Source organism: Rhinatrema bivittatum, chromosome 2 (assembly GCF_901001135.1).
Source record: "Rhinatrema bivittatum chromosome 2, aRhiBiv1.1, whole genome shotgun sequence".
Lineage (NCBI taxonomy): Eukaryota > Metazoa > Chordata > Amphibia > Gymnophiona > Rhinatrematidae > Rhinatrema > Rhinatrema bivittatum.
This window is the reverse complement of record NC_042616.1, coordinates 184228839-184373017: the sequence shown is the minus strand read 5'-3', so window position 1 is coordinate 184373017 and position 144179 is coordinate 184228839. Positions and strand designations below refer to the sequence as shown.

At 43.4% G+C, this 144179-nt stretch overlaps 2 long non-coding RNA genes across 2 annotated transcripts; one reads left to right on the top strand and one right to left on the bottom strand.

The window, feature by feature from the left end:
• Positions 1-40811: 40811 nt before the first annotated feature.
• On the bottom strand, positions 40812-47518 carry LOC115086072. The gene is made up of 2 exons (XR_003855056.1): positions 46942-47518; positions 40812-41148 (listed from the first exon to the last, which is right to left on the bottom strand). It is a non-coding gene; the product is annotated as an uncharacterized LOC115086072 (long non-coding RNA).
• A 1152-nt stretch (positions 47519-48670) lies between these two features.
• On the top strand, positions 48671-140431 carry LOC115086071. Its single transcript, XR_003855055.1, has 6 exons — positions 48671-48723; positions 52796-52931; positions 94654-94843; positions 95811-95841; positions 104814-105007; positions 140176-140431. It is a non-coding gene; the product is annotated as an uncharacterized LOC115086071 (long non-coding RNA).
• The last annotated feature ends 3748 nt before the right edge of the window (positions 140432-144179 follow it).

Sequence of the window (144179 nt, the reverse complement as noted above, 5' to 3'; positions counted from 1 at the left end):
AATTTGTTGGATTATGTATATTATAAATAATAGAATACGTATATATCTTCTCTCTGTAAATTTAGTACCATACTACTTAGTTTAGTAATAATAATGAAGAATATGTTCAATATCTTGTTTAAATAGTATGGTATAAATAAATAGAGAAAGACATCTATGAACGTGATCAAACACCCTGGGCACTGGACAGTTGTCACAGAGACATTATTTGAACAATTCTGAGTCCACTAATATTTCTAAAATTTAAAAAAAAATTTTTTTTAACAAAGTTTATAGAATAGAAATATAAAATTAAATTAATATAATACATTAGAACAATAAAAAAAAATAGGGGTTTTAGCCCCGGTCAGGGTCATATGGAGAGGAGGATGGCAACCCGGGAAGAGGATCCTGCTCTGGAGCAGAGGGCACTGACATTTCTTCCTCACGAGGCATCTCTTGAAGAGGAGGCATCACGTGAGGAAGAGATGCCAGTGCCCTCTGCTCCTGAAAGGCCTCCTCCAGGGCTGCCATCCTCCTCTCCATATTCATACAATGAGCCTTGATCTGCTCTACTCCCTGCAGGATCTCCTTTAGCTTGGCAAACTGTGCAGCGCATGGGCAGCTAGGAGGAGATCCTGCAGGGAGTAGAGCAGAACTTGTGCTAGGCCTGGCTGGCTTCTTGCTGCTGGCAGGCCTGGCACTGCTGCTGCCACTGCCGCTGCTGCCTCTTCTTGCCCTGTAAAGAAATGTAAAAAAATTCAACATGAGACACATTTACAAGTTACAACAATATATATGTGAAATAAATAATCAGATATTGGACGCACACCAGCAAGGGAGGAGAATTAGCCTAGTAGTTAGAGCAGTGGACTATGAACCAGGAGACTAGGGTTCGAGTCCTGCTGTCGCTCCTTGTGACCTTGGGCAAGTCACTTTACCCTCCAGGTACAAAAACTTAGATTGTAAGCCCTCTGGGGATAGAGAAATACCTACAGTACCTGAATGTAAACTGGTGTGATATCTCAATTGAGATTGAATGTCGGTATATAATAAAAAAATAAAATAAAAGGTTTATATTTAAAATCTAACCCTTATAGGGTTTTAGGAAAAAGAGTCTATAACAGCGGAAAGGGGGAGAGTGGAGGGATATCTCAATCTAGATAATTAGATATTGATAATAGGGATGTGAATCGGGCTTCGGACGATTGAAAATATCATCGAAATCGGGGGCTCCCCCAAAACGATAGGAAAACCCCACAATATTGATCGTGGGGGTTCCCTTATTGTTTTGGGGGAGGGTGGGAAAAACAGCACACAAAAATAACCCCTAAACCCACCCCGACCCTTTAAAAGTAACCCCTTAGCTTCCCCTACCCTCCCGGGCCGTCCTCCGGATATGTGCAGACTTCCTCCTTTCTGTTTCCTTAGGCATGGGGCCATGCCTCCTTCTGCCTTTTAAAGGGACAGTGCAGGTTTGGTCCTCTTCTGACTCCTCCCTGTGTGTCGTCTCCTTAGCCCTACAAAATGGCTTCTCCGTCACTTCCAACTTGCCTTCGCAAGGAGTTGGTCCTTTCTGGACTTCCTGCTTTCCATTCTTGCTTGGAATTCTTCTTGGGATCCCTCTTTGCTCCTGGTCTTTTCTCTGGATGTTCCATGTTTCCAGTCTCTCCTGATGTGACCTGTATTCCAGCATTCCTTGATGTTCCAGCATTCCCGACATCCTCTGTCTCAGATGTTCCCGATGTCTTCATGTCTTGAAAGTCTTCATCCATGTTCCTGAGGTTCCGTCATTCCATCCCAGTGGTCTGTGACCAGCCTGGCCAGGCTGTTTATGGCACTGGTGGGATTCTTCCATTCCACGGAAGATCCTCTTCATCTGTATCCAGATGTCTTCAGTGTTCCTGATGTCATCATCCTCCATCCTTGATGACCTGATGTTGCCCTTTCCTAAAGCAGGTCCCACTCCCCTCATGGTCCGTGACTAGCCAGCTGGCAGTTTAGGGCACGTAGTGGACAGCATGGTCTGCGACCAGCCCAGCTGGGCTGTGTAGGGTGCCTGAGAGACCTTACTTGCCTCCTCCTTCCTTCTGTTCCTGGATCTCCTGAGGGGCTGTCGTTCATCCTCCTCTCTGTGCTGCTCTTCACTGAGTGTCCATGAGTGGCAGTGGCCCTGCACTCTCTTGAGAGTTCTGGACTTTTAACTTCCTGATTTTAACTAGCCTTGCCTTGCCATGCCATGCCTTGCCTTGCCTTGCCTTTCCATGCCTCACCTTGCCTCGCCTGAGTCTTCGTCTTCCTCCACGCCTGAGTCTTCGTTTTCCTCCACGCCTGAGTCTTCGTCTTTTTGTCCTGAGCCAGATATCTCCATCTGCCTGCCTCTGTATGGCCTGCTGCTTCTTGCCATTACCCAGCGGCAGGTCCAAAAGGGCTTGGAGTGGTCAGAGGACCATTCAGAGACCACCACTGCATTAGTAGCCTCATGGAAGCATGCAGGTCTGGAGGAGGGTCAGGGCCTCCAGATTCCCAGGCAAGGTCACATCTCTCCACAAGGGCACACTCATCTCATCCCACACTGGGGAGCGCCCCCTAGCGCTCCCTTTCATCGCAGTGCAACATTCCTCAAGAATATCTTCAAGTTGTCAGCATTAAGAATAATGTTAGTTATTAAATCTTTATTGATAAAAATCATTTTCTCAACAGCTCCTTGATAGTGGAGTTCTAGGAGATTATAATCCACTGATCATTGAATATTAATTTTTCTGGAGGTGTGTTTAAATTCAACAGACAAGAAGCTTTAACCTTTCCCCATCGCCAAACCCCAGCATGAGGATAGGGATTTTGACCTGAGTCCAAATGACTTCCTAGACATAGTTTAGGATGTGAGACAATCATTTCAGAAGTTCATTCCCAATAAGAATTATTTCCATGAACTATGGGTAATGACCAATTGATGCTTCAGTGTCTATTTTCCTATCTGAATGGTGAGCCACACCTTCTCCATAGTTTCAGTGGACTGTCCTCCATAAACTGTTAGTGAAGGATCACAGGGAGTTGCCTGCTTGTAATCTTCCTCTCCATAGCTGCATTCAGTAACTGAAAGAGGCTGTGAGTAATCAATGTGACCTCAAAGGTCATGTCCAGAAAATTTGTGCACAAATGTACACCCAATTTTATAACATGTCGGGCCTTTGTTGGGGGCCTGTGTTGGTGTGGCAGGCCCCGACACAGGCCCCGGACCATGGTTCCGCCCATTTTTGCAAACCCCGGGACATACACGCGTCCTGGGGCTTGCACGCACCGCTGAGCCTATGCAAAATTGGTTCGGCGCGCGCAGGGGGGATTTTTAAGGGTTGCGCACGTGACTTACACGCGTAACCTTTTTAAAATCTGCCCCTATATTTATAAATGATATGGAAAGGAACATGACAAGTGAGATAATCAAATTTGCAGATGATACAACATTATTCAAAGTAGTTAAATCACAAGCGGATTGTGATAACTTGCAGAAGGACCTTGCGAGACTGAAGGATTGGGCATCAAAATGGCAGATGAAATTTAATGTGGGCAAGTTCAAGGTGATGCATATAGGGAAAAATAACCCATGCTGTAGTTACACGATATTAGGTTCCATATTAGGAGCAACCACCCAGGAAAATGTTCTAGGCACCATAGTAGATAATACATTGAAATTGTCAGCTCAATGTCCTGCAGCAGTTAAAAAAGCAAACAGAATGTTAGAAGTTATTAGGAAGGGAATGGTGAATGAAACAGAAAATGAAATAATGCCTCTGTATTGCTTCATGGTGAGACTGCACCTTGAGTAGTGTGTACAGTTCTGGCTGCAGCATCTCAAAAACGATTTAGTTGCAATGGAGAAGATATAGAGAAGGGCTACCAAAATGATAAAGGGGATAGAACAGCATCCCTATGAGGAAAGATTAAAGAGGTTAGGGCTGTTGAAGAAGAAACGGCTGAGGGGAGATATGATAGAGGTCATTAAAATCATAAGAGGTCTGGAATGGGTAAAATTGAATCAATTATTTACTCTTTTGGATAATAGAAGGACTAGTTTAGTTAGTTTAGTTTAGTTTATTGGCATTTATATACTGATGTATCAGACAGACCTTCACATCAGTTTACAAAAGTTACAGCATATTTGGAAATACAATAATTGATAAAATAGTAACAGCTAAAAATTACACAAGGTAAAAGAAATAAATTAGCTGTTTAAAAGAAATAATCTAAGAACCAATAGAAAAACTCATAAAAAAAACAGGAGTCAAATTAAAATAAATGTAATAATAAAACAATAATAAAACAAAATAGAACATATAGTAAGACAACAATAAATACATATACATATAAATACATATACATATACAAATACATAAAGATAATATAATAGTAGCCCATCAAGGAAGTTAAGAACAATGTGAATACTCATTGTTTGCTGTTCATTTGTAATATTTCAAGCTCTTATTAGCATTCTGATCTGTGGTTTCGTACTCTATGAAAGCACATTTAAATAGCCAGGTCTTTAATTCGGATTTAAATTGCTTTTTATCTGCAGTCAGTCTCAATGAAGTTGGTAAAGAGTTCCAAAGAACATGCTCCCTTATGTGCCTGAGCCTAGCAGATCTAATGGTGAGAACTGATAGGGGGCACTCCATGAAGTTAGCAAGTAGTACACTTAAAACTAATCAGAGAAAATTATTTTTCACTCAATGCACTATTAAGCTCTGGAATATTTTGCCAGAGGATATGGTTAGTGTAGTTAGTGTAGCTGGGTTTAAAAAAGGGTTGCATAAATCTTGGAGGAGAAGTCCATTAACTATTATTATTCAAGTTGACTTAGGGAATAGTCTCTGATATTATTGGCACCAGAAGCATGGGATCTACGTAGTGTTTTGGAACTTGCCAACTACTTGTAGCCTGGATTGGCCACTGTTGGAAATAGGATGCAGGGCTTGATGGACCCTTGTCTGACCCATTACGGCAATTTCTTATGTTCTTATCTTAGTGTCTCACAGTTGCAGCCAGTTAAGAAAGAATGTTTATTTTATCCAGCAACTGCAGGTGTTCTCCTCAAGACAGCTTGACCTTCTCTTAAAAACGGAAAAGATATCACATGATGCTGGCTTTAATTTTGTGTTGCTCAGCCTGCATTATGTTTGGTTTGTAGTTGCACTTATCTCTTATTAAAGGTGACTTCCTACTCTCTCTATATTCTCTTAACTATTACCATCTTCATAGAAAACAAAAATAAAGGATCCATCAGCCACCCCCCTCAGGCCCTGGATGGTTTACAATAACTAGCTCTAGGCCATGGTTTCCCAAATTTGTATTCAACATGACCCCATTTTAACACTAACCCCTTTCTTATTCCCTCCAGTCCTTTGTGCATCCCTCCAGCTGATCATTTCCCAGCCACTCTCCCAGTTCCTCCTCTTATCCCCCATCCTCTTTCTCTTAACTCTGAGCATCACCTTCTCCATTCCATTTCTTATATTTAAACCCCAGCCATTTTATTTCCCCCTTTTTACTCTCTTCAGATAAACCTCTCCCTACCTCATACCCTTTCTAAACTTCAAACCCCTCCCGTATATAGAAACATAGAAATGACGGCAGAAGAAGACCAAACGGCCCATCCAGTCTGCCCAGCAAGCTATGCACTCTTTTTTTTACCCTCTTACTTGTTACGCTTGGCTCTTAGTACCTTTTAGTTCTATTTCCCTTCCACCCCAACATTAATGTAGATAGCAGTGTTGGAACTGCATCTAATTGAATATGTAGCTTAGTTAGGGGTAGTAACCGCCTCAATAAGCAAGCTACACCCATGCTTTTGTTTACTCAACTATGTAATTCAGTCCTTGTTGGTTGTTGTCTATATATAGATCCTATTTTCTACATTGCCCCTGCCGTTGAAGCAGAGAGCTATGCTGGCTATGCATTGGAAGCGAAGTATCAGACTTTCTCCCCTGCCGTTGAAGCAGAGAGCTATGCTAGATATGCATTGAAAGTAAAGTATCAGGCTTATTTGGTTTGGGGGTAGTAACCGCCGTAACAAGCAAGCTATACCCTGCTTTTTTGTGAATGCAAATCCTTTTTATTTTCCACATTTCCTCTTACCGTTGAAGCTTAGAGCAATGTTTGAGTCGCTTAACTGTGTGTATGTATATTGAATAAGGGTATTATCTCCAGGTAGTAGCCTTCATTCCCGCGAGCCACCCCCTCTTCATTCACGTCCTCTAGACTTGATGGATCCACAGTGTTTATCCCACGGCCCTTTGAAGTCCTTCACAGTTCTGGTCTTCACCACTTCCTCCGGAAGGGCATTCCAGGCATCCACCACCCTCTCCGTGAAGAAATACTTCCTGACATTGGTTCTGAGTCTTCCTCCCTGGAGCTTCAGCTCGTGACCCCTGGTTCTGCTGATTTTTTTCTGATGGAAAAGGTTTGTCGTTGTCTTTGGATCGTTAAAACCTTTCAATTATCTGAAAGTTTGAATCATATCACCCCTGCTCCTCCTTTCTTCCAGGGTGTACATTTATAGATTCTTCAATCTCTCCTCATAAGTCATTCGATGATGACCCTCCACCTTTCTGGTCGCCCTTCTCTGTACCGCCTTCATCTTGTCTGTCTCTTTGTAGATACGGTCTCCAGAACTGAACACAGTACTCCAGGTGAGGCCTCACCAAGGACCTGTACAAGGGGATACTCACTTCCCTTTTCTTACTCGATATTCCTCTTTCTATGCAGCCCAGGATTCTTCTGGCTTTTGCTATCGCCTTGTCACATTGTTTCGCCGACTTCAGATCATTAGACACTCTCACCCCAAGGTCTCTCTCCTGCTCCGTGCACATCAGCCTTTCCCCCTCCTCCCCCCCATTGAATACAGTTCATTCGGATTTCCACTCCCCATATGCATGACTTTGCACTTCTTGGCACTGAATCTCAGTTGCCATATCTTTGACCACTCTTCCAGCTTCCTTAAATCCTGTTTCATTCTCTCCACTCCTTCCGGCGTGTCTACTCTGTTGCAGATCTTAGTGTCATCCACAAATAGACAAACCTTACCTTCTATCCCGTCCGCAATGTCGCTCACAAAGATATTGAACAGGACCGGTCCTAACACCGATCCTTGCAGTACACCGCTTAAAACCGCTCTCTCTTCAAAGAGTGTTCCATTTACCATCACTGTCTGTCAACCAGTTTGCAATCCAGGCCACCACCTCGGCACTCAATCCTTAGCTTCTCATTTTATACACCAGTCTACTGTGCGGAATCATATCAAAAGCTTTGCTGAAATCCAAGTAGTTGACATCGAGCGCTCTTCCTTGATCCAATTCCTTGGTTACCCAGTCAAAAAAGTCAATCAGATTTGTCTGACAGGATCTTCCCCTGGTGAATCCATGCTGCCTCTGGTCCAGCAATTCTCCAGACTGTAGATAGTTCACTATTCTCTCTTTCAACAGTGACTCCATTACTTTTCCCATCACCGAAGTGAGGCTAACCGGTCTGTAGTTACCAGCCTCTTCTCTGTTCCCACTCTTGTGAAGTGGGACCACCACCTCTCTTCTCCAATCGCTCGGCACCACTCCCGTTTCTAGGGATCTATTGAACAGGTCACACTGCAGACCTGCCAGCACATCTCTCAGCTCCCTCAGTATCCTGGGATGAACCTCATCAGGCCCCATGGCTTTGTCCACTTTCAGATTCTTCAGCTCTTCCCATACATTTTCTACTGTAAATGGATTTTCATCTACTCCATTCCCCTCCAGTTTCTTGTTAAGTAGAGATAGTCCTTCTCCAGGGTCTTCTTTAGTGAACACAGTACTGAAGTATTCGTTTAATATTTCTGTCATTTCTTCGTCACTCTCTACACATTGATCCTTTCTACCTTTCAATTTCACTATACCACTTTGAACTTCTCTTTTGGCTGATGTATCTGAAAAATGTTTTGTCACCATTCTTTATCTCCTTGTCAATCCTCTCTTCTGCTTGACTTTTTGCCGTCTTGATTAATTTCTTCGTCTCCCTCAGTTCAATCAAATATTCTTCTTTGTGCTACTCCCTTTGGGATCTTTTAAATTTTTTGAATGCTGTTCTTTTGGCCTTTATTTTGTCAGCCACCTCCTTTGAGAACCAGATAGGTTTCATTTTTCTTTTGCTTTTCTTTACTTTTCTAACATATAGAGTAGTTGCCTTGGTAATTGCTCCTTTTTGATTGGTCCACTGTTGATCCTCATCTCTTTCGTTCTCCTAGCCTTTTAGTTCTTCCTCCAGGTACTTCCCCATTTCCTCAAAGTCCATGTTTTTGAACTGCACAACTTGGGTCTTTGTGTTTCTTTTCCGTATCCTTTTTGTGATATTAAACCATACCGTTTGATGATCACTGGTGCTGAGGTGGGCACCCACCTGGACATCAGAGACATTATCTCCATTAGTGAGCACTAAGTCGAGTATAGCTCCTTCTCTCGTGGGTTCCATTACCATTTGTTTGAACAAAGCTACTTGCAGTGCATCCACTATCGCTCTACTATTTTTAGATTCTGCAAATGGGATTTTCCAGACTACATCTGGCATATTAAAGTCTCCAATGATCACCATTTCTCCCTTCTTTCCTTTTGGATGTCTTCAACCAGATCTCTGTCCAGCTCTTCCTTTTGGTTTGGAGGCCTGTAAACCACTCCAATATAAATGGACGCCCTGTCATCTTTTTTTAGGTCGGCCCATAGTGCTTCTTCATTGCCCCATCTTCCTTGCAGCTCAGATGCTTGGATATTGTTTCTGACATAAAGAGCCACACCTCCCCCTTTTCTATCCACTCTGTCCTTCCTTAACAAGTTATAGCCAGGTATTGCCGTATCCCAATCATGAGATTCTGTGAACCATGTCTCTGTGATAGCAACAATGTCCAAGTCCGCCTCCACCATTAGGGCTTGCAGATCTGGGATTTTATTTCCCAAACTATGAGCATTTGTGGTCATAGCTTTCTAGGTTTTCTCGTTAAGGTTACTGCTTTTCCTGGACTCCTTTTGAGACTTTAGTTGAGATTTGCTATTCACTTCACTCTTTCCCTTTGCAGTTGTGCCACTGATGACAGAACCATCCATCTCAATGAGCGTTTTCTTTTGGTTATGGATTTTGAATTTCTGCTTGCACTGGGTTTTTTTTCTCGTAACACTTCAATGTTTTTCTCAAGAACTTCTTCAGTGTTTAATATAGAGAAGGCTTTTTGTTCTTGTTGCACTTGATACAGTGTGTGTCTCCTCATCACAGGTCTAATTCTACCAGAGCCCACTGTAATCCCGGTTTTTAATGAGTTCCTTAATGTCCTGTTTGAGTGGGGGGGGGGGGTATACTTGTGGGCTGCCCATCTGTCAAGAATGGGTGACTGTGGGTCACATGTGTTATCCTACCTGAGCCTACTGTATCTCTCTTTTTTCTTGACTCCTGGTTTTTCTTTGGCACTGGGGAATTATTTTCTGAGTACTGTAATGTGGGTGAAATTCTCTTTATTGAAGCTAATTGAGCTTTAACTTCAGCCAGCTCCTTTTTCAACGAAGACAGTTGTTCACAAATGGGGCAAGCTCTAAGTTTCAAGATGCTTTCCTTCAGAATAAAAGCTCCACAATAATTACATTGGATGGTCCTCATTTTGGTAAATTATTTGATTGTTAACACCTAAGGAAATACCAATGTACTAATTTATCTTGATGCTAATTTTAAGTTCGGCAGTCTACATAAGAAAAACAAACCTAGGGGTGGGTGGGTAGAGGGGTAGGGTGAGAGGGAGCAAACAGTTTAAACCTAGGTCAATCTGGTTAGAGCAGGACACTTCCTGGAACTTTACTAGTCCTTTAGCTATTAAATGATCCCACAGCACTTATGTGCCAATATTAAACAGATTATTAAAGACAGCTATACAATAAGAGAGATGCAGGTTTACTGAATCTTAAAGCAAACAATTAGCAAGGAACCAAACAAAATAATATACAATAACCAGACCTAGAGAAAGGTTTAATGTAAGCATAGAGCAGTATTTATACACAGAGAGCCCAGATATAATGAAACACAGAGCACTAGTAGAGAAGGGATAGTGAAAAACACAGAGCAGTTTTTATACACAGAGAGCACAGAGATTATGAAACACATAGCACTAGTAGAGAGGGGATAATGAAAAGCACAGAGCAACATTTATACACAGAAAGCTTCTACAATATAATAATTTAAATTTTTAACACTCAGTGGCTTATCTGCTCTGGAAACAATTGATTCCTCTCCTGGGCTGTGCCACAAGCAGTCTTTATTGTTCCAGCCGGCTCACAAGTTAGCTAACCCCAACCTCTGAGTTTGCCACACCCAATCTGGCAATACCTGGACAACTTCTGGAACCTACTAGTCCTTTAGCTATTAAATGATCCCACAGTACTTATGTGCCAATATTAAACAGATTATTAAAGACTAGGGATGTGAATCGTGTGATCGATCGTCTTAACGATCGATTTTGGCTGAGGGGGGGGGGAATCTGATCGTCTTAGTTTTTTTGGTTAAAAAATCATTTTATCGGGGGAGGGGGGAGGGCGGGAAAACCGGCACACCAAAACAACCCTAAAACCCACCCTGACCCTTTAAAACAAATCCCCCACCCTCCTGAACCCCCCCAAAATGTTTTAAATTACCTGGGGTCCAGGGGGGGGGGGGGGGGGGGGGTCCCGGCACGCTCTCGGGCCACGGATGCATTAATAGAAATGGTGCCGGTGGCCCTTTGCCCTTACCATGTGACAGGGCAAAGGTAGCGCCGGCGCCATTTTGGTTCCTGGCACCCGATGTCTCGAGTGCTGGAGATCGCTCCCAGACCCCCGCTGGACCCCCATGGACTTTTGGCCAGCTTGGGGGGCCTCTTGACCCCCACAAGACTTGCCAAAAGTCCAGCAAGGGTCCGGGAGCGACCTCCTGCACGCGGGCCATATTGCCAATATTCAAAATGGCGCCGGCGCTACCTTTGCCCTGTCATATGATAAGGGCAAAGGGCCACCGGCGCCATTTCTATTAACGCAGCCGTGGCCAGAGAGCGGGAGATCGCGCCGGGACCCCCCCCCCCCCACTGGACCCCAGGTAATTTAAAACATTTTGGGGGGGTTCGGGAGGGTGGGGGATTTGTTTTAAAGGGTCGGGATGGGTTTTAGGGTTGTTTTGGTGTGCCGGTTTTCCCGCCCTCCCCCTCCCCCGATTTATGATTTTTTGACGATAAATCGGGGGAATTGCTATTGTATCACGGCTCTAACGATTTTTGACGATTTAAAATATATCTGACGATTGTTTTAAATCATCAAAAAACGATTCACATCCCTATTAAAGACAGCTATACAATAAGAGAGATGCAGGTTTATTGAATCTTAAAGCAAACAATTAGCAAGGAACCAAACAAAATAATATACAATAACAAGACCTAGAGAAAGGTTTAATGTAAGCACAGAGCAGTATTTATACACAGAGAGCCCAGATATAATGAAACACAGAGCACTAGTAGAGAAGGGATAGTGAAAAATACAGAGCAGTTTTTATACACAGAGAATACAGAGATTATGAAACACAGAGCACTTGTATAGAGGGGATAATGAAAAGTACAGAGCAGTATTTATACACAGAAAGCTTCTACAATATAATAATTTCAATTTTTAACACTCAGTGGCTTATCTGCTCTGGAAACAGTTGATTCCTCTCCTGGGCTGTGCCACAAGCAGTCTGTATTGTTCCAGTATATGATCTCTTCCTTCAAACACCTTGAGAGGAGCATTCAATGAGCAGTGCTTGTGCGAGCTTTTTATGGATTTAAAAAAAACGGATAAGACAGAGCTGGTGTGTGCAGCATTCGAGTGGCTTCCCCTGATGAAGAGGCTTCCCCTGATGAAGAGTATTCGAAACCAGGCCTTGTTGGGGCAAGTGCCGCTAAAAGACCACACTGTGACCTGAAGATTTAAATTGAAAGATAAGTGCTATTGGGTTTTGCTCCGGTTTTGAATAATGGGCGACCTGCAGTCCTCTGTTTGAGACTGGTGCTTCATACTTACTTTTTAAACATGTTTTTCTAAAAATTTAAAAATATAAAAAAAATAAAAAAATATGTTTTTGAGAATTAATTAAAGGACTATAGGGTGGACGGTGGTGCTTATGATTAAACAAAAAATAAAGTAAGGCACACTGTATGGTGCTCCTGAAGTTTTATGTAGCATCACTATACACCTTTCAAATATTTTTTGAATAGGGTTTAATATTCTCCAAATTTGTTTGCAAATATGTAAGTGTGAGCCACACAGTTTAATATACTACTAAAAAAATTTTAAGTATAAAAGAAAAAAATTTGCAATGAAATAAAAAAAGATTGATTTTGTGTGGGTTGTTGGACAGGATTAATATTGGGTATACCTCCACTTTTGTGGATAAGTAGTTATCGATTTCTTTATCTTTAACATCATCAAAATCTGTCCCTTCCTTTTTGAACACAATACTTGTATACATATCCACTATCTCATAACCTCCCACTTAGACTAGTGAAACCTGTTCCTCACATGTCTCTCAGTGAACAATTTCTCCCACTCCAGTCTATTGAAAATTTAGCTGTGTGACTTATCTTTCACCAGTCACTAAGTCCATATAATTCCTATTCTCAAGTCACTAAATTGACCCCCTATCCATTTTTACATACAGTTCAGCTCCTCTTATTCACCTACATGAGCCTTCATTCTGTAGCTCATCACTGCCTCTTCTATCTATTCCTACACCTTTCTTCATATATTCTGCTCATCAGGCATATGATGAGCCAATTTCCAATTATGTGCTTTCTAAATGACTGTACCATATGCTTGGAATAGACGTCCTGAGTTGGTATGCTGTGCTGTGCTCTCTCTCTCTCTCTCTTGCCATTCTTAAATTCAGTCTAAAATCCCACCTTTTTCAGGCTACTTGTAAATCTTACCACTCATTATCCCACTTATAGTCATATTAATTTTTAACCATTTTCGTAATAAATGAAATTCCCAGTCTCTTTTGCTCTATATGTTTTTCTTGATTAGATTGTAAGCTCTACTGAGTAACAACTATCTCTATGTTTGTACAGTGCTGCATAGGTTGCGTAGTGCTACAGAAGTGATAAGTTGGAGTAGTAGTAGTAGGAATGCACAGGGCTGTTAAATACAGTCAACTTTCACCCTGTCTATGTAGCAAAACTGTAGAGATTTCAAATCACTTGCTGCAGCTATTACACATTGGCTCCACATCTCTGCTTCTGGCAGATATTGCAAAGATTTATTGCTGACTTGGTCTGGCCTGAAGAAGGTCTAGCATTGCATGGTCTCATACAGCTCAGTCGTGAACTTTGATAAAGCATTATGTGGTAAATTGGCACTATTAGCTCACCTCTTACTGACAAACAGCTCGATACAGTAAAGTTCAGTTGAAGATTTCTCATCTGTAACGAGCTCGCTGCGCACAATTCGGACGCGTAAGGCAAACCAGCGATACAGTCTCCAGTTTTGCGCGTCCGTAGCGCTTCTTAAACAGACACGTAACCCTTCCCGCACCCGGCATGTAAATGAACGAATTAGCTGTATAATGAAGGATTAGCTATTCCCCTCCAATACCGTAATGGGCACTCAGGTTCTCTCATTAGTAACGCACTGTTTTGCCGCGGCCGTAACGTGTTAGTTTACCGCCTCCCCCTAGTAGGAGTTAGGACTGTGAGTCTAGTAACAAATCCATCGACATCGCTTAAGATACTCAAAAACAATAAAACACAATTTAAAAAAAAAGCGATACAGAGATGATCGAGAAAATGTAATGATGTGGGACACATAAAACCTGTCAGAAGAAAAAATAAAAAATTTTAAATACCTGTCGGAGGGGCCGCGTGGGTCCAGGCGGCCGGCGGCGGCGGGAGCCGGGTGGTCGCGTGTTAAATCTAGGCCGCGGGCGGGTGGGCGCCTGTTCCAGGCGGCAGCGGCAGCGGCGGCGGGGGGACACGCGTTAGTTTCGAGACGGCCGGTGGGCGGCGGGAGGTCGGCGGAGAGGAAAAACTAGCCACAATAAAAAGCATGCATCATGTAATGCAATAATTTCACTGTGAGTGTCAAAATATCAGTCACTTATAACTTCTAGAAACTTACAGACTTTTTTTTTTTCTGAGACAGGGTTCCAAGATACAACGGAGCTCAAAACTGGTACTAAGCTGATCATATTTAATTAGAGTGTGTCAGCGAACCTAGGAGCACTGATCCTGTGATCTTGTTTTTCTGGTAAACTCTCCGTTCCCAGACAAAAGTCCAAAAGACTCTTTCATTTCCTCTTGCTACCATTTACCGGGTTTCATAGACAGAACCTCATTTCTAGCGGCTGGTTTTGTTTGTCAGTCCTACAGATCGATTCAAGACAGTTATCTCTCTGCTAATCAAATAGATCTAATCAACCTTTTAGCTATCTTGTGGGAGTGAAAAGTGCTGCTTCATTCTGTCAGTGTAAAGCGGTTATCTCCTTGCAGGGAAACAATGGTGAGTTAGCATATCCTAAAGAGAAATATAATAACTGTTTCAAAATAATCCTATGAACTAGTTACTAGCAGTTCTCTGGGCTATGGTCACCCCCACCAAGAGCTCTCATTACACAGATTCACTCACAGCTATCCCCTAACTCAATGGTCCCCAACCCTGTCCTGGTGGCCCACCAGCCAGTCGGGTTTTCAAGATATCCACAATGAATATGCATGAGACAAAACTTACATGCACTGCCTCCATAACATGCAAATTTTCTCTCATGCATATTCATTGTGGATATCCTGAAAACCCGTCTGGCTGGTGGGCCTCCAGGACAGGGTTGGGGACCACTGCCCTAACTCATTCCCAATTCACAGCAGTGATAGACACCACCGCAAGTCTCTAGACCTAGGCAGTCCTTTAAAGGAGTTTCATTTCCCTTGCAGAAGGTAGAGAATTATTGACATTGTGTCTAATTATAGCTCTGCATTATAATTGTCATCACTATATTCCTACCTGTTTATTAGGGGTGTATCAGATCACTAAGACATATCAGGACATTTCCAAATGTAACCGTCTGTTTTTAATCAGTAAGGAGGTCCAGACAACTGATCCGTAAAGATAGACTTTTATTGCTAGCAAGATGCAGCTAAGACAAAGGCTCAGTACAACTGCATGCCACGCCCCCTTAGGAGCAAACTTTTATGCACTTTACAACTCTTATCTTTCACACATGCGTTCTGGTTTTGCTGAACAAACATTTTACAAACTGCTGAACAAGCATTAGCTAGCGTGGTCCTCTAGTAGGTGTAGCTTATGATTAGACTATTGTTTCGTCATTTAATTGACGGGTTAGACATTTGCGACGGCGTTCGTATTAATACAATACAAAATATGAATCCAAAATGGAGTCACGTTCACTAAACGTTAGTGCGTAAGTACGTCATTACGTGTTAGGTTCCGTTTGCGTTGCAAATGTTAGTAAATCAAGATGGCTGTGCGTTTCACTGCAGCATGGTTAGACTTAGTTCTTCAGGTCTTCTCGTACAGCGATAGTCCATAAAATTGAACTCCTTCATTCCCCCCTTTGATACTTCAACTTCGATAAGAAGGCGTAAGTATCACCTTCATTGGTGAAGTAACTGAAATGACAAGAAAATAATTAGTACCATAATACTGAGTAAGGCCCTAAATTGTTAGCCAGGTCGATGGTGTCTTCACCGGTTTGAGACGGATGGGCCCTATTGGCTTCACCCCCCTTTGTAGCCGGACTTCACCTGAGCAAACAAGGTGGCCGTACGTGTTAAATTAAAAATTAGTGTCATAGTAAACTGAAGATTCATCTTCTGATTCCGAAGAATCACTGAAAGGTAACGAAGAAATTGAAGCGTACTGGTTCAGCATCATAATTTGGGCTGCTGCACGTCGATCAGCGATCTTCTCCATCATAGACGAAAGGCTCCTGAGGAAAAGAGGGAAACACATAGGGAGGAGTGCACAGGATAGTAAGAAAAATAATAAAGGGAATAAGAGTTCTCTGAACCCAGGAATAGATGTAAGCCAGGAAGGTAATGAAGCTGTCCAATCCAAGGCTCCAGACCAGGATTGTACCGGAACATGCGCCAACCGCACCATACGGTCTGTGATTTCCTCGATGACTTTACTCTTATCATCGATCTGCAAACAACAATTGGAAAGGTTAAATTTCCCACAAACACCACCTTCCTGAGCAAGGAGGTAATCCAGGGCTAATCGATTCTGGTATACAGCAGTAATTAATTTTGTATTTTGTTTGGCAAGAATGTTAAGGGCTAGAGCCGAATCATTGGTGAGGAACTCGAGAACAGCTTGAAGTCTGATGATACGGTTGTTCATGTATACAGGCGTTCTGTATCCAAAAGAGCCATCCTCCGCCCATGTTCCTGGACCATAATATTCGATAATCCGTTCGGGTGGCCATTCTTGATCGGACCAGTCTCCGATAGAGACCTTTTGTCTTCGTCGCCTACTTGGCTTCATTGGACTATAGACAGGCACCCCTAGCGTTTCTCCTGCTGTGACTGGTAGCAGGAAGAAGCTAGGACGGATAGTAGCTAGGAAGCAGGTACCGTACCATTGAGGAGGTAGTTGTTCATAAGCCCGTCGTCCACATACGAAGTAATAGCCGTCTGGGGCTATGAATGACGTGGTTAATTGGCCAGCTTCTTTCCACGTAGCGTTTAAGGTAGGCTCGGTCCAGAATGGTGTGGGTATGGTCTGGTTTTCTGTTTGCCACCATGATTGAGTATTACTGGCAACTGTGAGAACTCCTGTGCATGGGGAGTTACCGACAGGTACTTTGTACAAGTTGGAGACGTGCCGTGACAAACATTGTCTTCCGATGACATCCGTCTGTAGAGCCCATTCATAAGGATTGTGATTTCGATTATACGTGGTGGACGTGTTCATAGTGTTCAAGTCAGCTTGAAAAATTTCCCTGGCCTCCCATGGCCATTGTTCTCCAATATTAGTGCCACCACATACAAAGCAATTTTGTACTTTCAGGGATAAGGCTATGTTCTCAGCTAAGTTGATGAACATATTTTTTGCTTGGTTGGAGATAGCATGCTTTTTCAACTCCTCATTGATTTGAGAAATTTCATCGAAGAAGGACTGGTATCCTACCACAGTGGTTTGATGAATGATAGGGAGCGGTTTTTCTCGTCGCTGAGTGATAGTAAGGTATGTCATGGGATCTCCTCCTGTGCCATCAATGCCAAAGCCCCAAGTATCTTGCCATGGGGATCCCTCAGATCGGACTGGCCATTTTAGAGTAATGAGGTTTCCTGCTCCCTTACTTAGTCGACCCATTCCAGGGCATCCTGAATATCCTCCTCCAGTATAGTCACAGACCAGATTCCATCCAGAAAGTTCTTTATCCCCGGCACACGGTAGCCACCGGGAGGGATTACTGGAACGGTCATAGGGACAGAGATATTTGTGATTGAAAGTATAGGCTCTCTTCCATGCTGGAGAACCGCAATGCACTGCGCTTGGATGTTTGTCGATGGCATCACAGGCGTTGAAGTCAATGGAGACAATGGGTGGTCCTCCAATTAGGACCTTTGTCGAGTTGATGTAGTATAGAATTCCTTTTCCAGCTGGTACGATGTCAGAAGTATAAGCTTTTGGCAATCCGGTGGTTAGCGTTATATTGTAGTACTTGGGTGTGGTAGGCGAATGACAGATGAGCTTGCCGTTAAGGATACATCGATGGAAAGACTGTTGTCCTTGAGTGGTGTTTAAGGCACAAGCAGGCTTTGTTATACATAATGGTGGTGGCTGAGATTGATGAATGATTGTGAATACCAACTGGTACCCGTCTTCAGTTGTTGTGCGAACTTGCTTGATGCATTCTGTACAGTTTAGGCTGAGCGAAGATTGAACTGATGTTGGTACTATAGCTATGAAGATCATTAGTAGCCATAGGATTCTCGGATTATGGCAAAGATGAGCCATAGTTGAGCAGAAATGATGATATAGAGGATGCTGATGAACCATTTCCAATCGCTGCTGGAAGGGCATATGATAGTTAGAGCGGTTACCAGGAGGGTACTGATAACCCACTTCCAAAGTATTGAGATCATATGCTTTTGATGCCTGCGAGAGAAGGAAGAAACAAAAAGGTTATTAGTATTTTTGTGACTGCATTAGTTTCTATAGTAGGTTGACCTTTGCTGTATTTCTAGTAAAGCGCAGGGTGCTGTCACCAGTCTTGGAGACCTGCCAAGTTTCGGTGGCTGGTTTGACTCGGGTCCAGTGGATCCATGTGGGACAACCGGATACTTTGAGAGCGGTAGGTGTGGTTAACAGCACAGTGAATGGTCCCTTCCATCGAGGTTTAAGGAAGTCTGATTCGTCCCATTCCTTGATCCACACAGAGTCGTTCACCTGGAATTTATGGATAGGATTGATTAAGATTAGTGGCTCTGTCTCACAGGTATATTTGCGAATTGCTTCCACAGTATTGTAGAGTCCTTTCATTTGGTTGCTGAGTGACATTTCCCCTTGGACTTGTAAGGATTCGGGGAAAGAGGGCAACGGTGGCGGCCTTGCGTACATCATTTCATAAGGGGTTAGTCCTGATTGTCGTGGAGTACATCTGATGTTAAACAATGCCAATGGTAGCATTTTGGGCCATTTGGTTCTTGTTTCTTGACAGAGCTTGGCTAATTGACTTTTCAAAGTTCTGTTAGCTCGTTCAACAGTCCCACTACTTTGAGGTCTCCATGTGCAATGGAGATGCCATTTGAGGCCCAAAATTTTGGTGAGGTGTTGAGTTGCCTCGCTGGTAAAAGCTGGGCCGTTGTCTGAATTGATCTGCCGCGGTAATCCATATCGTGGTAAGATTTGGTTCAATAAGAGGGAAACGACTTCCTTTGCAGTTTCTGTTCGCGTAGGCACAGCTTCAATCCATCCGGTGTAGGTGCATACTGCTACCAGCATGGCTTTGTAACCTAGTGCAGGGGTCATGTGGGTGAAATCAATTTGACAGACTTGAAATGGTATAGTTCCCCGGAGAACATGTCCCGGTGCAGGACCAGGTCCATTGCGAGGATTATTTCTTGCACATGTAACACATTGATTAATTGCATGTTTAGTCAATTGTGTGATTCGGTTTATATAGTATGTTTTTGCCAGTAGTTTTGCCAATGAATCACGTCCCAGGTGTGTATGACAGTGTGCTTCTCTTACTATTGTCCACGCAATAGTATCAGGTATCCATATCCGTCCGTCTGAGATGATCCACCACCCATTCTTTTGATGGAAATTTTCAGCTTTTGCCCAGTCGTTTTCTTCGGCTGAGTAGGTGGGTACTTCAGTTGGAAACTGCAAGAGGGGGCATATGGTCATTTTTGTTTGATAATGGTCTTGGGCTCCTGCCTTGGCGGCAGAATCAGCTTTCTGGTTTCCCCGAGCGATAGGATCAGATTTTCCGGTGTGTGCTTTGCAATGCATTACGGCCACTTTGTGTGGTAGCCATACGGACTTTAACAGTTCATGGATCTCTGGCGCATTTGCCAATTGTTTTCCTTCGGCATTGAGAAACCCTCGTTCCTTGTACAATGCTCCGTGGACTTGGATGGTTAAGAAGGCATATTTAGAGTCTGTATAAATATTTACAGTTTTTCCTTCTGCCAACTGAAGAGCTCGAGTAAGGGCAATTAATTCAGCTTTTTGTGCAGACGTTCCTGAAGGCAAGGGTCCAGCTTCAATGATATCATCTTCAGTTACTACTGCATAGCCAGCCACTCGTACTCCATCCTTTACCTGACTACTTCCATCTGTAAATAAAGTCCATGCGCCCTGCCAAGGCTGATCTCTTAAGTCAGGTCGACTGGAGTGTACTGTAGCCATGACTTCTTCACAATCATGGCTTACTGGTTCAGGTGCTGGCATTAGAGTGGCTGGGTTTAAGTTTTTACTGTCTTGTATTTGAATTTCAGGAGTTTCACATAGTAAGGCTTGATACTTTACAAGACGTGAGTTGGTCATCCACTTTGGTCCATGTGTTTCGAGCAGTCCCTGAATGGTATGAGGAGTTGTTACTTGCAGAGTTTGTCCAAATGTCAACTTGACTGCTTCTGGAATCAATATGCATGCAGCCGCGATGCTTCGAAGACAACCCGGCCATCCTTTGGCAACATTGTCCATTCCTTTTGACAGATAGGCAACGGGTCTCTCCCATGATCCGAAGGTTTGAGTCAGGACCCCAATGGCCATTCCTTTTTTCTCATCTACAAACAGATGAAATGGTTTAGTTACGTCAGGTAGCCCCAGAGCAGGGGGTGAGATCAGGGCTTCTTTTAGTTGTTGTAAGTGTACTAGTTCATGTCCTTCCCACTGGAAGGGTTGAGATTCTGCTTCTTTACCCCGTAGCTTGTCGTATAGGGGTTGGGCAATAACTGCATAGTTAGCAATCCAAAGCCGGCAGTATCCGGTGGCTCCCAGAAATGCTCGCAGTTCCTTTTTGCAGGTTGGTGTAGGCTGATGTCTTATTGAATTTGTACGAGAGATTCCAAGGCATCGAGTGCCTTCACGGATTCGGAAACCTAAATACTCTACTTCTAATTCACAGATTTGGGCTTTCTTTTTGCTTGCCCGGTACCCTTTTGAATACAATGTCTGTAACAGGTGAAGGGTAGCTTTTGCACAGTCAAGATATGTGTCTCTGAACAACAGTAAGTCATCAACATACTGGATTACTGGCCCATGTTTTTTCTGGTAAGTTTTCAAATCTTTTGCCAGCTGTTCCCCGAAGAGCGTGGGAGAATGTTTGAATCCTTGAGGCAACCGAGTCCAGGTGTACTGTTGTTTTATTCCAGTGTGTGCATTTTCCCATGTGAAGGCAAAGATCTTCTGACATTCTTCTGCTACCGGAACGGAGAAAAAAGCATCTTTGAGATCGATTACACTGTACCACTTTGATTTGGGATTGACCTGAGCTAGAATGGAGTAAGGGTTGGGTACCAGGGCCACCAAGTCCGCTACTTGGCTATTTACTTTTCGTAGATCTTGTACAGGTCGATAGTCGTTAGTACCAGGTTTCTTTACTGGTAGCAAGGGAGTGTTCCAGGCAGACCGGACTTGTCGCAGGATGCCCAAGTCAAATAGTCTTTGAAGATGTACTTGTATTCCCTGTCTGGCTACGTAGGGAATAGGATATTGGGCTTGGTTAATGACTTGTGCCTTCTCTTTCAGTTCTATCCAGACTGGGTCAGCCTCAGTTGCTAGTCCTCCTGGATTGTTTTCAGACCATACTGAAGGTACGCTATCCATCAGGTACCTTCGTTTTGCATTGAGAGGGGTATCTTCCTCATATCGGTGCTTGATGGTTCGTTCAACTATGGGAAGATGTAGTCTCCATTCCTCTTGGAGAGGGCAAATAAGGGAAACAGGATTGTCTGCAAAGGAAGCTTTGATTTCACCATTTGATTCAAACTGTAAAGTGGCCCTTAATTTGCAAAGGAGATCTCTACCAATTAGTGGAACTGGACATCCAGGGACATAGAGGAATCGGTGGGATACTAGTTGTCCTCCCACTCGAACCTGTCTATTCTGAAGAATAGGGGCTGCCAGTGGTTTCCCGGAGGCCCCTACAATGGAGATGCTTTGTGCTGTGGGAATAGCGATTGCAGTAGTCATCACAGATCGTTGTGCTCCAGAATCTAGTAATCCTCTGAAGGTTTTAGCCCCAACCTTTATTTCCACCAACGGGTCGGAGGGCAGGGCTTCCTTGTTTAGTCATGAGTTTCGCCCGATATCGTCACTAGACTCGTCTGACAATTCGTCCAACGCCATTTGCCATTCATTTTCTTTAGATTTTGAGGGTTTTGACCTGTTCCCTCCTTCGTCCTCCCGTGGTTTCTCAGGGCACTCAGCCTTCCAATGTCCTTCTTGTTTACAATACGCACATTGATTGACCCCTACAGGCGCTCTTCCTCCTCTGAAGGATCCGCCTCTTCCTGATCTTCCTCTCTGCCATCTTCCTCTCTGCCCAGGGTATCCTCGATACTTTCTGGCTTGCTCTCCGAAATTAGTTTCTTCCATTGCTGCCGCTAACAGATTAACACTTTCTCTCATCCTTCTGCTACTTTCTTTTTTCTCCTTTTTCTCATCTTCCAGCTCTCTATTTCCATAGACTTTGTCTGCCATAATTTTGAGCTGGCTGATGTTCATTGCTTCAAATCCCTCTGTTTTCTGGAGTTTTCGGCGTATATCGGGGCATGACTGTCCTACGAAACTCATGACTATTATAGGGTGGTTCTTTTGATCTTCTGGATCAAAAGGGCTGTATCTCCGATACGCATCCATTAGTCGTTCGAGGAAGTCTCCCGGAGTTTCGTCTTTCTTTTGTACTATATCCTGGATTTTAGTCATGTTCATAATTTTTCTTTTTCCCTTCCTTAAGGCTTCTAGGAAGGCTCTCTGATAAGCCGCGATGCGGTCTCGTCCACTGGGAGTTTGGTAGTCCCAGTGAGGGTCTGTTGTCGGAGCAAGTTCCCTTGCAGCGGCATCAGGATCACCGTCTGACCCGGCTCCACTTCTGGCTGCTTCGTCCATGTTTTGTTGTATTTGTCTTCGCTGCTCAGTGGTGAACAGGAAAGAAGCCAGATGGCGGATGTCAGCCCAGTTGGGATTATGTGAGGAGAAAATTCCGTTTAAAAAATCAATCATTTGATCTGGTTTTTCAGCGTAGGAAGGGCCGAGCTGTTTCCAGTTAAAGAGATCGCTTGATGAAAAAGGGACATAGGTATATAGTCTAATAGTCTGTGTAGTTTGGAAAGCATTTTCCTCACTAGGGACCGCAGGTACGACAGTTGCAGTTTCTCTGATTGGGAGTTGGAGACTGGCAGCCGCTTGTGTTCTCTGACGAGTATGGGCTGAGACAGGAGGTTCCGGTTCGTCCTCTGCTCTTACTGATTCTAACTCTCTTTTAGTTTCCTGTGAAGTACTAGGCAAGGGGTCCGCTTGTTCATAAGAAGGAATCGGTGGCAGATTAAGCAGCGGTGGGTAAAGTGGGATGTAAGGCGGTGGTGCTGGAACTTCTGGTTCATCAATTAATATGGTCTCCGCTGCCGGCAGTGGTTTAATTTTTTTTTCTGTAGTTTCTTCATTCTTCTGGACTACCAATATGGCCGCCTCCGGTGACGTCATGCCGTCTGCGTCCAATATGGCCGACTTCTCCTTTCTTTTCCGGTTTGGTGACTTCCGGTGGCCCGCCTTCTTCATCTGCGCCACCATGATGAGGGCAGCTCCCTCTACTAACTTTTGTGCCCAGGACGGGGGATTGAGAATAACTTCAATCCAGGCATTAATATATGGGACATCTTCAGGAAAACCTGGCTGATCCTCTTTTGTGACTATTATTCGGACTCTAGAGGCCGTGACAAAATCGAAAGTTCCTTTCGGGGGCCAGTTGACGCACAAGCTCGGCCACCGATAGGCACAGCGTTGGATCATACCAGGTTTAGTACAGGTATGTTTATCAAACACTTCGCTAAAGTGCTCCGTCATGACTTTTAACGGGGTCGACCCTCCCCCACCCATTTAGGATAGAGGTACAGACAAAGAGGGGAAGGGATAGCAGATAGGTAAGGGGTCCGTATCTGCCAGACACAAAAGGGTCACACTTGCCCCGACTAGAACGCGGTCGCCCGGTCTAGAACTGCGAGGCCATTCACTCTCTTTCACACAACAAGAAACCTATTCCCAAGATTTCTTTCTGATTCCCAAAATTCAAAAATTTCCGAAATTCCAATTCAGGTTTTCAGTAACGAGGTCTTCGGAGGGGGAGCTCCTACTAACCACGCTGTGGGGTTTGATCAACGCCCCCTCGATCCATTTCAAGATCGGCTGGTAATTTAGCTGTATCTGGTTTCTAATTCAGGTTCCCCTGTTTCTTATTCCCGTGCAGATAAAAGTATACTTGCCTGAAACGTTCTCTCGATCGCGAAGAAAGCCTTCTTTCCGAATCACCAGCCCAGAGGTCTCAAGAAGTTTCTTGTGGAACGGTCCCCTCAGAAACCTGATCGCTGAACTCAGCGGTGGCCACTCACCAAGTAAGTCTGGGGGATCGCTCCGCCACCAAACCACCGGACCAGCTGGGGGGCTAAAATAGCGTCCCCGGCACCTCCTGGCTGGCTCGCCAAATGTAACCGTCTGTTTTTAATCAGTAAGGAGGTCCAGACAACTGATCCGTAAAGATAGACTTTTATTGCTAGCAAGATGCAGCTAAGACAAAGGCTCAGTACAACTGCATGCCACGCCCCCTTAGGAGCAAACTTTTATGCACTTTACAACTCTTATCTTTCACACATGCGTTCTGGTTTTGCTGAACAAACATTTTACAAACTGCTGAACAAGCATTAGCTAGCGTGGTCCTCTAGTAGGTGTAGCTTATGATTAGACTATTGTTTCGTCATTTAATTGACGGGTTAGACATTTGCGACGGCGTTCGTATTAATACAATACAAAATATGAATCCAAAATGGAGTCACGTTCACTAAACGTTAGTGCGTAAGTACGTCATTACGTGTTAGGTTCCGTTTGCGTTGCAAATGTTAGTAAATCAAGATGGCTGTGCGTTTCACTGCAGCATGGTTAGACTTAGTTCTTCAGGTCTTCTCGTACAGCGATAGTCCATAAAATTGAACTCCTTCACAAAGAATGACCTCTGAATCCCTCTTCGCCCACCACTCTGTTCTGTTTAGGGCTGCCAGCACTTCCACTGACCAGAACTGGAAACTTGAGGACCGGAGGCAGGGAGAAGGAAGATGGTGTCCCTCATTTGCATACATTTTAGATCCTGCCAGTAAACGTCCTAATTACTTTAATTGTGTATGTATTAAAGGGCAATAATAAATTGGCAGGCTGCACATAGGCAAAAAATTTCTCTTCCGGCCTCTCAGGGCAATGACGAGTGCCCTCTGCCAGTCAGCTACTCCCTATTTCTTATCTCGTGGATTATTAGGAGGTGGGTGGTGGGTGGCACAAACATTTCCAGTGCTCTCTCATACACAAACACATTTACTCATACATGCTCCCTCTCTCTGTCACACATAATCTCAGAAGGTCAGAAACATGCAGGGCAGGGAAGGGGGGGGGGGGGGGAGAGGAAAGTACCAGGGCTGTCAGAAGAGACAAGCCACAGCCCAGGGTACCAGGCCCAAGGAGCAGGGCCGGCGAAAGCACTAGGCGAACTAGGCGATCGCCTAGGGCGCTGAGCATTAGGGGGCGCCGAGCCGCTGACGGCCAATGGCCGCCGGCGGACGTCATCCCAATGGCAGATATACACAGCAAGAAGATCGCAGGGCCGTGGTACAGTCGCGTCTAAACATGCTGGTGCTCCTCCTCCTTCCTGCCCGCGCGGCCCCGGAAGAAAAATGTTGCCGGAGCCGCGCGGGCAGGAAGGAGGAGGAGGAGCATCAGCCAATGCAGGAACTTCTCCTCCTTCCTGCCCGCGCGGCCCCGGAAGAAAAATGTTGCCGGAGCCGCGCGGGCAGGAAGGAGGAGGAGGAGCATCAGCCAATGCAGGAACTTCTCCTCCTTCCTGCCCGCGCGGCCCCGGAAGAAAAATGTTGCCGGAGCCGCGCGGGCAGGAAGGAGGAGGAGGAGCATCAGCCAATGCAGGAACTTCTCCTCCTTCCTGCCCGCGCGGCCCCGGAAGAAAAATGTTGCCGGAGCCGCGCGGGCAGGAAAGAGGAGGAGCATCAGCCGCGTGCCGGAAGGAGGAGGAGCATCTGCCACGTTCAGAAGAGGATCAGCGCGGCTCGAGAAGACCGGGGCCGCTGCAGAGCCCATCCTGCAGTGGCCCGTGAAGAGGAGGCCCAGAGGTGAGAGAGAGAGAGACTGAGGGTTTGTACAGTGTGTATGTGTGCGTGTATGAGATGAGTTGAGAGACTGTGTGTGTGTGTGGGAGTGAAGACCTGAATGTTTGCAGAGACAGCATGGGAGAGCCTTTGTGTGTGTGAGAGACAGCATGTGGTAGTGAGAGCCTGTGCTTGAGCAAGACAGCATGTGGGAGTGAGAGAGAGCCTGTGTGTGTGTGTGTGTGTGTGTGTGTGTGAGTGAGTCAGCATGTGACAGTGAGAGCCCGTGTGTAGGAATGATTGTATGAGAGAGAGCATGTGACAGTGAGAGCCTGTGCTTGAGCAGGACAGCATGTGGGAGTGAGAGAGAGCCTGTGTGTGTGAGTCAGAATGTGACAGTGAGAGCCTGTGTGTAGGAATGATTGTATGAGAGAGAGCATGTGACAGTGAGAACCTGTGCTTGAGCAAGACAGCATGTGGGAGTGAGAGTTAGACAGCATGTGCAAGAGAGAGACTGTGTATAAATGATTGTATGAGGGACAGCATGTGAGAATGAGTGCCTGTGTATGTGAGAGAGAGAAAGCATGTGAGAATGAGAACCTGACCGTGTGTTTGAGGGAAGCAGACAGATGGAGAGAAAATAAATATGTTATAAAAGGAATTGGCAAAAAAATAAGAAAGGGAAGGTGGAAAAAAAAAAGCCTGTGACCAACCGATTAGAAAACTAAGATCAGACAGCAAATGTAAAAAGAAATAAATTACTTTTACTGATTGGAACATGTAATCTTTGGGAATGTGCAAGAGTAGCACTTTCTCTATGCGGATCTCACAATGTACGAGATCAGCATAGAGGAACTGGAAGCCCATGGGGCCTGCACAGAGGAGGCAGCAGAATGGGCTTCAGTGCCAATAGCAGCAATCAGCACCTCCGCAATAGCCATACAGCGGCAGTGACAGTGGCAGCAGAAGAATGAGAGAGGCTCTGAGGTTGCTGGCAAAAGAAAGAGAGGGGGTCTCTGCCTTTAGTGTGTGCATGTGTATGAATGGGAGTCTGCCTGGGGGTGTATGTGTGTGAATGCATGGGTGCCTGCCTGAGGGTGTGTCTGTGAATGAGAATGTATGGGTGTCTTCCTGGGGTTTGTATGTGTGAGAATAGGTGCCTGCCTGTTTGTGGTGTATGGGTGTGTGTGAGAATAAATTGGTGCCTGCCTGGGGGTCTGTGTGTGTGAGAATGAATGTGTGCATGCCTGGGGGATGGGGGGGGGGGAGTGGTGTGAAAATGAATGGGAGCCTGCCTGGGGTTCAGTGTGAGAATGACTAGGAGCTTGCCTGTGTGTGTGTGTGTGAGAACGAGTGGGAGCTTGCCTGGGAGTGTGTGTTTGTGTGTATGTGAGGGAGCCAGTGAGAGTGAGAGCATGAGTGTGTATGAGAAAATCCAGGGGAGTAAGAGTTTGTGTGGGGGTGTGTGTGGAGGGGGAGAGAGTGCCTTAAAGCCTGAGTGTGTCAGTGTCTGTGAGAGCGAGAGGTTATGGTTGGGTATAAGAGCATGAATGTGTATGTATGTGACAGTGTATGTGTGAGAGAGAATGGACGTGTGAGAGAGAGAGGATAACCTCCTAATCCTCGACAATATCAGGGTGACTGGAAATCAAGAGCTCCCATGTATGGACAGCAGGGGCTTTTTAAAATCCTTATTAATTGTAATTATTGTGTGTTATTTGATATATGTACTGTTTTGAAATATTTTATTGGTGTTTGGGAAATTGTAAAAAATGTATATGATTTTAATTAATAGAAATTCTATTTATCAGTAGTTTTAAAATATTTTATTAGTATGGTTTTACTATTATAACTGATGCTTTGTTTCTTGATTTTATTTGTTTTATGAGGAATGGTGGTTCTGTTTTTCCATTATTAATACACAGAGTCTGGCTTCTTGGGGTTTCCATTCCAGTTTTTGTCTAATTTGTGCTCCTTTATTTTGTATTCTGTATTTGGTGAGGGTCTGTCTCTGCTCTGTGTGTGTGACCACGATGAGAGATTCTGCTAGCAATTAGTGTCTGTATAGGGATCTATAGCAATCGGGTTTGTTTTGTTTCCTCAGTAGGTGGTGAATTGTTATCCCAGGACCCAGTGTAATATTTACCCTTGCTTTTTCACAGGTTTATTATTGTTTGAATCCTTGGTGTTATTACTGTTATGTTATGATGGGATTGCAGTATAGATTTTGGGTGTCTCTTTTGCGGTGCTTTATGTTAGTTCACAATGTGTCTGGCAGTGGAAGGTGTTTGTGCTGCTGTTACTGTGAGGTGACACCAGAATTTGAAAATATCTTTTAGTATGATGAGCTGTAAGGGAAACATCCAAGCTCCATTGTTTGGGGGAATTTCAGTGGATGCACAGAGATACAGAACTGGAGGTGCAGGATTTGTATTGACATTCTGTCCCTTCCTATATATTCCAGACTTCATTCTCATAATCATATAGAATTAGTTGAATGAGGCTATCAAATAATTTTATAGTAGTTTTACTAGATGTGTGAAACTGGCCAGCTTTTTAAAATAATGCAGAGGACCCTTTGGACTTTTTTTAACAACACTTTTTTTTATAACCAATTTTAAAGCAGGATCCATGCTATAGAGGTGGGTGTGATGAAGAAATGTCATTTTGGCTCCCCCCCCACCCAAAACAAATTCTTCTGTCTAGAGATGCCACTGATTTTCTGTGGCACACAAATGCATTGGCCCCTGGGCGCTGGAGACCCTTGGTGCGCCACTGGGTGCGAGCCATATGGGGCCGCAAGTGGTGGCAAAGAGGAGTGGAGATTTGGCGGGCCGCAAGCAGTGCCCAATCTGCTCGCGACCCAGAAAACCCCAGTCAGCGGGCGTGATTGAGAATGAGGTAGGAGTCGGGGCCGAGACCGGGGGGGGGGGGGGGGGGGGCGCAAGGAAGAAGGCTCGCCTAGGGCGCCAAATCCCCTTGCACTGGCCCTGCCAAGGAGTACTAATTCATCTCATTGCAGGGGCTGGCCGTCAATGCTGCACGCCACCATTGTAGTGGAACAAGCATTCCTTAGCCCCTATGTGGCTCAGCTGGCCAGCCATGTCATCCAAGGAGGCACTGCTTGCCCCCTCCCCCCCACAAGCCATATTACCTACATTGACTGGGGTTCTGGGCAGCTCAGCAATAGACCTGAGGAGGGGGGGGGGGGACTGGATTCAGAGCAGGGATTGCTGGGCAGGGAAAGGGCCAAGGAAGGGGTACATGTATGGGTAGAGAGGGTATGGGGGTCACTTCAGCACATTATATGTTTTTATTTAACAGGTAAATTCCACATTGCTAAGGGACAAGGCATGGATCCAGAGTGAAACCTGAGGGGGGAACGGTACAGCCTGGAAAGCAATTTCCCAGACAGCTGCAGCTATCAACTCGACTGAGCAAGAGACCCTTTGACCCATTCCCTCTCTCCACGCTCTCCTCTGTATCTCAAACCTACCATGCACCCTATCTGTCTTGGCTGGCTCACTGCAGCCCCTCTCTCCAGTCCTGGTCCATGATGCTGTGAGAGAGAGGAGTGGGTCTAAGAGACTCATTACTATAGAATTCTGGGGAGCCACTGGTCACTGAGGGCTCTGCTGTGCCTCATGTCTTTTCCCTATGCTGTCGAATTTCAGCATAAGAAAAGAGGTGGGGGCAGGAATACAACGCAAGCCTCCTCTGAGAGGCTCCAACCCTGCCTTTCTCTCCTTGTAACTAGGAGACTGTAGGGGAGAGGAGAAGCCACCTGCAAAACCAGACTTTTAGCATCTGGTTAGTACTTCTGACTGGACACTGCACAGCATACCTAAACACCTGGCTATCTGGTCTGAAACCGGGCAGTTGGCAACCCTAGTTCTGCTCCCCACTTTCAGTGACCCTGGAGCACGCTTCTGCAGCTGCTTTTTCCCTGCCCCTGTGTGTCTTCTGTTTTGGAGAGAAACCACATGAAGAACGGGGTAAAACAGCAACAGAGCATGGGGGCACATACTTCCTCTGCTTCCATGCTTCTGGCCTCCTGCCATGATGTGAAGAGGGAGCTGACATGAAAAGGGAAGGCGGGGAAGGTGCCAGAGAAAAGACTTGGGGTGGGAAAAGAACATAGAACATTCTGGAAAAATTTCTCAGGCCGATGAAGATGACCAGTATGCTAATACTTGCAACTTACCTGCATCTCACAAAAAAACCCCACAAAAAAGCAACAAAACTCTTCTGGAGTCAGCTGCCATGACTGTGCATGTTTTTATCTGAAGTAGAATAGATGAGTCAGAAGAATTTCAGAAAGGAAACAGAGCAACATCAGATTCTCCATGAATACAGGGTAATTCACTTTATCATGTTATTCCTTTCAACTTGAAAAAATGATAACTCGCAGAACACTCTCAAGTCAGAACAATTTTATTAGCTTTCTGAAAACAGTGATATTAGTTTTGATGATCAGAGAGTACATCGTGTGTCCCAAGGGTCCATTCTTCATAAGTTGTTTGATTTTTTTTTTAAGTTCTTAAAATTTAACTTTTTGAAATATTTTTACAAAAACTAAAGTGTCAGATCATTCCTTATATTTGTGTGAAAACATCTTAGGATCCATTTAAAATCTGGTAGAACTGGCAATTGTACTGTGCACCTTGGTGTTTTGCTATATGCCCATTAACAGTGTTCAACCTCTCCTCTTTTTTGATATCAAAGCTATTATTGCTGCAGTTTATGGTGAGGAACTGATATTGGAGATTCTGGGAAGGACCACAGAAAATTTCCTCGATTAAAGGGATGTGGTTAATTTCCTAAGAATGGTGTCCATTAATGGAGAAACCAACCAAACAAGAAGGATGGAGGACACAGATTGTAGAGCTGGAAAATATTTGTGTGGGGTGGAAGCATAGTAAACCTGTGGTGGGAGGAGCTCCCCCTCTGAGGAGAGTGCACATGGTGAGCTCCTCTGATATAAATACTCCACCCACTATCTCAGGCCTAGATTTACTAACACCGCTGGGCTCTCTAAATCCCGCGGTATTGGGGGGGGGGGGTGAAACGAAGGGGGGGGGGCAGTCCTGCGATAGCCAGCTGCGATTGCACCTCCACCGTGTGATTGCTGCCGGCATTGTGCCGAATAACTACACCATAAAAGGTGTAGTTATTCGGCGTGAAATAGGCAGCGATACGGAAGCTTACCGTTTCCCCGTCATTGCCATCTTCGCGGCGTCCACCCAGACTCCTCCTCTTCCTGTCTTGACACTGCCCACATTTACTGATCGCACGCGAAAAAGGGACTTTTCACGTGTGAAAAGTCCCTTTTTGTGCAAGATCGCTTTAGTAAATGACCCCCTTAGGTAGTGGATTCTCTATTTCCTTTTGCAGGCGCAGCATGCTTTAACTGTCCCCTGTTTATTTATGTTTATTTAAGTCTCAATAACTCCATCTATCTCTTTTATATTTTTATGATGATCTATTTCAGTACCGCGAACCCATTAACTGGAGACTCAGTAATTTTCTTTTTTTTCTACTCTAACATCAATGGGGCAGGTCCTTTCACTTGAAGGTACTTGCAGATCATCTGTACCCAGAGGAGAAGAAGAAAAGAGGGGAGAAAGGAGTTGGAATGGTTCACTTAGGGGGCCCATGAACATTTACTAGAGATTTTGGGAGAAGAGGATTAACAGCAGTATTGCTCTGATACTGAAAGGGACGAGAATAATTAATGCTATTCAGGTAGTGTGAGGAGACGAAAGAAGGTGAGAAGGCAACATGGGAGGGAACTAAAACTTGATGTATACCAATGGGATGGGAGAAACATCAAAATAAAGAATGAATTAATTGGCTTTACCATCTTAAACTTTAACCAAGACTGAAAGGATTAAAAAATGTATTCACAAGCACTCGTAACATCGATAAGTGAATTAAACAGCTGTAAAGATTGTTTTTCTTCACTCACAACATCTCAGTAAAAGTAATTTTGGAAACCAAGTTAGTTTCCAGTGTGTTTTTACTACATAGTGACTTTCAACATCATCAGTGCTGTTATCATCAGTGCTGTTTACATGAATTGTACAGTGCTTGCAATGAAAAAGCACTTGATAGTAATCTTTCCTCCCATTCAGGGAACCCTGAAGTTTAAGACAATTTAACATTATGGGAAGTTTTCCACCTGAAAGTACATTTGAGATATGGCCACTCATACCACTATCAAGGTGCAACCACACCAGGGGTGTTGCGATCCCCCCTGTTGCTGCGCTACAGGAGGTATCTTACCTTTCCTCCGGAGGCTGCTCCGAAGCCAGGGCCTCGCCTGTGCACCATCCAGGACTTGCTCCAGGGCCTGGGAGGCCTAGCTGTTCCGGAAGCCTGCCTGTGGCTTGTTTGGCTGTTTGGACTTCCTGTTTGGCGACGCCCTTCTCCCTAGGGGCCGGCCCGCAGCTCTCTACCCCAGTTATAGGGCCAGCAAGGGGCGGTCCTGGCAAACTCCTCCCAGGGAGTTGCCTTCAACCTGCAGTATATAAGGACTCTCAATTCACTTGCTACGGGCCGTTGGATCGGGTTCTATAGTTGCCTGTAACCTTGCCTGATCCAGGTCCACCGTGGTCTACCTTGCTTAGATGGTACCTTGCCTTGATGTCTGTTCCTGACCTTGCCTTGATGTCTGTTCCTGTCTCTGCCTCGATGTCTGCTCCTGATCCAGTTCCTGATCCAGTTCCGGTTGTTCTGCCCTACGTCTTTGTCTGGCTCCTGAGCCTTCTGGCCTGTTGGGCCCTGGAGTGGCCAACAGGTGGGATTCGTCCTTGCGCTCTGGAGCTTCCCTGCCTGCCAGCCGAAGGGGCTTCGGATGTCATTGCTCCCGGCATCGGAGTTCCTGCTCGCCTGGATCTTCCCTGCGCTCTTCCATTCTCAGCGTGGTCTGCGACCAGCCTTCCTGGGCTGAGTAGGGCGCGTATGGGACGGGGTGGTCCGCGACTCAGTCCCGCGGGTGGGCTGAGTAGGGCGCCCTGAGGGACAGTGCCCATGTCTTCCTTCCAGCCCTTGCCTCTGATGTCTCTGCACCAGTCCTTGCCTCTGTTGTACCTGCACCAGCCTTGTCTACGATGTCTGCACTAGCCTTCGTCTGAGATGTCTTCCATGTAAAGGACTCTGTCTGCCCTCGTTCTCTGTCCGGCCTGCCACCCATTGCCGTTACCCAGCAGCAGGTCCGAAAGGGCCGGGAACAGTCGGAGGACCGTTCATCAATCAACTTCCCAATGTTGGTTGCCATGGGTGTGCAGGTCCGGCTGAGGGTCAGACTCTGCTCCTTATCCCCTGCTTCTGTTCCTGCCTGCCTCACCATGCCAGCACCGGCTCACCTCCCACGGTGTGGCTGGGGTTCCTCCCTAGCTCTCGCCGTGGCCCAAGGGCTCACACCACCTGCTCAAGAGACGGCCGTGCTCCTCGCGCCTACGATTGCATCCGAGGGCGCCCATACGCTTGGCCCGTCAGCGGCGTGGCGGACGCGCCCGTAACAAGGGGTTACATATTATATATGTGTGTGTGTGTGTTTGTGTTTAGAGGGGAGAGTGGGAACATGGTGTGTGTGTGTGTGTGTGTGTGTGTGCCTGTGTGTTGGCAGAAGGTGGGGGGATTACATTCTGACACATGCTGGCCTTCCCTGCCAGCAAAACCTCTTGAACTGTAACTTATATAGGGAAAGTCAGCAAATAAAGATCAACATTGTCCATTCAGTCTGTCCAGCAATTCTTTTTTTTCAGGTAGTAGCAACTGCTGCTCCGTGCAGGCTATCCCCAAGGTGTAATAGGAAATTACCCCATTTCTTTGTTTCCATTCTCTTGTTAGCAGGGATTCCCTGTGTCTGTTCCATGACTTTTTGAATTCCATTACTGTCTTGGCTAAACAATCTCTTCCAGGAGGGCATACCATGCATCTACCACCCTCTCCATGAAGAAATATTTCCTAACATTGTTCCTGACTCTTACCCTTTGGAGATTCATATCATGACTCCTAGTTTTTCAACTTCCTTATCTCCCCAGTCTCTTCCAGGGTATACATATTAAACTCCTCTAGTTACATTTCATAGGGCTTGCTGTAAAGAATCGACAACATTTTGGTCAGCTTTCTCTAGACTGCTTCTATTCTGTCCTTATCTATTTTGAGAGGAGGTCTCCAGAACTGAAAGGCATTGATAGTTTGCATTATGACTGTAATTGGGGATTCCTTTCCATGTATGTGAGTGTTGGAGTTTTCCTCATTGAATCCTATATTTCAAAAAGAAAGCAAATGAGACGTGTGGAAATACTTTGGGCAGGCTTCTTGCCCTTAGTTCAGGCTGACATCATGACTCACGCATTCTCAGTGTGGTTTCCCCAAATTTTCTGTAGAGAACTGATGTCATTTAAATGACTTTGCATCTCCAAAAAGGGATAATGAAACCAAAGGAAAGGAAAATGAAGCAACTAATGCATTCTGTGGTTCATATCATGGTAGGCCTGAAGTACTTCATTATATGCTCATTATCACCCAATTCACTGTTGGTTGATCTCCTTTACAGCCTCTGCTCCAGCTTTGAATAGCAATTTCTTTTATTTAGAATCTTTTCCAAAAAGGTATTCATCACAGTCTCTTGTCTGATCTCAAATTAGATGAATCTATATCTTTTTGCATAAAATCCATTTAATAGTTCAGTATATAACATAGAAACATAGAAGTGACGGCAGAAGAAGACCAACGGCCCATCCAGTCTGCCCAGCAAGCTACTCAGTTTATCCTTTTTTTTTCTCCCCCTTTTTCTCCCTCCCACCCGTCTCTATTGGCTTCCAGCACCCTCCGGCCCCAATTCCCTTCCACCCTCCACCAATGCAGAGAGCAGCAGCATCCTAGTGAACATCCAGCTCAATCAGGGGTAGCAACCACCGCAACCAGCAGGCCACACCCCTGCCCCTTACCCACCCCTGTTTTGTTTGCTTGTTTGTTTATTTTTTATTTTTTTTGAGATGGCAGCCCTCCATCCTTCCGCTCCGTGAAGGTGGAACACCAATCGCTGGCCACTGGCATCTCGCCAGTGGTGTGCATTCGTTCCCTACGAATTGGGAATCCGCAACGTATAGGGCCATATTCATTGTATTCATGGGGAATCGAAACGTATCGTGATTCCCCGTGAATACAACAAATCTTTGCCAAATTATTCGGCAGCCTAAAGGAGCAAATTTAAACAAACCCCCCACCCACCTGACACCCCCCCCCCCCCCCGCTGGACCACCAGGGACTTTTAGCAAGTCTTGGGGGACCCTCCTGACCCCCACAAGACTTTCCAAAAGTCCAGCGGGGTCCGGGAGCGACCGCCTGCACTCTGGCCATTGGCTGCCAGTATTCAAAATAGCAGCAGAAAGCCTTTGCCAGTATTCAAAATGGCGTCGATATCCTTTGCCCTGACTATGTCACAGAGGCCGACATAGTCAGGACATATGCCACAGGGGCTGACATAGTCAGTTTACTAATAGTAGACTCCTGTGACATAGTAGGTCAAAGGCTATTGGCGCCATTTTGAAACCGGCAGCCAAGGGTGTGAGTGGAGGGGATGGCTCCCGGACCCCCCACTGGACCACCAGGGAGTTTTGGTAAGTCTTGGGGGGGTCAGGAGGGTGGGTGTTGTAGTTAATTTAATTTTAGCAGGGAAACGAATAAGAATTGACGTATAAACGTATCGGGGACCCCCTTGCAGAATGCAATGTATCTGCCCCCCCCCCCCGAAGAATACGAATCCTGAATGCAATGTATGGCTATTAGAGGACAAGCTATTAGAGGACAAGCTTCAAAATCGTTTCCCTAGGTGAATAGGCATTTACAATGGTAAATTGACTTGGCTGAACGTTGCTCTTTTCTACCCAGATAAAAAGGTATACATGAGCTTCCTAGGTATATGCACTTTTAAACAAATTAAAAAGTGAAATTCCAAGGGGTGTGTTTAGGTCAGGGGAAGACAACAGCATATAAGAAACAGATCTACTTTTTGGATCTGCTCAGTATTTGTGACCCGAACTGGCCACTGTTGGCAATAAGATGCTGGATTCAGTGGACCTTGGTCTCGCCCTACCTTGATGGACTCTATAACAGGATACCATCAAGCTAGGGCGAGAAAACATTGTAGAAATGTCATCTTTGTGAGACTTTCCACACTCTAAATGATGTCAAATTTTCATCAAAGTGTACTGTGCTGTTCATAAGTCTTAGTCTGCATGTAAAACTGGCCTCTAAACCCTAAACCACTGCCAACACCTCACCTCGAGCATTAGCTGGCCCTCCTATAGTCATATAAATAGTTCAATACAGTGAATGCTTCCCTAGAGGGTCTCTCCCTCTCCTTCTTCCTCTTCCTCTCCTTCCATCTTCCCTCCCAAGCCCAGAAATAGCCAAAATGCAATTTGCAATCTTTAACACAAATTGCATTACAGACAATTTGAGCATATCACACAGCTTAATGCCAGGAAAAAAAGGTGTAGTTATTTCCAGCATTAAAGCCATATGATAGACTACTATTAAATGTCTTGCTAAATTTAAGCATTTAGGAATCAACCTTAGCTAAGCCAGATGCCTGCTCTGGACGCAATAAAAGGTGGTATTCGTGTAGCATACTCCTTAAAACACATCTTAGGCTGTTGTCTGTTGGAAGAAATAACAGACTAACTTAATTGATTTAGAAATTCTGTAGCAAATATGTAGGTCTGGGGAGTTTTGGGTTTCCTTTGCCTGGTAAGATCGTTGTTCACATCGCACCTGAAGAAAGGAACCTGTGAGAGCTCAGTCTCATAGAAACTCTTTTACGTTTGGTTCTTTAAAAGGTTTCACAACCTGCTAGGAATCTGTCACTAACACCGACTTTGTCAATTTCAGAAACAATCGTGGAATGTCATTAAGACATTGCAGTATCAGTCATCCGTTGCTTCTGGCACAGTGGCACGAGTGGAACCAAATATAAAATGGTTTGGTGAGTTAACTGCTATTAATCAAATTTACTTAGGGGATAGCCACTGCTATTAATTGCATCAGTAGCATGGGATCTTTTTAATGTTTGGGTAATTGCTAGGTTCTTGTGGCCTGGTTTGGCCTCTGTTGGAAACAGGATGCTGGGCTTGATGGACCCTTGGTCTGACCCAGCATGGCAATTTCTTATGTTCTTATGTCATATCACACGGTGCAATATTGCCTCTCATTTTCATGAATCCCACCCATATCCCTCCCCTTCAGAAAATTTGCATTCACGCCATAAAATAGTACAATTATCGCATGTGTTATGGCATTAATACATGCGTTATATTGATGAATGACCCTAATAGTCTGCTGGAGGTGGGGAGGGAGAAAAGGAAGAAAAGGCAAAAAGCAATGCATTAGCTCAAGCAACTATTTGGTTAAGCAAATAAAGAACAGATGCAATTTGTAATTAACAATTTTGCTAATACTAATAAGAATTTCTCTATATTACTATTTTTGCAGCATCAGTACTTTTACTTTCTGTTAATCAAGAACAATGATCAGGAACAATTATCAGAAACGTATACTATGCTGCATACACTATTCACACTAGGCTTGAAGTCTTTGTAAATATTAACCAGAATATGTGAGTAGCAAAGTATATCCAAGAATTTGATTCTCTGTCTTAACTTTCCTCTATTGTTGTTTCTGTTTTCCTGCTTCCAGGCAGCGAAATGGAAGATAATTATGTCTGTTACTATGGTTTAAGTAGGTAGATGTCTTGTTATCTGTTAATATTTTCTTTATCAAATGACCATGTTTTCTAACTCATTCTTTTCCTTGTTTCCTCTTTCTTTGTGTAGGTATATACACTCTCCTTTGTTTAAGTCTTTGTCTCTCTTGGTACATTGGTCTAGCTAAACTGCGGTGCAAGGATACTTAGCTTTCTCCTTGTCCCCAAAGTATGCATGGCACATCCCCTCTCCTAGTCCTACTGCCTCCATGGATTCTTGGTCCATGGAACCTCTTCTTTTCTTCTTTACATTTTTTTTCAAGTGTTTTCCTTATTCTTTAATTAAAACAGTGAAGGACTGGCTACTCTGTGAACATTTTTCTGAAGACATAACTAACAATTTAATTATGGCACTACATGTAGTCAGAATGGCAGGCTTTGACTATATTTTCATGAACTCTATTAATACACAAATGAAACAGAAAACAGCCCTGCAATCCTTCACAGTTTAGAAACAAAGAAATAGTATAATAGCCTCTCAGTCTGGGCCTTCTCTAGGTTCCTTCATTCCCTCATTTTCACTCTTTGGTCTGGCTAGATATACACCTTTCCAGTAGGGCTCCACCTGGACCATGATTCCCTGTTGTCTGAGGCTGAAGGTGGACCAGACCAGATCTCTGGATCCAGTTCTTTAAGGTCTTATGAGGGTTTTTGTGTATGCTCCTTCATATATTCTCCTCCTCAACTCAAATTTATTAGGTTGAACACTTGCTCTTACTAAGAGTATACCCTTAAGAAAACCCTGTTCCTCTCTTCATTCCGTTCCCTATACTGCAGCTGCTTATCCCAGTTAAGGTTTCCCCTCCCCAAGTCATTGGAAAACTGTTCCAGGGTTCTTGGGATGCCTGCTGTAGCTTGACTGCCCATAAACTTACCCCACAAGATTTTAAATTGGGGATAATGATGCCCTAAAACCATCAGATAAGGGTGCTTGGGGAGTTCCCCTACTTCCAAAATTGTTTATCCTACTGGTGTTGTTAACAGGATCTGACTGGTGGGATACTGCTGTCTGTTGCCATGTACACAGTTAAGCGTTGCTTTCTTCTTCTCATTGATATCTTCTCTCTTCATCAAGTCCTTATAAACAAGTATCTTGCTACACTCTGAGTCTACTAGGACTTGGGTAGGAACTTCATTCAACTCCACCTGGATCACAAATTCCTAAAGTTCTTGATGTGGGATATCTACCAAGTTGCAGCTTTGAAGGTTTGCAAAAGTGTTCACTCATTTCTGTTCCCACTTTTTATTCTTGTTCTGGTGCTCTCCTGCACTCTAACCTCCTGCACTCTGACGGTCGGCCCCTGTGACATAGTGAGGGCAAAGGCGATGGCGCCATTTTGATTTCTGGCATCCGATGGCCGGAGTGCAGGAGGTCGTTCCTGGAACCCCGCTGGACTTTTGGCAAGTCTTGTGGGGGTCAAGAGGATCCCCCAAGATTTGCCAAAAGTCCCTGGTGGTCCAGCGGGGGTCCAGGAGCGACCTCCTTCACTCAGACCATCGGCTGCCAGTAATCAAAATGGCACCAATAGCCTTTGCCTATACTATGTCACAGGGGCTACCGGTGCCATTGGTCAGCCCCTGTCACATGGTAGGAGCACAAGATGGCGCTGATGGCCATGTGACAGGGGCTGACCAAAGGCTATCTGCGCCATTTTGAAACCAGCACCGAGGGTGTGAGTGCAGGGGATGGCTCCCGGACCCCCACTGGACCACCAGGGAGTTTTGGTAAGTCTTGGGGGGGGGGGTCAGGAGGGTGGGGGGTTTGTTTAAATTGGTTTCTTTAGGCGGCCGAATAATTCGGTGAAGATTCGTGTATTCATGGGGAATCGTGATATGTTTCGCTTCCCCACGAATACAACGAATATGGTCACATCCGTTGCGGATTGCCAATATGTAGGGACTGAATGCACACCCTACTTTCTGTTTCTGGAGTCCTTTGCACTCATTACTGCACAAGGAACATATGTGGGGTACCTTTCTAGCCTTCAGACCACATAAGGCATTAACTGGGTCTGCTGGAAGGCATCTATGACTTCTAGTGCTTTTTCCAAATTGAACCTTCGATGCCAATAGACCCAATTCCACATGGACCAGTCAGGTCCATCTAGGAACTGTTTCAGAAACACCAGGTTGGCAAGCTCAAGGCCAGTCTTTCCCAGTTCCATCTTGCATCTTTCAGTCAATGAACAGGTTTCAGAGATATTCCCCAAGTTGTAGGATGCCCCTTCGGAATTGTTGCCTGTAAGTTTCTGAAGTATACCCCACACTTTTCCAAATAGCTGTCTTCACGTCCGCATAGGTGGCCCTTCAATCCAGATTAGCCACTTGAAGGTTGCTTGGCCTTTGCCCGTGAGCAAATTTGCCAGGTATGTGTTCCAGTTGGTTTCTGGCCATCCCATCAAGTGGGCCTCCCCTGTCTTCTAGTTAAAGAGATCTGGAGGCGGAGTCATTACTGCAATCACTGTAGTTTGTACTGTTTATGCTAACTGATGCAGTATCATTTACTGGTTATTCACCAATGCCAGCTAATTGCCAAGTTGTTCGGTCAGGGTGTGCATTGACCCTCAGGTTTTCTTCTGCCACTCAATGAGGCCTGTAATGCTTCTCCATGCTAGCCTACTGGCTCTTATCAAATCATTTCTTGCAGGGCTTTGCACTGTTCCGAACACCCAGACAGCAACTTTCCTTCTTCTAATAGAAAGAAAAATACTGCCTGTTCAGTACTGATTTACTATCAAGTCCCTCTTTCCAGGCAAAGATATTCTCCTTGGCATGTTTTTTGTTTTTGTTTTTTTAGCTTCATAATTTTAATTGAAATAATTTTTATTGATTTTCACATATAATAATACAGAGAACAAAGGGTTGGACTCTGAACCCTACCCAGACCTAGATAACAACATTATCAAAGTTAGCACAGAACAAGTCCTTCCCCCCTTCCCCAAACAGGCCAAAAACACAGTAAGAACCATGCTAGTAGTCAGTCCATAGGGAAGTCCATCTCCCAGCAGCCACTGTTGCTAGGCTCCAGGAACTAGGAAAGCAAAGAAAAAATGTTCTTCCTCTGTATGGTGTGGGTTTCTGGCTGTGTAAGCCTAGCACAAACTGATACCATATGTGGCACTGCATGTAGTCAGAATGGCCAGAGAACAGATGCAGGCTAGGCTCTGGGTATATTTTCATGAACTTTATTAATACACAAATGAAACAGAAAACAGCTCTATACTCTTTCACAGTTTATAAAGAAAGAAACAGTATAACACTTATAGTCTTTTAGGCTGAGCCTTATCTAGGTTCTTTCATTCCCCAGGGCCTTCTCTTCCCTCCTGAGCCTAGATAGATATACACCTCCCCGTCAGGCTCCACCTGGACCATGATTCCCTGTTGCCTGAGTCTTAGGGTGGACCCAGCCATATCTCTGGATCTGGTTCTTTAAGGTCTTCTTGTGCATACTCCTTCACAGTAATGTTCCCTCAATGCAGCCTTGAAGGCTTGTTGAAACTGTGTTTATCTAATAGGGTAAAAATAAAATGATGATCAATATTCTATGTTCTTTAGTGTATCAAAGAGAATAAGTGAACATACTAGTGTCCTTGAAGCAGCAGTTATAGAGAAACAGTCATTCACACTACTCTTTACTTTCACACTTTCTGTCTCTGTACAAGAGATATTTTCCTAGTCACAGTAACTGTGGTTCAAGAATAGTTCTGCTGCTTCTTCTGCTAGTTTTAATTCTCTTTGTTGGGATCTATCAATCCTGATTTTGTCCTGCCTGTAGTTTGATAGTTCTCTGATATAAGCATACAGTTGCAGTCTCTGGATTAACTTGTAGTAATGAGGTTCAGCAAACTGCATCAACTGATAACGCAATTTTCAAATTCTCAGGGGTAAAACTTTTCAGTAACACTTAAGCAGAGATAGTTAGGCCTGCACTAAGCTATTATTATCTCAGATAACAAACAATAACAACCCCATTAGGAGTACTTCAATTGATAGGCATTTGTCATCAGAAATGACAATATTAAACCAAATTAAATATTTGCTTTCACATTCCTTCACAATGCTATCCACAAATTCCTTTCCTCAATAAGCTAAATCAATAAACCTGTATCTTAAGCAGTGCATTTTACAATAACTGAAGCTCCTGCATCTTACTTTCAGGAATAATAGAAAAACTGATTCTAGTCCCTTCCATACATACATCAAATGCATTCAAAGCTAGGTATACTTATTCCCTCTGTAGCTTCTGTTTCCTGGAGGCACCAGAACAGGCCCTGTAAAAAAAATCTAGAGCAACATACTTCTGCTGTGCCAGCTGCAACTCTGACCAAAGCTATACAATCAGAACATTTTCTGACCAAGTGATATTCATCCTCTGCTGATGATGTAAATGAAAATAGTACCCAAAGGTATTTAGAGCTATATAACTTATCCCTTACCCTCCTGCTTTGAATAACCATTACGAACAATGATTTTTAGTGCTTTTTAACCCGGCTGATTAGTCTTAAATAAACCCAATCCAGTCAAAGCACTTTAGAAACAGAGGTGTACCTACGCTGGCCTCTTTACTTCAGTTTCCCATGTGGAGAACTGCATGTGGGAACTCTGAACAACTTGGAGTGCTGCCAAGCCAGGATCCACGTGGTGAAGTCAAAGCAAAATCCTGAACCAGATTCCAACAATTGAGTGGGCTGGAGTTCAATTTGAAATGAAATGAAATATTAATATTATTGTCAATCAGATTATTTGATGCTATTTTTAAAGGTTTCTATTGTTTCTCTTTGCGTTCTACTTTCCATTGCCCTAACATTTCCTAAAAATGCAGCAGACAGGCAATTCACTACTTCCAAGTTTCTTCAATTTTTTTTACTGAAATAAAGCTCCAGTTGGCAGTCTCTGTCTCCAGAGAAGGGTATCGTCAATATTTTCAAAATCGTCAGAAATCGGGGGCTATCCCAAAACAATAGGAAAACCCCATGATATTGATCGTGGGGCTTCCCTTATCGTTTTGGGGGAGGGCGTGAAAAACGGCACACAAAAATAACCCCTAAACCCACCCCCCCCCCCCCCCCCCAAAACCTTTTTACTGTACCTGGTGGTCCAGTGGGAGTCCCTGGAGCGATCTCCCGCTCCGGGCCGTCCTCCAGCTACCTGACCGTCCTTTGCCCTTACCTTGTGACAGGGTATTCGTGCCATTAGCTGGATCCTGTCACATGGTAGAAGCACTGGATGGCCGGCGCCATCTTGTGCTCCTACCATGTGACAGGGGCTGACCAATGGCACCGGTAGCCCCTGTGACATAGTAAGGGCAAGGCTATCGGCGCCATTTTGGTTCCTGGCACCCGATGACACGAGTGTAGGAGATCGCTCCCGGACCCCCGCTGGACCCCCAGGGACTTTTGGCCAGCTTGGGGGGGCCTGCTGACCCCCACAAGACTTGCCAAAAGGGGTCAGGAATTATGGGTGTTTTTGCCTCTTAAAAACCCTCAAAAACCCCATTTGAGGACAGCCTAGGGATTTAGAACACACCCCAATCCCCACCCCAGAAGATCCCTGCATTTATTTATTTCAATTTTGGGCTGTTTATGATGTTTTAAATATGTTTATCGCCACGGCCACTATTTTGAATTCGCAGCCCTGAAAAAAATAATGAACCCTCCTTGGCTTCCCTGCCCTCGATTCGGAGGTTTATTTCATTTATCATCAATTTCTTTGTCTATCTTTTAATTAACTTATTTTTTTGAATTCTGGCATGCATGATCTCTGGGCAGGGCCGGTTCTAGAATATTAGGCACCCTAGGTGAAACTTATAGCTTTATGTCCTCCACCCCCACCCCTCAACACATTACAATTGTAGCTGGAAGCTGGAAGAGTGGTCGAAGATATGGCAGCTGAGATTCAATGCCAAGAAGTGCAGAGTCATGCATATGGGGAGTGGAAATCCGAATGAACTGTATTCAATGGGGGGAGAAAGGCTGATGTGCATGGAGCAGGAGAGAGACCTTAGAGTGATAATGTCTAACGATCTGAAGTCGGCAAAACAATGTGATAAGGTGATAGCTAAAGCCAGAAGAATGCTGGGCTGCATAGAGAGAGGAATATCGAGTAGGAAAAGGGAAGTGATTATCCCCTTGTACAGGTCCTTGGTGAGGCCTCACCTGGAGTACTGTGTTCAGTTCTGGAGACCTTATCTCCGAAAAGACAGAGACAAGATGGAGGCAGTCCAGAGAAGGGCGACCAAAAAGGTAGAAGGTCTTCATCGAATGACTTATGAGGAGAGATTGAAGAATCTAAATATGTACACCCTGAAGGAAAGGAGGAGCAGAGGTGATATGATACAGACTTTCAGATACTTGAAAGGTTTTAATGATCCAAAGACAATGACAAACCTTTTCCGTCGGAAAAAAATCAGCAGAACCAGGGGTCACAATTTGAAGCTCCAGGGAGGAAGACTCAGAACCAATGTCAGGAAGTATTTCTTCACAGAGAGGATGGTGGATGCTTGGAATGCCCTTCCAGAGGAAGTGGTGAAGACCAGAACTGTGAAGGACTTCAAAGGGGCGTTGGATAAACACTGTGGATCCATAAAGTCTAGAGGACGTGAATGAAAAAGCAGGGAGTAGCTTGCTTGTTACGGCGGTTACTACCCCAAACCAAATAAGCTTGATACTTCACTTTCAATGCAAATCCAGCATAGCTCTCTGCTTCAACGGCAGGGGAGAAAGACTGATGCTTCACACATAACCAGCATGGCTCTCTGCTTCAACGGCAGGGGGGATGAAGAAAAGAGGATCTATGTATAGACAACAATCAAAAAGAACTGAATTACATTGTCTGGGAAAACAAAAAAGCATGGGTGTAGCTTGCTTATTGCAGCGGTTACTACCCCTTACTAATTAAGCTAAATATTTTACATACATGCAGTTCCAACACTGCTCTCTGCATTTTGGTGGGGGTGGAAGGGAAATAGAACCAAAAGGTTACTAAGAGCCAAGAGTAACAGATAAGTATGAGAAAAAAATGTGCATAGCTTGCTGGGCAGACTGGATGGGCCGTTTGGTCTTCTTCTGCCGTCATTTCTATGTTTCTATGTTAATTAAAAATTACACATTTATAAAAACAGATTTTACATGAAAAAAGATATTCTAACTATAGTGTTCTGAGGTAAAAATATCATTTACAACAACTTTTATATAATATTTGCATGCCCTGCTGTGGTGCCAACAAGAAAACCCTGCAAAAAAAGAAATCTGAACTGTATGGTATTAGGCCTATGGTAAAGCACATTGATTGTGGGCTTGGCCTTCAGAAGGCCATTAATAAACTAAATTACAATTACAATTTAGTAAACCTCTTATACTGAAACAGCAGTAAATGTTAGCACTCAAACAGTAACAACCTTACCTATGAAAAGGCAATAAGGCAATTATAATGCCAGGCTCTAGAACACCAATACATCTCCTAATTAGGAAAATGGAACAAGCCAGGCTGCTGGAGATCCCTGCTGAAACTACATGACAGCAGAATACCTCGCCTCAATCACACATAGAGAACACAGATGGACTGACAACAAATACGGAATAAAGAGATAATAAAGCAGAGTTTCCCAACCAGTGCGCCACAGCATAGGTGTGTGTCAGGAAAAGTCACCATCGTCCAAGGCTCAGATCCAGACAGCAGCTTGGCTGTACTCTCAGTACCTCACAGCAGCAAAAGACACCAGCAATGGCTCTTAAACATATAGGGGTAGATTTTATAAATTTGCGCACACGCGTACTTTTGTTCTTGCACCAGGCGCGAACAAGAGTATGCGAGATTTCAATAGATTTGTGTGTAGCCGCACATATTCATTAAAATCCGGGGTTGGCGCACGCAAGGCTGCCCAAAATCAGCAGCCTGCACATGCCGAGCCGCACAGCCTGCCTCCGTTCCCTCCGAGGCCGCTCCGAAATCGGAGCGGCCTCGGAGGGAACTTTCCTTCCACCCCCCACACCTTCCCCTCCCTTCCCCTACCTGACCCACCCCCCCAGCCCTATCTAACCCCCCCTACCTTTGTTGAACAAGTTATGCCTGTTCGAGGCAGACGTAACTTTGCGTGCGCCGGGCCGGCTGCCACACACCATGTTCCGGTCCGGGGGCTGGTCCGGAGGCCTTGGCCACGCCCACGGAACACCTCCGGATGACATGCCGGCCGCGTCACACACCCCCGACACGCCCCCCAATGACGCGCCGGTCGCGACACGCCCCCAACATGCCCCCCAGGAAAGCCCCTGGACTTACGCACGTCCTGGGGCTTTGTGCGCGCCGGAAGCCTATGCAAGATAGGCTCGGCGAGCACAGGGGGGATTTGGGGTAGGTTTTCGAGGGTTATGCACGTAACGTACGCGCGTAACCCTCTGAAAGTCTACCCCTTAGGAGTTTCTTTCTGAGCATGTGTAAGCATGTATGCCTCTTTTACCTAGCTATTGCATGAGCCGTGGAGTGTAGGAATTTAATGGGCAGCATACAGGGCACTGATAGCCGGCCCTCATTTTATCTTTGAATTTTTGCACTGAGTTGTTGACAGTTTACAAACCAAGGGTCTGCTTTACTAAGGCCTTTTCCCATTCTGTGTCTGGTGGGGACAAAGCTTAGTAAATCAAGCCCTAAGTCTGTAGCATAAATGAGGCCTTACCGGTAACTGCAGCCTGGAAACTTTTGAACTGTCCACGAATTATGATTTAGGAATGGAAAATGTCAGAACACTGACTGGGAACCTGTTACTACCATGTCTTTTTTTCTATTATCTTCCCAAAATGAAAGAACGGGCAGAAATTTTCTTAGCACATTTTTTTCATTAGTGCTCATCAATGGTGTGAAGTCTTCTATAAAGATGGTTAAGCATTTCTTTCATTTTTGTATAGTTTTCAAGAGATAAATTTTGAAGGAGCAAAAGGACAACATTGTCTCCCAGATTCATTCTCAGAATTGCAGAACACTGTGAATCCCGAGAGTGTCAGTTAAATAGGTTTGCAATCAATATCTTTTACTAAGTGTTATCTAACACAGAACCCTTTCTAGTTAAAGTTTTTACTTAGTTAGTCCATAATAGATTTTCCGTACTGGACTGTAAGAAGCCCGTAAAGAAAAAAGGCAGACTTCAATCTTGATACCTTATCACTACTCTGACCGGTGGTGGACCTGCCTTCTGATTATTTTTTGTTGTTGTTGCAAGCAGGGAAGGAGGCACTGGCAGAGCCAGCCCCCAGATTTTTTCTTTTGTTTCTTTTATTGCAAAAAGGAAGGAGGCCCCCGGCTGCCTTACCTGCAGCCCAGTCTTCAGTCTTCCTCAGTGCAGCGCCCAGCACCGGCAGACAGCAAGGATGGAAATAGGGCACTGAAGCGGCAGAAGAAAACTGCAGTCCACGCAGCGATAGCTCAGGATTGCAATGAGGGAGGAAGATTCAAGCCTGCCGGCCTGTCTTCAGCAGTCTGCCTTCTTCCTGCGCTGCTCTACTCCTGCTCCACGCCTGCCGTTCTAAGTGCGCACGTAGAAGATAGCATGTGCTTTTCTGCTGCATGCCTGCGTCTGCATACTCAAGGACCATGACATTGCCTGAAGGGGGGGGGGGGGGGGGGGAGGGAAGGTTTGCAGAGATAGGAACCTCGGTTTCTTCCACTCTGTGCACTGCTGCTTGTGAATCTGCTTCTCATCTCAGGCAGCACGCAGAAAAGAGTGAGGCAAAACTAGCCGGCCCGGTCTTCCTGCCACCCCTGGGATTGTGGCACCCTACCGTGTTTCCCCGAAAATAAGACATCCCCCAAAAATAAGACCTAGTAGGGATTTAGCCGAATTCTTAAATATAAGACCTCCCCCGAAAGTAAGACATCCCTTGTAAACAGGGGCGGATTGACCTATCGGGGGATCAGGCTTCCCCCGGTGGGCCGGTCAATCCTGTGACGTCATTTTTTATTTATTTATTTATTTTTTTAAAATAAAGTTTCCAAAGTATTAGGAGCAGACGCGAGCAGTGGTATCCGGAGGGGAGCCGATGCGCCCAGGCGCAAGGAGGCTCATGCGGCCGCTGAGCCTCCTTGCCCGAAGAAAAAGATCGCGTTCAAATGCACTGATGCTCTTTCTCCTTCCTGCCTGTGCGGCCCCGGAAGTAAACGTTGCCAGAGCCGCATGGGCAGGAAGGAGAAAGAGCATCAGCGCGTGAAGAAGAGGAGCCGCCGCGGGCTGCTGCGAATCCCAAGTCGCAGCGGCCCAAGAAGAGGAAGAGGCCCGGTAGCGAGGAAGAGGCCCGAGAAGTTCAGGGCCGCTGCAGAGCCCATCCTGCAGCGACCCGCGAAGAGGAGGCCTGCAGTGGTATCCGGAGGGGAGCCGATGCGCCCGGGCGCAAGGAGGCTCATGCGGCCGCTGAGCCTCCTTGCCCGAAGAAAAAGATTGCGTGCAAACGCACTGATGCTCTTCCTCTTTTCTGCCTGTGCGGCCCGGAAGTAAACGTTGCCGGAGCCGCATGGGCAGGAAGCAGAAAGAGCATCAGCGCGTGAAGAAGAGGAGCCACCGCGGGCTGCTGCGAATCCCAAGTCGCAGCGGCCCAAGAAGAGGAAGAGGCCCGAGAAGTTCAGGGCCGCTGCAGAGCCGATCCTGCGGCGACCCGCGAAGAGGAGGCCCAGAGGTGAGAGAGAGGCTGAGGGTCTGTAGAGGGTGCGTGCGTGTATGAGATGAGTTGAGAGATTGTGTGTGAGAGTGAGGATGTGAATGTTTGCAGAGGCAGCATGTGAGAGCCTCTGTGTGTGTGTGTGAGAGAGACAGCGTGTGACGGTGAGAGCCTATGCTTGAGCAAGACAGCATGTGGGAGTGAGAGAGAGCCTGTGTGTGTGAGCGTCAGACAGCATGAGCCAGTGAGAGACTGTGTGTGTGTGAGAGAAATGCATGTGAGAATGAGAACCTGACTGTGTTTGAGGGAAGAAGACGGAGAGAAAAGAAATACGGAAGAAAAAAGGACAATATAAAAGGAATTGGCAAAAAAATAAGAAAGGGAAGGTGGAAAAAAAAAAGCCTGTGACCAACCGATTAGAAAACTAACATCAGCCAGCAAAGGTAAAAAAAAAAAAAAAAATTACTTTTTAGTGATTGGCACATGTGATCTTTGGGAATGTGCAAGAATAGCACTTTCTCTATGCAGATCTCACAATGTACGAGATCAGCATGGAGGAAGTGGAAGCCCACGGGGCCTGCACAGAGGAGGCAGCAGAATGGGCTTCAGTGTCAGTAGCAGCAATCGGCGCCTCCCCAATAGCCAAGTGGCAGCAGTGACAGTGGCAGCAAGATTACAGACATCTGGGGATGGTGGCAGTACCAGTCGGGGGACCCCTTCCAAGCAGTGTGCAGAGGTTCAAAAGCAGCAGAGTCAGCCCAAGCTGACTACCATGAATGCTGCACACTCTTACCTCTCTCTGACAGCACACTGGTGAGGCATGGCTGACGCAGGGGCAGCCAGCAGCTCAACGGTATTAGACATCCCCTGAAAATAAGGCCTAGTGCATCTTTGGTACCAAAAATTAATATAAGACACTGTCTTATTTTCGGGGAATAGGCGCTTGCCTAGTCTGCCTAGTGCTTCCACCGGCCCTGCCTGTGGGACATGGCAGTGGCATCATTGGGACCCCAGACAACCTGATGTCACTTTCCTTTGACACTGGGAGCTTTCCCAGCACCTCCGGATGCTATATCATGTCTCCTTCCAGCAGCAGCAGATTCCTCAAGGCTGTTACTGCAACTTTAAAGTCACCCATGGCAGCTTTTAATTCGCCAACAACAGCAGCAAACTCTCTCTCTCTCCTTCACTGCAGGAGACAGCACAGCTCCCATGGTTAACTTGCTGGCAGCTCTCCTAGCTCCCTGAACCACTGATTGCACCTCTAGCTGGCTGCACACAAAAAAATACAAAACTCGGCCTCTGCCCAACACTGCTTCCATCCACAGCAGGCAAGGTAATTCTATTGGTTTAGAACCCCCTTTTTTCCTCTGGTTACAAATATGTACCTGGAGGTGCTAGATTGGGTCATTCCAGCCGTGAACCTTAGAGGTGTCTGAAAGATGCCAGCGGCCAAAATTGCCAGGGTGGTAGTGAAGTGTAGGTGTAAGGTGTGACCCCTGCAGGTGGAAGGAGGGCACTAGTTCCGCTCTAACTGCTGGCATCGGTACAGTATGATTGATTTCCTTGTTGACAATGAACCTGTGCATGAGCTGCTTCTCTGACAGATCCAAAAACTTTGACCTGGTCCTGTACTCTGTAAGGAGTACCTCCTCCTCCTCCTCCTTTGTTCTCTATCCCTCCTCAACCAGGAGTATCCATAAGTCTATTAGAGTCATTTTGAAGTTTGATTCTCCACCGTTCACCCCCATCCAGTACGGCCTATGTTGTCCTAGTCACGCTCACTCCCTCCCCCCTCAATTTAGTCCAGTCTGTCCTGGTCACACTTACACACACCCTCAGAAATTCTGTGCCATTCAGTAAAAGGTTCCCTCAGAGCTCTGCCTGAGACTCCTGACCTAAATGTTCTTTATAACCTACCCCATTCTGGGCATGGGCAAGGGTTTGCCAGTTAGCACCCTGACCCCTCTGTCTTTCCTCCTAGCCTGCTGCCCTGTCCACTCACCAGGAGAGGCCAACTTGCCAAACAACTGGTCAAAAAAAGACTATGAAAGTTTGAATTTGGTGCATAAAATAGTTGTAATAAATCTGTTTGCACATTGTTGATAAGGTTAGCATGTAAGTGGTTTATTAAATAATTGTTAATTTATGCACATAAGTGCAAAACATGTCCCGGCATGCCCCAACAACATCCATTTTTTTCACACATACATTTTCTCACAAAAAGGTAGATTTTAAAAGCATTGTTCGTGAATACATGACCACACACACAAGTATGTGGGCCGTGCGCAAGCAACTCGAATTTTAAGAATCCAAAAAGTATGTGGTACATACCCATGTCTGTGACAAGAATAAGGAGGTGGAAAAGGGGTAGGGAATGGGCGGGGCATGGACAGGGCAAGGGCGTTCTGGGGTGGAGCTAATGTAATATACACGCGTAACCCTTTAAACCCCTCCTGCGCACGCCAAGCCTATTTTGCATAGGCCCGGAGACGTGCGCAAGCCCCGGGACGCGCTTATGTCCCGGGGCTCAAAAATGGGGGCAGGGCGGGGCCGGAGCATCCAGGCACAGCGGTCATTTGCCGCTGTGCCTGGGATCGTGGGCCGGCTGTCGGCCGTCACGCACAATCTACACCTGCCCAGAGCCAGGCGCAACTTCTAAGTTAAAGGTAACGGGGGGGTTTAGATAAGGCTGGGGGGAGGATTAGGTAGGGGAAGGGAGGGGAAGGTGGGGGGCAGAAGGAAAGTTCCCTCTGAGGCCGCTCCGATTTTGGAGCAGCCTCGGAGGGAACGGAGAAAGGCTGCGCGGCTTGGCGCACACAAGGTGCACAAGTGTGCACCCCGTTGCGTACGCCGGCCCCGGATTTTATAACATGCGTGCACATGTTATAAAATTGGGCGTAGATTTGTGTGCGCCGGGTTGCGTGCACAAATCTACGCCCACGCCTAAATCTTAAAATCCAGCCCTATGCATGTAACTCTGAATTTTAAAAAAGCTGACCATGGTGCGCGTCCATGTGTTATTCACTTTACTTTGCTGCAGGTCCTGATGAGGAACAAATCTAGCGATCTTGAGTTTTAGGGCTTTCAGCACAATGTAAAGGTTCGGGGTCAAGTGGGGGGCCTACAGGATGAAAAACCAGAGGTGTCTTGAAGACATCAGTATGAACTGGACAAACTGGTAGACTAATTGGAAAAATTGGTTTTTACCTCACGCGAGCAAAGTTTTAAAATCTGCCTGTATATGCATGTAAGAGCCACTAAAGTCCTAGCAGAAATAGATGCGGGACATTTACTCGAGCCACCTCTTAAGATTGTGTGCACACATATGCGGCAGGGGGATTTTCAATGATATGTGCATACTTGCACGCACAATATAAAATTGCAGCATATCTCCGCTTGCGTGTTTATAGCAGCATGCACGTTCCTTTTAAAATTAGCCAGAAAGGGTGGATATACATGCATATGTGATCCATTTGTAAAATACAGCTTACATGAGAACATTTCACCTACATACATATATATGCCATTTTTGCATGCATAACTCTTTTGAAAATTCTGCCAATGTATGTTGTTTCCTTCCACCAATTTAAGCATGCCCCCAGAATGCCTGCTTCAAATGCAGATAAAAGTACATTGCTAATCCCTGCACATGCTTTTACCCGGGTAAGGATTGGGCAATTTTCAAACAGCTAATTTATGTGCATATAAATAAGAATTTATCCATTTGAATATGCCTATTATTTCATGATAAGTATGTAAACAGGAATCTCTTACAGACAAACAATATGACAGAAGTAGCCAACTATGGTCGTCAAAAGCAAACAGGCCTGTTTTTCAGGATATCTACATGATATCCTGCATGAGATTAATTTGCTTGTGCTGCCTCCATTGTATGCAAATCTATCTCATGCATATTCATTGTGGATATCCTGAAAACCAGGCCTTTTTGTGGCTCTTGGGGATCTGAGTTGGCCATTCTACAATATGAGTTAGTCAACTTCTTAAAAATATATCCTACAGATTTCAAAGAGTATTGCTAAAAATATCTTTTGCATAACACTGCAACAGGATTATTGCGTGAAAATTTACTATTTTTAAAAATATTATTTTGAAAACTGTGGCTTGCAGTAAAATCTATTAGACTGCATCTTGGATATCTAAAGAAAATATATAAGATCATGATGTTTACTACATTTTTATAGAAAGAGTATTCTACCTAGAAAAGCTTGGATTAGAAGACAAAAAAAATCAAATTTCTAGTCTCTTATTATAGCTAGTATTTTAAAGCATGTCTCCTGTTCCAATAGTAAAAAAGTTCAATCTAAAACTCTTTTCACTTTGGGTCCATTGGTCATTTTCCTTCTGAAAAAGTCAGTTTACCTCTAAATAATTTCTGTTCATTTAATCAAATGTGATAGCATCAGACCTTCTAGAATAGCACTAATTGGAAAAATGTACTTGTACTCTTTCATAATCTAGAATATTGTTTTTTAATCTAATTCTTCTTTTTAGATAATTACTCAGAATCAATCACTGCCAGGATTATAACCATAATCAGATTGGAGATAGACACTACTGATAATATCTCAGGGTCCAATTTCTTGCCAGGATAAAAAGATCAAATCAACTTAGCAACTGGGAATAACAAGTAGGCATTTTCTAAAGATCTTTAAAATGCAACACTTTACATTTTAGTGCCTTTGCTTTATGCTCAGTTTATTTATGATAAAGTATTTATGCAATTGATTTTTTTTTTAAATAACTACAGCAATATTCAACATATTCAAAGAGAGTATCCTATTGCTGGGAACTGAACTTTTCCTTTACTTCCCAGTACTACTGTACGATCCAGTGAGATTGATTGTGCCTTTATTATTTCTCTTTCAGTGTTAAAGCAAGAAAGAAATATGTCAGAAAGCTGACAACTGTCTAGTGTTTGCATACAGTTGATAGTCCACAATTACTAAAAATACAACACATGCTGTACATATTATCAGCAAGCAAAAAAAAAAAGGCTTATTAACCATTCTGCTTACTAATGATAACATTAACGTTTTAGCTGTCTTTGAATATACATGAAAGGATTTGATATTTTTTCCTTGCAGTTAAAATATAATTCCTAAGTCTGTATTTGAAAGTATTCCAATAATTATAGAAAAAGTAATTAAAGTAAGGCATATGGAATGTTCAAAGTGAAATCTCTTAAAAGGGAATAAGGCCACCAAATCAGTTTTACATATTAATTGTTTGGGTTTGGTTTTTTTTAAGATTTCCATTATTTATTATGAAATCCCTTTTTTAAAGTTCTGCATTACTCCTGTGTGATTTTGTAGTACAGCTAGCACTGTAAAAAACAAAACAAAACACTTGCAGTGTATTATTTAATTAGCAGTTTCAGAGGCTGATGTACTGAGTGCAGAATTTTACAGAGAACTTGAATTTTCTACTCAGAGGTTTTAATGGGGCGTTGTATTCAAATAGGCTCAGTATGTAACTCACACATATAGGTTTCCTATAGACAACTTTGCAAAAAGAAAAAATCTACATCTCATTGAGGTTGAACTTATCTTTCTGGAGAAAACTGGCCAGTGAAGGCCTTTTTGGATGTATTTTAACACTACAATCATAGGCCTGGATTTTCTAAAATCGCGGTGCTTTGTTAATCGTGCAGTAATGGGGGGTGGGGAGGGTGAAGCGGGGAGCGGGCCTGCGTGGGACTTTTCGCGTGCGATAGGGTTAGATAATAACCCCCATAGTTAATGAGCTGCTTTCTATTAATTTGCATAGCAGCAGCTAAGTAATATTGATTTTACATACAATTTTGAAAGCATAAACTTATGCATGAACATTTACAATTGCAAAGCCAAAAAATGTTTGCAAAATCTGCTTGATGCCAATAAAGATAAATGTGTACCTAAGTGCAATTTTTGTGCACAAAATAGCATTTTTATATGCAAAGTAGATTTTGCAAAATTTGGGACACTTTAGTACATTGGCCTCTAAATATGATTGAACAATGAAAAGGGCCAATTGGTTCTTTTCTAACTTATACTGTGGGGTCAGTATTCAGCAATAGCAAAGCAGAAAGAATAAACAAGTTAATTTGAACCGATGAACTTTGTCCTCATAAAACTAATAGCACAACATTTGTATCATTAAATTTAAGGAAACCGTTGATGCGGATAGAATTGTCTTCACAAATTTAGCTAGTTAGCGCTGATATCGTGCTAACTGGACAAATTGGAAAAGCCTGCACTAGGTATGCCTTAACACAGCCCCTTTTTACCAAGATAAAGCTGTGCATACTAGGGATGTGAATCATTTTTTGACGATTTAAAATATCGTCCGATATATTTTAAATCGTCAAAAATCGTTAGAGGCGATATTTAATAGGAATTCCCCCGATTTATTGTCAAAAATCGTAAATCGGGGGAAGGGGGAGGGGGGAGGGGAAGGGGGAGGGCGGGAAAACCGGCACACTAAAACAACCCTAAAACCCACCCCGACCCTTTAAAATAAATACCCCACCCTCCCGAACCCCCCCAAAATGCCTTAAATTACCTGGGGTCCAGTGGGGGGGGGGTGGTCCCGGTGTGATCTTTTACTCTCGGGCCTCCGGTGCATTGTGGAAATGGTGCCGGCGCTACCTTTGTCCTGTCATATGACAGGGCAAAGGTAGCGCCGGCGCCATTTTGTTTTTTGTCCCCCGACGTCAGGAGCATAGGAGATCGCTCCCGGACCCCCGCTGGACCCCCAGGGACTTTTGGCCAGCTTGGAAGGGCCTCCTGACCCCCACAAGACTTGCCAAAAGTCCAGCGGGGGTCCGGGAACGACCTCCTTGCACTCGAATCGTTTTGCCGTACAAAATGGCGCCGCTCCCGGACCCCCGCTGGACTTTTGGCAAGTCTTGTGGGGGTCAGGAGGCCCCCCCAAGCTGGCCAAAAGTCCCTGGGGGTCCAGCGGGGGTCCAGGAGCGATCTCCTACGCTCCTGATGTCGTTTTGCCGTACAAAATGGCGCCGGCCATACGGCAAACGACGTCAGGAGCGTAGGCATTTTCTTATGTTCTTATGTTCTTAGCACAGTTATTGATATTCAAAAGATTTATGCTGTTCAAATCAGCTTTTAACTACATAGATCATTTCTGTTAAATATTGTCCCCTACTGTCCAGGTAAACGTTCTGCACACATAATTGCTGTATGCACTAGAGATGTGAATCGTGTGATCGATCATCTTAACGATCGATTTCGGCTGGGGGGGGTAGGGAATCGGATCGTCGCGGTTTTGTTTCTTTAAATATCGTGTAAATCATAAATCGGGGGAGGGCGGGAAAACCGGCACACTAAAACATCCCTAAAACCCACCCCGACCCTTTAAAATAAATCCCCCACCCTCCCGAACCCCCCCAAAATGCCTTAAATTACCTGGGGTCCAGAGGGGGGTCCCAGTGTGATCTTTTACTCTCGTGCCTCCGGTGCGTTGTAGAAATGGCGCCGGCGCTCCCTTTGCCCTGTCATATGACAGGGCAAAGGGAGCGCCGGCGCCATTTTTATTTTGTCCCCCGACATCAGGAGCGTAGGAGATCGCTCCCGGACCCCCGCTGGACCCCCAGGGACTTTTGGCCAGCTTGGGGGTGCCTCCTGACCCCCACAAGACTTGCCAAAAGTCCAGCGGGGGTCCGGGAACGACCTCCTTGCACTCGAATCGTTTTGCCGTACAAAATGGCGCATTAAGAAAGGTGGAAGAAAGGCCAAACAAATACCAGCGTGGATAAAAGGTGAGTTGAAAGAGGCTATTTTAGCCAAAAAAAATGTCCTTCAAAAATAAGAAGAAGGATCCATCTGATGAAAATAGGAAACATTACAAGTATTGTCAAGTTAAATGTAAAACATTGATAAGACAGACTAAGAGAGAATTTGAAATGAAGTTAGCAGTAGAGCAAAAACTCATAATAAAAACTTTTAAAAATATATCTGAAGCAGGAAACCTGCGAGGGAGTCGACTGGACTGGTAGATGATCGAGGGGTTAAAGGGGCTCATAGGGAAGATAAGGTAATCCTAGAAAGACTAAATGGATTCTTTACTTTTATGTTTACTAATGAAATGTTGGGGAGATATTGTTTCTGGAGACAGTTTTCAAGGATGATGGTTCAGAGAACTAAACCAAATCATGGTAAACCTGGAAGATGTAGGAGGCCAGATTGACAAACTAAAGACTAGCAAATCACCTGGACTGGATGGTATGCATCCTAGGGTACTGAAAGAACTAAAAAATGAAATTTCAGTTCTATTAATAAACATGTTTAACCTATCATTAAAATCGTCCATCGTACCTGGAGACTGGAGGGTGACCAATGTAACCCCAATATTTAAAAAGGACTCCAGGGGCGATCCAGGACACTGTAGATTGGTGAGCCTGACTTCAGTGCTGGGAAAAATAGTGGAAACTTATCTAAAGGAAAAAAATCACAGAAGATATATAAATACATGGTTTAATGGGACACAGCCAGCCTGGATTTACCAAAGGAAGTCTTGCCTCACAAATCTGCTACATTTTTTGAAGGGGTTAATAAACATGAGGAGCAGTAATTAATAAAACAAAACATTTTGGGAAAGGTAGGATAGGTTTAGGGGGTGGGGAGGAGAGGGGAAGAGGGAGGAAGTTTAGGTAGGGGGTAGGGAACTTCCCTCCCAGTCCGTTCCTTAATTGGAGCAGACAGAGAGGGAACTGGGGGAGGCCTGATTGCATCGCTATGCGTATTTAGCGAAAATTTGCCTCCCCTGCGCATGTGCGCATGGCAGGAACCGCATGCACATGGCTGGGCACATGCTGCTTTAAAAACTGTCCCCCTTAGGGAATAGCCACTGCTGTAACTGCATTAGTAGCATGGGATGTATTTAATGTTTGGGTACTTGCCAAGTATTTGTAACCTGGATTGGTCACTGTTGGAAACAGGCTGCTGGGCTTAATGGCAATTTTTTATGTTCTTATGTACCAGCAACTGTTGAAAGTGTGCCCTGAAGCAGAAAACAGCTAAGCATTCCTCCATCTGCTTCTGGAGGGGAAGAAACACATGGATTTATGGAAATGAGGTTAAAGGAAGGTGAAGAAAAGAAAGAGAAAGAAGAGGAGTCAGGATACATTTTTTCAACATCAGAACTTAGTGGAGGGCAGTAGGACGAAGATGGTGCAAGTGGGGTATTTTTTCAACATTGATGGTTGGAGGGCGGTGGAAAGGACATGGGGACAGTGAAGTAAGTTTTCAACATAGGTGTTTGGAGCTTGGGAGGGTGAGAAGGGAGAACATTGGAACTTGAGAGGGAAGGGAGGTTTTGGCTGCAGTGCCAAAAGAAAAGAACTGGAAAGAACTTAGCTGGCAAGCACAGATTTTTTTAAAATTACATTTATTGCATTTTAAATTTAAAAACTCAGGACACACATCGCAAACAGAAAAGTACATTGTATGCAGATAACATAAAATAAAACAATCCATTTCAGAAGGAAAAAAGAAAAGAAAGAAACAATTTTAAACAATTCTTATGCAGAAGTTTACATTCTCTAGTATTGCAACCCTATACAGGGGAGGCCAAGTCATACAATGAATGAGTATATAATACATCTAATAAAAACATAAGCATAGTATTACATGTAATTATGTGAAAATTTGAAAATAAAATAAAAAATAAAAACATAAAAATATAAGCATGGAAAGGAGACAAAGGCTACACCCAGGTGAAACAGAGGAATCAAGGTTCATATTCTATTTAGGCATATCAAGGTGTATCAAGCAGAAAAACTTCTAATTACTGTGGTATAAAGAAAACATAGGAGTTTCCTTGATATATCAAGAGACATTTACAAGGCAATCTGCAAAGAAAATGTGTCCCAAGCTGTAAGGTCTTGGTTTTAATTCCAGGAATCTTTTTCTCCTTTTTTGAATTGCTTGGAATACATCAATAAACATCTGCAAATACATGTTTAGAATTAAATCATTCATTGAGTGAAAAGTATCCTTAAAATGTATTTATTCATTTATTTATTTATTTAAAATTTCTTATTGACCCTTCCCCCAGCTCAAAAAAGTCATCTGAGGTGGTCTATGGCAGTAAACATGCAGAGCTATGCACAACACTCTCAATTCAGTTCTATGATAAAGTTGATTATCAAAGTGGCCTTGGACATAGGGAGAATAAGTTTCAAAACTGCTTGTGCGTGCCCATTTACACATGTATATGGATGCACGCAAAGTTGTTTCTGTAATTTATAACCTGTGGGGTAGATTTTGAAAGCCCTGCACGCCAGCGCACCTATTTTGCATAGGCCACCGGCGCACGCAAAGCCCCGGGACGAGCGTAAGTCCCGGGGCTTCAAAAAAGGGGCAGGAGGGGGAGTGTCCGGGGGTGTGTCTGGGGGCATGTCAGGGGGACGGTCCGGGGGGGTGGTGTTGATGGTTCGGGGGTGGGCCAGGAGGGCGGTCCCGAGTCCCCCGGCACTGCGGCCTGTGCCGGGGGATGGCGAGGCGGTGCGCGCAAGTTACGCCTGCACAACAAAGGTAGGGGGGGATTTAGTTAGGGCTGGGGGGTGGGTTAGATAGGGGAAGGGAGGGGAAAGTGGGGGGACGCGGAGGGAACGGAGGCAGGCTGCGTGGCTCAGCGCTCGCAGGCTGCCGATTTTGTGCAGCCTTGCGCACGCCGACTCCGGATTTTATAAGATATGTGCGGCTACTCGTGTATCTTATAAAATCCAGCGTACTTTTGTTTGCGCCGGTTGCGCGAACAAAAGTACGCGCACATACTTTTTTAAGATCTACCTCTTTGTGAATAAGATATGCACAGGTTATAAAATATAAGTTTATATGCATACATAAATGCTCACATATGTAAAAATCATGACCCATGCAAGTTTGAATTTATCCGCTAAAGTAGCGATACTTATCTGGATAATTTCCAATTTGTCCATCTAAGTAGTGCTTTTTGGACTTATCTGGGTATATAAAATAGCCAAATATGCCTAAAAAAAAGCGCTACTTATCCAGGGGAGTATAAATTTGTCTGTCTAAGTAGTGGCGTGACTGAGATGCATGCAGGCCGCACAGATTTTAAGAGTCCCGCAGCCAAGCACATATCTCCCGGTATGCGCATTGGAAAGGTTTTTGAAAAAAGGTGCAGCCCAGGGGCGGAGTCTGGGCAGGGCATGGGCAGGCTGGGACAGCGCCATTAATTCAGAGTCACGAACAAGTGCGCACTAGGATCCGACAACTGCATAATGTGCTGCTGCTATGGATTACGGGTAAGTAGTAAATTAAAATATTTAGGGTACTCAGCGGGGTTTTAGGGGTCGGGACTAGCAGGGTAAAAGGGAGGAAGGTTAGTTAGGGGGTTTAGGAAGTCTGTTCATTTACTGGGGTGAACTGGGAGGGAACAGGTAATAGGCCCTAATGCATCACTGTGCGCATGAGACGGCATTCGTGCACACATGTATGTGTCGATATAAAATCAAGGGCGCATGTTCACACGGGAAGCAGATTTTTTAACATGCACTCATAAATGCGCATGTTTAAAAAACCTGCTAAAATGAGAAATGTTTTTAATTTTTTGAATATAAAATATCCTTAAGTTCTAACTATCTATATGCTGCTTAAAATGCATAAAGACCTATGTAAGCCACCAGGCACACATATCATCTTATCCAATGAATCTGTTTTAGAAAGGCTTTCAATTTATTGGATTCTTTTCTCAGACTAGTTGTAGTTGAAATTGATTCTTACATTAAAGACACCTCTCATTTTTTGAACACTTTGCCTGATTTTGATGAGAATTATTTGGATCTTTATTTTGTCACCATGGATATGTCAGAGTTTGAAAAAAAGTTTGGATTTCTAACTCTCCATTTACTGATCACATAAAATTATGGAAGAGATACACTGATGATATTTTTTTGATATGGATGAGTGATATGTCTGTTCTTCAATTGTTTCACCAATAGATTAACAGCTGTGGTGAAAACATACAGTTCTCAATGGGGTGTCATTTTTCCATGATTTCTTTTTTGGACTTTTATATTAAAAAAACTATGAGTGGGTATGTAGAAACCACTCTTTTTTTCAAAATCCATAGATTGTAACACATTTTTACATTACTCAAGTTTTCTTTTTTTTTCATTTGAAACAAAGTCTTCCATCTTCTTAATTAATGAGGATTTGGAAAAATTGCTCAGAGCTCACAAAGTTCAAAATTCAATTTCAATTATTGTTTCAGAAATTATTGGAGAGGGGGTATCCATATGCTCAATTGCAGAGAGCACATAAACGTGCTCATTTTTCCAACAGGGACTTGTTATTGTGTAATAATTCGACTACTTATTCTACACAGGGTGTTCTCACTTTTGTATTGTGTTATTGTCAGGCAATGCCTGGAATCATTAAAATCATTAGAAGACATCAATCAATCCTTTAACTTCATTCATACTTTAGAGATCAAAGGATTAAGATAGTTTATACAAGACCTAAGGGGCGGATTTTAAAAGCCCTGCTCGCGTAAATCCGCCTGGATTTACGCGAGCAGGGCTTTGCACACCGGCGTGTCTATTTTCTATAGGCCTGCCGGCGCGCGCAGAGCCCCGGGACTCGCGTAAGTCCCGGGGTTTTTTGTCGGGGGCGGGGCCGATCGCAGCGTTTTGGGGGCGGGACGCGGCGTTTCGGGGGCGGGCCCGGGGCATGGCCGCGCCCTCTGGAACCGCCCCGGGTCGTGTCTCGGCGCGCCAGCGGCCCGCTGGTGCGCGCGGATTTACTTCTCCCTCCGGGAGGCGTAAATCCGCAGACAAAGGTAGGGGGGGGTTTAGATAGGGCCGGGGGGGTGGGTTAGGTAGAGGAAGGGAGGGGAAGGTGAGGGGAGGGTGAAAGAGGGTTCCCTGCGAGGCCGCTCTGATTTCGGAGTGGCCTCGGAGGGAACGGAGGCAGGCTGCGCGGCTCGGCGCGCGCCGGCTGCCCAAAATCGGCAGCCTTGCGCGCGCTGATCCTGGATTTTAGCAGATACGCGCGGCTACGCGCATATCTACTAAAATCCAGCGTACTTTTGTTTGCGCCTGGAGCATGAACAAAAGTACATGAACACGCCGTTTTTAAAAATCTACCCCTAAGAGCGTAAAGGAACACATTTCACCAGTGTTGTTACCTAGAATTTAAACTGCATCATTAAGGACATTGAATGGAGACACACCTCAAGGTCATTATGTGTGGAACTTGTTCTATCTGCCATAACACACATCAAGCGAAGGATTTTATCAGTCTTGTGGATCAATGTAGATATGCACTGCAACATTTTACCACTTGTAAATCAGATCGTGTCATCTATGCATTTTCTGTCCTTGCTGTCTTTTTTATGTCAGTTAAACAAAGAGACCAATAAAGAAATGCATCTTGGAGCATAAAAGTAGTTTAAAGACAAAGAAAAGTGAAGCCCCTTTGCTTTCAGATTGTATGGACAGAAATCATAATTTTTCAGCATTGTAATGCTTCTTGATTGAAAAATGACAAAAGAGGAGGAGATTGGCATAAGTTCCTGACTCATTTGAGGACACGGAGGTATCCATCTGCTGACCAGATGTTGTCCTGGGAAGTGTGCTGCCTGCTGGATGCCAAAATCCAAGACATTACAGAGAGATTGCTTAGAATCTTCAAGCCTACTGACCACTATCTGATACTGCTCATCCATGTTGGCCCAAATGATACTATGGGGTACCACACTGATCATATCAAAAGTGACTTCATGGCTCTGGTAGAGAGGGTAAAGCAGATAGGTGCACTGGTAATATTCTCCTCAATCCTCCCAGTCAAGGATAAAGGCCTAGGCAGGGAAGCTCGCATTCTGGAGCTTCCCTGCCTAGGCCTAGGGGGGTGGGTTAGATAGGGGAAGGGAGGGGAAAGTGGGGGGACGCGGAGGGAACGGAGGCCTAGGCAGGGAAGCTCCCAGCATTCTGGAGCTTCCCTGCCTAGGCCTCATGTTGACACCATCTACACAGCCTAATGGCTGTGTAGATGGTGTCAACATGAGTGTTTTGGCTTCCTGGATCATGGGATATTTCAAGGATTGCTGAGCAGAGATGGGATCCACTTATTGAAGAAGGGGTACAGTGTCTTTCAACACAGAATGGTAAAACTACTAAAGAGGGCTTAAACTAGAATCATTGGGGATGGGTGAACAAAACTCTAAGGTAAGTAAAACATAGGGATCGTAACTTTCAAACGTCACGCGTGTGCACATGTGCACACATTTGTAAACCTGCACCCAGGGACAGGGGCTATTCTATAACTTGCGTGCATGCAAGTGCACACAAATGCCACTTCTACCACGTCAATCAGGGATTTTAAAAGGGCTGCATGCCATTTCCAGTATTACCAGTTCATCTCCAATTTACCTAATTAAGAGAAAGAAAGGTCCTCCATATCCTTATGGTTTGATAGCCTTCACTCTCCCCCACTTATTCCCAACCCTTAAAACACCACCGATCTGTCTATTTATCTTTATTTAATAACTTTTCATGGCATCCATAGCAGAAGTAAAATTATGCAGCAGGGGGCCAGAGCACGCGCTGGATAACATAAGAATTTACATGCACATCTTACCTTCATGCCCTGAAATGCACAAACCTGGCCCAGACCACTCCCGCACCCCACCCCTTCTTAAAAACCTCCAAGATGTGTGTGTTGTAGCATTTATACGTGTATCCGGGCAGCTTTTAAAATCCGCTTGGCGCATCCCCTAATTAATGCATGTGTTGGGCTTTTAAAATTCACCTTTAAATACTCATATAGAAATGGGAAATATGGGGGAAAAAGCTATGTAATTAATGCTCATAGTATGGGGAATAAAGTCCCAGATGTAGAGGCAGTCATGGAAAAACGGATTCAGATATAGTAGCTGTCATAGCGACCTGGTGGAAAACCATGACTGGGTTATAGTTATCCAATCGAATAACCGAAATTAGCATTTTTTATTAGATTATATTTCTTTAAAAAATGTGTAAATAACACATTGCATCATAATCAAACATGAAAACCATTTCATATAAGGACCATCATAACACCCACGCCGAGGTTATTTCAATTTTTCACCTTACAGCAGATTTGGGCCCATTTTAATCATTGGTCCATCTTAGCCTTTTTTGTTAATTTTTATATTGCACATAAAAGCTAAAGTATATTGTTCATTTTTATATTATGCATAAAAGCAAAAGTAATAGTAGTAGACTTCCCTGCATTCCTTAGGGGAAATAGATATGGTGGTGACAAAAGCAGTATCTGAATTCAACAAATACAGGGGATCTCTAAGGAAGTGGTGAGAATTATAATACTAAATTGATTGGATGAATGGGCAGACTGGATGGGCCATACAGTTTTTTACTGCTGTCATGTTTCTATGTTTCTATATTTCAAATAGAACAATGTTGGATTTTTTTGATTAAATTCCATTGAGCCACACGGTTTGAATGTGTGTGTAGAATGGGTTTCATTTTTTCTTAAAATAATTTTTTAGAATAGTTTTCAGGGGAAACCACTATAACATTGCATGCTTACATTCATGAAAATGACATTGGCAGGCAAGTTTTTAATGTTAAGAACATAAGAACATGCCATACTGGGTCAGACCAAGGGTCCACAAGCCCAGCATCCTATTTCCAACAGAGGCCAAACCAGGCCACAAGAACCTGGCAATAACCCAAAAACTAAGTCTATTCCATGTTACTGTTGCTAGTAATAGCAGTGGCTATTTTCTAAGTCAACTAAATTAATAGCAGGTAATGGACTTCTCCAAGAACTTATCCAATCCTTTTATAAACACAGCTATACTAACTGTACTAACCACATCCTCTGGCAACAAATTCCAGAGTTTAATTGTGCGTTGAGTGAAAAAGAACTTTCTCCGATTAGTTTTAAATGTGCCACATGCTAACTTCATGGAGTGCCCCCTAGTCTTTCTATTATCTGAAAGAGTAAATAACCGATTCACATCTACCCAGTTTAGACCTCTCATGATTTTAAACACCTTTTTCATATCCCCCCTCAGCTGTCTCTTCTCCAGGTTGAAAAGTCCTAACCTCTTTAGTCTTTCCTCATAGGGGAGCTGTTCCATTCCCCTTATCATTTTGGTTGCCCTTCTTTGTACCTTCTCCATCACAATTATATCTTTTTTGAGATGCGGTGACCAGAATTGTACACAGTATTCAAGGTGTGGTCTCATCATGGAGTGATACAGATGCATTATGACATTTTCCGTTTTATTCAACATGCCCTTTCTAATAATTCCTAACATTCTGTTTGCTTTTTTGACTGCCACAGCACACGGAACCGACAATTTCAATGTGTTATTCACTATGACACCTAGATCTCTTTCTTGGGTGGTAGCACCTAATATGGAACCTAACATTGTGTAACTATAGCATGGGTTATTTTTCCCTATATGCATTACCTTGCACTTATCAACATTAAATTTCATCTGCCATTTGGATGCCCAATTTTCCAGTCTCAGAAGGTCTTCCTGCAAGTTATCACAATCTGCTTGTGATTTAACTACTCTGAACAATTTTGTAACATCTGCAAATATGATTACCTCACTCGTCGTTAGGGATGTGAATCGTTTTTCAACGATTAAAATTATCGTCCGATAATTTTAAAATTATCTTAAATTGTTAAAGAACATGATACAATAGGAATTCTAATGATTTATCATTAAAAAATCGTTAATCGGGTTAGTGCGGGTTAGGTCAGTTAAGGTCAGTTTAGGAATGAATATGTATTCCTATTGGCTGGCTGCCCTCTTATTTATTGATGTTACCAAGGTTCCCACTGAGGTGATGGTTGGGGGGATGGGAAATGGAAACGGTTGGTAGCTTGACAAAAAAAGTAATGTGATCAGTCAATGTGACGAGAACTTGTGCCCTATCCCTGATACCTGGAGTGTTGTGATCTTCCTGCATGCAGTGCCGTATCCCTGATACTGGGAGTGTTGTGATCTTCCTGCACGCAGTGCCCTATCCCTGATACCAGGGGTGTTGTGATCTTCCTGCATGCAGTGCCCTATCCCTAATACCAGGAGTGTTGTGATCTTCCTGCACACAGTGCCCTATCCCTGATACTGGGAGTGTTGTGATCTTCCTGCACACAATGCCCTATCCCTGATACCGGGAGTGTTATGATCTTCCAACACTCAGTGCCATATCCCTGATACTGGGAGTGTTGTGATCTTCCTGCATGCAGTGCCCTATCCCTGATACCAGTGGTGTTGTGATCTTCCTGCACACAGTGCCCTATCCCTAATACCAGGGGTGTTCTGATCTTCCTGCACGCAGTGCCCTATCCCTGATACCGGGGGTGTTGTGATCTTCCTGCACACAGTGCCCTAACCCTGATACCGGGAGTGCTGTGATCTTCCTGCACGCAGTGCCCTAACCCTGATACCGGGGATGTTGTGATCTTCCTGCACACAGTGCCCTATCCCTGATACCAGGGGTGTTGTGATCTTCCTGCACTGAGCAGGAATACGGCACTGCATGCAGGAAGATCACAACACTCCCGGTATCAGGGTTAGGGCACTGCGTGCAGGAAGATCACAACACTCCCGGTATCAGGGTTAGGGCACTGTGTGCAGGAAGATCACAGCACTCCCGGTATCAGGGATAGGGCACTGTGTGCAGGAAGATCACAACACTCCTGGTATTAGGGATAGGGCACTGCATGCAGGAAGATCACAACACCCCTGGTATCAGGGATAGGGCATTGTGTGCAGGAAGATCACAACACTCCCAGTATCAGGGATATGGCACTGAGTGCTGGAAGATCACAACACTCCCGGTATCAGGGTTAGGGCACTGTGTGCAGGAAGATCACAACACTCCCGGTATCAGGGTTAGGGCACTGTGTGCAGGAAGATCACAGCACTCCCGGTATCAGGGATAGGGCACTGTGTGCAGGAAGATCACAACACTCCTGGTATTAGGGATAGGGCACTGCATGCAGGAAGATCACAACACTCCCGGTATCAGGGCTAGGGCACAAGTTCTATTCACATTGACTAATCAAATTACTTTTTTTGTCAAGCTACCAACTGTTTCCATTTCCCATCCCCCATATATTGTCAGTGGGAACCTTGGTAACATGAATAAATAAGAGGGCAGCCAATAGGAATACATATTCATTCCTAAACTGACCTTAACTGACCTGAAAAGTGTCAAATTGTATCATTTTCTGTTAGTGCGCACTAACAATGGTTAGTGTGCACTAATCGGAAAAACCGATTTTTTAACTAAAAAATCATGCCAAACACAATTTTCTTCTCCTGCCAGACGATTTAGATCGTTATGACGATTGGGCACACGATTCACATCCCTACTCGTCGTATTTATTTCCAGATCATTTATAAATATATGAAAAAATGTTCATGCTTGGCTGCCACTATTTTAAAATGCCATCTTGCTTTGGCATTTTTGTAAATCAATTCTCGTAGGAAGCACATGCTTCATCTTTAAAATAAGGCTGATTTCATGAAACAAAGAGTATATACAACATCATTACATTTTTTATTTGAATTGTATGACTTCAATACTGATTTTATTTCACATTTTGATTTAGGTTTAGCTCTGATGAAGCTATAAGCGAAAAACTGGTCAACGTCGGCAAGCCACTGATTCCTTTTATCACAGGCCAAGCCCCCCTGCAGTCTTTTGTCTCTAGTGATTTTCATAGAGCACAATGTGAAACAGCAATCAACGGTTTCTGAAATGATCCTTTTGAGATAAGTGTATTTTATTACACTACATTACAAAAAAAAAAGAAGAAACCAAGGAAAATTAGAATATGTAAATAGGAGTTCCAAACACTTCCACCAAGCAAGAACGAATTAAGCACATTTACCAGTTTATGCAAATTAGAAACACTACAGGAAATGAAAGCCTGCCCACCTCATCTAGGGCAATGCATGTAAGGGAATTTGGAAGTAGGGGGAAGATATGTATATATATATATATTTTCTTTTACATCTTTATTTATAAGCTTTTATATTCAGTTAACAAGCATATACTTGGCAAGAAATGATATACAGAGATGGAAACTCTCACATATTAATCCAGTAAATACTAAACAGAAATAATATCTCTAATATTGATTCTCTGTATTATCCTGTCAGACCACATTGTTGGGGGATTTCCAATTGCAAATATGTAGGAAATATATTAAACTTGCAATAAAAAGTGTTGTGTTCCGCACCCGCGGCCGTACGTGGCCCCCTACCTCTTCTGCCAACCAGGCCAGCGGCAGCATCGGGGCCGACTGCCCTGCGCCGAGCTCGGCACCTCCACGTGGCGGCGCAGGCCTTCGGGCTGGCTGCCGGGATCAGCGCTGTCCCTGCTCCTCCCTCGTGGCCGCTGCTGCTCTCCTCCGTGACCCGGATCCAAGATGGCCGCCGCCATCCTTAGGTGCGAGGCCGCGCCTCTTCACTAGATTTAAAGGGACCTCGTCCCTTTAATTGCCTACAGCTGATTCCTATCCACAGGGCCAGAGAAAGTATAAAAGGAGACTTCCTCTGACCATTCCTCGACTTGGCAATGTCTCCTGTGAGAGTTATTTGAGTCTGCTTGCTTCAGTGAGTTCCAGCGTCTTGACTCCTTGTTCCAGTTTCGTCTTGGTATTCCTGGTTCCGGACCTTGGATCAGCTAGCGGTGATTCCTGGTATCGACTTCGGATTGGCTAGCGGTGATTCCTGGTATCGACTTCGGACTGGCAAGCGGTGATTCTCTGGTGTGTGGCTTCGGACTGGCAAGTGGTGATCCCTCGGTGTGTGACCTTGGACTGGTAAGCGACGACCCTCTGGCACTTGACTTTGGACCTCTTCCTGATCATCATCTTCAAGGGTCCACCTAAGTCCCAGCGGCCTGGGTCCCTACGGGCTCCTCTCGGGGGGACCGCGGGCTTCCAGGGGTGAAGCTCAAGACAGCCCTTGCACCGTACGTCTGTTCCTTGACCTCTCAGAGGTCCACCTAAGTCCCAGCGGTCCGGGTCCCTACGGGCTCCTCCTGGGGGGACCGTGGATTTCCAGTGGCAAAGACACACCTCCGTTCCTTGTCATCACGACTCGTCATCTGCCTTCACAGTCGCATCTGAATCCAGTGCCGAGGGTCAGCTGGTCACCTCATCTGTTCCTGCTTCGCCACCCGATGGGAGAACCTATGGATCTTCCTCCAAGGTATACTATCCTTCCGTCGGCCCAAGGGTCCACAAGCCTGAGCATAACAAAAAGTAAATAAACCACACATAGCTAGTGTTTTTCTTTTCTTTTCCTTTTCTATAGTCGGTTTACTCGGAGCTTGTTCTAGCAATTGAAGAATCTGGATTGACTTTGCTATTCAAAAAGGAATTTAACTGTAAAGGGTTGAAATAAAACATATTTAACCCCAGTATGTTTAATAACACACTTGCATGGAAAATACAACCAGAAAAAAGCACCCAGACCAAGAACAGCTGGACACATCATTAGGAAACACTTTCTTTTAGCTTGTGTTATTTTAGCAATATCTGCAAATATACGGATTTTGTTCCCCAGAAATAATACATCCCTTTTCTGGGAAGATATTTAAACTATACTAAATTCAAAGTAAATTAAAATAGTCAAGGACACATTGATGTTTTTTTTAAATACATAGACAGGACTGTGGTTCTTGTTTCTTAGGATACAGAAGAGAAATGAGTACTGACTAACCAGCAACAATCAGCTTCTCCTCTTCAAGGAACACCTGCTATGATTTGCAACAAGCAAGCTTATTTGCAGCTGAGAATCTGCAAGAAACAGGAAATCAAATATGAACTATAACAAATTCAAAACAGATAAAAATATCCAAAGTTACTGAAAACATATACAAATTTAGGGGGTCATTTTCTATCGATATCGCACGCGAAAATGGAGAATAGCTAGATGGGGCGGAGTCGGGGTGGAATCGGGACCAGAAGAGGAGGAGTCGGGGCAGCGTCAGGGCGGATGCGGCGGTAACTTTGCTGGCAGCGATAAGGTAAGACCCATTATCGCTGCCGGCTTTCGCAGGTCCACCCCCCGCTTTGCCCCCCATTACCGCGGGATTCAGAAAACCCTGCAATTTTAGAAAATCCAGGCCTTACTTAGCCAAGACTGAAACTCCACTTCTCCTTTGAGGTGTAGGAGGCAAAAGATTCTGAAGACTGAAATACAATATGGAAAAAATCCTCTATCTGCTTGATTCAGATAGAAATCCAATTGGACTATGCAAGACATTTCCCATATGCATAACCCTTGAATTAGAGAACTGGATTAGCCAATATAGGGCTTGTATACCTCATAATTAAAGCTGGGCCAGCTGAGATTGTTGCCTGAATCAAGATTCAAAAATTCTTAAATGTATTTGTTTGAACCCTAAGCATAAATTCTAGATCATGTTTAAATTAATAAATTTAATTATCCTATGTTACTAAAGCAATTTCATGAAGTAGAATTTTGAATCAAGTAAATAGTGCTTTTCAAGATTTACATGACATTTACATATAGACTTTCCTTCATGTAGTATAGTGTGGTGTATTTTACCACAATATGTTTCAAGCGTACTTTCTCATCAACTGAAAGCCTATTTGAAATCCATTAAGCATACTTTATTTTGATAAGGTTTTCCTGCTGTTGTTATCTCTTAGCAAACATATAGTTCAATATCCTAAAGTGCATAAAAAGGAAATTTGATAATGGTAACTCAGTAAAGATCTCAGATTTAGCCATTCATTAATTGCAATTATTTATTGAGAGCAAAGGACTTGATTCACCAATCATTTCTGGCCCATAGAGGGCAAAGATAGCAAAACAAATATCAATTATCTTCAAAGCAGATATTGATGAGATATATGGAAATTATAAATATTTGATATGTCCCTAAGTCATGGGCATATAGCAGGCAGAGTTTACTAATACCCTCTACCCACAAATGTCTATAAATAATGATTCACCCAAATATTCACAAAATGTTTTATACTTGGTAAAAACATAGAAAGTCTAATAGAGAAAAATTATTCTCTTTGTTTTTCTCATAAAATACATACAGTGCACACATACAATTTTTACTCTTCCGTTATTTTTAAAGACTTTCTAAATTTACCCTTGCAAAAGTTGTTTTATCAACTTTGAAAACTACTTTGACCTTCCAAGACTCCTACATAGTGTTGCATGCCCCGTCCGCACCCGGCCCGCAGAGGAGCTAGCTCACCTCGCTAGCTCCTCTGCAGGTCACGGGTCGGCCTCCTCAGTGGCAGCCGTGAACTCCTCCAGGCCTCGGCGTCCCGCGGCGGCAGTTGCCAGGCCTTCCACTGTGCACCAGGCCTCACACTGGAGTTCAGCGACCCTATGTGCGTGCGCGCGGATCGCCCGGCCTATTGTAGGGCCAGGGGCGGGTCCTAGCTCCGTGGTGCACCCTGATTGAACGTACGATATAAGGAAGACCCTGCCTGTATTTCCTTGCCTTGGCAATCGGGTCGGCACTATAAGTGTACTAGTTTGCCTCCGTGTTCACAGTCTTGTTCCAGTCTTGTTCAAGCCTTGTTCCAGCATCCTACTGTTCCAGCATCTTAATGTTCCAGCCTTCTCCAGCGTCCTTCTGTTCCAGCATCTGTCTGTCCTGTCTCCCCAGGTAGTACCCTCGGACTGTCTCTTTGGTACTGATGTTGGCCTGCTCCTTGACCATTCTGTTCGCTATCTGGATCCTGACCTCTGCCTGCCTTGTGACCTCATCTGACCTCTGGAACCTGACCCCTGCTTTGTTGACTACTCCTCAGACTGATCCTTGGATCTGACCTTGGCTGCCATTGACCTTGTCTCCTGATTCTGGCTTTGTCACTTGCCTTGTCATTGCCTACGCTGCACTGTGCTTCCTTGCTCCTCCAGACCTACAGCCTAGAGTCCAACCATGCACCCTTGCTGCTCGTGGGTACGCCTCTCTACTACCTCTCCAGGAGACCCTGCAAGGCCCACCTAAGCCCAAGTGGCCCAGGTCCCTATGGGCTACACCCAGGGGGACCGCGGGCTTCCAGTGGTGAATCTCATCCTAGCCTCTGTCTCCTCCTGTGTTTCGCCCCCAGGAGGAAGGTGCTTCCTGGTCCCTACCAGGGAGCCATTCTCCACTGCTCCAGGACAAGGGTCCACCTCCAAGCACAACATACAGAGGCATACCAAGGGTGTCTGGCATTCAACTGCCAATGTATTAGTGCTGCCTCCATCATGGCCCCAACCCATCCTTATTATAGTAATGATTAAGGTTATAGAAAGTCACAATAATAGTCAAACAGAAACAACCTTATCTATGAAAAGGCAACACTGCAAAGAGTATATCAGATCTTAAAACACTAAGGGGGTCATTTTCCAATGATATCGCACGTAATATCTAAATCAGGGTGGAGTCGGGGCAGAGTCCACACTGGAAGGGGAGAAGTCGGGGAGGCCTCAGGGCGGACTCCGTGACGACTTTGCTGGCGGCGATAAGGTAGACCACGTTATCACTGCCAGTAGCGCTCCCAATGGCAACACCTTTCACGGTGGTGCTATTGGTTTGCGAAAGCTTTTGCAGGCCTGCCCCCCATTTTGCCCCCGCCCCCCGTTACTGCCGGATACCTCCTATTAGGCAAGAACAATCCAGCATGCTATAAATCTGTACACAGAAACTACATCCCAGCAGAATACCTTACCTCAGTCACACGTGCAGAACACAGACAGACTCTCACCAAATACAGAATCAATAGATCATGCAATATAAAAATAAAAATGCAGACAAAAAACAAACTGGAAAACTTACCAATGCAGTGCAACAATGGAAAAATAGAAACATCACCTTTGCTCATAAAATAATAAAATGTCAATCTTAATAGTAAAAAACCATGCTAATAAAAAGAATAAATATTTGAAAACAGATGAATATCCAATAATTAAATACTGATAAGCAATGCTTAAAATATTGTTTGTATATATATATATATATATATATATAATTATTTATAATCCACCAATCAAACAAGATCTCGGTGGAATACCACATAATAAAAACATCCATCAAGCATAGCATCAGCATAATCATAAATCAACATAATAAATGCATCCATCAAGCATAGTCTTAGCATACTCGTAAATCAACATAATGAAAACATCCATCAAACATAACATCAGCATAATCATAAATCAACATTAAAACATCCATCAAGCATGCATCAGCATAATCATAAATAATTACATCATCAACACAGTGTACAAACATAAATAATATTGAAAAATAAAAAGCATTCTGGCAGCAAAAAAGCAAATTTTCAAAGGCGTTACATGCATAAATGCATCATATTATCATAATAATAGTAAAAAGTCAATTTACATGCATAAAGTGCATTTATGTGTGTAACATTTATTGACAATTCAATGGCATATGTTGTAGCAATTTACAAAAACCCACTTGAATAAGTAAAGTGCATTTACACATGTAAAACCCATTTTAAAACACTCCCAAAAACCACTAAATATTTCAAAACAGCAGATACATAAAATTGTTAAAACTAAGGATAAAAAAAATCCCCACTCTCCATACCTGGGTAATTTTGATTCCAGCCACCCTGAGATTATTATGGATTAGTCAAGGATGGGGGTGCATACAAACTTTCTCCTCTCTCTCACATCAACACACTCACTCACACTCATGCTCACTGACACAAACACACACTCACTCTCACACACTTCAACACATGCATGCGCATTCCCACACTGCTCACTGGCATAAGTAAAAAATAAAGGGGTAAATATTCAGCCATATGGCGGCTAGTTAAGTTAGCCGGATTCCCGTATCCGGCTAACTTAACAGGGATATTCAGCAGCTCAGCTGCACTGCTGAAGAATATACCTGGATAAGTTATAGTTAGCCGGATATATGGTATCTAGGTAACTTTAGACCTGCTCTATGGCACATCTAGAGTTAGCCGGCTAACTTAGCTCCTCCCCAAAATTCCTACCTCCCACCCCAGGAATGCCCCTGACTTATCCAGCTAAATTCTAGCCAGATAGGTCATTATTCTGTTAGAATTTAGCCAGGTAAACATTCAAAAAGTGCAGCTAAGCCATTTAGACAGATAACTTTCCAGTTATCCATCTAAATGACTTTTGAATATTTACACCAAAATGTTTACATTTACATTGGTGGTTAATGGGGGATCCAGGCAGGGCCCCGGGAGAATATGGGCTGGTGGACTATCAGTTAATACTCCAGGAAGAGGTGTTCCTCAGTGGGAAGGGGTGGACTGCAAAGGCATGATAATGTTTTTTTTTGTTTTTTTGCCATGGAAGCTCCCCTTATTTTCTCCTCCACCCCAACAGCTCCCCTCACCATCTCTCTTATTTCTCTCATCCAGTCCAGACTCTCTCCTCATTCTATTCTCTACCCCAGCATCTCCCCTCACTCTCTCTCCCTACACTAGCATCTCCCCTTGCTCTTTTCCCCACCCAAACCCAGCATCTCCCCTCTCACCCTGCCCCCCCCCCAGCATTTCTCCTTACTCAATCCCTCAGTCCAACACATTCCCCCTCACTGTCTACTCCACCTCAGCCCAGCCTAGAATCTCACCTCATTCTCCCCCTCTCCTTAGCCCTCACAACATTCTCCCCCACCCCAGCATCTCACCTCATTCTCCTCCAGCCCAGCCTAGTATATCACCTCATTCACTCCACCCCACCACCCCACTGAAATATTTACTATTTATTTATTTATTTACTTGGAAATGTTTGTATACCGCCTTTACAAATAAAAATTTAGTCAAAACGGTTTACAGTTTAAAACATACATAATCTGAATAAAACCAATAAAATAAACACATTTCTACAGACAAATTGGCTGACAAACAGTGAGCTCCTTTCCAAATATCTCACTTCATATGCCCCCACCCATCCCATCATAGCATCTCATCTCATTCTCCCCCACCACAGCCTAGCATCTCACCTTATTCTCCCCAGCCTAGCATCTCACCTTATTCTCCACACCTAGCATCTCACCTCTTTCATTCCCCTCTCTGCTTTGCAAGACCCTGCCTAGCATACTTCACAGCCCCCATCCTGGGTTCTCCTTCCTCACCTGTCTTACGGGCCGATACAGTAAGGTGCAGTAGAAAGAGGTGCATTAGTGCCCGGTGCACCCGCTTTTTCTGCATGCACAGTTCGGATCACCTACCGCTCGATACTGTATTTAAATGGCATGCAAATGCAAGCCGCGTCCAACGCGCGTCCATGAAGCGCAATCCATTTTACTGTATAGGCGCTATACAGCACTTATACAGTATCCTGGGTGTGCTGGTACCTGTCATTTCAAACGTCATTTCAAATGACGTTTGAAATGACAGGTACCAGGAAGTGGATGGCTCTCCTACAGACCCCGCTGCCTTGAGCGCCCGGCGCCAGCAAGCCCCAGCAGCCAGCGATCGGAGGCAGGGAGCGCAACAAAGCACCCTCCTTCGGACGGAGAAGAGAGACGAAATTTCACAGTCCCAAACCAAACCAACCCAATCCAATCCAAGCCAAGCCAAACTCCAGCAGAGAGAGACAAAATTTCACAGTCCCAAACCAACCCAATCCAAGCCCCAGCAGAGAGAAATGAAATTTAGCCGCCCAGTCCCAAACCATCCCAATCCACAGAAAAAAAATGCTTCTCGCACTTAGCCGCCCAGTCCCAAACCAACCCAATCCACAAAAAAAAAAACTGCTTCTTGCACTTAGCCACCCAGTCCCAAACCAACCCAATCCACAAAAAAAAAAATGCTTCTCGCACTTCGCCGCCCAGTCCCAAACCAAACCAACCCAATCCAAGCCCCAGCAGAGAGAGAGACGAAATTTCACAGTCCCAAACTTTCCCCCAGCCCCCGCTCACCTGCTCTGGCTGCAGCACTAACACGATTTAACAATTTTTTTTTTTTTTTATATTTAAATTTTTATTAGTTTTCAACATGTTACAATAAAGTATGGGAGATACAAAAACCTGAATGTCATGTAAGATACAAAATTTGTGAAGTATCAACCCCATAACCATGGATAAACCAAAATTTAGGTAACGTCATAAACAACTTGCATCTGCTAACAACATTTTCAGTAACATGTAAACCCCCCCATCCCCAACCTGACAGCCCAACCCACCCTCCCCTCCCGCTCGCTGTGCATGATCTGTGGATTAGGATCATATGTAATTGTACCTGGAAACAATAAATACCAAGGTCCATTTTCATAGTTCCATGGTTTTCATCAGCCAACCCCAGTTGATATTATCGCAGGATATCATTGTATACGAATACAAGCCAGAGCAATACCATTTAACTACCACAGAGGTAATAATGACCGTGTATACGTTAAGACAATACAAATATTATCACTGCCCTTTAAGCATTATATTTGGAAAGCGACAACAAGTATGAAGAAAGTTTCAGAAAACGAAAGACTTAAAGCGTCCCTTTAACTGGTAGCCAAGTGTGGGTGTGAGCTGATAGTTTAAGATGTATTACTGCAGATAGATAATCCATCCTTCGATAATATTGCAATCGACTTAATAGTTCCCCTAATTGAGGAATAACAATTGATTTCCAATGTTTTGCAATGGATAAACGAGCAGCTATGAGCACATATAAGCATAAACGTTGCTGAAATTTATCAATACCATCAATGGGTACATTCAGCAAAGCAGAGGATGGCGTCAATGAAATCTGGGTATGCAAAACTTGGTTCACCCATCCTTGAACGTTACTCCAAAAGGGTTTAATATTTGGGCACTCCCACCAAATATGGATGAAAGAGCCAGACAGACCACATTGTCGCCAGCACTGATCTGAAATGGAGGGATACATAACATGTAGTTTATCGGGGCAGAGATACCACCGATATATCATTTTATAATTATGTTCTTGCAATGCTGCCAAAAGGATGCCCTTAGAAGCTCGTTGCTGAATGACATTTCTCTGGGAATCCTCAAGTATCCCTCCCAAGTCAGTTTCCCAGTTCCGATAATGCTTGAGGTCCCTGCGCTCTTCATAAGTAATCATCACGTAAAGTTTAGAAACGACCTTCGTCAATGAGTCCGCTCGGGCACAATAATGCTCAAACAAAGACATAGAAACATAGAAACATAGAAATGACGGCAGAAGAAGACCAAATGGCCCATCTAGTCTGCCCAGCAAGCTTCACACATATTTTCTCTCATACTTATCTGTTTCTCTTAGCTCTTGGTTCTATTTCCCTTCCACCCCCACCTTTAATGTAGAGAGCAGTGATGGAGCTGCATCCAAGTGAAATATCTAGCTTGATTCATTAGGGGTAGTAGCCGCCGCAATAAGCAAGCTGCACCCATGCTTATTTGTTTTACCCAGACTATGTTATTAGCCCTTATTGGTTGTTTTTCTTCTCCCCTGCCGTTGAAGCAGGGAGCTATGCTGGATATGCGTGACGTATAAGTCTTCTCCCATGCCGTTGAAGCAGAGAGCCATGCTGGATGTGCATCGAAAGTGAAGTATCAGGCACATTTGGTTTGGGGTAGTAACCGCCGTAACAAGCCAGCTACTCCCCGCTTTGTGAGTGCGAACCCTCTTTTCTTCTCCCCTGCCGTTGAAGCAGAGAGCTCTGCTGGATGTGTGAAGTATCAGTTTTTCTTCTCCCCTGCCGTTGAATCAGAGAACTTTGCTGTATATGCATTGAAAGTGAAGTATCAGGCTTATTTGATTTGGGGTAGTAACCGCCGTAACAATCCAGCTACTCCCCTCTTTGTGAGTGTGAATCCTTTTTTCCACATTTCCTCTTGCTGTTGAAGCTTAGAGCGATGTTGGAGTCACCGTAAGCCTGTGTATGTTTATTTAATAAGGGTATTGACTCCAGGCAGTAGCCGTCATTCTGGCGAGTCACCCACTCATTCTAAGCTTCTTGGAATTGCGCAGAGCCAATATAAAGTGCCGTACCTGCACATATGGAAGATATGCACCTGCAGGCAAAGAATATTTAGCTGACATAAGCTCCAGAGATATAATTTCACCCCCCTGCAGAAAATGCCCAATGCTGGAGATTCCCCAAGATTTCCATTGTTGAAAAGCTCTTGATTGAGAGCCAATGACGAAGTCCAAATTATCATATAAACCAGAGTGATAGAAATATTGTTGATCCCCTACTACCCGTGCTTTCCACTTATCCCATATTTTAAGAGTGGTTCCCAGAGACCATGGAAGACAAACAACATGTAACCACGTATGTCTAGGCTGCCAAGGCAAGGCCGTAAGCGGCATCGCTCCAACCATCCCCTGCGCCGCTGTCACCCACTGTTTTGGATGCGATACATGATCAAGATCAATAATAGCTTTCAATTGCGCCGCTGCAAAGTACGCTCCCAAATCAGGGACACCCAGACCACCCTGTCTCTTGTGCTGATACAGAGTTTTTCGTGCCACCCTAGGGGGCCGGCAGCGCCAAATGAAGTCAAATATTTTCTTTTGAGTCTTCCGCAGGTAAACGGGCGGTATTAGAATGGGTAAAGTGGAAAATAAATATAAAAACCTGGGCAAGACGTTCATTTTAATAATAGCAATGCGCCCAAGCCAGGAAAATAACCCCCTATGCCATTTGTCTAGGTCCTTATCGACTTTTTTGGATAAGGGGATATAATTTAACTGAAATAAATCTGATAAATTGGCGTTGATGTGAACCCCTAAATATTTGAGTGCTTTCTTCGCCCAGCGAAATGGGAAACGGGTAGATAGCTGCTGTACCTCGTTAGGTGGTAAATTAACATTAAGTAGCTCCGATTTTTCTAGGTTCACTTTGAATCCCGAGACCCTACTAAAATCCGAGATTTCCCTTTCCACCCCTATAAGAGATTGCATGGGAGATGTGAGAGTGAGCATAATGTCATCTGCAAATAACGAGAGCTTAAATCTGCTATCCTGGAGCTGTATTCCCTTAATGTCATCAGCCCTACGTATTCTGGCAGTGAACGGCTCCAAAAATAAAGCAAATAAAAGTGGTGAGAGTGGACAGCCCTGTCTGGTACCCCTTCCTATGATAAATCGCTCCCCATATCCTCCATTCACTTTAACCCGGGCCTGTGGATTAGTATATAGTTGACGTAGCCATTGTACAAAGGAAGGGCCAAAGTTCATCTTATGCAAAGTTTGGAACAAAAACGGCCAATGCACCATGTCAAATGCCTTTTCGGCGTCTATTGATAGTAGGACCATCGGGTTGTTTTCCCGTTTTGCCCACCAGATGAGATCTAGAATCTTTCTCACATTGTCCGCAGCCATACGCTGTGGCACAAAGCCCACTTGGTCTGAATGAACTAAACCCGGTAGAAAGTTATTAAGTCTCAATGCCAAAATACGAACTAAGATTTTTAAATCTTGATTAATCAGAGAGATTGGGCGGTATGAACTACATATGGAAGGATCCCTGCCCGGCTTAGGGAGGACTGTGATTCCTGCAGTATTTGATTGTGCTACCAAACCAGCACCATCCCTAAGGGCATTAAAGAATTCTGTCAAGAGCGGGGTTATACTATCAGAAAGTTTCTTATAGTATTCACCTGCCAACCCGTCCAACCCTGGGGATTTATTATTTTTTAACGATTTTATGACTGTGGACACTTCATCTTCGCTTATGGGAGCATCCAAAGCTATTTGTTGCTGATCAGTTAGAGCAGGGATGTCCGTGTTCTGCAAGTACATGGCTATATCCGTTTCACTAATTTGCACATTCGCTGCATAGAGAGATGCATAAAATTCAGAAAAGCACTTCTTAATTTCTATGGGGTCGACCGTGATTTTGTCGCTAGAATCCTTTATTTTAGGGATTAAACTCTGCACAACCTGCTCCTTCAATTGCCTTGCCAAGAATTTACCTGCTTTATTAGTCCCTTCGTAAAATGCATGTTTAGTCCGTTCTAGATTGTGAGCTAGCTGAACATCGTCCAACATTTTAAGCTGCAGGTGAGCCTCATTTAAACTACGATAAATTTTGTCAGACTGGGATTGGAAATGTCGTTTAGTTAATGTTGCTATGGTAAGCATTAAATTGTTCCGTTTTAGTTCCCACTCCTTTTTAAGAGCAGCTGCCTGCGCTATACAAACACCGCGTATCACCGCCTTGGAGCATTCCCATAAGCAGGGGACATTAATGTCTGGATTTCGGTTAAATTGGTAATATTCTTTTAGGCAACTGGATAGCTTTTGCACAAAACTAGCCTTGAGCAGCAATGAATTATTAAGTCTCCAAAAGATCTGACCCCCCTGGCCTGCTGTAGTTGCAACGGATACCCACACTAATCCATGGTCCGACCAAGTTATAGGCTCTATTTCACTCTGTTGAATTTTCACCAGTAAACATGTATCAACCAAAAAAAAATCAATACGGGAATACGAGGTATGAGGTTGAGAAAAAAAGTATAAGACCTGGACGTGGGGTTATGATGGCGCCATACATCGGACAAATGGTATTTATGTATAGCAGAGAACACGATCTTTCGAGCCTTGAGACTCAGGGACAACTGGCTTCGTGATCTCTTATAAGAGGTATCCTTATCATCATTAAGAATAAGATTAAAGTCACCCCCCCAAATAATAGAGCCCTCACCATGATTCTCCAACAGATGTAGGATTTTGTGATAAAAAGGCACCTGTTCACTATTAGGGGCATAGATCGATAGGAGTGAATAAATAGCTCCGCATATTCTAATTTTGAGGAATACATATCTTCCTTTATCATCTATAATTTTTTCCAATAAATCAAACGTTAGGGATGATGCCATCAATATCCCCGTCCCGGCATATTTACAATCTTTGCTCGCCGCCGCTAGAAAGACATGAGGATATCCCCTCAGAGCCATTAAACGCTCATGCCTTTTCCTGATATGGGTCTCCTGTAAGAAAGCAATTGTTATATTAAGTCTAAGTAAATCTTTTCGCAATAAATATCGCTTTCTATAACAATTTAAACCTTTAACATTCAACGTGGCAATCTTAATAGACATGAGGTTACATAATAAAAATAAATGTATATCTAAAGCGTATTACACTCTGTGCATCTGGTAGGTTAACTGTAAGGAATGTACAGCCTGGCAGTAAATAGGCTGGCTGAGCAAACACATCCCGAGAACCTAGAACACATGGAACTCTGCTATTCCACAGCACAGTATTTGCAGAGCGAGTATCCCACCCTTTATTCCTAAACAGATCCATCTCCCTCCTTCTACGGATCAGTAATGGAGGACCCGCCAACAATACCAAAATGGCCCCCCACCCCCCCAACCCCCCCACCTCATCAGAATAATCAAATAAATGTAAACATTAGAACGCTCGAAACCAATAAAACGAAACACTCTTTTAAAGAGTTATGTAGCAGGCAATTATCTGACCCTTCTACAGTGAAGAAAGGTGCCCAGAATAAGAACTTGCAATCATTATACGAATTCTGGAACAGAAAGCCTCATGGCCGTGCATCTGCTTAGTAGGGAGTCCCTGCACTCAGCCTTGGTCAGACAAGTTCCCGTGGATAACGTCAGTATTAGATCTCGGTCTTCTTTTGCTGCGATTAACCTTTTGCCAAGTCAGAGCTGAAGTTGTGCGAGATTTAGACGCTGAAGTGGTCGGCTCCGGTAGAGAGAATTTCAGCCCTGCTTCCTGCAAAGACACCGCCGCCTCCGCCATGTTTTTTACCCGGTAAGTCTTGCCCTCGTGCTGAAAACTTAAGGCAAAGGGAAAGTTCCACCGATAGCGTATCTCGGCTTGGCGGAGCGCATCTGTAGCTGGCCGTAGATCAAATCTCTTTTTCAGAGTGCTCGCCGCCAGATCCTGAAAAACTGCCACCTCGGCATCCTTCCAATTCCAGACACGCTGTGTGCGAGCTATAGCCAGTAGCCGTTCCTTTCAGGTAAAGCTGCTGAAGTTAATCACTATGGGGTAGATTTTAAAAGAAGCGCGATCAGCCTACTTTTGCTTGCGCATCAGACTCAAGCAAAAGTACGCTGGATTTTAGTAGATACGCGCGGAGCCGCGCGTATCCACTAAAATCCCTGGATCGGCGCGCGCAAGGCTATTGATTTTGTATAGCCGGCGCGCGCCGAGCCGCGCTGCCTAACCCGTTCCCTCCAAGGCCGCTCCGAAATCGGAGCGGCCTCGGAGGGAACTTTCCTTTGCCCTCCCCTCACCTTCCCCTCCCTTCCCCAACCTAACCCACCCGCCCGGCCCTGTCTAAACCCCCCCCTTACCTTTGTCGGGGGATTTACGCCTCCCGGAGGGAGACGTAAATCCCCGCGCGCCAGCGGGCCTCCTGCGCGCCGGGCCGCGACCTGGGGGCGGGTACGGAGGGCGCGGCCACGCCCCCGGACCGCCCCGGGCCGTAGCCACGCCCCCGTACCCCGCCCCCAAAACGCTCCCGACACGCCCCCGAAACGCCGCGACGACCGGGCCCGCCCCCCGACACGCCCCCGACACGCCCCCCTCCGAAAACGCCGGGACGTACGCGAGTCCCGGGGTCTGCGCGCGCCGGTAGGCCTATGTAAAATAGGCTTACCGGCGCGCAGGGCCCTGCTCGCGTAAATCCGGGCGGATTTACGCGAGCAGGGCTCTTAAAATCCGCCCCTATGTCTCTGGCTTTATTGTCTCTACGGTTCCCTAATGCACGGTGGGCTCTCTCTATTGTAAGCGAAGAATGAGCCGCGCTCTTCTCCGCCTCCAGGTTTCCAGCGGATCCGTCACTGGTCGTGGGTTTCGGCTGTAGCAATAAATGAGAGCAAAAATTGCGCGCCGTGGCCATGCTATCTGCAAAAGCTGGGGTCTCAGGAATGCCTTTGAGCCAAATATTGCATCGACGAGACCTGTTTTCCAGGTCCTCGAGTTTTTCTGCAATCGCTACAAGTTCTGTCCGAGATTCGTTAGATTGTGTCGCCAGATCTTTTATATTAAAGTCGTGCTCCTCGACTCTCAAATCAATTTCGTCCACTCTGCGGCCTAGCGAGAGAAAATCTTCACGCAGCTCTGAGAAGGATGCTAGCAGCTCCTCCTTATTGGCTTTAAGTTCAGATCTTAAATCTATGAACCAGTCTCGCATGAGGGTTTTCGTAGGCAAGTCAGCTATCGAAGGTGTTGTATTTAAACTTGCCTGAGGTGAAAGCAGAGGAGCCTCCATGTCTCCCTCCTGCTCTGCACCGTCTTCAATGCCCGCCATGTCGAGGCCCGACTTTTTCAGCTCCGTCGCTGCGCGAGTGAAATAGAATTTCCTGAGATTACTTCTTTTAATTGTGGCCATCTGCCCAGGATAAGGAGTGCTAATAACAAACTCTTGTATCTCCAAGCCTAAAATAAGGCGATATTTCGAGTGTTTTTCGTGGAGGGGGAACGGGAGCCGGAGAATCAGGCGGCCATCTTGTCTCGCGGCGAACAGCGCCCCCCGATTTAACGATTTTTAACGATAAATCGTTAGAATTTCTATTGTATTGTGTTCTATAACGATTTAAGACGATATTAAAATTATCGGACGATAATTTTAATCGTTGAAAAACGATTCACATCCCTATGAAATACTATGGCATTGAGAATCGCAATAGTCACTTTGATTGGAAATCAGACAGTAAATGATAGTAGCTAGATCACATGATATTCTGTGCCACTTATCCAGATAATTGATAGCGGTTGAATATCCGGCTCCATTCAGTGGTCAGCATTTAATCTGATAAGTACTTAACCAGATAAATACTTATTCAGGTAAGTGGTGGGCAGAAAATGGGCATTTCAGGGAGGAGCTACTTATCTGGTTAACTTAGCTGGATAAGTAGCAATATTTAAACTTATCCAGTTAAGTTAACCAAATAAGTTAAACCTGCTCTATAGCAGATCTAAAGTTAGCCGGATAAGACTTATTCAGCCAACTAGAGATTTTTACGGGGATATTCACTTCAGTAGTACAACCATGATGCTAAATATCCTTTGTAAGTTAGTCAGATAAGTCTTATCCGGCTAACTTACTTAGATGTTATCTTTGAATATCTACCCCCAGATGTGTATTTTAGAAGGTGTGTAATTGTCAAAATTGATATAAATGAAGATTGTAGACATCACCATAGAGGAGATTTGAGTTTCTACTGAGAATCGGTGGTCAAGATGGCCTCCCAAAATACTTAGAAATGATGAGGGCTCATGGTGGTCTCTGAAATGGAGGGTGGGGATAACAAAAGTCATCCAGACTGACTTACATAAATAAGCTCTGATTTGGATGGGTTGTGTTTGTTTCTGTTTGCTGAGCCATTGGGCTAATCCTGAAAGACAGTTGTTAAAAATATAAATGATGGAGGCCTAGTCATCTTTTATTTTAACACCTAACTGAATCTCATCAGTAAACAGAATACTATAGCGAAGCAATTATCCTTGTATTTCTTTATCAAAATAATATGCCATTGCAAGCAAATTCTTTAGTGCAAAACAAGTGAAATATGTCCATATTAAAGGACCAGCATACATGGAATCTATATTAATTGTGCTGTTATTGGTCTCTAATTATAATAATAGGTCCATTTAAAGCTTTCACATAATATTTTTCATAAAATTTCCATATGCAATATAAACAGTTCACCTAATACTGTTTAATGTTGGATAACAGCTTGCAGCCCCAGCATCGTATAACAGCTTGCAGCTCCAATGTTTTATAACAGCTTTCAGTCCTGACACAGTTCCATGTTTTGTATCTGCTGCATCAGGGGAATTATGACTTATTCAACACTGAATGAAAACAAGGAGATATATAGCTCCTTGATTGCCCAACTTTCTATGGATAGGATACAAAGATTATTTAAATCGAAATTCTCCAATTAGATTATTTGTACATGCAGCCCTGCTATTAGGCAATGACCATCAAGTAATGCACCAGTGTCAGATGTCAAAATAGACACTGATATCACTAAAAACTTGAAACAGCCTGAAAATAAAGTATAAAATAAAAATATTATTGAGATGTACTGGTTGTACAATGAGAGTGAATATCCAGAACTGCTTATGAAAATTCAATTTTCCTAGATTATCTTCCCACCTCCACTCTCCTCAAATGTTCCATGCTCTATGTTTTATTATAGTCCAATATGTCAACACAAGTGTGTCCTAACTCAACACAGTGTAAACCCATTGGTGCCTGAAGCTTCTGGGTCTATAAGCAACTCCAATGTTCAATTAACTTGGTTTTAATTGGACATTTTGTCTGCCCAATATAAATCTTGTTACTTGGATAAATAATAATATAAATCATAAACGGTGATAAAACAAAATCCATGATACATGTTTGTGTGCAATTTATAGTCTATTCCAAAACTGAGGTGCATCCTTATTGTTTCCAAGATGGTCAAAGAATAAAATGGACAGGTATGACATGCTTGATGACCAAGAAAAGAAGTGTCTTCTGAAGAGCACATTGGCAGCATGGTAAAATTGATAATCATGCTCTCAGATTATGCCCTCTGAAAAACAATACAAGGAGGTTCAATAAAAATAGCATAGCAGTACTTCTGAATAGATGCTATTATCTCTGATGATCAGATGGAGTAATATAAGACATATCTTAATCTATCTTCAGACTTGTCGATATAAAAGAAAAAGCTGATGATTAGAAAATAAAGAATGTTGGCAGGCATGTTTGACAGCTTTAATAGGATAGTTCATATAACCTCCTGGACAAGTCTTGTGACTTGATCTTAAAAATCACATAAATTAGTATAGATTTGTCAAAATTATAAAAATTGATATAAGCATCCTTCTCTTCAACTTTCTAGGATGATGACCCTGGAAGCAAAAGAAATTATTCTGCTTCATTGGTTTACATTGGTAGAATGAGGTGTGGCTGGTGTGCGGCTCCTTAAAAATAATAATGTAAAGAAAAGAAAGACTGTTAGCATCAAAATGAATAGTAAATTTAAAGTCCAAAGTATTTGTAAATTGAAATCCCACCCTTTCCTGAATAACTCCTTCAACTCCAGGTTTTCACTTTGAATAAGGCTAATTGTTAGTTGACTTCCTACCCTTTGCTCCTGTCCAAAATCAAAAAAGCACAATAATCAATGGAATTAAATAAGGATGCATCCAAACTTTATGACAATGAACAGACTATATTTCCTAACAACAAGCAAAATATGTTCCACACTTATTTTCTTATGACAATTTCACTGGTTCCAGTATTTCCTGTCCATTCTTCCGGATGGTTCAGAGCACAGAAGCAACTGTTTGAATCTTAATATAAAACATATACTCAAACAGACTACAAATTATAGAGGGTCATTTATCAAAGGCTTATTGCATGCAAAAAGGGCCTTTTTGCATGCGATAGAATGCAAATTAGGTGGAGGGGCAGAGTCGGTGGTGTCTTCGCTGCCGGTGATAATGTTACTAACATTATCGCGGCAGTAGCACAATGAATAGCACCACCTTTCATGGTGGCGCTATTTGGTGTGAAAGCCGGCAGCCGGCACAATGCCGTGGTGTGAAGGCTGTGGGCTTTCGCGGGCCCAGCCCCATTTTCAAAGGATTCATCATTCTGCGAGGAATGATGAATCCAGGTCATAGTTAGTTGAAAGAAACTAAACCAAACAAAACAAATCATTTACATATTGACCAGCAATAGGTACTCATCAGCCACATTTTTCTCTTTTATTGTTTAAAATAAGGTTTTGAATTTTAAACCATTTTTTATTTAATTATTTCAGTATTAGCAAATGGAGCTAGCAGACTGACTAAATACAGTACAAGCTCCAGTTCCTCATTTTCAATGAGGAAAAAAGCACACTGCATAAACTTTATTCTCTGTGTCTAATAATTTATGTATTTCTTCTGTTCCTTCATAACTATAAAAAGTATCTCCTTCTACATATATTTCTTAGAAGAGGCTCTTAATCTAAGCAATTGCTTTTCCTTTATTTTTTAGGCAACATTCTGGAACATAACATCCTAAATTTAAGGTGAATAATTTTATTTGTCCTTAACTACCCTTATAACAAAGCAGGGAACACAAATTAGAAGCCTAATCTTAAAATTTTGGATTCCTATTGCCTTGAATTAGTCTCCAGGCTAACAAAGCAAAATTGTAATGTAAAAATGGGCTAACATTTTATGCAATAACCTCTTCACTAACCAAAACAAGAGAGAGAAAAGGATCAACTGTCCAATTCACAACTTTAACTGAATCATAGGCAAATGACAATATCATAAAAATCTTTGCTTTGAAGTTTCAATCCGCGGCCTCTCGCCTCACAATGGGCCACAAGCCTTAATCAGCTTACAAAGCAGCATATAATATTTAATCACTTATCGTCATTTGCTCATATCAGTACTCAACCTAATTAGAATTTCTTGATTTTTCACCACAATTTTATTTCCAAACTTCCCTAAAAAAGGTTATAAATGTGAAACAAAAGCTATGCTTCCCACCAACATTAAAATTGAAGGTTTCCCAAATACAAAACTTTTTAGAGAAAGGAATACTTAGCCGATGCCTCGTAGGATATCACATTAAATCATTCCCGACATGAATCATGTTTCGATTGCCGAGAGCAACCTTCTTCAGGGGATATCACTCAATAATGTTTTACATGAAGCGGCCAACATTCTTCAATCTCTTCTAAAAACAAACACAACAAATTAGAAGTTAAAAAGTGCACCTATATTCAGTTGTTCAGTTATTCAAAAAGACCCACAGACATCTGATTTTACCTAAACCGAGAATAGTCCACCCAGGACATTAAGATATGCAATTGGACATGAATGAGGCCTAGATTCATCATTTTGCATCTGTGATATGATTAGGATGGAGAGAGAGAGTGAGAGAGAGAGATACTTTTTATAAGGATTTAATATAAGTAAACTATTTATACCACTGTAAGAGGGGCAACTAGTAACTCGGGGTGAGGTTTTGGTAGTGACCTAGGTTTTGGGGGACAGTTTTACATGCACAGTCAGAGGTACGAACAGCACAGTAGACATCTGTGAAGATTTTATGTGATTTGGATTGTTGAAAGGTACACAGAGATAAGATTTGTACATTGTATTCTTGACCTAGATTTATAGCAGCTAGGTAGAGAGTGCATCAAGCTAGGTCAAGAGTACATTGTACAAATCTCTTCTTTTTATACCTTTCATCACTCCAAATCACATAAAATCTTCACTGATGATAACTGTACTGTTCATATCTCTGGGCATCTAAAACTTCCCGCCAAAACCTAGCCCACCACCAAAAGCTAACCCTGAGTTCAGAATGACCCCTCTTACAGTGGTATAAAAAGTTGACTATTATTAGTGCCTCCTCAGAGGCTCTTCCTCTCTCTCTCTCCTCTCCCAAAATCACATTTGTGATAAATAAATATCCATATCTTGTTTCAGTCATAATGCCAGGAAAAAAGGTGTAGTTATTTCTGGCATTAAATCCCATGATAATTTTGCGTACAATAGCATAATGCATGCTAAGCACTCCTTATTTTCATTTACTTCTTCCATACTCCACCCACTTTACTAATTTTTTAAAATTTGCATAAGCATCTTACAATGCATTATTTATCCCATGTGTTATGGTGTTATCATGGGCATTAGGGTCCTAATGCCTGTGATAATGCCCTAATGCAATTTGATGAATGACCCCCTGAGTTTGCTGTCATATCATAGTTCAGTTTTACGAATCAGGGATACCATGAAATCAGCAATCCATTCATTCATTTATTAGATTTATATTCCTCACTTTCTATGCTCAGAGTGGATTACAGCTACAAAATTGGTTACAAAGAGCAGTAATAAGATGGAAGAGATGAAAGCATATGGTTTACAGTAATATAGTTACAAAAAGCAGGAGAGCAAGCAGCAGACAGTTATAAAGAGCATGATTGCAAACAGATTCCAATACAAGCATTTGAAGATGTGATATGCAAGTTTTGCACAGTTGCAGCAACATGAAACCTGAGGTATCACGGGGGTATGTTAAAGATAAAGTGGCCATGGTGGGCAAGAGTTACATGAAAAGCCAGGTCTTCAGGAGCTTGCTAAAGGTCATTTATTTAATGAGTTTATTTAGCTCATACTTCTTTTTATTGTAGCTTAAGGTAAGCTACATTAGGCATTTTTGCTGTCTCCACATGGCTTACAATATAAGTTGGTCCCTGAGGCAATGGAGGGTGAAATGACTTGCCCAAGCTCACAAGGATTCACAGTGGGATTTGAGCACTGGCTTCCTTGGTTATGAGCCTGCTGTTTAACCACTAGACTACTTATCTGCTGCCAGGTATATGTTAGGAAGGAGCAAGTTCCAGTGGTAGAATGCACCACAGAAAAGAGTGTCTTTCCTCATACAGCCTCTATCCTATAGGACAGTTTCTCAGGCAATGATATGGCAGCATTGTTAAGTTGTGCTTATTTTACTTGTTTAATGTATACTTTGTATGTACATTTTATAACCCACCCCAACCTATTTGGAGGGTGCGGGCTAGAAATATTTTACATAAATAAATAAATAAATACAAACAAGCATAACTTCCTTGGGATATGGTGTCTGCAGGCTGTTCTTCTGTGAGAGCCACAGGGCTATGGTGGAATGACATCTGCATAGACATGATTAGTCCTTGGTTTTGCAGTGCTTTGAAGGTGACAAGAAGCAGTTTGACCCTGAAACTATACTGGATTTGGAGTCAGTGCATATCAGCCAGTATAAGTGAGATGTGGACTGTCAAACTGCAGTGTGCAATGAGACTAGTGGCTGAGTTCTAAACATGCTGAAGTTTTGAGATATATTTTTATAGGAGACAAACATATAAAGAGTAACAGTTGTCTAAGCAGGAGAGAATGTAGGGCCACAGTAACAAAGTCGATGGGGGGAAGGAATTTTGATATATGATGAATGTAATGTAGTTGCCAAAAGGTTGCTTTGGTCATAGATGATATTTGGTCTTTGGGAAGTCCATATTCAAAAGCATTTAGATGGATAACAAAGAATTTATCCAGCTAAATGAATACTTAGGTACTTAGCTGGCTATATTTTAGCTGGATTTCTTATTATTAGGCTAAAATATAGCCAGCTAAGCTAGGGATATTCCAGGAGCATTTCTGGGAGGAGTTACATTAGCTGGCTATGGGGCCGATACAGTACAGTGCGCTCTGACGGAGCGCACTGTTAGCCAGCATTTGGACGCATATTTTGGATGCGCTAGCTTTACCCCTTATTCAGTAAGGGATAATAGCGCGTCCAAAATGCACGTCCAACCCCCCTGAACCTAATAGCGCCAGCAACATGCAAATGCATGTTAATGGCCCTATTAGGTATTCCCGTGCGATTCACTAAGTAAAATGTGCAGCCAAGCCGCACATTTTACTTTAAGAAATTAGCGCCTACCCAAAGGTAGGCGCTAATTTCTGTCGGCACCGGGGAAGTGCACAGAAAAGCAGTAAAAACTGCTTTTCTGTTCACCCTCCGACTTAATATCATGGTGATATTAAGTCGGAGGCCCCAAAAGTTAAAAAAGTAAAAAAAAAAATTTTTAAATGGGCCCGCAGCTCGCGAGCCGAAAACCGGATGCTCAATTTTGCCGGCGTCCAGTTTCCGAACCCATGGCTTTCAGCGGGCTCGAGAACCGACGGCGACAAAATTGAGCGCCGGCTGTTAAATTCGCTGACAGCTGCCGCTCCTGTCAAAAAAGAGACGCTAGGACCCGCTAGTGTCCCTAGCGCCTCCATTTACCACCGTCCCTAATTAAAATAAATTTAAATACTGAACTGCGCGCACAGGAGAGTGGTCTGTGCGTGCGCTGGGAGAGTGGGCGTTCGCCTGCTCTCCCGCGTTTTTACTGTATCGGCCCGTATGTTATCCAATTAACTAATATTCAGAATTAGCCGGATACCTTAACTGACTAAGGCCTGGATTTATCAAAATGCGATAAGTATCGCATGCGATAGCAAAAGGGGAATTTTTTATGCTAATAGACAGTTTATCACAATTTGTGCTAATTACCTATGTGAAGAGCTAAGTTAGCGCAAATTGTGATCATGTTTTCACACTTTGCAATAAGTGCCAGACCTGTTGTATGTCCTGCATACAACCACTGGGGGACCATTTTTAATTGGGGAGAGAGAGAGAGAGAGAGAGAGACTAGCCATAATGGCATTTCCCTAGATAGGTATTTATATCCCTATGGGAGGCCCACCAATAACTCGAGATGAGGTTTAAATATTAGTGTAGTAGTGTAGGGTATTAGGGGCCACTTTGCCATTCAAAGTGAGACGTACGAACAGAACAGTGGTCTCTTGTGAATATTTGATGACCTTCAAAGATGAGATTTGTGCAGTGTTCTCTCCACCTAGCTTGATGTTAGCCAGGTAAGCTAAAAAAAAAAAAAAGGAAGAATTTGGAGCTGATCGACCATCAAGAATCAAGAATCAATCCGAGTATTGATACAGATTTAGCTGTTAAGTACTTTAATATTTGAAGTTTTAATTGCATAAAAAAAAGACTTGAAAAAAAGTATTATTGCTGGATTTTCCACTCAATAACCTATGATTAATCGTAAGGCTAGTCTAAAAGCGTAAGCTAATACGATGATGCCTAGTGTGATGGTCATTTTACTAAAAGTATAATTTTGTTGGCATCAGAGTGAGAGCATCCAAAATTGAAAATATATGGATGAGTGTTGGTGTATTATTATAATTTGATTATATTAACCAACGGATCCAATAATAACAATCAAGTTTCACCATCTGGTTGATTTAGTAGTTGGCACTTAATACTACTGAAAACATTGTAGCTAAAATCGGCATTAAAGCTATGCAATAGGACTTCACAAAATTGTAAGCCCACCCCTAACTCCCCCTCTTTTTCGGATTTGCATCTCACCATACGATATGGTGCTATTGCATGCATTAAAGGCATTTTCACATGTGATAAGCCCTTAACGCATGCGAAAACAACTTAGCGCATTTTGATAAATGAGGGGGTAAGTCTCATCAGACCAAAGAACTTTTCTAAAGTTAGCCAGCTATGTTCAATAGTACAGCTGCATTACTTAATATACCTTCAAATTTAGCCATATACATTTATCTGGCTAATATTGCTATCCAGACAGTGACTGAATGAAGACCTCTTAGTGTTAAGGAAGAGTTGAGTATGATGACAGTGCTCTTCACATTGGAGCTGGTTTGTAGCAATGTGCCATTGAAGAAAAATTGAAGGACATGGTGCTAGGATGGAGAGCTTGGGGAACCAGAGGATGTCAGTTTTGGGGGCTTAGATTGAGCTTATTTTGGCAGACCATTCTGAGATTTTTGAATGGCAGTTGTTTTTGCAATTGCTTCTTATTGATCTGTGCCAAGGGGGATCACCAGTTGGACATCATCTGCGTACATGTAATAGGTGATGTTGAGGCTTTGAATTAGCAGTGCAAGGGGGTGACTATCCACAATGAAGATGATGGGAATTAATATAGAGTCTTAAGAAACACTGCATTTTAACCAATGGAGAGGGATATGTCACCTCCCAGCTGCACAAACTGCAGTAGGAGTGATTCAAATCAGCTGTAGCTTGACTGCTGATCCTTAAGTCAATTAAGTAGTCAAGTAGGATTCTGTGTTTTAAGGGCCAGTAGGGATCATACCTAAGACTTGAGTCTTCAAGGCCAGGGGATCTTGCAGTGGATCTACAGGAACTTTGATTCACCAAGAATCCTGTAGAAAATGTTAAGTAAAGCAAAGTTAGTGTCTTCCTATTGGACTAGCATTAGGTGTGTCCCAAATTGAAGGTTATATATAAGGAGCTCTAGCCTGACACACCTTTACTGGTTTAACAGTCCACATAGAGTTCACTCTGTGATATCCTGTAGCCTGCCTATCTCCTAAGATTTTTGGTTTCTATGGCATCTGGATTCCAGCTCCTTTCCTGGCCCTCGGTGTTGATCCTAGTCAGATCTGTTCCTGGCTCCTACTCCAGTCCTGATCTCAGCTTCTTTCTGGTTTCTGCTTGCATTTGGAAAGTCCTGCTGGGTGCCTGCACCTAAGAGCCCAACCCACAGGGAATAGTGGCTACTTCAGGCAGAAGAAAGAAGCTTTGGATTGCCTGGTCTCTCTAAAGTAGAACTCTACCTAAATACCGTACCTCCTCTTCATTTGCAGTAGACCAGGCAATGACAGCTTGGAGAAGATCAACCAGAGGCCTGAAGTAGACTCTGTCTTTGAAAACGCATGCCTCATTAAAATTGTTAGCCTATAAGGTTCCACCTGCCTTGTGTTATTTTTGCTAGGACTGAAAGCGCATTGTCACTGTGGGCTAAACTGACCGCCACTAAAAATGTGACCTTTCAGGTCAGAAAACAGAGCTCACAAGAGTTCAGAGGCTCAATGTGGCTCAAAGCTGGGTAAATACCACATTGAGATCCCATGACACTGCAGTGTAGCTTAATGGAAGGTTTCAACTGAAGCAAGGTCTGCATAAATCGAACAGTTAAAGGTTGTATAGAAAGCAGATTACCTTCTATATGGTGGTGGTAAATGCCAACTACACTGAAGTAAACCCTAATGGCGATAGCTAGATTCAGACAAATATAGAAGGTACTCAAATAGTTTTTGTGTAGGGCAAGTGAAAGATCTATGGTCTTGCCTTTACACCAGATGGAAAACCTCCATTTAAATCCATAAATTTTTCTGTTATATTTCTCCGTAGAAGCCAGAAGAATATGAGATACCTTATTGGAGAAAATAAAGGAACAAGTCATTTTGTTCTCAACATCCAGACAAAAACTAGATGTTGAGATTTAATAGAGTTCATTGATTCTGCATGATTGAAGTTGGAGAATTCTCCAAATGGATTGGCTTCCTAATGGATAACTCTAGAAGAAGCAGAAACAAAAACTATCAGTCAAAAAGGAACAATAACAATAATAAACTTTGGTCTCTGAGTTTATTAAAATCTTCACATTCAGGGGAGAACTGGAGGATATGCATACAGAAGACTTCCCATAGTGAAGGGAGAATGCATCTGATGCTAATCTGACTTCTTATGTGCTCCTAAAATAGAAGCTTTGGACCAGAGCAGTTGTAAAGAAATCTAAATTGGGTGTTTTCCATTTGAGAAATATCTTGTTGGCTACTATCTGATCCAGAGACCACTTGTAGGGGTCTAGAATCTAACCACATTTTTCTCTCAGGATATCTTTTTCTCCCTGCCAGATATTTGGATATTAGGATTTTCCCATGAAAGATTACTCAGTTCCATGACCTGACAGTTTCCTGACACAAAAGAAGTTATCCTGTTCCTCCCTTCTTGTTCAGATAGAACATAATTATCTGATTGTCTGTTTGCATCAGGACAATTTTGTTGGCTACACAATCTCTGAAAGTCTTTAGAGTGTTCATCATTATCCCTAGTTCTAGGAAGATGATGTTGTATCTTTCCTAAATATACCAGGGGCCTGGATGTGAATCCCTTGAGAATGAACTCTCCTGCCCAGGATAGAGGCATCTGTTGTCAGTATAATTTGGTGGGAATAAATTTGGAAGGGAAAACCCCTTGGCCAGATTGTCATGGGAGTGCAACCAACACATGGAGTCCCTGAGTTGGCCCATGACATAGATTAATTCCTTAATGTCAGATTTTCAAACCTATACGCGGGCGTAGATTTGTGCCAGCAAACCGGCGTGCACAAATCTACACCCGATTTTATAACATGCACGCGCAGCCACGTGCATGTTATAAAATCCAGAGTCAACGCGCGCGAGGAAGTGCACACTTGTGCACCTTGCGTATGCTGAGCCCTAGGGGAGCCCCGATGGCTTTCCCCATTCCCTCCGAGGCCGCTCCAAAATCGGAGCGGCCTCGGAGGGAACTTTCCTTTCACCCCCCCCACCTTCCCCTATCTAATCTGCCCCCCAGCCCTACCTAAATCCCCCCTCACCTTTATTATTTAAGTTGCGCCTGTCTCTGGGCAGGAGTAGGTTGTGCGCGCTGGCCGAGTGCCGGCGCGCGATCTGCCGGCCTAGCAGGCCTTCGGAGGCCTCTGGCCATGCCCCCAGAGCGCCCACACCCCGCCTCTTTTTTCAAGCCCCAGGACATATGCGCGTAACCCTTTTTAAATCCGCCCCTTTAGTCTCTGAGTAGTTTGATTCCCCTGGTATTTCAGGGTGCATTGTGTTTGACCATTGTGAGAGGTTTCAGTATCCAATGTAAGGTTTTATATTATTTCCGTTGTGTATTTGTGTGTTTTAGATGACCAAATGGCAGTATTAACAAATTTATAATGGTGTCTGTAACCAAGTATGAATTGTTTTTTATTCCCTATCTGTATCCAGTGACCTACCAGTGCCTCTGTTATTTTGTAAAATACAGAAGATATAATCTCATACTTCAAGAGATATTCATGAGGATATTGAGTGATAAAATATATCAGCTTTGAAGCTGCTCCCCCTCCTTCTGTCCACAAAGAAGCCAAAGGTGAAACTACAGACTGGGTAGTTCCATTTATTTGTTCCTGCTATAAAGGTATTATAGAAAAATATTTTACTTGTTTCTTAAATATATATTTCACATAGGTTTAGGAATTTTAAGGTATACTTGGATAGAATTAAATTTGCAAATTTGAATTATTCTGTATGTGTGTATTTATATGTTTACATGCATCTATTTTAGTTATTTATTTAGTTAGTTGGCTTTATTACCCACCTTTAAGAATAAGAAATTCACCCAAGGTGAGGGTACAATATATTAGAGTGGCAACATACAGTTAATTATGATGTTCATGCTTTTTATGTAATCCACCCTGAGATTATATAAAGTTGGCAGAATAACAAATGCATATATGCGAAAAAATAAATAAATAAATAAATAAATATGTTGTTGGAGGGGGGTGGGGGTGGGGGTGAATACTGAACTCACATAAAAAAGAAAATGAGTAGTAAAATGCATTAAAGCCATCTGATAACCACAGACTATTCCTGCTATAAAACTAGTGTCTGCACAATAAGACATCCTACCACAAATCATATTTTCTGAAAGTAGACAAAATGAGGTTTTCAAAGATGGATAACATTTCTTTTTTCTGTGATGTTTTATTACCCATATTCCCCTTTGAAATGGGTGATTATTACTGAACAAAGGCTTTAGTTCTGCACATGTACTTTAGTACTAAAGGGATTTTATGCAAACATGAGAAGAGATAGCTACAAAAATGTTTTCAACAGAAAATCCTAATTATGCCAACAGGAAAAATATGCAGTTTGCCTAGGTATACTGAAGAAAGAACACATTATTATGGTTTGGACATTTTCATGTAAAAAAAATCACAATATTCCTTTCATCAGATAAGTGACAAAACCCTTGGATCTGTATGGGTTAATATACTGAGATGCATCCCATGTGCCCCATTAGCATGTCCACTTTTAGACTTGGTAGTACCATATGGACTTTTTCCTATAAATATACTATGATCTATCTCTCTTTTCACTTACAGTATCTGTGGTCCTTCACCAACCCCTTCTTATGTGAGTATTGTACTGTAGTATTATATGGCATTAAAAAGTAATGGGCATTAAGACAGCATTTATTAAGTCTTCCAATTATGGCAGAAGCTAGGTGGCAACTTTTCTGCTGAGATCCCAATTTCGTCTATACAATTTTTATCCTGTGATTGCAATAAGACAGAGCACATAATGGACATGGCAAAGGAGATCAATACAAAATCACTTCCAGCCATATGGGCAGAGCAAACTAATAAAGTTTGCAGAATGAGAAAGAGAATAAATGCAGAAAAACTAGGGACATGGCAGGAACAGACTTTAGAAGAGTTGGGCAAAGAGATATCAATCACCACGGATGCATCAAAAATCTTATGGTCAAGCTCTTAGAAATAATCACAATGAGTATAATTTCATTTGGAGGAGATATCAATAAATATTGTACAAGTAGCAAAGGGAGGATAACTTTAATGCATGCATGAGCATGCCAATGAACGCTCATAGGTGAGTGCATGTGTGCAGTCAAACATATTTTGTTTTATGTATGCAAATGTGCACACACGATTCAAAATACAAGCAAGTCCACTCTGCTGATTTTACATGCACTTGTGCATACATGATCAAGCTTTCTGAAGGGGATAGTTATGATAGTGCATGGCTGGTCACTAGGGAATCAGGAATATATATGATAGTGAATGGGTGATCACTGGGGGGCACTTAGAATGGCCAACATGTAGTACTAGAGTAAATATATGTGCATAGATACTGTAATTGTTGTACATTTCATTAAATTAATAGCATGAATGTGCATATATTGCCAATGTCATATAATGTTACTGAAAGAGTAGGCAAGATGTACAAGGAAGGACATAAACCTATAGTCACAAGTAATATAATGGTGTAAAGAAGAAATGCTACTTTCTCTGGGATATGAAATCCATTCCATGGTGCTACCTATAGGACTGCAAAGAAAAGGTTTCCTGTTAAAAGACATAGATTAGGGGCTATCACATGGTTCTTAGTACTCCACAGGCTGTCTCCTCTATAGAAATGGCTATTCCCACTGGCTGCACTGCTCAGCAACTTTAATAGTGACCTGGGATATTATGGCCTTCCAGAACCTCGTTTCAGGCTTTAGAGGCAGAGCAGCAGGAATGTTATTTTCTAGATCCTCCCCTCTTCTTTCCTCTATCCCTCAACTCTCATCCTATAATGCTGGGACCTGAAATGTAAGGGCTGATACTGAAGCAGATACTTCAGAGCACAGAACAGACACACAAAGGGATTGATTTTGCACAAGTATAAAACTTGTGAGCAAGTGATTACCTGTTTGCCCCACAGCTTCTGCCAGTTCTGAGTGTGTGGCCTATCATTCCCCACATAACTCTGCTGCAGACGACCACCCTGATTAGGGTGAAAGGAGCAATAGAGTGAATCTGGGAAGGGGGAGGAGTGAGTGAAGGGAATTGAGAAGCAATGGGTTGTGTGGAGAAGAGTAGGAAAGAATGAATCAGGCTATCAAAGATGCAGCAAGGCGTGAGTGATGGGATCAAAAAGACCAAGAGATGTAAAAGAGAAAATTAGGTTGTGTGGCAGTCTGTGAGTGAAGCGTTTGAAAGGAGTGAAGGAGGAGTGAAGACAGTCTGGGATGTGATAGGGTAGGGAGAGAGGAGTGCAGACAGCATGTGGTGTGGATTCCTTCATTTTACCACAAAGAAGGCATACATACCCAGGCTACATACCCATGTCCAAGGAGACAGATGACAGTGGTCTATGCACACCAGTCTGCTCCCGCCCCCCCCCCCCCCAAGCAGAAGTAAGATTGCTGATCGTGACCTGAAGAAGAGACCTGTACTTGAATGGCAAAGGAGGGACAGAAGGTAAGTAGATGGCCAGAGTTATATCGCTGGCAGAGGAAGGACTCCTGAATCAACAGAGATAGTGGGTTACACATAAAGACCATAGCGCCACATGGTCGAGGAAAACAAGGACCAAAGTGGAATTAATGGGTGCACTGGATATGGAGGATAGGGATCACTAGGGCAGAGAGGAGGAGGGGGTTGGAGTGAGAGAACCCCATTCTCTCTATCAGTCATCTTCTCTTTACCATTATAATCCTGCATTCCCAAACCCCAGGACTCCTTCATCTACCTGTGCTCATCGAGTATGTGCAGAGTGTCAATAAAGTGTTAGGGTAGAAGGTATATAAAAAATCTCTCTTTGTCCCATGGACTTCAGTTGTAACCAACCATACATGCAATATTTCACTTACAATAAGATGCAATGGCTAACTGTCTAAACAACCAGGCAGAATAATAACCTGCAGCCAGCCTTCCTATCTCCATGCTCTTAAGCTCTTTCCTTGGAATTCCCTTTGATGGCAAAACAAAACAGTAGCTCTCTAAAACCTACCTTTTATAGGACATCAGGTAGTAGGGAAACCACTAATCTTTGGTTCTATAAGACATCCAAAAGATATGCTGTTGTTGCACTCAGCTACCAAAGAACCCAGTGGAGATCACTCACTCACTCCTTGAAGATCTACATTGCTGGCCCACTCAACCACTTCCATCCCCTGGAAATGGAATGGACTAGAATAGTGACCTGATGGAAGGGATTTCACAGAGGTAGCCTGAAAGCTGGTGGTTGATGTGAAGTGTGATTGTCCACAGCTATTTCCCATTGATACTGATGTTATATGACCAAGGGATGGGAAGGTAGAGGAAAGGACAGAGGTAAAATAGAAAATCTGGTTTGGACAGTAGAGGGGCATGGGACACATAGAAGTGACTATCCAAACTTAAACTATATCTAAACACTAATAAAACTGAAATCATTCTACTGAGAAGAAATCTACCTATAGCGACTCCTCAAACACTTGACATGGGCAACTTCAACATCACACCCTCAGACCAAGGCATACAGATTGATGAGAATCTATCAATAGAAAAACATGTAAATAAATTAATCAAATTAGGATATGCCAAACTGCACTTACTAAATGGACTGAAACCATTGGTGACTCACTCAGATTTCCGCACAGTCTTACAGACCCTCATCTCAAATTTAGACTACTGTGATTCACTTCTACTCAGAGTTCCAACTGTCTTCTAAAAAAACTTGAAATATTACAAAATGCCACAGCTAGACTCTTACTATCACAAATAATCGGAGGTAAATCAATAAATACTATATATAACTCATACTTTATTAAATCCAATCCTTTATTTTATAATTATAATGGACCTATTTATCCTATAAATATGAAAAAAATTAAAATGAACTCACACATACCACTACTTAAGCCTCAAATCATCACTTCCATACCAGATCCCATCATGCTTTACCCTAACATCGTCACAACCATACCATTCCATTCTCATTCATAACATAACTTACACTCAACACCCCATAAAACCAATGGCTTACTTAACTCTGAAATAACCTAATCTTGACAACCATTAAATCACATTCTCACTTTACACTTTTTTCCATATATATCTCTTATGACAAATATAATGGAGCAATGTCCTTTTGAACAAGTATTCCCTTATCTCAATCCAGTCCTATCATTCTTTTGAACAGATCTTCTCCTTATCTGAATACAATCCAGTCCCCAGTCCGACGAGAGCCTCGTTTCTCCCTGTACACAGGGCTTCTTCAGGGACTTCACTTGTAGAGTTTTCAGTGTGATGTTATTTCATGTCTGGATTCCCTTATCAATCAATATCCATAGGTCCATTATATAGCTGCAAAATTATCAAAATCTACACTATTATGACTATACTCATATCTACATATAACAAATTATTTCACAATATCTAATAATAACCTTAATACATATTCCATTAATCATTAGTGCTGGAAAATATAATACATACTGGGGTAGATTTTATAAATTTACGCGCGCGCGTACTTTTGTTCGTGCACCAGGCATGAACAAAAGTACACTGGATTTTATAAGATACGCGCGTATCTTATAAAATCCGGGATCGGTACGCGCAAGGGGGTGCACATTTGTGCAACCTGCGTGCGCCGAGCCCGGCGCGTGCTGCCTGTTCCCTCCGAGGCCGCTCTGAAACCGGAGTGGCCTCGAGGGAACTTTCCTTCCACATCCCCTCACCTCCCCCCTACCTTTGTTGGCAGATTTACAGATTTATTTAAAATGATGTATTTCATAATGTGTTATGTAATTTAATTATTTCCCAGTTCCTCATTTCCTTGTTCTCTGTAAGACACACGTGTTAAGTCATTTCAATGTTATATGTAAACCAAAGTGATTAGTAACATTGTAACCAGAACCTCGGTATATAAAAATGTTAAATAAAATAAAATAAATAAATACATTTATGTCTGCCGAAAGCAGGCGTAAATCTGCGCGCGCCAGCGGGCTACTGGCGCGTCATCACCCGACCCGGGGGCTGGTCTGGAGGCCTCGACCATGCCCCCGGGCCGGCATCACGCCCCCGACACGCCTCCCGCTCCGCCCCGAAATTCGTGCCGCCCACCCGACACCCCCCCAACGCACCCCCTTTGCAAAGCCCCGGGACTTACGTGCATATCGGGGCTTGCGCGCGCCGCTGAGCCTATGCAAAATAGTCTCAGCACTCACAGGGGGGGTTTGGGGTAGGTTTTTGGGAGGTATGCGCCAACAAAGGTGGGGGGGGGGGGTTAGATAGGGCCGGGGGGGTCGGTTAGGTAGGGGAAGGGAGGGGAAGGTGAGGGGAGGAGGAAGGAAAGTTCCCTCCGAGGCCGCTCCGATTTTGGAGCGGCCTCGGAGGGAACAGGCTGCGCGCGCCGACCCCGGATTTTATAAGATACACGCGGCTATGCTGTTTTTATATATAACAAGCGCTATATTTTCACAATAGAATCACATATGTTTTTTTTCTTTTCCTTAAATTTATCCTACACACACAAGACAGGAATTAATATGCTAGGGCCCAAATAGTTCCCTCTTTAACTCCATGTTATATGGACTACATCCCATACCATCACTATGTTTATTCCAAGAAGAGCCCAAAACTACAGTATACAGTAATAATCTCTATGTGGCGTAGAATGCATCCCATTCCACCGCTTCATTTAGTCCTAAAGGGACTACTGTCTTCTAATTGTATATATATTTTTGCTCAATCCTTTTAATAATTTGGTTTCACCCTGTTGTATTTGACTATAATATTGCTGGATAATAAAAAATTTCAGTTGTTGAATGTCATGTTGGGCTTCCTGCCAATGAGCTATGAGGGGGGCTCCTACTTTGCCTGTATGCAATCTGCTTTTATGTTCAATGATTCTTAATTTAATTTGTCTCTTAGTGTGACCAATATAAATAAGGTCACATAGGCAGACTATAGCATATATTACCATGCTAGAATTGCATGTATATCTGCCTCTAATTACATATGGATATTTCAAAGATGAAACATGGTAAGATTTTACATTAAGTACATTATTGCAAACCACGCATTCCCCACAGAGATAATTGCCCCATGTGCCATCATCCACATTCTTGTACTTATGTGTGAGCATAGATCTTAAAATTAACTCCCCTTTTCATGGCAAAAATAGGGGGTTCCTCAAAACCTGGAGGCATTTTTATTACAGCCCAATGTTTCATAATGATATTCTTAATACTATCAGATTTAGAGGAAAATGGCAAACTACAAATCGGTCTTGAAATATGGTTCTGGGGGGATCCCCACTAATAAATTCTGCCTATTTGCATATAGGGCTCTCTTGTAAGCCCGTTTTATACATTTGTTGGGAAAACCCCTCTTTCTAAATTTCTCCATCAGTGTAATCGCACTTCTTTTATATTCCTCAATCGACGAACATATACATCTGTAATGAAGGAACTGACTTATCGGGATACTCTCTTTAAGCTTCCTAGGATGAAAGCTTTCAAAATGAAGGGTGGTATTCCTATCTGTCGATTTTCACATGGATTGATGAATGCAATTTATTATTACGTAACTGTATATTGACATCTAAATAGGTTATTTGCATGCAACTTGATTGTAATGTGAATTTTAAATTTGCATCACACGAATTCATATATATATCAAACTCATGTAACCTATTAATGTCTCCATTCCATATCCAAAACAGATCATCTATACACCTAATATAGAAACTTACAAATGAAAAAAACTCAGATGTATTTAGGAATTTATTCTCATATCCACTGACATATAAACATGCCACAGAGGGTGCAAGCGGGGACCCCATAGGGATCCCCTTAACCTGTTTGAACAATTTGTCTTGAAATGTAAAATAAAATTGACATATCACAACCTCTTCTAACTGTAAAACAAATGCTTTTCTGCGTCCACTCATATAGAGCTTGGTAAGGGACCTATCAATGATTTCAAGAGCCTCTTTTTATGGGATATTGGTATACAGTGATGTTATGTCCACTGTTACTAATCTACTATCCTCTGGTATATCCTTTAATTCCCCAGTCTTTCTAATGAACTCTGTGGAATCTCGCACATATGATCTACTCTCCTTCACTATGGGTTGTAACAAGTTATCAATATATTTTGCAGCTGTTTCAAACACTGAGTCTCTTCCTGATACTATTGGTCTCCCAGGTGGTTTATTTATAGATTTATGAATTTTGGGAGCAAAATATATGTAAGGAATGCAAAAACTTTCAATCTGAAGAAACTTATGATCTTTTTTCGAAATGATACAATCCTTAAAAGCTTTATCCACTATATTATTGATATTACTCATAATCTGCTGACCAGGATCCATATCTATTCTTTCATAAAACAGAGTGTTATTAAGCTGCTGCCAGGCCTCCTCCTCATACATCCCTACATCCATAACTACCAAAGCACCTCCCTTATCTGCTCCCCTTAATACAATTTCCCTGTCATCCTGTAAATGCTGAATAGCCTATCTTTCATCTCTTGAGATATTATACTTAATCCTCTTGAGATATTATACTTAATCCACCTCTTGCGTAACTAATGTCTCAAAAGCAATATTAAAAGGATTAGGTGGTTCCTGAGGCATCCAACCCATGAATTTGGTTAATTTTCTATCAGAAGGGATTAACTGTTGGAGGCCAAAATAATCTTTCAGCCTTAATCTACGAAAAAATTTCTTTAATTCAATCCTAGTAACAAAACTGTCATGTTTACTACTGGGAATGAAAGACAGCCCTTTATTCAAAATTGCCATAGATGTATTAGGCAACTGTTTAGAGAAATATTGACCACATTGTTACATTGTTCACTAGAGCTTGGTGAAATGTTATTATCCGAGTTATCTCCGAAAATTATATGGCTCTCTATATCCATACTGTTTCCTTGTCTTGGTGTTATATTCACCTCTAGACCCCCTCCCTCTATTGACAAATGTTTATTTTGCAGAAAAATAATCATCATGTTTATGTAACTCTGAATCCTTAAAATTAGCTTGTCTAGGGTGCTCTTTGCTTGTAACATTTTTTTCTTCATCCGATGAATCATCAGATGAAGAAGAAAAGTCCCCCTTGCCTTTGTAGACTCTTGACAGATTCAAGGAAATTTGATCACATATCACATTCACTGATAGCTCTTCATTGGCTACCTGTTCAATCTCGCATCAACTACAAAACCCTAACATTAATACACTCCACCATCCATTCTGATAACTCTGGTTTGGTAGATGTAATTCTACAATCATACAGGCCACAGAGATCTTTAAGATCACAAAATAAAGGACTACTAGCTATGCCATCATTACAGAATATTCACCTAACAAAAACAAGAGACTGTGTGTTCTCAATATCAGGCCCAATTATATGCAACTCTCTACCTGAGTATTTAAGACTGACTCCAGAAACAAAGAAATTCAAACGTGACCTAAAAACATGGTTACTTCAAAATGCCTATAACCTAACTTAAAATAACCTGAACACAGTGCATGCACCCTCAAGGACAAAGTCATTAAGATCTTATCTCCTGAACTAAATACCTTACCCAAAGTATGTGTCAATTTTTAAATTGTATGTTGTTTGATCTCATTAAGTCAACGTACCTGTTGATGTATAATACGTATGTCATGTTGTAAACCATTGTGATCTTTATTTGGAACAATGATATATAAAATGGAGAAACAAATAAATAAATAATAAATAAATGACTATGAGATACATACTTCTAATTTTAAAGGCCATTTTGCAGATGGAGAGAAATACAAGTTCCCAGGGAATAATCTGCCAGAACTCATCCACTCATTTCCTGGTATCCTAATTTCCCTGAACTACCTTGTGCTGGGAGAATATCAGTTAGATTCACAGGACCAGTCCAAGTCTTGCCAACATAGCAATCCTTAAGGAGAAATCAGGGTCAGGATCCAAGGTCCCAAAGAGATGGATCCATCTCATTCAAAGCATTAACCTCAACTCACTCATCCAGACACACCAAGGCAGTCTGGTTTTCATGTTATTCACTATGAATATGCATGAGCTGGAAGAGCCTGTACTGCCTGCCTTGAATACTTATTGGTCTTCTGCCTTATCATTGTAGATATCATAAATACCTGGCAGCCAAGAATGTCATTAGGAGTGGGTTGAGAATCCCATGTAGAAACCTGCTGCACAGGTAGTGTGTTAATGGGTACGTGAATAAATCAATGATTATGAATATCTTTACCACCTATTTTAATTACATGCACGTATAACACCTGTTCATTTAAATTGACACCCCTGTGCACATAATCTGTGCATGCCTCATTACCATACATGTGCAAGTTGACATACTACAAATGGTTTGCTTGACATATTTTTATTCTCCTACTTGCATCATATCTCAGAGGTATGGAGCACTTACCTGCAAGCTCATCTTACTACTCAGGAAAGTGGATCTTCTGGTCCAACAGGTGATGAGAGCCTAGAATATCCCATATGGTCCCCAGTCCAAGAGAATGGGTGCCTACAGGAAGAAGAAGATCTGGAAGATGATATGGCACAGGGTAAATTCTGTCTTCCACCATAATTGCAGCTGGAATGAGCTGAGACACAAGTGGTGGGACCTGCGGCAGTTGATGAAGAAGAAGCAGGCCAGGATCGAAGCTGAGGGGCCATTCAGCCAGGTGACCTTCACTCTTGCAGAATAGTTAGTGTGCAGCACAATCTCTGAAGAAACTGTGGGAGGGGTTGGTCGCTTGGATAATTCCCAACCTCAACACCAGCAAGGTAAGCGTAGCACTGTCTGCACAAGTGTGTGTACAGAATGATGTCTCCTAATTACATGCACGTGTAATACATGTTTTAATGTTCATGTATGGGTATTTGCCATGTACATGTGACTTGGATAGGATACTGGGCTTAATGGACCCTTGGTCTGACCCAGTATGGCAACTTCTTATGTTCTTATAGTACCTTAATCAGACATATCTTTTCACTGTTGTGTGAAGCCCTAGTACACTGTTGTACAAAAAAAGAGCTAACAAGTCTCCTTGGCCTCCTCGACTGCAGGTTTTCCATATAGGGTTAAGAGAGTAAAGCTCATTTAGTGTAATCCATAATGCACATTCAGCTAGTTCATGCTTCTTAGTAAAACTGTCCTAATAAACAATCTGTACACCTATAATATAATGAAGCTTTATGGTTAGATGTCTATGTCTCCCTATCTGTATGCACTCAGGTTTTGAACGGATAACCTCTGACACCTGAAGGGGAGAAGGTATAGAAAAACTGAGTTAGATAGATATACCTTTAGGTTTGGTAGTTGAACAGTTCACAGGACAGGAATTAAGCAGTCCTCCAAGGCCAATGCTATCGGTCCAGTCAAACTAAATATGAGGGAGACAATTGGAAGAGGTTATTTGGTGTGTGGTGGAAGTGAAAGGTGTCTTCCTACCTAGAAGTCAATCTCCAGTGATGTATGCTTCCTGGAAGCAATCATGAATTCTTGATTGTAAGAGAATGTAGGCATTATGAGTGGATCCTGGAAACCTGGGCATGATGTACAGGATGAGGCTCTTGGCATTGCAGATCATCTATGTATTGAGGAAGTGGAGGCCCTTCCACCCTTATAGGAATGTGAGTGCAATCAATAGCCCCCAGGAGAGAGAAGAAGCATGCAAATTGATAGAAATCAGTCATTATTTGATGTTGCTACTTTCTTCTGCAAGTGTTGCATTTTCTTCAGCAAGACAGCCAGGCCCTGATCTATACACAAAGAGGTATCAGATTGGTTGATTCCAGACACACTCCTAGAGGTGTTTGGAAAGTGGTGCTAGCAAAAAAGACCAGGGCAGTAGAGACTTGATATGTACTGGCAAGGCATGGCTCCTTTATGTGGTAGGTTGCAGGTCCTGCTCTAACTGCTATCATAGGTAAAGTATGGTTTCCTTGTTGAACTTGAACCTGTACATGATTTGCTCCTTGGACAGATACAGAAACTGTGTCCTAGTCCTGTAAACTATCTGGAAGGGGTACTTCCTCCTCCTCCGCTCTCTTTCCCGCCTCAGCCATATTGTCCTGAAAACCCATGCAGCTATTATAGTCATATTCAAAAGGTTCTCTCCAGGAATGAATAACTCCCCCAATATGTTGCTACAACATACTCTCCTACCCCCCTTTATAGACCTTTCTGTTCCTCTGTCTCCCTTATCTGTTCTTCTAACCACCAGTATTTATTTATTTATTTTATTTAAGTTTTTTTATATACCAACATTCCAGACGATAGTCCCATCATGCTGGTTCACAAGAAACAGGGGTGCAATTATAATAAACTTAACAACTTGAACAATAGTGCATAAAAGCAGTTACATGTAACAAGGAAAAATAGAACTTGGAGTAAGAAGGAAAATGAAGATCAGATAAATTACATATAATAACATTGTAAGAGGTGGCTGATAATGATATTGTTAGCGAAGTGTGTTGCTTGATGGAAGTTAAATAATGTTGGAGTTAGGAAAGGCCTGCGGGTTATTACAGTAATCAGCGATTATGACTCTCTATATCCTGGATTCACTCACTACAAACCCTGCTGTATGTCCTTGTAACTCCTCGGTATGAGCCAGGATTTTCCGAAGTCCCCCAGTAGGTTCTAGTCTGTCCTTGTTACACCAACTCCCACCCTCTGACCTGCCCAGCAAAGGGAAACACACTGTTCAAAATGAAAGTTTGCACTGTCTCATGTAAATGGGCAGTAACAAATATGCTTGTATATATGTGGCCAAACGCAGTTCCACACAAGCACACATCCCTGATAAAATACATCATTACACGTGTATGTGCAATCCATGCTTCAGCACACCCCCAAAATATTCTGATGCAGCCGCACTGTAAAACACGGCCCATGTTGGGGGACATTCCATCTGTTTTCTGTATTTGAACTTGGGATATTGATTAGATACATTCACAGTGCTGCTAAATGTTTTGCATATGACTCATCCTTTGAAGGACAGACCTCAATTTTATCAGTGATATAACCTTTATCTTCTGAATCTGAGAGGTGCCATGGAGAGTTGAGGTGTTCATTGAGTAGGTGTAGAAAAACAATATAATGAGAGTTGTGTACTATATGAAGTGCGAAGGCCAAGATGGATTCAAAGGGTTCCATTTTCTTCCTCCTGGTAGTGCTTTTCAGGCCTCCGTAATATGCAGTCATGCAAATTGTGTCTCGATGGCATAACTGTGTCATGGCTTATCAGTATGTGTGTCAGCAACGAAGAGGCAGTACATTCAACTGAAGGGTGAATAATATTCTGTCAGTCACTGGGCCTCTGGCAGCAGCAAAGACACAATGGCAATTCTTTATTATGGTAAGAAAGCTTTGGAAAGACTAGGCTGCATTAAGAGATACCTTCTTTCCCTGATCATCAGTTCAGGAGGGTCAAATGGGCTTTCTGGTTAGATATCTGAGAGTTAAAGGAAAAGGAAAGTTTAAGGGTGGGGCTAGGTTTGGGCAGGAGCCTGCAATGAATGTCCTACCAAACTCCTTGTCATATTGGCATACTGGTATCCTCTAGGAGGGAGAAGGGGATATATAGGGTTGGGGTTTAAGAGAGATCATTTTGATATGCTAATAAGGAAGATTCCTGTTCCCTGGTTTTAATATCAAAGTCATGTTTCTGGCTACTCTTTTTCTCCGTTTGAACCTTTCTAGGAGGGATGGGAATAAAAGAATGGAGAGAGGGGGATTAGATATATATTTTTGAAAATCTTGATTTGGGTTACATTAAAAAATCTACCTTAGACATACAGTTAGTATACATGGTTCTAATTTTAATTGATGGAACAGGTACAAGTTACAGACAGACACAGTCTTTTTAAGGATAATTGCATCTACACATGTATGACCTATGTTCTATTTTTTGAAGCTTACATTTTATATGGCTTATGATGAGATGCGTTATTCACTGTTCCAGGATGATTGAAGGTATTAAAGTAGTATCTCTGAATGGTTGGAGAATATTGTCTCCTGTAAAGCTATCAAGAATTCTTAAATACTTATGAGACTAAGATACTGAGGTGGCATTCTTATAAGAGACATATCACTAAAGCTGAACATTTTAAATTGTGTAGGGCATGGCTAGGGCAAACATTTCTTGTTTCAAACAATATCAAGAGCAGGTGGGGTCAGTATATTGATATATAAGTCACTTGTCTTAGATGTAGAAGCAAGCTATTCATATCCAAAGGGATGTTTTATAATAATACAGGGAACAGTTGATACGCAAAAGATTCTGATGGTTTATGTAAAGAATATATGCCAACAATTCACAAGGCTCTATCTTTGATCAGTTAAACAGATGCCTACCTTCTTGTGATGATAAACTCTTAGAAGATAACTTTCAAACAATTGCATGCCACTGTATATACACATATATGTGGCCACATTCATATTTGCTATAGGATTTAATGATATGCACATATGATATATACCCTGTTTAATAAAATACGTGTAATTCTACCATACAACATTTGCATGTATGTAGCCTTATGCATGAATACATGCAATGCATTGAAACTATGTATATCAATGCATTGAACACATAATTTACCCATCTATTTTAAATATATACATGCATATATTTTACATGTGAAAGTAAACTAGGACTTACTCATGTAAGTCCCAATTTACCCATGTAAGTCAGCCAATTTTAAAACATTTATGCATCAAAGAAATTAACCAGTTTAACAATTAGTCCCCAGTTCTTAGGGATGTGCAGAAGGAAAACATTTGTTTTGATTTGTTTTTCATTTCTCCAGAACCCAAATTTGTTGCATTAGTTTCATAGAGGGAAAAAACAATTCATTGATTAGTTTTATTCGTTTTTCATTTTCCTATTAAAGTCAATGGGGAAAGTATTTGCAGCCTATTTTTGGCTGCAGAATTGGGGTTTTCTTATCAATTGTGATGAAACTTCTGGGGAGCAATCATCAAAAAGAGAAAAGCGCTCCAAGTTACTTAGACTGTGGCAAAGTGGCACCAAAGTGGCATGAATAGCCTAAGGCACTGTAAAGGGGCAAAGGGGTACCAGGAGTGGCAAGAGTGCTTTAACAGAGGTGAAAAGCAGCAGCGAGTGTCAAAAACGCACCACAGCTTCAAAAGAGAGCACCAATAACAGTTGCATGAACCCTCGAAGGCAGCACAACAGGCAAAATGGCAAGACAAGTGGCATCAACATCCTACAGCACAATGAAGGGGGAACATAGCAAGCAGAGTGTCAGAAAAAACCACAAAATGCAGATAAAGGGACAAAGCAGCAGAAAGACTGGCACCAACACACTGAGGAACCATGATAGTGGCAAGAACACCACAAGGAGTAGAGTGAGTGGTCTGGTGTATGGCAGCAAGGCAGAGTGGCAGAAAGTTGATAGGGGCAAGACAGGCTGGCAGAGCTGAGGTAGTCAGGTCCCTGTGGTTTTGATAGGGGCAACACAGGCTGGTTCTAGGGAGAGTTCCCTTTTCTTTGTGCAGGAAAGAGCTCCCTAGAATGGGTTGGCCCCTAGAGTGGAGCATGAGCCTTCAAAGTATGGCGAGTTGACGTGGAGGAAGTTTCCATGTGAACAGCGGTTCAACATGGGTCGGTGGGTGTTAAGAAATAGGCTGGCTACACCCGGGGAAAGTTCCTTTTCCTTTGCGCAGGAAAGGGCTCCCAGAAATGGGTTGGCCCCTAGAGTGGGGCACGAGCCTTAAAAGTATGGCGACGTGGAGGTTTCCATGAGAACAGTGGTTCTGGTTCAACATGGGTCAGCGGGCACTAAGAGATAGGCTGGCTACAATTGGGGAGAGTTCCCTTTCCTTTGCGCAGGAAAGGGCTCCCTGAAATGGCTTCGCCCCGTGAGTGGGGCACAAGTCTGTGCAAGTGTGGCGAGTCGACATGGAGGAGGAGGCCAACATTTGTATTAATTAAGGTAAAGTAAGAAAATCTATTCATATGTGCATTGATGTGAATTGTATTGTAGTTAGCTATGATTATTTAGGAGCCTTGTAATGGAGTTTCATTATTATTTTGCCTGCATAATGGTACATATTGTTAGGATTTAAGCATGTGCAAACAGATCATGACTTCCTGAGCAAGAGGGAGGAAGTTCACTGCTCTGCCCAGAAACTAAAAGAAAATTGTTTGTTTAATTAAGGATCCATGCTGTGAAGGATTACTAGTTTGAATTGCCAGAGACTGAGGGTTCCCTTTGCAACGAGGGTTCAGCTGCTATGACCAAAAGAAGTGCTGACGGCATCTCCCGCCCAAATCTAAAATATCAACCTATGTTGACTTTGTACTAGAGATGTGAATAGGAACCGGAATCTGATCAGTTCTGGTTCCGATCCAAATCTTAAAATTTTTATCGCCCAGCCCGATTTGAGTTTTGATTATCGGCTGCGCCTAATCCGATAATCAAAAAACCCTCCCGAACCCCCAAAAAAGGTTTTAAAATTACCTGGTGGTCCAGCGGGAGTGCGGGGTGCGATCTCCCACTCTCAGGCCATCAGCTGCGTTAATAAAAATGGCGCCGATGGCCCTTTGCCCTTACCATGTGACAGGGCAAAGGTAGCGCTGGCGCCATTTTGAATACTGGCAATACGGCCTGAGTGCAGGATATCACTCCCAGACCCCCGCTGGACTCCCAGGGACATTTGGCCAGCTTGGGGGGCCTCCTGACCCCCACAAGACTTGCCAAAAGTCCAGCAGGGGTCCGGGAGCAACCTCCCTCACTTGGGCCGTATTGCCAGTATTCAAAATGGCGCCGGCGCTACCTTTGCCCTCCCTATGTCATAGGGGCCGACGGTCGGCCCCTGTGACATAGTGAGGGCAAAGGCTAGCGCCGGTGCCATTTTCAGTACTGGCAGCCACTAGCCTTTGCCCTCAGTATGTCACAGGGGCCGGCCGTCAGCCCCTGTGACATAATGAGGGCAAAGGTAGCGTGGGCACCATTTTGAATACTGGCAATACTGCCCAAGTGAGGGAGGTCGCTCCCGGACCCCCGCTGGACTTGGCAAGTCTTCTGGGGGTCAGGAGCCCCCCCCCCAAGCTGGCCAAAAGTCTCTGGGGGTCCAGTGCCGGCCATCCAGTGCTCCTACCATGTGACAGGGGACGGCGAATGGCACGGATACCCTGTCACATGGTAAGGGCAAAGGGCCATCGGTGCCATTTTTATTAGTGGCAGCTGATGGCCCGAGAGCGGGAGATCGCTCCCCGTGCCCCCGCTGGACCACCAGGTAATTTTAAAAGGTTTTTTGGGGGGGGTCAGGAGAGTGGGGGAGGCTAAGGGGATCATTTTAAAGGGTTGGGTGGGTTTTTTTTTATTGGGCCATCGGCGCCATTTATATTAGTGGCAGCCAAAATGGCGCCGATGGCCCAAAAGCGGGAGATCACGCCGGGACCCCCCCACTGGACCACCAGGTAATTTAAAACATTTGGGGGGGGTCGGGAGGGGGGGGGATTTGTTTTAAAGGGTCAGGGTGGGTTTAGGGGTTGTTTTGGTGTGCCGGTTTTCCCGCCCTCCCCCTCCCCCGATTTACGATTTTTCACGATAAATCGGGGGAATTTCTATTGTATCGTGACTCTAATGATTTTTGACGATTTAAAAAATATCTGATGATTTTTTTAAATCGTCAAAATACGATTCATATCCCTACTTTGTACCCTATACCGTGCCTCTGTAAACTATGGGAACACAGAGGATGAACAAGAGTGCAACTACCACTAGTTTTCTATAGTTCTAGAAACATTAATGTTGGCACCTAAGAAAGATCTAGGGATAATGGCCCATATTATGAAGATCATGAAAACTATTGAGCATATGAAATATGAAAGCTCCAAACATCTTAAGTCAGCTTTTTATGTTCTTACATTCCAAATGTTGCAAAACAGGAAAAAGAATATTCTGTAAAGAGGTGATGCACAAATAAATGAAACTGAAATTTGAAATACTAGAACTAAACTCAGACAGGCACAGCGCTTGAGGTCAGGCCCTTGTAGTGTCGTAAGGGCTGGACAGTGGACAGACAGGCACAGCGTTTGAGGTCAGGCCCTTGTAGTGTCGTAATGGCTGGACAGTGGATACTGCAGACAGGCACAGTGTTTGAGGTCAGGCCCTTGTGTAGTAACGTAAGGACTGGACAGTGGACAGACAGGCACAGTGTTTGAGGTCAGGCCCTTGTAGTGACGTAAGGGCTGGACAGTGGACAGACAGGCACAGCATTTGAGGTCAGGTCCTTGTAGTGTCGTAAGGGCTGGACAGTGGACAGACAAGCACAGCGTTTGAGGTCAGGCCCTTGTAGTGTCATAAGGGCTGGACAGTGGATACTGCAGACAGGCACAGCATTTGAGGTCAGGCCCTTGTAGTGTCATAAGGGCTGGACAGTGGACAGACAGGCACAGTGTTTGAGGTCAGGCCCTTATAGTGACATAAGAGCTGGACAGACAGGCACAGCATTTGAGGTCAGGCCCTTGTAGTGACGTAAGGGCTGGACGGGCAGGCACAGCATTTGAGGTCAGGCCCTTGTAGTGACGTAAGGGCTGGATGGGCAGGCACAGCATTTGAGGTCAGGCCCTTGAAGGCTGGACAGTGGACATACAAGCACAGTGTTTGAGGTCAGGCCCTTGTACTGTTGTAAGGGCTGGACAGTGGACACTGCAGACAGGCACAGCATTTGAGGTCAGAACCTTGTAGTGTCGTAAGGGCTGGACAGTGTACAGACAGGCACAGCATTTGAGGTCAGGCCCTTGTAGTGACGTAAGGGCTGGACAGTGGACAGGCACAGAGTTTGAGGTCAGGCCCTTGTAGTGAGGTAAGGGCTGGACAGTGGACAGACAGGCACAGCGTTTAAGGTCAGGCCCTTGTAGTGTCATAAGGGATGGACAGTGGACACTGCAGGCAGGCACAGTGTTTGAGGTCATGCCCTTGTAGTGAAATAAGGTCTGGATAGTGGACAGACAGGCACAGCAGTTGAGTTCAGGTACATGTGTTGATATTATCTGGAGTAAATGAGGCAGTTGGAGCTGGTGCCAGCCTTGAGCGGTGAGGGGTCATGATATCACCTGTCATTGAAAATACACGTTCACTGGGCACACTGTTTGGTGGACATGACAGATATCGCTGAGCCACTTTGGCTAGGTGTGGCCAGACAGTGGACTTGTTTGCCCAATATGCCAGTGGATCTGTCTACATATCCTCTGTGGGCTCTGAGAGATACCATGTCACTGACAATTGTGCTGGTGTCTCCTTTGCTTGAGTGGGCTGAGAGTCACTCATGCCAGCTGCTTTCTCTCTAGTCCATAGCAGAACAGATGATTCTTTATGGGCAACATGCCTTTGGCTTACTGAAGTGGAGGAGGAGGAGGTGCTAGGTGTCGCTGGCAGAGTGCTACTCCTGCTTGGGCTCACACAACTCTCTGAAGTGCCGCCGCAGTTTCCTCTTCTGCTTCATGCCTAACCTGTCTCTGCCTATGGAGCTCCTGATCACGGACTTTTGCTAACAGTAGGTCCTTCACAAATGAGAAACAATTGGACTGTAGGGAGAGTTTCCCTTTCACATGGGGATCACAGACTGTGGTGAGCATGCATGTGTGCTCATCTGTTAAAGGCGTTAATCTCTCTTGCACCTGCTTCTGCAAAATGTCCAGACAATGCAGCACCTCAGCTGTCATTCCTGTTTAAAGCCCTCCAAATTTTCCTCCAGAAAATTAACTCTAGGGATGATGTCAGCCAAGGTGGCACTTCTGGAAATCAGCTCCTCCGTGACATCCTTGAAGGGCTGCAGGTTTTTTACCAGCTGACTCATGACTAACCAATCATGATGCCCTAAGGGATTCTGCACACCTATGTCCATTGAACCAGAAAGTTCATGAAGGGGTGTCTGCAGCTCCACTAACCTCTGCAGCATCATAAAGATGGAATTCCACCGGGTGGCAATGTCTTGAATGAGATGCTTGTGAGGCAATTCCAAATCAGTCTGCTTTTGTCAGAGAACCTACCCCGCCTTCACACTTCTGTGGAAGTGTGCTGCTATGTTCCTGCACTTATGTTTTATCGTATGCAGGTATTCATTCTCTTGGTGATTGGACTCCAACCCCAGAGCTGGCTTCACTACCAGGTGCAGAGTGTGTGCAAAACATCGGATGTTCTGAAAGTACCCGTCGGATATTGCCTTTACCATGTTTGCACCATTTTCTGTGACAAAGAACCCTGCCTGAGGATTCCTGTCTCGCTGGTGTAGTTACACAGGGAGAGTGGAGTAAAGAGCACACACATTTAGATAAGCAACAACAAAATAATGTGTGACGATTAATTATACTGGACAATACTATTTTAGAAAAAATGGAATTTTAATAAAAATGTGCACGCAACAGTTGTGCACAAAAGGTCAACTATAGAGTAAAATGAAGGTAGTTCCTCTGGGATTCCTTTAATTTGAAGGTATTTACTTCATTGTTTGTTGAGGCTGGTTCAATAGTTCTTATGTTTTTGTTTTTATCTTTGTTACACTCGCTTTTCTGACATTTCGGTTCGCTGTTTCTAGACTTTGCTTCACTGTTGCATTACCACGGATCCGCCGTGACTTGAGCTGCTGATTTCACTATTAAGGTATCACATCACCCGGCTCTCCTGGGTTCTGTGTTGTTTTGCTTCGATTCTTTACTTTGCCCCCGATTCACACACACTTCTTATGCATTTTTTCATTTTTATGGTCCTGGTTCCAGCTGTCCCTTGCTCTAATTGTACACAATACTGCTTTGATCGTTGCTTCTCCCGTTCCCCTCTCCTTTTCTCATCTCTTCCCTCCCCCCCTTTTGTTCCCCCTTCCTTCCTTATTTCCCCCCCTTTCCCCCCTTTCCCTCCCCCCTGTTCCTTCCTCCCCTCCCTCTTTCCTCTCTTGTCCCCCTTCCCCCCTCTCCTCCCCCGCTCCCCCTTTTCCTCCCCTTCCCTTCCCTTCCTCCTCCTCCCCCCTTCCCCTTCCCCTTCCCTTCTTTCTTTTCTCTTCCTTTCTGGTCCCATCCTCACTCCAGGTTTCATTTGGGTTTTCAGGGGCCCCCTGGCTCTGGTCAATTGTAGCCATTCATTTGGTTTATAACCTGTGGAGTCAGACTCTTCCCCTCTGATTTTGAGCCCCCCTGCTTTGTTGTCTACTTCGATTTTTACAAGTGCCTTTTTGGTATCTCTCGTCGTTTTAAGCTGTAATATATTAAACTAGCCGTTAAGCCCGTAACAACGGGCTCGGTCCGTTTCCTTCCCACTCCCTCCCCCTCATTCTCCCTCCTCCTTCACTCTCTCCCCCCTCCCTCTCACTTCCCTCTCTCTCACCTTCCCCCTCCCTCTCCTCTCCTCCCTCTCCCCTTCCCTCCCTCACCTTCCCTCCCTCCCTCTCCTCTCCTCCCTCTCCCCTTCCCTCCCTCCCTCTCACCCCCTCACCTTCCCTCCCTCCCTCTCTCACCCCCTCACCTTCCCTCCCTCACCCCCTCCCCACCTTCCCTCCCTCCCTCTCTCACCCCCTCCCTACCTTCCCTCCCTCCCTCTCTCACCTCCCTTACACCTCCCTCCCCCTCTCTCACCTCCCTCTCTCACACCTCCCTCCCCCTCTCTCTCACCTCCCTCTCTCACACCTCCCTCCCCCCTCTCTCTCTCACCTTCCCCTCCCTCTCCTCAGTCACTCCCCCTCTCTCAATCCCCTCCCCTTTAAGATCATCCACAACCGGCAGATCTCGGGGGGGGGGGGGGTGTCCCTCCTGCGCGCGCGGCGCCGCTACTTCTCCTCCCGCTCCTGCCGGCAGATCTCGGGGGCTGTCACTCCTGCGCGCGCGGCGCCGCTGCTTCTCCTCCCGCTCCTGCTCGTCATCGCGGCTGCCGCCACTCCTGCTCCTCCCACTCCTGCTTCGTGGCCGCCGCCGCTCCTGCGGCCCCACCGCCATTTTTTCGTCACTGCTGCCGCCGCTACTGCTCCTCCCGCTCCTGCGGCCCCACCGCCATTTTTTTTTTCGGGCACGCACGGCTCTGACCAACGTGCTCGCCCGCACATGCGCGGTAGAGCTGCTCTCTACTGCGCATTTGCGGGCCGTCGGTCAGAGCCCATTTATAAGGTAGATATTGAATGTGTCCGCCACACTGCACAATAACTGCATGTACTGTGTTTTGTTTTCAGAAATCTTGGAATTGGTCCCCCTGACGCAGCCTGACGCGAAACACGGCCGTGTCGGGGCTCTTTTTTGATGACTCATTTTACTCTATAGTTCACCTTTTGTGCACAACTGTTGCGTGCACATTTAGAATTAAAATTCCATTTTTTCTAAAATAGTATTGTCCAGTATAATTCATCGCCGCACATTATTTTGTTGTTGCTGGTGTAGTTGCCAGCCCACCAGCATCTGTATGATGCATGCTAGAATATTGGCTGCAGTATGGGCCTGGGCCGTCAGGTGGGTGTGCAGTAAAGCCCATCTCCACACTGATACTTGTTCACTAATAGAGTTGCTGCCTGCCCCTGCCTTAGCCAGGCGCCACCTGTGTGCTGTCAGGGAGAGGTAAGAGTGTGCAGCATTCATGGCGGTCCATATATAGCAGGTGAAATGAACACTCCCCTGCGCCTTAGCTAGCAGTGCTTGGATGCGACTGTGACACTGGTTGTACAGGCTGGGGGATAACCTTTCTGCTAAATGTGGTTCTGCAGGGATCTTTGTAATTTGGAACTAAGGCCTTCAGCAAATGCTTGAAACCCACATTCTCCACTATCTGCAAGGGCTGGTCATCAAGGGCAATCATTTCCCCAATGCTCCTGGTTACAACTTTTGAGGCTGCCTGCCTCCTACCCCTGGATAGCGTTACCGCACACCACCCCATTTCCTCCATGGTGGGTTGTCACTTCTGCCACATGGCAGGGGGCTGCTGGCCTGCCACCTGATTCTAGAAGGGGCTAAGGGCGTGGGGTGACTCTGCTCCTTTTCAACCACTTTACGCTGCCTGGAAAAAGGGGTCCCCTGACTGGTACTGCCACCATCTCCAGATAGCAGTACTGTTGTTGGGTGTTGCCTCTTCATATGATGTGTCATGCCAAAATTAGATAGATGTCCCATTTGCTTGCCTCTGCTAATAGCCCTGGCACAGAAATTATACTGAGCAAAATGTGGGTCCTCCATCACTTTAAAGTGGCTCTAGATCACATATTTCTTTCGTGATCCCTTCTCTATAGCCTTTGGGGTGGATGCTGGCACTGGAGCTGAAGTAGTGGGTGTACCCTGAGAAGCAATGCCAGGGGCATCAGTCAGACTCTGTGCCTGCGCTAACTGCTCTTCCGCCTCATCATCATCAGTTTCATCTCTCCCCTGCTGCACTGAAGTGGAGGCGAAGACAAGACTAACTAATCCTCCTAACCTTCTTCGGCTATTACTTCTTCCATTTCCAAACAGTGCCTGTGCTACATTGTCAATAGTAAGTCGAGTCTGCTGTCACCCTGCTGTTTTTGGGTGTCACCATTTTGTCTGGCATGACTCAGCCTTCCTCTTCCCTCAACTCCAAAACTACAGGGTCAGAAACAGGTGGTGACGATGTATCATCTTTAAATTTTATTTTTTTCCGGATGGAACTGCCTGCCCCTCCAGAGATTTTAGATTGGAACAGTTCCCTTTTTAACTTTAATGGGGGACTGGCACTGCCTTTTGAAGTGCCTCCTCTGCCATTCCTAATCATTCGACCACGTCTAAGTTTCCCTGACATTCTGGATTTAATGTCAGTGCCTACTAGGGATTTCAATTAAAAGAATTATTTCCAAAAGAGGTCCACTGTGGAGTTCTTTTCAGAGATCACTGCTGTCCCAATATAGGTGAGTCTGAAAACCACCCCCAGGCCCACAAGGCTGTGCCTAGATGTACACTAAAACTGGGACCACTGTATGCACACACCAGCTTGTAAATACAAAAGAGGCCCACTGGGGATTTGGCTTCAGAGAGCACCACTGACCCAATATATATGAGTCTTCTAATCGCCCCCAGACCCTCGAGGCTGTGCCTGGATGTACACTAAAACTGTGACCGCTGTATGCACACACAAAGCTTGTAACTACAATAGAGGCCCACTGGAGATTTGGCTTCAGAGAGCATTGCTGACCCAATATACGTGAGTCTGCTAACTGCCTCCAGGCCCACGAGGCTGTGCCTGGATGTACACTAAAACTGGGACCGCTGTATGCACACACCAAGCTTGTAACTACAAAAGAATCCCACTGGGGATTTGGCTTCAGAGACCACCACTTTCCCAATATACGTGAGTCTGCTAACCGCCCCCAGGCCCATGAGGCTGTGCCTGGATGTACACTAAAACTGGGACTGCTGTATGCACACACCAAGTTTGTAACTACAAAAGAGGCCCAGGGGGGCAGTTCCAAGATGGCTGCCACCTAGGAGAGCTGTGCATTTGTGAGCTCCTGAGTTGGTAATAATTGCATTTCTTGCTGCTACTTACCTTATGGGGAGAAAGTGGAATCTGAGAGGGGAATCTTTCCCTGTGGTCCCCTCTACTTTGACGCCGATCCAAGGACCCATGGATGAACATATCGTGCGCCGAGATCAAAGTGCGGGAAGCCTACAGCCGCTGGAGAAAGGGGAGGGGAAGAAGAGTCCCCTCTCTCCCTGTCTCAATTTCTCCATTTAGCCCTGCAGAAGGGATACCACCGGGGAATCCAGCTGAGGAAAGAGTTGCCCCTATGCCGATGGGAACGCCGACCAACCGAAGTGCCGTGGGGCATGACCCGTCAGGGATCAGAGGGCTTGCGGCCTCTTCAAGAAGCCCAGGAACGATCAGAGGGCAACCCGGTGTTGGATCAGGAACTTCTTTAATGGAGCAAGCAGGAGCTGCTGCAGAAAGTCTATAATAACTTTGCCAGAAGTGGTAAGACCCTCTTCATTTACTTTAGAAATGATTTGGGAAACTATTACTGAAATGAGAGCTTCTGTCTTGCAACAAATGACCCCGATGAATAATGAAGTCGAACAAATTGAAGAAAAAGTGACTGTGCTAAATCATGCTACAGTGGACCTGGAAAGCCAAATTCTGTTGAATAGGCAACAGATAAGCGAAATAAAAACAACTCAGGTAGCAATGGTCAAAGAGAGAAATATCACAGCAAGAAAATTGGAAAATTTAGAGAACCTAAGTAAGATCAGAAATTTAAGATATATAAATTTCCCTAAGGTTCCACTAAGAGCTCCTACAGATTTATTCAAGCAATACCTTTTTGATAAGTTACAGATAGAGAAGTCTTAGTCTGCTATACCTCCGATTTCAAAAATATTCTACCTACCTACCTCGAGAAGACCAGAGGAACAAATAGAGGGCATACCCCCAATTGAGCCAGATCAGGTTCAACCTTTGAATATTTCAGATTGGGCAACACCAGCAACACTATTAGTGATATTAGCACTGGAACACGATAAGGGGTGGTTATTCTGCTTAAGTTTACGACATAGGGATGATATGATTTTTGGTTGCAAGATAAGAGTTTATCCAGATGTTTCGCGAGAAAAGAAGAAAGGCCTTCCTTCTACTAAGACCTCATTTTTTGCATATTGGGGGGGTATTTTATTTAACATTTCCCTGTAGGTGTATTATAAAGTACAATAATCTATATAAATAAAAATGTTAAATAGTTTGGATAAAATCGCTAATCTCAGAAACCACTGAACTGATTGCTTTCAAATGTGGACACAACCTTCATTCCGCATACAGGAAGGTTCTTCTGTATTTACATTACAGATATGTCACACCTGTGACAGGTAAAATAGGTTTAAAAATTGTTTTGAGAAAACAGCGACATCTGCTGGACGTAAGCGCCATCTGTTACACCTTACACTAACACATGCTACACTAATAATTTTGCCAGTCCAGGTCCACGTTTCACTTCCATTTTAACACATTTGCGCACTTTTTTCGCCGGAAGATAACTTTTTCCTTTACAGATAAAATACACCCACCACCCTCCTCACACACCCCACACACATGCCAAATTGATTTACTTCCCACAGCCTCCCAACACACACAAAACCACCCTCCTCACACCCCCCACACACATGCCAAATTTATTTACTTCCCAGGCCCTCACAACACACACAAAACCTGACAGAAGTCCGGGAGGCTCCAGCGGGGGGCCAGGACCGGTCCGGGACACATCTCCTGCACTACGGCCATCGGCTGCCAGCAATCAACAAGGTACCGATGGCCCTTTCCCTTACTATGCCACTCGGGGACACCAATGGCGGCAGTAGCCCATGTGACATAGTAAGGGCGAGGGCCCCTCGGCGCCATTTTCAGGACTGGCAGCCGGCGGACCTTATAGAAACATAGAAACATAGAAATGACGGCAGAAGAAGACTGAATGGCCCATCCAGTCTGCCCAGCAAGCCTCACACATTTTTTCTCTCATTCTTATCTGTTTCTCTTAGCTCTTTGTTCTATTCCCCTTCCACCCCCACCATTAATGTAGAGAGCAGTGATGGAGCTGCATCCAAGTGAAATATCTAGCTTGATTAGTTAGGGGTAGTAGGGGCAGTAACCGCCGCGATAAGCAAGCTACACCCATGCTTATTTGTTTTACCTTTGCCCTTATTATGTCAGAGGACCTACCGCTGCCATTGCTCCACCCCACTGACATAGTAAAGGCAAAGGGCCGTCTGAACCCGTTTCAGTGCTCACAGCCGATGGACCAATGCCAATACATTGCTCCCGGTCCGCTCCTGAACGCCCGCTCCACCGACTGACATTTTTATCAGGTCTCAGGGGGTCTGGAGGGTGGGGGGTGGTAATGAATTTATTGCGAACATCTTGGGGGGGGGGGTCACGAGAGGGGGGGCAGGTTTCATTCATTCAGCAACTCTGGGGGGGCAGAGGGGTGGGCTACTGTTTTTCGCAGGGCTGGGGGGGAGGGGCAGGAGAGTGTGGGGTGGTTAGTTTAAGAGAACTTTTCTCATAGGGTTTTTTTGGGGGGAAGGGAGAGGTTCACACACAAATACATACACTAAACTTGCACAATCTCAGGAACGCACCAAAATAGCCCTCCCCAGACCACAAAACAAATTTGGAAGTGCAAATTTGGTTAGGCACTCCCCTATTTGGCTACATAACACGCACAGATGCCCAGGTACAGACCACATGTAGCACCAACAATTTTAATTTCCCAGGTCTTGGGAGGGGCCAGGAGGGTGTGTGTGTGTGGGGGGGGGGGGGGTATTTGATTTAAAGGGTTGGGATTGGGGTTTTTTTTGGGGGGCTGGGGGGGTTCCCACAGAAATAGAAAGACAAAGGTTTTCTGATCTGAAGGGTAGGCAGTAGGCGGGGGGAGGTGGCAGTGAGGGGAGGGAGAATGAGGGGGGAGGTGAGTGTCAGGGGAGGGAGAATGAGGGGAGAGGTGAGTGTGAGGGGAGAGAGTTGGAGTGGGGACAGGGGAGGGAAGGGAGGGTGAGTGACCAAGGGGGAAGAGGATGAGTGACTGAGGTAAAAGAGCAAGGGGAAGGGGGAGGGAGGGTAAAGAACCTGACTGCCACTGCAAAGCGTGGCCGGGTACCGCTAGTAATACATATATTTTCTTTGACCCACCCCAATTAACACAGTTTTTGGTGGGAAAAACTGCAGCAATATCAGCTGTCTCTAATATTGAAACTGATCTTGGATCTCCTAAGCTATTCACTAAATTAGATTAAGATTTATTTTTATGTTTTCTTAGAGTTGTGTATAACCTACCCCCCTCTCATTGAGGACTTTATAGATAGAGACTGTTAAATAATTTAATTTTCATTTTGTGGATTTCATTGTATTGAAGATTTAGTAAAATCTCTGTAATTCTCAGTTCAAGATGGTATTCTTGAACCTAACACGATGTTAGGTTCCATGTTAGGAGCTACCACCCAGGAAAAAGATCTAGGCATCATAGTGGATAATACTTTAAAATTGTCGGCTCAGTGTGCTGCAGCAGTCAAAAAAGCAAACAGAATGTTAGGAATTATTAGGAAGGGAATGGTTAATAGAACGGAAAATGTCATAATGCCTCTGTATCGCTCCATGGTGAGACCGCACCTTGAATACTGTGTACAATTCTGGTCGCCGCATCTCAAAAAAGATATAGTTGCGATGGAGAAGGTACAGAGAAGGGCAACCAAAATGATAAAGGGGATGGAACAGCTCCCCTATGAGGAAAGGCTGAAGAGGTTAGGGCTGTTCAGCTTGGAGAAGAGACGGCTGAGGGGGGATATGATAGAGGTCTTTAAGATCATGAGAGGTCTTGAACGAGTAGATGTGACTCGGTTATTTACACTTTCGAATAATAGAAGGACTAGGGGGCATTCCATGAAGTTAGCAAGTAACACATTTAAGACTAATCGGAGAAAATTCTTTTTCACTCAACGCACAATAAAGCTCTGGAATTTGTTGCCAGAGAAGGTAGTTAGTGCAGTTAGTGTAGCTGGGTTCAAAAAAAGTTTGGATAAGTTCTTGGAGGAGAAGTCCATTAATGGCTATTAATCAGTTATACTTAGGGAATAGCCACTGCTATTAATTGCATCAGTAGAATGGGTTCTTCTTAGTGTTTGGGTAATTGCCAGGTTCTTGTGGCCTGGTTTTTGGCCTCTGTTAGAAACAGGATGCTGGGCTTGATGGACCCTTGGTCTGTCCCAGCATGGCAATTTCTTATGATCTTATGTTCTTATGATGTAATTGTTTAAAATGCAATAAATAAAAAATTAAAAAAAAAGAGGCCCACTGGAGATTTGGCTTCAGAGAGCACTGCTGACCCAATATACATGAGTCTGCTAACCACCCCCAGGCCCACGAGGCTGTGCCTGGATGTACAATAAAACTGGGACCACTGTATGCACACTCCAAGCTTGTAACTACAAAAGAGACCCACTGGAGATTTGGCTTCAGAGAGCACTGCTCTCCCAATAATATATATGTGAGTCTGCAAAACTGCCCAGTGCCCACTAATGCCCAGTGAGTGCACTGTCTTCTTGGCTTAAAAGAGCACAAAGAGACAGCCTGAGTTCAATAAAAAAAACAGTTAAATAAAAAGGATGGCTTTCTAGGCACAGCAGCAAAAACGAAGAAATATATTTTTCAATGGAAAATTCTATCAAAGTAGCTAGCAACTGAATATATCTCCCACCCACAAAACCCAAATCCTGCTTGCAACCTGCCCCGGGGGTAAAATATAAAAATAACCTGCAACATGCCACTGCTAGCAGCTTGTCTCAGTGGCACAGACAGAGAGACAGCTTGAGTTCAATAAAAAAAACTGCAGTTAAATAAAAAGCTTGGCTTGCTTACTTGGCATAGTAGCAAAAAGGAAGAAATATCTTTTTCAATGGAAAATTCTATCAAAGTAGCTAGCAATTGAATATATCTCCCACCCACAACACCCAAATCCTGCTTGCAACCTACCCCAGGGGGTAAAATATGAAAATAACCAGCAATATGCCACTACTAGCAGTTGTCTCAGTGGCACAGACAGAGAGACCGTCTCAGATCAATAAAAAAAAAAGTGTGGTCAAATAAAGCATGGCTAGCTGTGGCACTGCAGCCAAATCGAAGAAATATTTTTTTTAATGGAAAATTCTATCAAAGTAGCGAGCAATTGAATACACATTTAAGACACTCAGACTAGCTCTGAGTCCAGACCATCCCTGCAAAGAAAGTGCATGGCACGCTGCGTGCTTAACATATAAATAGTGCTGCGTCATCAGGAATAGCGTCACAGAGCACTGAGTGAGAGCTGCGATTGGCTGCATTAGAAAAATGCTTACATTGCTTAGCTCTGATAGGTTGCATTCTGGTCTCCTTGCCAACCTGTCTGACCCACTCTATGACAGGGCTATGAGGTTACTTATGACTCACAGGAAAGGGCTGGTTTTTGCTATCTCCGATTTCAAACGGCCACTAAGAAATCACTGCGAGCCAAAAGAATGAAACTAATATGATATGTTGTATTCATGGGGAATCGCGATGCATGTCGCGAACCAATGAATACAATGAATAGGGACTTATGCGTTGCAGATTGCCAATGTGTTGAAAATGAATGCACATCCCTAGGCCTTGTTGATGTTGACTCCTCTCCAAACAGCGTTTATGGTTGTGACCATAAAGATCAAGTTTGGTCTCATCACTCCAAATTATTTTGTTCCAGAAGTTTTGAGGCTTCTCTAGGTACTGTTTGGCAGATTGTAAGTGGGCTGTTTTGTGGTATTGGTGCAGCAATGGCATTTTTTTTTGCAACTCTACCATGCAGTCCATTTTGTTCAAGTATCTCCTTATTATGCATTCTGAAATACCTATACCACTTGTTTCAGTAGAAGTTGCTTGTGGGTTTTTCTTTGTATCCTGACAAATTTTCCTGGCAGTCGTGTTTGAAATCTTTCTTGGTCTACCTGATCATGGCTTGGTATTAAAAGAACCCATCATTTTCCACTTCTTGATCAGAGTTTGAACAGTACTGACTGGCATTTTCAAATCTTTGGATATCTTTGTATATCCTTTTCCTGATTTATAAAGTTGAACTTCTTTTGCTCACAGATTTTTTGACAGTTCTTTTGCTTTCCCCATGCGTCAGTTAATCACCAGCGTCAGTGCAGCCCTGGATATAATGCACAAAGGTTTCTCTAGAACTAAGAAACTCATTGATTATTTATACAAGATACTAATTATAAACAAAGCACAGGTGTGGATACCTACTTTGCATTGCCATCTCAACCTGAATGTGTCAACTTGAGTATATATTATCAGCCTAAACATTCAATGGTGTGCAAACTTTTGAACAGGACCATTTTATTATTTCTCTTATTACTATAGTTTGTTTACTGATTATGCTAGTCTGTGATGAGTAATTGTTTAATTTGAAACACATTAAAAATAGCAGACGTGTTCTGTCTGATCAGTCATGTTTTCTTAAAATGCTACACATCTTACAAATTCTGCAAGGACTATGTAAACTTATGCCAGGGGTATGTAAACTTATGAGCATAAATGTAGCTGTGGATTACTGCCCAAGGCATCATGATTGGATAGTGATAAGGCAGCTGATAAAATTGCTGACTTCCTTCAAGGATACCATGGAGAATCTGAATTCTAGAAGCGCCTGGGTGGTGTCATCCACATAGTAAATATTCTGAAGGAGAAGTTAGGGGGTTTCTGTGAGTGAGAGGGGATGAAATCAGAGATGTACACGAGAGACTGAATCCTGTGACAGAAATCAATAATCGCATGCTTGCCATAGTTTTTGATCTATGGGTGAAAGTGAGATTCATCCTCTAGTCCTAGTGTTTTACTTACATAAAGAAGATTCTGTTGGCTCAGGTGGATGATCAGGAGACCAGAGGCAGAAGTGCAGTGGGAAGGTAGCTCAGGAAAGAGTAGCCATCCTAGAAAACAGAGTGAGCACAAGTAACATCCTTTCAATTACCATTTCCTCCCCCATCTCAATATGCTACAACCGTGCTGCTCCCACAGAACTGTCAAATCTGATGCAGGCCATAGCTAAAGCACCTGGTAACAAGGAACCTCACCAAACTCCAGCAAAGGAAACCCCAGCAGAAATTTCTGTGATGTTCTATCTGCAGATGCCATTGAGGACATTGCCACAGATCTGCTGACATAATGGGCATAGCATTATTTTTCAAGCCCACGAACCAGCATGAACAGCAACTAGGACATTTCAATAGGGATATGCATTCATTTAAAATTAATGCGCAAAATGTGATGAATAAAGCCAATTCATTTCATGCAGGGGTCCCAAAAAGAATTGGGGGACCCTCAAATGAAAAACCTTATTTGTTGTATTCATTTTAAACAAATGCATTGTGCCTTGCCTAGGGTACAGACTGAGGCCCAAAGGAGGGGCTATGGCCTACACTTGAGCATGATGCCAGCGCTGGTGCCTCGGCCTAGGCCTGAAGCCAGGGTCTCACCTACGACATAGGCTGAGGCCCAAAGCAGGGTCCACGGCATAGGCCAGAGTGTGAGGCTGGGGTATAAGCCTAGGCCCAAGTATTTCCATGGATTCGGCGATCCCCCACCAAAATAAATTTACCGGACCCATCGGGTATATGTGGAATAGGCCAGCCTGGGTCATGATACCAGGGCCTTGGCCTAGACCAGAGCCCAGATGTAGGCCTGATGCTACAACCCAGTGCAGAGGCCAGATCCCAACACATATACAAAGGACTAAGCCGGACCATGGGCCTAGGCCCAATGCCACAGTGTGGCCCAGAGGCCATTTCCTGATGCCAGGACCTCGACCTGGACCCAGGACTGATGCTGGGACCAGGCCCAGAGACTCAGCCTAGGGTCTGGGCATTGACTCGACTCTGGGGCCCAGCCAGAAAGCTGAGTCCCAATGCCTGCCTGGGCCAGGGCCTGGGCTCAGGCCCAATGCTGCAGTCCAGCTTGGAAGCCAAGTCCCAATACCAGGGCCTTGTCCTAGTCTGTACCCCAGCCCTAGGCCTGATGCCATAGCCTGGCCCACAGGCCAGGTTCTGACAATGGGGCCTTGGCTTAAGGTCAGGCCTATGCCCAGAGCCCATGCCTAGGAGCATCCAACATCCTTTTCTTTTCTTCTTCAACTGATGTCGTCTGCTAGGGTAAAACCAGAGTTAATTATCTCTGGTGCATACTTATTTATTTTTATTTTATTTATTTAAATCCTTTTCTATACCATCGCTAAGTTATATGCCATCGCAACAGTTTACATGCAGGCACATAAATTAATGTAGGTGGATGCATACTATAGTACATTCTAACAGGTGCCACAAAAGGTTCAGTTACAATAAATCGTTAGACAATAAATTGTTTAGTGAAGTAGGTCATGACCAAGTGTACCTGTAAGGTACGGTTCATGGATAAAAAACATATTTATAGTGTTGACAATTACATTTATTGTGAGGTAAAGTTCATAGATTATTAAAATGCACATTCTTAGAATAGTGCTGTGTGCTGGTGTTCTTCTTCCTATTCCTGTACATTTTCATTCTCGAGTCTCTTTATAAAATGCTTGTTTAAAAAGCCATGTTTTTAAACTTTTCTTAAAGGTTTTGAGATCTCTTTGAAATCTGATCTCTAGAAGCACTGTGTTCCAAAATGTGGGCCTGTTAAAGATAAGGCCCTTTCTCTCACTTGAGTTAGTCTTGCTGTTTTTACTGAGGGAATGGTTAAGAGTGCTTTATTTGCCGATCGAAGGTTTCTGTGTGGGACATGCACTCGCAATGCTGTGTTTAGCCAGTCCGATTTTTCATCATGTATTAGTTTATGTATGGTACATAAGGCTTTGTATTTTATTCTTTGTTCTATGGGTAGCCAATGTAATTCCGCCAGGGTTTCAGTTATATGGTCCCTCCTCCTTTTTCCGGTTAGAATTCTAGCTGCTGTGTTCTGAAGTATTTGAAGTGGCCTTAATGTTGAATTTGGGAGTCCTAGTAAAAGGGCATTACAGTAGTCCATGCTGGAGAACACTAGTGCTTGAAGTACTGTTCTGAAATCAGTTAGTGTTAGTAGTGGTTTTAGTTTTCTGAGTACCATGAGTTTTGCATAGCCTTCTTTTACTTTTAGCGATATGTGCTGTTTTAGATTGATTTCTGGGTCCATTATTATTCTAAGGTTTCGTACTTTTTCTGCTAGTTCAATTTTCTGGTTGTCTTTGAGGATTATTGGTGTTTGGATGATTTAAATATTTTTCCATTCTAAGTGTAGAAATTCTTTTTTCAATATTAATCACAAGTTCCATTCAGTTTAGCAGTTGTTTTATAATGTCTAGGTACATGTTAGCTAGGTTTAACATTTTCTCTAGTGTGTCCTCGATTGGTAAGATTAGTTGAATATCGTCTGCATAAATGTAATGTATGATTCCTAGACCTGCTAGCAGATGACATAAGGGCAGCATGTATATGTTAAAGGATTGCAGACAGGGCTGAACCCTGTGGTACTCCTGTTTTGAGATTGACTTTTTCTGAAAATACGTTGTTGATCTGAACTTGAAAGAACCTATTATTTAGATATGAACTAAACCATTTTATTGTTTTGCTGTGTAATCCTATTTCTTCTAGTCTTTTTAGTAGTATTTTATGGTTTACTGTGTCGAAGGCTGCTGATAAGTCTAGCATTATTAGAATGTAATGTTTACCGCTATCAAACCTCTTAGAATGTTATCTGTTAGTGAGAGAAGTAGTGTCTTAGTGCTGTAGTGCTTTTGAAATCCATGTTGAGATGGATATAGTATGTTATTATTATCTAGGTGTTCAGCTAGCTGTTTCTATACTGTTTGTTCTATTAGTTTAGCTATTAAGGGAAGATTTGAGACTGGTCGGTAGTTGTTCAGGATCATGGGGTCACTGTTTTTTTTCTTTATGATTGGTTTTATAATTGCCCCCTTTAGCATATCTGGCATAGTTCCTTCTTCAAGGGATAGGTTTATGATCTTAGCTAATGTAGGGGAGACTGTGTTAGCTGTTTTCTTAAGTTCAAATGTTGGTATTGAGTCAATTTTGTGTGGAGCCATCTCCACTTCCATCTCGGATACCTCAATAAATGACGACCATTGGTTAATGTCTTTTTTTTTTTGCATTTTAATTTCTTGATTGTTAGTATTTGGAAGTATATTTCTTAAGTTAGTAATTTTGTCTGAAAAATCTGGCAATTTCGTTACATTTTGATTCTGGTAGATTTTGTGGTGATTCTTGTTTGTCAATGGTGAGATTTGATACTATTGAGAATAAGGTTCTCAATAAGAAGCTAAAGACTTGGCTATTCAACAAGCTTTCCCTGAGAGCTAAAACCGGTTGAAGCCATAGACGATATACTTACCTCTGTATTTATGTTTCCGAGTTTGGCACCTAGTTACATTTAATCGAGTTTCGAATGTCTCCCTAAAAGTTTTCTTGTCCTCCTGTGTTAATGTATTCCACCCCTGAAGCGACTGTTTTAATGTATCCCGTCCCTGAGGTGACTGTTCAGTTCCTTGTAAACCGGTGCGATATGTATGCTATACAGGAACATCGGTATATAAAAATTAAAAATAAATAAATAAATAGATAAATAAATAAATAAGTATTCCATATTTACCTTTGTTCAAGCAGACAGTTATTGGTTGTTTGATTGGTACTTCATTTTCCTTGTCCATGTTGCAAGTTGATGGGTTTTGACTTTTGGCTTGTGTGGTCATTCTTGGTTTCTCAGGGGACAGTACCATTGTGATGTATGGTAATGTACAGCAAAATAAGATGCATTGGAGCTACTCCGAAGCATGGGCTCAGGATCTGGGTCTGACCCTAGACTAAGGCTCAGTGTCAGGACCTGGTCTCCAGGCCAGGCCTTGGTAATAGGCCATGTTCTAGGCTTTGGCCAAGGCTAAGTCCCATTATCAGGCCTGAGTCTATGTCAAGGTCCTGACATTGGGACCTGGCCTTGGGTCAGCCCACGGCATTTGGTCTGGGTCTAAGCTCTGGCTGAGGCTGAGCCCAAGCATTGGCTTTGCATATGCCAAGGCTGAGGTAGCGATGACATACCGCATACTCAGCCTATGCAAGGTGGAGGCTTTGACCTGGGCCTAGGCCAAAGCCAAGGCATCAGGATCCAAGATCCAGCGTCCGGGTCGGCGCCCTGGCATCAGGCCTATATCCGGTTCGAGGCCCCAACTTCATGACCCAGCATCTAGGCTGGATCGCGGAATCAGGCTTAGATCCATGTTGAAAACCTGGTGTTGGGACCCAGTCTTTGGGCCAAAAAGCGGCATTGGGACTGGACTTGTGCTCCGGCCTAGGCCAAGGCTTTGGCCAAGGTCGTAATGACTTACCACTATCTTGGCCTATGTAAGACCAAAGTATCAGCCTGGGCCTAGACCTTGCCAGAGATCCCCATCAGACTGGAAAAGGTGTGGCCCAGGGGGATCCTGGCCCTGGAATTTTTCTGGGTAGGTAGGAGGCCTTGAGAGGCCTCATTTTTGTTTTTTGGCCTTATTTAGGATTTTTTTTAAATAATGTATATTCATTTTTTTACACAAATGAAATGAATGAAACATTCCACAGACTGAAATCCTTTGTAAAAACAATTTATGAAAATGAATTAAAAAATAAAAATGAATTTTTTTCCATGCATACTCCTACTTCTCAATAGTGGGGACATTGGGAGCCCTCATCACTCAAGAGTGGTGCCAGATTTGATGGAAAAGTTGTTCTTTGCTGAGTTTTCCAGAATTTGCATGTGAGTAGCAGGATAACGTAAAGCATCTTCAGGGGTCTTACTGCCACTCAGCCTAGCTGCCCTGCCCCTGATGCTATACCATGCGGTTTTGCTACAAATCTGGCTTATTCCCCTTCTCCTATCTCACCTTGGCATTCTTCTTGGCACTGACCTGCTGCCCTGCTCCTGATACACCTTGAGGTTGTTACTGACATTCTGCCTAGCTGACACTTTGAGGGTTTTGATGCCTCCTTGTTTTTTTTTTTGCTTGGATCCAAGGTTAATTTTGTAACCCCTAGTTCTTTCTTGGTTTTACTGGGGTGTTTTGTCCCCAAAATACAATTTGAAGAAAGAAAATAAACTACAAGTTTCTCCTCCTAGCCCACCTTTTTTTTTTCTCCACCTTAAAGTTTTATTGTACTGTCTAGGATTCTGGTCTAGTTTACCCATTCTGCTTCTTTCTTGATTATACTAGGGCATTTTCTCTTCAAAATATAAAGTGAAAAAAGAAAACATATAAGTTTCTCTTCCAACCCCCACCTCTTTTCTTTTTTTATACATTGCTGTATAAGTGTGCCACTGTTATTTCCCCACCTGCTTTTGGCTCTTATTGATGACTTGGAGAACATCTGCCTCTATGCATACTGTTTTGCTGCATTGTGGTTTCTTTATGGATATACTTGCCATGCTACAAGCTGCCTTTGCTGCTCTTTTGATGCCTTAACTACCTTAGGATGTTCATGTAATATTGTTGGTTCTATTTGCCCATCTCATATTGCTTTGGGTCTTTTGAAGCCTCTGTGATCTTTGCAAATCCATGCACTCTACTTCTTGAGGGTTTTGATGCCTCTGTGCTATTTGTGATACCCAACACTCTAGTCAATGGGAACTTTGATGTCTTTGTGCTATTTGTGATTACAAGAATTCTACAACTTCAAGGATTTTATGCCTCTGTGCTGTGTTCAATTCCCCACACTCTTTGCCTTTGTTTAGATGCCTCTGTACTGTTTGTGATTGCCTGCATGCTATGCCTTAAGTGTTTTCATACACCTGTGCTATTTTTTATTCTACACACTCTGGGCCAGATTTTCAAAGGGGTACGTGCGTAAGATACGCGCGTACCCCCCGAAAACCTGGCCGAAGTACCCCTTGCATGCGCCAAGCCTATGTTGAGTAGGCTCAGTGGCGCAAGCAAGCTCCGGGACGCACGTAAGTCCCAGGGCTTTCCTGGGGGGGGGCATGTCGGGGGGGGGGGGGTATGTCACGACAGCGTGTCATTTGGGGGTGGGGCTGTGGGCGTGGTTCCGGCCTGGGGGCTTTTCGGGGGTGTGTCCGAGGTCTCCGAAACAGCTCCTGGGCCGGCCCAGCGCACTCAAGTTACGCCTACTTCGGGCAGGTGTAACTTGTACAACAAGAGGAAGGTGGGTTTAGGTAGGGCTGGGGGGGGTGGGTTAGGTAGGGGAAGGGAGGGGAAGGTGGGGGGAGGTGGAAGGAAAGTTCCCTCCGAGGCCGCTCCGATTTCGGAGTGGCCTTGGAGGGAACAGAGGCAAGCTGCACGGCTCGGCGCACACAGGCTGCCGACCCCAGATTTTAATGGATACGTGAGGCTACGCTCATATCTATTAAAATCCCGTGTACTCTTGTTTGCGCCTGGTGCGCAAATAAAAGTACGCGCGGGCGCAGATTTATAAAATATACCCCCTCTGTTTCTTGGGGGTTTTGATGCATCTAATCTGTTTGTGAAGAGTGTGGGGAATCACACAGGAGTGAGATCATTCACAGAAAAGGGAAAGCTTGTACAGCCAGTCCCTTCCCCTAATGATGCTGTATGGAAATGACATGAGGCCTCCTTTAGGGATTTCCTTTGGCTTCTATTTGCCCAGAGATTTGCTTTTACCCTTCATTTGGAGTCTTGGAGTAATCTTACTATAGTGGCTGGCTACTTTGCTCACCACATGTTGCTCTTTTTACAGCTTTGATCCTCTATCACTGCCTTATGGTTTTTCCTGACACTTTTTGTGCTTTCTTTGAACTGTTCATGCCACACCTGGTGTCACTTTGCCCTTTTGTTTAGCCGAAGATGGTTCATACCACTGTTGCTGGTGCACTTTGCCTCTCTTTTGGAGCCTTGGAGTATTCTGGCCACTCTTGTTATTACTTTGTTCCTCTCATGGTACCTCGGAGAAATCCTACCACTACTGGTAGTGGTTTTCCCCATTATGTGTCTTGGGGCTATTTATGTTATTTTTGCTTCCATAGTCTTGATACCTTGGGGTGCCCTTCACCCCTCAGATTATGTCTACCCACAAGTTTCATTAGAAATGATTATAGAACTCCAATTTGGGAGCCCAAAATAGGCTACATTGCTTCCCCTATTGACTTTAATGGGAAACAAATGAATGAACAAAACAAATAAACAGAAAAAAAATTAATCTGAAAAAAACCAAACAAATAATTGAGGCCTATGAAATGAATCAATGTACTGAATCAAAATTTTTACCTTTGCACATCCCTGCAAGCTAATGGTACCAGCATGGGAGCACAAGTCATATTTTATCTCAGTACTGCCAAAGTTGGACACATATTTTGAACTTGCTATATCATTGCACACATGTTGAGGACCTGGATATTAGTATGTTAATTCTTTGAAATCCCAGTTGAAGGGATCTCTCAACTTTCTATGCTTGACAGAAATTAAGATCTTTCAGCATGCACATTTGTAATAGAATATGAATATATGAAAGAGTAAAAGCTTGATATTTCTAGCTCAGTTGTGATAAGGGGACAGCCTTGCATCTTTTGAGGAATTAACCTCCAAATATGAATTACCCTCCTACACAAGATATCTTTATTTTCAGTTGAAGGCTGTGCTGGAAAGATCATTAACTCTGTACAATCCTGCCTGTGAAATGAGCCCCATTGAAAGTTTAATGAGCTCATGGAAAAGAAATCAAATCTATTTCAGCATTATACAGTACCATGCTAGAGACCAATGACAATCATCCTATGCTAACTAAAATTATTAAGAATTGGAATTCAGTCTTGGGTATGCATTTCTTTAGGAGGATTGATAACTGTCTGAATACTAGCTTGCATAAGGCCTGATTTTCAAAAGAATCTACATGCCTAAAAAGAGGTTTTACATATGTAAATGTACTTTACCCAAGTAAGTGGCCTTTGAAAATTGCTACAATATATGCAATTGAAGTGTCCATAGGATTTACCGGCATAAGTGTACTTTCGATCAATGGCTTTTGAAAACTGATACTATAGTAGTTACATTTCTATGTGTATTTCCTTTTGAAAATGAATCATAAAGTCTTTATCTCCAATGGAAGGATAGAAGTGTTATCCAGCAATTACATTATACATATAGGTGCATGGTTTTTTTTATTTTAACTTGACTTGGTACACACATTCGCCAAAACTACTGGAGAGGATGCAGACTTAAGGGCAAGATTGCACATGTGGCGGTCTTGCCCATCTGTCCAGTACTGGCAGGCAGCTGCAGCAGAAATTGTAAAATCTTTGGGTTTACTATATCCTTTTTGCTTGAGCTATACTTGGGGATTTAGAAGAAGGATCCAACAGAAGAAAATTGGATAATACATAAGCGTTGGCAAGTTAAATGTAAGACATTGATAAGACAGGCTAAGAGAGAATTTGAAAAGAAGTTGGCTGTAGAGGCAAAAACTCGCAGTAAAATCTTTTTTTAAATACATCTGAAGCAGAACGCCTGTGAGGGAGTCAGTTGGACCGTTACATGATCGAGGGGTTAAAGAGGCACTTAGAAAAGATAAGACCATCGTGGAAAGATTAAATGATTTCTTTGCTTCGGTGTTTACTAAAGAGTAAGTTGGGGATATACCCGTTTCAGAGAAGGTTTTCATGGGCAATGATTCAGATGGACTGAACCAAATCACGGTGAACCTAGAAGATGTGGTAGGCCTGATTGATAAACTGAAGAGTAGTAAATCACCTGAACCGGATGGTATACACCCCAGGGTTCTGAAGGAACTCAAAACTGAAATTTCAGACCTATTAGTAAAAATGTGTAACCTATCATTAAAATCATCCATTGTACCTGAAGACTGGAGGATAGCTAATGCAACCCCAATATTTAAAAAGGGCTCCAGGGGTGATCCGGGAAACTACAGACCGACTAGCCTGACTTCAGTGCCAGTAAAAATAGTAGAAAGTGTTCTAAGCATCAAAATCACAGAACATATTGAAAGACATGGTTTAATGGAACAAAGTCAGCATGGCTTTACCCAAGGCAAGTCTTGCTTCACAAATCTGCTTCACTTTTTTGAAGGAGTTAATAAACATGTGGATAAAGGTGAACCAGTAGATGTAGTGTACTTGGATTTTCAGAAGGCGTTTGATAAAGTTCCTCATGAGAGGTTTCTAGGAAAAGTAAAAAGTCATGGTATAGGTGGCGATGTCCTTTCGTGGATTACAAACTGGCTAAAAGACAGGAAACAGAGTAGGATTAAATGGACAATTTTCTCAGTGGAAGGGAGTGGGCAGTGCCTCAGGGATCTGTATTGAGACCCTTACTTTTCAATATATTTATAAATGATCTGGAAAGAAATACGACGAGTGAGGTAATCAAATTTGCAGATGATACAAAATTGTTCAGTGTTGTGATAAATTGTGATAAATTGCAGGAAGACCTTGTGAGACTGGAAAATTGGGCATCAAAATGGCAGATTAAATTTAATGTGGATAAGTGCAAAGTGATGCATATAGGGAAAAATAGCCCATGCTATAGTTACTCAATGTTAGATTCCATATTAGGTGCTACTACCCAAGAAAGAGATCTAGGCGTCAAAGTGGATAACACATTGAACTCGTCGGTTCAGTGTGCTGCGGCAGTCAAAAAAGAAACAGAATGTTGGGAATTATTAGGAAGGGAATGGTGAATAAAACTGAAAATGTCATAACGCCTGTAACGCTCCATGGTGAGACCGCACCTTGAATACTGTGTACAATTCTGGTCACCGCATCTTCTTACTGTTTGTGTAATTGCCAGGTTCTTGTGGCCTGGTTTGGCTTCTGTTGGAAACAGGATGCTGGGCTTGATGGACCCTTGGTCTGACCCACCATGGCAATTTGTTATGTTTTTATCTTCTTATATAATTGCGATGGAGAAGGTACAGAGAAGGGTGACCAAAATGATAAGGGGAATGGAACAGCTCCCCTATGAGGAAAGACTAAAGAGGTTAGGACTTTTCAGCCTGGAGAAGAGACGGTTGAGGGGGGATATGATAGAGGTGTTTAAAATCACGAGAGGTCTAGAATGGGTAGATGTGAATTGGTTATTTAGTCTTTCAGATAATAGTAAGACTAGGGGACACTCCATGAAGTTAGCATGTGGCACATTTAAAACTAATTGGAGAAAGTTCTTCTTCACTCAATGCACAATTAAACTCTGGAATTTGTTGCAAGAGGATGTGGTTAGTTCAGTTAGAATAGCTGTGTTTAAAAAAGGATTGGATACGTTCTTGGAGGAGAAGTCCATTACCTGCTATTAATTAAGTTGACTTAGAAAATAGCCACTGCTATTACTAGCAATGGTAACATGAAATAGACTTAGTTTTTGGGTACTTGCCAGGTTCTTATGGCCTGGATTGGCTACTGTTGGAAACAGGATTCTGGACTTGATGGACCCTTGGTCTGACCCAGTATGGCATGTTCTTATGTTCTTATGTTCATGAGCCTCAAGTGCCATTAAAAAAAACTCCCCTTACAACTTAACCTTAATTTTAATAAACCAAAGTTTAGTAGATGAGCTGGATTAAACCAGAGGCTGACTTTTCAATATATCTGTTGTCTCAAGAACTAAGGCTGAATGATGTGGCAACTAAAGTGACCTGAGGGGTCCTGTTGGAGTCAGATCTGCCATGTAGACTCATATTTAATCTGTTGCTAAGATATCTTTCTTCTATTTACAGGTCATACATCAATATTGAACCTTTTTGTCATATTGTGATTTGAAGTTGGTGGGCCAAACTTTATTTATGTCAAGAATTGACTATTGCAATTTGGGCTCATTTGGAATTACTAAAAAAACTTGATTAGTCAACTGTAATTTATTCAAATTACAGCCACTAGGCTGATTGGTGGCTTTAAAATATGTGATCACATTACCCCACTTCTTCATGATTTAAATTGCCTTCCATTTCAGTATCATAGAAAATTTAAGATATTTACATTACATTACATTACATTAATTACATTAAATATTTACATTTACATTAAATATTTACATTTACATTACATTACATTAATTACATTAAATGGCCTACCAGGCCCCCTGTGGAAGCAAAATAGACCCTTGCTGCTGTGGTGGGGTTGACGCAGTCAATAGGCTACGTCCCATAGGACCTCACTGACAGCTGGCAGAGGTTCTCTGGCAAGAGACTGGTCTAGAGCTTCACCTTTATTAGCCCCTTTCCCCATAGGTTGAGCCCTTGGTTTCTGGGAGCCGGCAGGACTTAGGCGAGAGTATCTCAGAAAATGGCATAGGCAATAGTCCAGGGCCAGGCAAGGGTCAGAGGGGTCAATGTCCAGCAAGGAGGTCAGTGATAGGTGGCAATCAGAGTAGTCAGTGTCCCGGCAAGGGGTCAGTTCCAGTAGTCAATCTGAAGAGAAGACAAGGATAGGGCAGGACAGACTGTAGAGGCAAGGCAAGGCTAGAGGAAGCAGGGTAGGCTGGTAGGATGAGGCAAGGCTGGACGAAGATAGGCTGGAAGGATGAGGCAAGGCTGGCTGAGGCAAGACAGGCTGAAGAATAAGTCAAGGCTGGATGAAGCAAGACAGACTGGAAGGAAACTAAAACACAAAACACTAGGTAGGAGGATCTATTGCTGAGGCAAGGTAGGGATGTCTACTGAGTTCTTTTATAGGATTGAAGGGGATGATATTTATGAGTGCCATGGCATTTCCCCATCTTGGACCCTTTACATTTTGAAGTGTCGGGCACGCACACACCTAGACAGGGGCTGGCGGCAGCAGTTTTGGTGGCAGTCTTCTTACCTAGGTCTTTTCTCTGAGCCTGTTCCTTGAAGTGAGATTGGAGAGATATTCTAGAGAATTTTCAATTGCTGCTTCCAAACTCTCAAACAAGCTTCTGATAAAAATTAGATCTATTTTTTATTTATTTATTTGATTGATTTATATTCTTCCTTGGGAAACTATTACATTTTTGTAAAAATGTAATAATTTCATAACATTTTAAAAACCTAGTTATTAATCCAAGCCTTCGCTGATCTGTATAACGTGATCCTTCCTTCCTTGAGTCTATGAAAATGGTTGGTTGTCTGATTTGTCCAATTTGACAGCTTGAATTAGTTCTAATATAAGGCCTTTTGAATGGTATTATGAGGTAATTATTTTTTATTTTATATTTATTCAATTTATCTTTTTATTTCTTAGATAATTTGAATTGTATTGAGGCATATTATATAGATTTTATCATTTTGTTTTCTGTTTATTCTGTTTAATATTTTATTTTCTAAATCATATTGAGGCTTGAATAAAATGGGATTAGTATAATGGTTGAAAAGCAGAATATAAATCAGCTAAATTAATAAATAAATACTTAAATAAATACATAAATAAGAACAATAATAATAATTTCCACCCATGTAGCACAACATGTTATTGCTTTACAATGAAAGTAAAAACAAGTGTCACTATTCGGAGACTGCAGACCCCCAATAGCATTAGCTGATAGACTTTTCTATCTTCTGAAGAATGATATTGGCCAATTTAAAAAAAAAATATGGGATCTCTTTTAGGTGTTCCATAGGTCCTCACCTTGAGTTGGTGTGCCATTTGTTCTGCTTTTATCTATGTTCATTCAATTTCTTTGAGTTAATTGTTGTGTGATCTGTTTATGCATCACATAAATACAATGTATGTGTCTGTGCTGCCTGTTAAATAAAAAAATTAAAAAATGATAGGATATGCTATTATTTATTTTTTTAATGGGCACTTTATTATTTTACCTACATTTCCTGTGTTTTGTTTTGCAATTTTGGATTATAATCAGCAAAATACTGTCTAAAAGCAAATATCTATGCAGTTTTATTCTTTTATACTTTTTATATTTCTAAAACCTGGAACTGATTTTATACATGAAAAGTAAAAAGGAAACGTATTTAATTTTGCTTCCCTCTATGCATGTATACAGTAGTGCATTTGTGATACTACATATACAATTTTCTTTCATAATTGACAGGATATGACCCATTGTATTATTTATGGGCTCTTTATCTTGATTAAGATTTGAGTGAAAACCTTTTATTTAGTGCTGTCAGTTTTAATGGAAGAGAAAGAGACTGAGCACCATAACTGACAGAAAAAAAGTATCTTCTTGGAAATTGTATTCTATCACATGTCAAGTTTAAATGAGGTGACAACTATTTCTCCATTTGGTATGGAATAACAATGGCTATAAAAGATTTGATTTGATATATCATTATATAAATATAAGCATAAAAATAAATGCTAATGTAACGAGTTTACTACAGTACATGAAACTATAGGGGTAGATTTTAAAAGGTTGAGCGCTGGCGTACATGTGGGCGCGCTATCCGGCGCGCACACATGTACACCCGATATTATAACTTGCGTGTGCAAGTTATAAAATCCGGGGTCGGTGCGCAGCCTTCCCCCGTTCCCTCCCAGGCTGCTTCAAAAAATGGAGCAGTGTCGGAGAGAAGTTCCCTACCCACCCACCCCACTTTCCCTTCCCTTCCCCTACCTCCCCCGCCCTTTCCCCCCTACCTTTGATGACTTCTTTTTTTATTTCACAACTTACTTCAGCCCCAGGGCTGAAGTAAGTTGTGCATGGGCGGCCAATATGGCCGCTGTGCCAGGAGCCTGGCTCCTCCCATGCCCTGCGCATGCCCCACCCATGCCCTGCCCCTTTTTACAAGCCTTGGGACTTACATGCATCCAGGGGCTTTACGCGCATCACCGGACCTTTTTAAAATAGGCCCGGTGCATGTAACCCTTTTAAAATCCAGCCCATATTGTACATTTAGGGGATCAATTGTAAAAGTACCATATATACCAGGGCTTGCGCCCCCGTGCGCGAAAGCCCTGACCCTAACGGCAATGCCGCTGGGTCGGGGCATGCTCTATCCCTCCCCTCACGCACAGGACGTCCTTGGCTGCTGAGCGTGCATTCCTTCTGAGTGCGCATGTTGGGCCCAACGTCGGGTGACGTCATCAGCCTGCAAAGCTAGCGATGTGCGCGTTGCAGCGCAGCTAAAAGACCTCCGTCACTGAATTCCCTCTTTTCCTCAGTGGCGACAGCACGAGACGGAATAGGCACTGACCGCAGCAGGACCACAAGTAACAATCGGGGGTGGGGGCATAAATATACCAGTGACTTCCGCGGTCAGTGCTGGAGTGCCAAGGGCCTCAATATGAGGCATTCTCCGCCATCAAAAAAAAAATTGCAGGCAGCCTGCGCTCAGCAGGCATATTTATTTATTTATTTATTTATTTAAGATTTTTATATACCAGCATTAGTGTGCAAACATCATACCGGTTTACATTACAACTGAAAGATTGAAAGTACAATGAACAGCAGTTCCTCATGTGGCTCCTCCCCGTGGTAGTGGCCATCACTGTAGTACCCAAGAATCCACTCCAACACCTCACAACCATAACAAAATCATGTGTTTCAGGGTTGCTTTAAAAGTGGAACAGGACCAAAAAGCGTGAGATGAGAGAAGGCTCGCTCGATGTAATTTCCATGGTGTCCAGACCAACCTGTGCATGAGAAAAAAGGAGGTATGCGTCAAATTGAAAGACAGGGATATGCGGGTGGAAATTAACCATATATGATTCCAAACAGCATCTGATGGAGACTCATCAATATCCATTCTCCATGCCGGATATAAACGCTTGTTATGTGAATGCTGAGAGCAACTTTTAACTATTTTATATATCTTGGAAGATAAGTGGCCTTTAGAACCATATTCTAAATAAATCTTGACTAATAAAGGTAATTGATCTAAATATATGTTAGAAAGTACTTTACTCTGTAGAATGCTCCTTAACTGTATCCAGGCATAAAACTGAGTAGAGGGGAGATCATATTTTTGCTGCAAAAACGAGAAAGACACTATACAATAACTGATAGAGATGTGTATCGTGTGATCGATCATCTTAACGATCGATTTCGGCTGGGGGGGAGGGAATCGGACCGTCGCGGTTTTGTTTTTATAAATATCGTGTAAATCGTAAATCGGGGGAGGGCGGGAAAACCGGCACACTAAAACATCCCTAAAACCCACCCCGACCCTTTAAAATAAATCCCCCCACCCTCCCGAACCCCCCCCCCCCCCGGCGCTACTTTTGCCCTGTCATATGACAGCTAATACATATATTGTGACATCAATCCAATTTTATCAAACTTTATTGGTGAAAATTTCATAAAAAACATCCACAATGTATCCAAAATACCCCACACAATAGATATTACTATAAAACATACTCATACACCACCCATCCATCACATATCATTCATACATTTTTCATTCAACCTCACATAAAACATCAATACAAATATTAGTTGTTAATTGGTTTGTGATATATGAATAAATTGCCAGTTTGGGTATCCTGTCATATGACAGGGCAAAGGTAGCGCCGGCGCCATTTTGGTTCCTGTTCCCCGACGTCACGAGCGTAGGAGATCGCTCCCGGACCCCAAGGGACCCCAAGGGACTTTTGGCCAGCTTGGGGGGGCCTCCTGACCCCCACAAGATTTGCCAAAAGTCCAGCGGGGGTCCAGGAATGAACTCCTGCACTCGAATCATGTTGCCGTACGGCCGGCGCCATTTTGCTGTACGGCAATATGGCCATATGGCCAGCGCCATTTTGCAAAGCAAAGCAAAGCATATGACAGGGCAAAGGTAGCGCCGGCGCCATTTTCTATCAACGCGCCCGATGCCCGAGAGTGGAAGATCACAACGGGACCCCCCCACTGGACCCCAGTTAATTTAAGACATTTTCGGGGGGTTCGGGAGGGTGGGGGATTTATTTTAAAGGGTCGGGGTGGATTTTAGGGATGTTTTAGTTTGCCGGTTTTCCCGCCCTCCCCCTTCCCCTCCCCCTTCCCCCGATTTACGATTTTTGACGATAAATCGGGGGAATTCCTATTAAATATCGCCTCTAACGATTTTTGACGATTTAAAATATATCGGACGATATTTTAAATCATCAAAAAACGATTCACATCCCTAATAACTGATGCGAGAAACCATATACCCTTCTTTTGCCAAGGAGACCAATTGAGGGGATGGTTCCCAGCTCTAAAAAGGGGAATGTGCCATATGGGAGCTAATTGGGAATTACGCCATGTAATAGTGGCAGGAGAACATATGAGATCAAATTCAGCAAATGTCCTGTGCAGGGAGCACAAAATGGGATTGGAAGCGCAATGAGGGAGTAAGGTCATACCAGGGAAACAGGTGAGCGGGAAGGGTTATAAAAGATGCTGTTCTATAGAAATCCAGCGAGGTTGATAGGAATTCAGAAGGGCTTCAGTAAAATAATGATAACCTTCTGTAATATAAAGGCCTGATGGTATGCATAAAAGTCTGGGAAGTTTACTTCTCCTTTAATTTTAGTCACCTTCAACTTAGAAAGGGCAATTCTTGGGGCTTTGTTTTGCCAGAGGAATTTTAACAATAATTTGTCTAGGTTGATATAGAAGTCTTTGGAAAAAAAAAATAAGTATCATGGAGAGGGTGTAGGTAATCTTTGGAGCTAAAACCATCTTTATCGACTCCAGTCTACCCCACCAGGTCAGATGGAGAGGGGACCATTTATTTATTTTATTTATTTGTTTTTAATTTTTATATACTGAGGTTCTTGTATGAAATACAAATCACTCCGGTTTACATAAACCAGTGAAATGCCCAAAAAGGGGGTAGGGGCTTTACATAGAACAATAGAACAAAGTACAAATTGAACGTAGTATAGTTACAGGGAACATCCAAACTAGTAGTATAGTTACAGGGAACATTCAAACTAGGTATAATGGTACACTTACAGACTCAGAATGAGAACACCCAAGGAGAAAGGGGGGGGGGGGCCCTTTATATTGAACAATATAACAAAGTACAAATTGAACATAGCATAGTTGTAGGGAACATTTGAACTCGGTGTAGTATTAAAGGTTGCAAAGAACATTTGAACTCGGGATAATGGTACAGAATTGAGATCGGGACAATGGTACAGACTACAAAAAACAATTGAGTAAAGTAGCTTGAAAAGGGGGACAAGGGAAATGAAAATGCGAGGGACTATGGAATATAGGGATTGCGAGTACTACACTTGAGTAAATTGCTCTGTGCTGAAATTTGTTCTGGGCATTAGATCCGGGAAAATGCCTAAAAGAGTTTTCAAGTTATAAAAGTGATGCAACATAGTCTTGTAACATGAAAGAGAATAAATTGATGGATTAAGTGGAGGACTGACCAGTAGCAGCGAACGATCGAGAGAGACCGAATAAGATAACTCCATGAGGAAGTTCATGATTGAGTTTATCAAGGCATCTGGGCGGTATTAAGTGTCTGGGATGGCTTGGCAGAAGAGCCAGGTTTTTAGCTTTTTTTTGAATTCCTGATGACTTGGTTCCAGTCATAGATCTGGGGGGAGCGCGTTCCATTGGTGGGGGCCTGCTGAGGATAGTGCTCGTTTCCTTAGTGATGTTTTTGCAGGTGGGGCATACAGTGTGCCTTTGTATGCGCTTCTTATGGGTCTGGAGGAAGTATGAGGTTGAAGTTGTGTGCTTAACATGATGGGGGCGAGGTTGTGTGTCGCTTTGTGGATGATTGAAAGAACTTTAAAGAGGATCCTGTGTTTGATAGGAAGCCAGTGAAGGTTACGGAGGATTGGAGTGATATGTTCTCTTTTGTTGGAGTTTGTGAGAATTCTGGTGGCGGCGTTCTAAACCATCTGTAAGGGTTTGATAGAGTTAGAGGGGAGTCCAAGTAAAAGAGAGTTGCAATAATCGATCTTTGATAATATGATGGATTGAAGTACTAGCCGGAAGTCATTGAAGTGAAGGAGGGGTTTTAGCTTTCTGAGGACTTGCAGTTTGTAAAAGCAGTCCTTTGTAGTAATGTTTATAAACTTTTTTAGGTTTAGATTGGTGTCTAGCCAGGCTCCTAGATTCCTGACGTCAGGTGAGAAATTGATGTTTGAGCTTGTTGGTTGAGAGGAGCTTGATGAGATGATGGTGGGGTCATGGGAGATAATGAGAATTTCCGTTTTATTGGCGTTCAAAACTAAGTTGAGGCTAGAGAGTAGGTCTTTAATTGGCTAAAGGCAGTCATTCCAATATGAAATAGTTTTTTGAAGGGATTCTGTAATCGGGATAAGGATTTGTATGTCATCTGCATAGAGGTAATGGGTAAGCTTAAGGTTTGTGAGTAGGTGGCAGAGGGGGAGGAGGTAGATATTGAAGAGGGTGGGTGAAAGTGAGGATCCTTGAGGGACACCTCGTTTTGTGAGGATGGGATGAGATTCTTTGTTGTTTATCCTGACTTTGTAGAACCTGTTGCTCAAGAAGGACTGAAACCAACTGAGAGCTGAGCCTTTGATGCCTATGTTGGCTAGTTGTTCTATAAGTATTGTGTGTTTTACCGTTTCAAAAGCTGAAGACAAATCTAACAGAACA